Below are 141,263 nucleotides of genomic sequence, written 5' to 3'. Positions count from 1 at the left end.
TCTCCCAGCAGGTGCAGATGGAGTGGGAAGAGCGTGCTGGTACAGAGTCACAGCTGGGCTAACAGCTGTGGCCAGGCCCCTTTGCAGGCCCCTCTGCACCACCTGCCCCGCCCCCGGCTGGGGCACGTCCCCAGAGCCTCTCTAACCAGTGGGGAGGTCACTGCAAGAAACAGCCCTGTCCCAACCCCTCCGAGTGAGGCTGTCCTTGCCAGCTGTGGGACCTCAGGCAGGTCCAGCCACCTCCCTGGACCCCCATTTCCTCATCTGTCAGGCAGATACCTCCAATTCTAGACGTTCCTTGTGAGGATCACATGACCGAATCACGTGACTATGTGAAGAGCAATCACTATTTCAACAAACATTGATTTTTTTTCTTACTAGAATGTGAATTCTGGGAGTGGGGCCTGCTCTGTTTCCGGGGCCTGACCCAGAGTCTGACCCTTGCAGGCGTCCACTCTGTGTTTGTGGAGGGGGCGCAGGGGTAGAGGGACAGCAGTCCTTTGGAGCCTGTGCTGCAGAAGGCCTCCTTGGCCCATGTGGAGCATGACTGCGTGCACATGTGTGCACATGTGTGCATGTGTGTGTTTCTGTGCACGCACGCTCCTTTCTGTGAGTCTGAGCCCGTGTGGAAGTGTGTTTCAGTGCCCAGTCCATCTGGGTCTTTGTTTTGCATATGGGTCTAGCATGTGTGTATTTGCATGTATGTCTCAGTCCGTGTGCCTGGACACCTCTGCATATGAGTGTGCTCACCCACAGGTGTCCAAGCCTTATGCAGACATACACCTGGGGGAGTAATTCTTTGTGTACGGGGTGTGTGTGAGGTTGCCCCCTGCTCTCCTGACCTCTCCCTAACCCAGGGGCCCACCTGGAAGGGCCAGACTATGCAAAACAGAGGCCAGGCCTGGGGGAAGCCCCTGGAGAATGGCCTCTGGGGACTGGCCAGGCCTCCTCCCCACAGGTGCCCCCACCCCAGCACCCCCACTCCCTATCGAAGAGCAGTCTGCTCCTTCCAAAGTCCTGTGACCCTCCACCCCAGGGCCCTTACACTGCCAGATGCCACACACCCGGATTTCCCTGTCTCCCTGCCCCTGCCCCTCCTGCTCTGCCTCCTCTCTGAATGCTGTGCTTGGCATCTCCCTCCTTCCTCTTTGAGACTCGCCTTCACTTCCGCACCTTCCTGAGCTGCTTTTGTGAGCTGCAGTATGAAGCTTGGTGCTTTACCTCTTTCACGCTAGTCATCCATCTGCATCGTTCTCACCACAGCCCCGAGAGAGAGGTCTGGCAAGAGCCCCATTTTACCAATGAGGAAACGGAAGCTCAGAGAAGTTAAGGAACTTGTCCAGGGTCACACAGCAAGTAAGTGAGAGTCAGACACGAACCAGACTCCAAATCCAGATGTCTTACCCACTAGACCACACTGCTGTCATGCTTCAAGTCACCTATATGGCCAAGCCTTGCTGGGCTCACCTCATGAACCCACCCCCTCCCGATGGGCCTCAGGGGCCTGGGCCCCACCCTGTAGGCCCATGGCTCATGGTGCAGAGACCACAGACTCAGGAAAGGGGCTCTTGCCCTCCCAGTGGAGGAGCTGGGCTCCTGCTCTGCTCTTGCTGTGAGACACATTTAGACCTAGAACCTTCTGAGCCCACCCCAGTCAGGCTGACTTGAAGCCCCCAAGTCTTCTCATTGCCTGGCAGTCCCCCCAGAGAGATCAGCATCCCCTTCAACAGGGTCTTTATGGGTTCCCCGGAACATGCTTCCATTTGCCCATGGTGTGTGTGCTGGGGGCGCCATGTGGCTTCGATTTAAACTTCACCCTGGAAAAACAATGGTTTGGATTAAGGGAGAAACAGTTGGTGAAAAGGCATAAAAGAAAGGAGGGGGGAGAAGGGGGGCTCTTGCAGCAAAAATGGGCCCCAAACTTTCAAACCCACATTCCAGAGGTTTCTCAAGGCCTGCCATCCAGCCATAACCTCCAACCCTGGCACACTTCTGTCCTCTTCAGTAGCTGGGTGGGAACTGGAGGAGGATACCCCCCTGGTTCCACTCCCTCCTCTTTTAGAAGAGGAAACTGAGGCTCAGGGAGGGGCCGTGACCTGCCCAGGCTTATGATGGATTCCGGTGGCTTCCATGGAGAGCAGAGGAAGAGGGATAGGGGGTGAGACATGGGACTCTGCTGCTTCTACTCTGCTGGTGAGGAGCTTGGCCTCAGTTTTCTCACTGAGAAAAGGAAGAAAGGGGTGTTACAGTTACGGCATCCTGAATCACCATTGGAGCTAAGTAAAACCCAGGAACTCTGCAAGGGAGCTACGTTTATCTCCGAGTTACTCACCCTTTACTGGTGCCAGGCTCTGCGCCCAAATCTTCCCACCTATTGCCTGCGTGAGTCTTCCCAGCACTCGAGACCCCCATGTTGCAGATGAGCAGCCAGGGCCCTGAGAGCTAAGAACCCAGCTGAGGTCCCCCAGCTGAGGTCCCCCAGCTAGGATGTGGTGATTGGGTCTTGAGGCCAGGTCTGTGAGGCCCCAAGGGCTGTTCGTAACCACTGGGGTGTGAGACTGAGGCCAAGAGAGAAGAGTGGAGGGGATTCAGACTAAGGAAGTGAGAGCCAGGAAAAATCTGGAAACACACCCATAGGAGCATGTAGTGTCTCCTGAACCACCCACTGTCAATGGTGGAGGCCCTCGAAGATCATCCATTCGTCCCCTGTAGGGCACAGAGGAAACTGAGACCAGGTGGGACGTGTCCAGCGTCATACAGGGCGTGGTGCAGGGCCCAGCCACAGTTTCGCCTCCCATGATGCCCCTGGCCCAGCAGACCAATGTCCAAGAGCCTGGGTTCTTCCAGGATCCATATGCACATCTCTGACATGGCTGCTTGGGGTCAGGACATGGTGGCTGTGGTTATGGGTCCATCTGAGACCAGGGTCAGGTCTTGGTGTGTGGCTGGTGCTGTGTGTCAGGAATCAGGGCTTGGTCTGTGGCTGGGGTTCGAGGCCAAGGAGGAATAAGAAGATAAATTGACTGGAGAAGATTAAATGGGCTGGAAACCCCAAAGACCAGGGTGCTAAGGCTGTGAAGGGCTGGACTGAGGTGCAAAGCTGGGGCTCTGGAGGCAGGAGATGGGGGTTCTCCCCTCCACACCCACCCCTGCTTGATTCCAGGTGTGTGCACCTGGGGGGGATACCCTCGCCCCTCTAGGATAGCCCCACCCCTTTCCTGGGGAGAAGCAGCCTACAGTCAGGCCCCTCCTCTCCTGACTTGCCTCCTACAGGATGAGAAGAACCATCTGCCCCCAAATTCCAGGGCCCGCCTGTGCTCAGAGCCTAGTCTTGCCCCATTTGAGGGGAGAGGAACCATCTGGAGGCCAGGAGAAGGGCAGTTCTGCAGGGCGGGGAGGGGGCACTGAGCGATGAACCATCATAGGCATCATTCCAGTCCCAGACCCTCATCTGATCCTTAAGCCCACCCGGTCCCCTGAACTATTCCTTTCATTGAACACACCACCATGCCAGGCCACAGGAGGTTGAGGCACACACCCCACTTTATGGGAGAGAGAGCAGGGGTTCAGACAGGAGTCTTCAGTTGCTCAAGGCCACTAGTTGGCAGGGATGGGCTGGGTTCATACCCACTCCACACACAGCTCCCTCTCGCTCCTCTACCTGTCTTGGGACCAAGGGGAGAGCACACCAGCTGACCCCCTGAAACAGCTCGAGGTGAGCATGCCCAGCCAAGGAAAAGCCAGCCCTGCCTTCTCAGAGTTACGGGAGAAACTGTGCTGGCAATAGGGAGCAAGCCTGGGCCGCCTCGCGGTGTGATCTGCCGACCTACGGGCCTGCAGAGTGAGTGCCGAGGATCCCGCCCGAGTGTGATGATGATGATAACGATAACAATAATAACGGCAAGCGTTTCTGGAGTGCTTAGTATGTAGAAGGTACTGTTCAAAGTAATTTCCATGATTTCACTTATTTTATCCTTCCAGCTACCCTAGGAGGTGTAGGCACTATTATTAATTCCACTAAAAAAATTAACTCTAGTTTTTAGAACAGTTGTGGATTTACAGAAAAATTAAGAAGTTGCTACAGAGAATTCCCAAATGTCCCCCCACAAACCCCGTCTCCCTGTTGCAACATCTCACGTGAGTATGGGGTGTTTGTGACAGCGGGCACTGGTATCGCTGACTGACACCTGTCCTTTATTCAGACTTCCTTAGTTTTTACCTGAGGTCCTTCTTCTGTTCCAAGGTCCCACCCAGGACACCGCATCCCATTTGGCTGTCAGGGCTCCTCAGGCTCCTCCTGGCTCTGATAGATCCTCCGACTTCCCTCTCTTTTCGTGACCTTGACAATTCCGGGGTGTGCTGGTCATGTGATTTGTAGAATGTCCCTCTACTGGAATTTCTGTTTTTCCCGTGATGAGATTGGCGTTCGGGGATCTGAGGAGGAAGACCACAGAGGAACAGTGCCACTTGTTCACTGTTCTAAAGGGCACACCGTCTAAAGGGCACGTGCTACCCACACGACCTTTTACGGTAGACGTTAACCTTGGACACGAGCTGAGTTACTGTCCATCAGGTTTCTCCACTGCAAACTTACTTTCCCCACCCTCAGACCTCTCCCTTTCCGTACTGTTCTTCTTGGAAGGAAGTCATGCATTCATTTTACAGGTGCAAAAGCTGAGGCACAGAGATGTTAAGTAATTTGCCCCAGGTCACACAGCAAAGGCCAGAGCCAGGATCGAAACCCGGATACTTGGGCTCCTGAGCCCATGCCCCTAACCGACTGCCATATACTCCCGGGAGCACAGTGAGGCATTTATAAAAGGCATCACTGGCACTATTTTAGCAAAGTAGGGCAGTGTGGGGAGAAGTGCCAAGACTCAGGGTCGCATGGGCTTTTGTGTCAGGCTTGACCCTGCCACTGAGACTTCGAGCAGGTCACATCTCATCATGTGGCCTGACATAGTGGACGGTCAATAAGAGGGAGCTTTCGAAGGTCCAGACGGACGGGAGGCCTGCAGCACCAGGCTCCAGGGCAGGGAGATGCTGCACAGCTCGGGGAGGACAAGCCAGCCTGGGCCCCCAACTCGTGTCCCAAGGGAAGGTGCCCCTGCAGCCCATCCTGCACAGAGGGCAGGTGGCACTGCCTGCCTCCACTTTGTCAAAGGGTCAGGATGTGGTTCCAGGTGTTGCTCTCAACCTCGTCGGCTCCAAACTCGTGACCACCACACCTTCTGAAAATTGAAAAAGCAACCGGAATGACGGGGCGGGAAGGGACCCCAGAAATCACCCTCCCCTGTTTTCCAGATAAGAAAATTGAGGCTTCAGGATAGAAAGGGATTTGGCCAGGCATGAGGTGCAAGCCCATGCCTGGCCCCATGTGTATCTGCAGGAAGTCCCCCGCCACACGTCTTGTCTCCCCTAACCCTTACACGGCCATAAGACCACCAGCCTCATCTTGTTAGGGGGTGTCTACTCAGGGGTGGTTAAGGCTGCATCCACTCAACTGGCAGGCGGAAGAGGTGAGATTTGAGCCTGAATGCTGGGTACCAAGCCTATGTCCCCAAGCGCCCCCAGCCTCACTTGCAGTAGTAGCCCAGGCCAGGGGGCCCCCTGGGTAGGGCGGCCTCGTGCCCAGCCCCCCTCACCCCAGCATCTCTGCAGAAGTATGGAACAAGCCCCTCCTTGTTCCACAAGGAACTCTGGTCTCTGCTCTGCGGCCCATCTCACGAGAGGTATGAGGAAGACAAACCCACAGACACAGGCGAAGCAACCCCACACCTGCCACCGTTTCCCCTGGTGGATTTTCCCTCTGCTTCTGAGTGCAGAGGAGCCAGCCAATCTGGAGAAGGGGTCAGGCGGGGGGCTGGGCAGCTGTGGCCCAGGGTTGGGGGGGGGCTAGTGGCCAGGGGTGGGAGTGGGCAGCCCACTGACCAGGCAAATTCCATTAGTTCGTTGTGCATCAGTCTTGAAAGGTGTCAGAGTCCTGCTGGGTTGAGGGTCCCCAAGACCCAGTTCTAGTGCCACTGACTTACTGTGTGACTTTGGACACGAGGCTTAGCCTCTTTGGGCCTTTGTCACCCCACCTCTAAAAGGAGGTCTTGGGTCTATCAGAGATTCGCAACACTGGTTGCGCTTTTATATTAACACATACACTTATTTAAGGTTCTGGGGTGGGCACCACTTAAACCCACCCCGAGTGCCCTGACCAGTGCGGCTCCGTTGGTGGGGCGTCGTCCCACAAAGCAAAAGATTGCCAGTTCGATTCCTGGTCAGGACACATGCCTGGGTTACGGGTTTGGTCCCAGTTGGGGCACATACGAGAGGCGACTGATCAATATTTCTCTCCCTTTCTCTTTCGCTCCTTTCCTCTCTCTCTAAAAATAAATAAATAAATAAGCAAAGTTTTAAACCCACCCCAGGTGATTCAGCTGAGCGGCCAGGGTTGAGGGACCTGGCCAGGTCCTGTGTGGGGATGGCGTCTAGCTCTGCTCCTACCGCCGTGTGTGCTCAGGCAGGCCCCTTCGCTGCTCTGTGCCTCGGTCTCTCCACCGGGGGCTAACCACAAGCTCGAGGCTGTTGGGAGCGTCTCGTAACCTGCCTGCATGAAGGTCTGGCACACGCACAGGAAAGACTGGATGAGTTGGTATGGCGACGTGGGGATGACAGCTCGGGGACGGGGGCCTCAGCTGATTGCGTGTCCCTGGGCACAAGAAGGACGCAGTGGGCTTCCTGGGGCTGATGCTTTCCTGTCTGTCAGCCTGCCTGAGGCCTGTGGTCCCATGAGCCAATGCTGTCCCCTAGTGCAGTGGGGGGTCAGGGGGCACCAAGCTCCTATTGGTGGCTGGGCAAGCAGAGGCTGAGGGCCGCTTGGCTGACGGGGCAAGCTGGTCTGAGCATATTCAAAGAGGGTCAGACAAGGATGGGGGCCCAACCTTTCAAGGATGTCCGCTTCTCCAGTTCCAATACCTGGAGAGTCTAGGCTCTCTCTGGCCAGGTCCAGGGCCTCTCCCTCTCGGCAGCCGCAGCCTCTGGCCCCCACCCCCTCCTCACTGCCCCCAGTGTCCCTGTGGGCCCAGGGTGTTGCAGCCCTGGCAGAAGGTGCCTGGCATGACGGGTGGGTGGGGCTGGAGGCAGGGGCTGGGGCCTGTCCCGAGGTGTGAAGGAGGCTGCTGGCTACAGGGGGGCTGGGTTGATCACACCTCAGAGCCAGCAGACCTGAGTTCCTGCTTGAACTACTTGAATGACAGAAATAAGACTTTGGACTAGTCACTGCCTTTGGTAAGCCTCAGTTTCCTCACCAGAAATGGTGGCTGCTACGTCCTAACTCATGAAGCTGTGGTGGGGAGAAAGTGAGATCACATTCGCAGCTGACATCTTCTAGAATCTAGGTCCTCGGCGTTGACAGCGGGGGCTCAGGGCCAAGCATCGTGCGCCATCTCAGTTCACCGTCTGGACTCCACGAGGCCAGAGAGCTCCCTGTGCACTCCATCCCTGTCCGCAGAAGAGGAAGCCAGGCCTGTTTCGCTCACTGCCTGCCTGCTGCACCTTTGTCCCCGAGGCTCAGCGTGGAAAAGCCACTGTCCAAGGTGAGACAGCAGCGAGCACCAGAGCCCACATCTGGGCACAGGAGTGTCAGACTGCCAGGATCTGAATCGTTATAGCCCAGGTTGACAGAAATCGTCAGAAAGGCCCAGCAGGGCTCCTGGCTCGTGGTGGGTGCTGCACAGGTGGCACCTGTTGCAGTGTTTCAAGGTAACACCTTCCGGAATTCAGAAAGCCTGGGCTCAGGCCCTGGGCTGGCAGGAAAGAGAAGGAGACGGGCTGTTGCTGCCTGCTCTGGGCTGAGGTGTGTTGCAGGTGAGTGGGAAGTGTGTGTCCTCGTGCCCGGAGAACATCTCAGGCCCAGCGTGGGTGACAATGATGACTGTGACATGGCCTGAGCACCTACTGCGTGCCAAGCTCTGCTCCAAGCACTTCCCATCCACTCACTCACAACCTTACCGTGGCCTCTATTTTACAGATAGATAAGCTTGAGGCACAGAGAGGTGTAGTAAGTTGCCCAAGGTCACAGAGCTAGGAAGGAGCAGAGAGTCCAGGTTCAAGTCCAGACTCCACACTTGAACAGCTGTGCCTTAAGACTTCAGTGTAGACACCTGTGTAAAACCAAGAGGTCTCTGGATCAAGCACCCAGACTCTCCAGCCTCCTGCCAGGAATCAAATCCCAGCTCTGTCACTTACTAGCTGTGTGACCTCAAGCAACTTACTGGACCTCTCTGTGTATTTCAGTTTCCCCATGGATGGAATGGGGGTAGGAATCAAGTACCCACCTTATGGGGCTCTTATGACACTTAATATACCAAGTAGCCTGGCACAGAGCAAGCCCCATATAACTGTTATCTGTGATCGCTTTGATTATCCTACATGTGTAGAGAGTGCCCATGAAGTTGCTGGCAGCGGTTACTTCTGGGAGGGAGAGGGTGGGAGGGTTGCCACTCCACACTCACCAGGCTGCAGGAGCGTTTCACATCTTTTGAATGAGCATTTACCTCTACTGTGATACACATATTTAAATAAAGAAAACCCTCTGGCTGAGCTGAGGTGTGAGTAGGCGTCAAGAGGTCTCTTGTGGCTCATAAGTTGCTCTCTTTAGAGAAAAAAGAGGGAGCATTTGATTGTACTTTGTATAACCTGAGTCACGGCTCGTGGGTGTGCGAGAGGCCAAGGCATTTCCATCCAGTTTAACAAGAAACAATTGCGCCCCACTGCCTGCTCGGAGCAGCAGGAGGAGCGCTGGGCTGCGAGCTCAACGACTTAGAGGTTAGCCTCCCCTCCTGCCGTCACGTGCGCCGAGACCTTCACTTAGTTGCTCAGTAAATTCTCCCTGATGCCCCCTCAGTGCCAGGCCCTTAGCCCCCTGGGTGCTGAGTGTCCACTGCTCACTAGGCCCAGCATGAGTCTTGGGGGACAAAATATAGGACAAGGCAGGGGTAACCTCCATCCTTCTGTGACCTGCAGTCCAGAAGCGCAGCCAGCTCTAATAGATCCTTCCATAAGCAAATGTCAAATTGTCACTTAATGAATGCTGGAGGAGGGGTGGGTACGGGGGGCTCTGAGAGCCTCTGTGGGGGGTGGGAATGGTCGAGGGCAGGAGGAGATGAGGGGGCACGGCAGGGGGAACAGACAGCATAAGCAAAGGCCAGTTGGTCCAAGGGATTTTTGCGAGCCTAAGGGAGTGGAAGTGTGCCTGGAAATGGGTGCAGGGGCGCTTGGTGTGAGCTGAGCCATACAAGGAGTTGTGTAGGATTTGGCCTTCATCCCAAAAGCCACAAAGCCAGAAAAGGAAACCAGGGTGAAGGTTTTACCTAGTGAGATCCCTCCGAAGCCTGAGGGGAAGAGATAAGAGAGAGGATCAGAGTGGACCCCTGCCTGTCTCCAATTCCTCCAAATGCACAGGCCTGGGCACAGAGCATCAGTGAATGGCTCTTCCCCCATGTCCATTCCCCATCAACTCACAGAAGGAAACTTCAGATCACAGTCTTTTAAAAACTGTAATAACTTCTTTTTCTGATTACCAAGCACGTACTCCACAGTGCAGACCAATGGGAAATAACCGCATGTAAAGGGCTGCTCTTGCAATCAGAGGGTTAGTGCACTTCCTGAGGTTCTCTTCAGATGGAAAACCAGGGCTAGAGGATGTAGTTATGAGGAAAAGAAAGAGCTCCTAAGCCTGTTCTGTGAGCTGTCTTAAGATTCCTGTGTTCCTTGGTAGGTATTGAGTTCCCCATTCCTGGGGGTATGTAAGCTGTCCGAGTATAATTTAAAAGAATGCATGACTCTCACTCTGACAGAGATTGAACATATGTCAAAACTTTGTCTAACGCATGAAGGAGACAACCAGCAAGACAGTAATGGTGACTCAAAGGAGAACTCTAGGAAGAGTTACAGAATTTTGGAAAAAGAATGTTGGACTAAAATGACTCAATTAGATACAAAACTGGTTACTGTCCTAAAGGGTCAAAAATCCATAACCTTTTGGGGTTTTCTACTAGACAGAAATCTGTACATTAACATACAACTTCTAAAGTCGGGCCTTTAAATAGCACACGCTCAGTCAAAGGCACCTTCCTCGGGATACGTAAACGCTCTTGGTGTCTGATAAACAGCCCAACGTGACACTGAAGAGACACGTTGCCCTGTCTTCGCCTGGTTCCAAGTGTTGGTTAATTTCTCTTAACAAAGCGGGGCAATTGGCTAGCAGATTATCTTTTTAGTGAGGAGCTGTAGGAGAGTTCCGGTGGCAGAGAGGTTGGCTAGTGGATTATCTTTTGCTGACTAAAGAGCACCCCCAAAACTTCGTGACTTAAAACAATAACCATTTCTTACATTGCAGTCTCTGTGGGTCAGGAATCGGGAAGCACTTATCTGCACGTTTCTGGGGCAGGGTGTCCCCTGAGGTTGCAGTCACATGTCACCTCGGGCTGCACTGACCTGGAGGCTCGACGGCAGCTGGAGGCTCTGCTCCCAAAGCGGCACCCCCACACGGATGGCAGGCTGCTGTAGGCTGGGAGCAGGCCTTGCCCGGTGGGCCTCTCTGTGGGTTGCTTGAGCCCCACAACATGGTGGCCGGCTTCTCAGTGATCCCGGAGAGTAAGGCAGAAGTAGTGATGTGTTGTCTGTGACCTAGGCTCAGAAGTTACACTCTGTCATTTCCGCAATAGGCTACTGCACATGCGTCAGCCTGCTCGACGTGGGTGGGGACTTCACAAGGGGGTGACTACCAGAAGGCCAGGTCACTGGGGCCATCTTGGAGACAGCTGTGTGGTTGGGCACCTCTAAGGTCCTCTGAGCCAAAAGCTGTGGGTGGTGCAGGTAGCAAGCAAAAGTTGTCTTCAGCTGCCCCGCTGCTCAGGATGCTTCCTATTCAGCTGCCACACTGCAAAGGGCATAGGGCAGGTGACTCTGCTTCAAAGTCTCTCACTGTAGCACTTGGTCACGTCTATAGAGCAAAAGCCAAGAATCTCAAGCCAGAACCAAGCCTTCCTCTTGGAGAACTAGGCGGGTCAGTCAGTCATACCTTGGTATGAATTAGTTCATCCGTCTTCACCTTCTGGCAGTAGAAAAAGAATGGGATTTGGGATGACAGCTGGTGAGAAGCAGGGTCAAGGTTGTAAGGAGGGAAGGCTAAGTAGGGCATTTAGTGGGAGTCCCTGGCAGGGAGCAGCTAGGAGAAGCCTTTTCGGGGAGGACCAGAAGGGACTGCTTGGAGGGAGCATTAAAAAAGGGACACCTCAGGCAGCATACGGATGGGGACCCTGAAGGGGGACAGTGCAGGGAGGACTTCAGAGGTTCCCCGTTGCTCGGGATCATTTGGGGATCACCAAGTGCCCAGGTGAGGGCATCAGGAGAGCGCAGAGGGCATGAAAGTGGAAAGGTGCGGTAAAGAGCAGCTCTGGCCCTCATGGCAGGCTGCCTGCCGCCAGTGTCTGATGGAGGGGTGGGCCCCACGCCCCCTAGTGACCAGCAGAGCCAACACTTCAGTGGCGCTGTCCCCGGCCCCTCGATAAGTGCCCTGGAGGAAGTGGAGAGAGAAAGGGGAGGCCCCCCGCCATGCTTCGCCTAAGGAGTTGGCAACAACCCAAGGTGGAAAATGACCAACCAAGAGGCCACATTCCCAGTCCAACAATGGAGGACTGCTAAAAGTTTCTAGGAGAGGCAGTTGGGACGAAGAAAGAATCTGGGGTCCTGGGTCCAATCTTGGCTCTGCCCTCTGCTGCGTCACACTGAGACCCCAGACAGACTCCTCCCCCTCCCTGGTGCTCAGCTCCCATCTGTGGGAACAGTCAGGGGACCATCATGGGGGAGCCAACTCAGGGAGCTTCTTCCAAGGGTTTGGCTCCTGCTTTGGCCAGGCCTGGGGGCCGCCAGACCCTCTCCTCCCTCCTCTCCTCCCAGGCCAGTCCTCACTAGAAGAGGAAGTGGGCAACCAGGAGGGAGGGCTATGACCCCCATGGGCCCCATGCCCAGCTGATGCCCAGGATCTGATCTGGGGTGGGCAACTTCGGGGGGAGGCAACAGGCAAATCCAGCTGGAATTTGAGGTCTGTAAAATTGTCCTAGAGGCGTTTATTTGAGGAGGAAGGCAGGGGAGTCTGCCAGTTTTGGGGGTAATTATTTTGCAAAACTTTACGAAGTTTCGGAAAATCTTGTTTCCCCCTTCATTGAAACCATTGTTTTTCAAGGGAAATTGAATTAGAAGGTGGTGGCGGCTGGAGGGGGCCCGAGAGGGAAGAGTAAGCCACATGTTTTTCTAACTAACTGGGCGTCTGTCCTGTGCCAACAATTCCAGGAGCTCCTCACACTGTGTCTAGGACCACCAGGGCTGCAGCCAGAGCCCTGAGGGAGCCCCCCGCAGCCCCTGGGACAGTGGTGAGGCTGGAGGTGCCCCCTAAATCGGCCCTCCTCCCTCTGGCCTGGGAGGTCGTGGAGTTTAGCTGAGAAGTGGGGTTGAGCCCCTGGTGCTGGCATGTAACCCTGGGAGAGGCTTTGCAGAAGGTGAGTGGCCTTTTGTAAGTCTCTACTCCCTGCAGCCAGTAACAGTGCCCTGAGTGGTGAGCCGATCAGGAGTGAGACGGCACAAAAGCTCCTCTGTATGAGGAACGTGCTGCTGCCTTCACTGTAATTCGCACCCCCATCATCATCTTGTTGAGAGCTGGCCTATCAGCACCATCATTCCCGCTGATCCCGTGGGATGGCAGATAGAGACCGGCAGGGGTGCTGTGGAGCTGCAACTGTGGAGCTGCAACTGTGGAGCTCCGTGCGAGAAAGTGCAGGGATCGACTAGTGCTGCCTTTTACGGATGCCGATGTGGATGGAAGTAACGGTATGTGCCAGGTATTTGCCATCTCTAATCTAGTCCAGGTCCCTCCATCTAGTGATAAGGAAGCTGAGCCTGGAAGAAGTAAAGGGGCATTACATTAAAAAAAAAAATTATTCCTCCCGCTTCACATGGTATCGATATGTCTTCACTCAAAAACCTTCAGTGGCTCCTGCTGCCTAAAGAATAAATCCGAAAATATATATACAGCTGGTCATTCGAGACCCACTCTCACCTGGTTCCCAGCACACTTCTCCCCCAGGATTGCATTCCAGCAGCGCAGGACCAGACATTGCCGCCCCTGCCCCCTGCCAGTCCTTTGCCCCTGCTGCGCCCATGCCCAGGTCACACTCCCTACACCGCACCAACCAGCTTTCTCTCCCACCCCTCCCGCCCAGCCCCCTCAGCCTTCCCTCTCTACTTTCTCCCCTGGCTCCAGTCAAACTTTCTATTTTAACAGCATCCCCAAGTGTTCTCTCCCCTGCTGAGCAGTGGGCTCCTGTCACCGACCAGGTCTGCTTCATTTTTCTCCCCTGCACCCCCCTTCCAAGCACAGGCCAAGCACACTGGTCCTCAGCAGCTGCTCACTGAGTAGACGAAGTGGATGCCTAAACTCCCAGAGGAAGGCAGCGGCCTCCTTGCACCAGCCCCTGAACGACTGGCTCCCCGTCCAGCGCGACTCCCCGAGCCCCAGGTGTCCCTCTGAAAGTCTGACCAGTGCTCGTCGGCTCTCTCATGACTCCCAAGGCCAGCGATGCCTCACTTTCTCCCTCCCCGCTTCCTCTCATCCCTCACAGAGGCATCAGGAGGACCCCATTTCAAGGCTGGTCTGATCTCAACCACTGCCTGGTAGTGTGGCCCCAAATAGGGAAAGCCTAGAAACTCCCGCCTGAAACCTCCCCATTGTCTCCCCACCCCTTTGGCCCAGGACATTTACTCCTCTTCACATGTAATCCTTCAGCGGGGTGGGGTGGGGGACATGGAGGTACTCTGGAGCTCTAACCCCTAAGTGCGAAAAAGCCCAGTGCCAAGAAAAGAGCCCTGGATTGGAGGGGTCTGAGTCGCTTACTCTGACTCTGTGACCTGGACCAGCCCTTCGCCCTCCCTGGGCCTCGTCTGCACAGGAAATCAAGGGACCCCTCCAACTCTGATATATGAGGCGCATTCATGCCTCCCAGGAGAGGGGGAGGCCTGGGACTGCCTCCTGGGGGTGGAGAAGGGGCCCCACCGTGCCCTGCCTGGAGGGCCTGACCCCTTGGCCCGATGCTCGAGCCCCCTCCTTTTGGACAGTATGGCTTTGGCCTCCAGGGAGGCCGTTTCTCATAAACCCAACCATCACAAAGGCCTTCCTGGGCCAAAGTGATCTGTAAGCTGGAAACCAGAAAACAACTCCAGTTTCTTTATACATATGACAAATTGAAGTACCTTTGCTGAGTGATGGTGGCTGGGCAGGGTGGGTGCGGAGGGTTAAAGTGGGGGGATGCCAGTTTTGATTCCAGACACTTACTTTGTTAAATATATGTATGTATATATGTGCATGTATACATATATACATATATGCACACACATACACATATATACACGTGTATATAGACTTATTTACATTATATTAAAAAATCATTCCTGCAAAGAAAGGCAGGCTCCAGGAGAGAGAGAGAGATTGAAACAGAAAAAGAGAAAGAGGGAGGGAGGAAAGGAAGGAGAGGGAAGGAGAAGAACTGGACTCTGGTGACTCAGGCATTTCTGTAAACATCACAGCCACCTGCAGGCAACTGGACTGGGCATTGAGCCCTTCCAGCTCCCACTCCTCCTCCTCACCTGCCCCATGCTCCCGGAAGCAGATGCCAGCCTCCAAGCCTTTGCTCCTGCAGCTTCCCGCCGTCTGGAGTGTCTCTTCTGCTGACTCAGTCCTGTTCGTCCTTGGGAAGGCAGGACAGGGTTGTGGATAAGGGTTTGGGCTCTGGGCTCAGAAAGGCCTGGGTTCCAGTCCTTCCGCTGCCACCTTCCTGCAAATTACTTCGCCTCTCTGAGCTTCGATTCCCTATCTGAAGATGGAGATCATAGTAACATCATCCCCTGGTTTTGCTGACATACTTAGAATGGTGTCTGGGATATATTATGCACATAATTTTAAGACGTTAGCTACTAAAAATAATGATACGGTCCACACAGTCTCCACTGGTGGCACGCCTTTGCTGACTACTCAGCCCACGAGGCTCCCACCTCAGCAGAAGGGACCCTCCATACAACACGGGACACAAGTGCCGGGGCAGGAACAGGCCTCTCATTCAGTGAACACAGTGCCTGGCACAGTGCCCCGCAGGGCTTATGAATGAATGAATGAATGAATGAATGAATGGGTACTCAGCATGGCTGCCCTGCAAGCCAGCTCACTGCAAGAAACGCTGAGGGAGCATCTGCAGTGCACCCCACGCTGGGATTCGTTAGCTTCGTCTCTGCGCCCTGTCTCAAACTAGGCTTCGAGCCTCCCCAACCCACCTCCGTGATGCCTCTGTCAGGAATGCCTCCGTTGCCCACAAGACAGGGCCCGCAGTACAGGCTCAGCAAGTACTGTGGGTGGAGAGGAGGGTGAAGAGGCTGCAGCAGCTCATCAAAGCCCCAGCCTCTGAACAGGCCTCCGCCACAGCTGATCTCAGACAATCTTGAACTTTCTGATTTTGAACCACATGAATGTGTCACTAATTGTTCCAGTTGCTATTGCTCCATAACAAATTACCCGAAAACGTAAGAGCTTAAACCAACCATGCTATTTTGCTCTTGGTGCTGTGGTTAGGAGTTCAGGAAGGGCATGGCAAGGCCCTTCTCGCGTGGGGCCTCTTAGGCGGTTGCAGTCGGACGCCGGCTGGGACTGCATTCATCTGAAGGCCTGACTGGGCTGGACGTCCCCGCTGGCTCATTCACGCAGCTGGGAGCTGACGCCGCTGTCAGCTGAAAGCTCAGCTGGCTGGCAACTGGAGCACCAGTGGCCTCTGCAGCATGGTGGCCTCAGGGTAGTCAGACGGCTTCCATGAAAGTTGGCTTTTCCAACACTATCTTCCCAAGAGAACCAGGCAGAAACTGCATGGCCTTTTATGACCTAAAATGAAAGTCACATCGCGTCACTTTCATCGTACCTGATTAGCAGGCGTGGACACAGACCCACCCAGATCCAAGGAGGGGAGCTATGTAGCCCTCTGGAGGATATGGGTGTCAAAGAATTGGGGCCACTTTAAAATCTGCCACACTATTTTCCAATGGAATTAATGTAATTTTTTAAAAATTTAAGAAAGCCTTCTAATTTCACAATAAATAGTCATGTCCACACCACTGTCAAGGAACTACCAAATAAATGTAAGGAAACAAAAGCTTTCCTATTTCTGTGCAACAAATGTATCAGTAAATCAACACAGATTTATTGTCTCACAGTTCCCCTAGGTCCGGGGTCCAGGCACGGATTAGCTGGATCCTCTCCGCTCAGGGAGGGTCTCACCAGGCTGGAACCAAGGTACTGGCGCAGCGGATGGGGCTGCTGTTCCATATCCAAACTCAGTGATGGCAGAAATCGGTTTGCTGTGACTGTGTGATGGTGTCTCTGGTTTTTTGCTGGCTGTCGCCCAGGGACTGCCCTCAGCTCCTAGAGGTCTCCTGCAGCTCCTCACCATGGGCCACTCATAGTGTGGCTGTGGGCTGTCCTCCAGGCTGGCAGGAGTGCACCCCTTGACACCCCCCCTCTTTTAAAGGCTCCTCTGATTAGGTCAGACCCACCCAGGAAAAACTCCCTTCGATGAACCAGTTACATCACAGACTGTGCCCACACTCTAGGGAACAGGATTACACAGGCCTGTATATTGAGGGTGGGGATCTTGGGGGCCACCTTAGAATGCTGTCTCCCACAAACATTATGAAACTCCAGCTAGATACCATGGTCTGACCCCAAGGCTTTCTGTGTAGATGGGAGGTGTTAAAGACCTTCCAGCAACTTCTGCCCCGAGGGTAATTGAAGCAGGAGCAGCAATGGTAAAGGCCCCCTATTCTCACTCCGAGAGTTAGTGCCCCACCCGAATCACCTCGCAGAGCAGCCTGTGGGAGGCACTGGCAGACGACTGCTGGGCCTTTCCAGGGATAACATTCTGTGACTTTGCCCGTCGATCTCAGCTCCGTCCTTTTTGATTCTGTGGGCTTAGGCTGGTCGTGTTGAGCCTAAGATTTGAGAAGGGGCTCCACAAACTGTGAAGGCCTGTGCTAATATATGGGGTTATGATTATTAGCCTTACCTCCTAGCTAGGTAGGAGCTAGGCCAAGCTGGACTTCCTAGCTTCTTTGGGTGCTCATGGATGCTGGGGAGAAGGGAGCTCAGCTCCCAGTCACCTCTTAGGACATTAAGGAGCTTTTGGAGTTCCCATAGCTAGGGGTGGCTCAGAGAGGCCAGGCCGTGTCTTCTCAGGGGTCTGACCAGAGATGGGCTCAGGGATCCCCCATAGGGACACCCCTCCTAATTGTCCTCCAAGGACGGCATTCCAAAGGGTGCCCTGCCCAGCGTTCGCTACTTTCATAATTATTTAATAGGTTTTAGGGGGAAAGTCTAGTGAATCAAACTTGTGATTCCACAGGCAAGATTTCTTAGGATAAGACTGTATTTAAGTAAAAAGAACGAATGCTTTTTAAAAACATATATTAAGGTGTTCCATATGCAAGGAATATTATGTAGGATATGAATTTAGAGAAAGAAAGTCTCGAAGTTTTTACTGGAATGACTGAAACTTGGAAAAAAGCATCTTTGGGAGGACAGTTCACCACAGTGGCGCCCGCCGCCCAAAGCTGTGGGTGTGGCTCTGTTGCTTCCTGAGTCATCAAGCCAAAAGTCAGGGAGTTTGAGACGGGTCCCTGCCCCCAGCCAAGTTCAGGACCCGCTTCCCCAACAATGGGCAGAGGCAGAGACAGAGAAAGCATCTCTTTGTAGATCTAGCTGCCTGGCAGTACCTTGCAGGACAGTGTCTCTGCTGTGTTCCGTGAAGCTGACCAGTGTGTAGTCTGCGGCCACCTCAGCTGGGGCCAGAGGGTGGCTGGGCCTGAGCGAGTTCCCTGTGGGTGCCAGCTTCTCTAAGGAAGACCTGAGGGGCCCTTCGAGGCTCCTGAGTCTGATTTCCGGTGGCCAGGGAGGGGGCGCAGAGGGAGAGCTTGTGGCAAGTGTGGAGGGAATCCAGGGTGGGGTGGCTGGAAGACGTGTCAACCCAGCCTTGGGCCAGAAACATGGGCAACCAGCAGGTCTTCACCTCAGGGACAGAAAAACCAGCACAGGCAAGAAAGTAAATAAATCCACCTTTCCCTGCCCGAGCCTGTGCAGAGAGGCTCACTTTGTCTCTGGTGGGCATGGCGGAGCACCAGGAAGGGGAAACTTGGGAGATGAGGGCAGATGCTATGGAGGTCCTGGGGCCTCTTCAAGGTGCCCAAGGACGAGCCCACAGCCCCTGTGCCATGCCAGGGACCACACGAGCACTCAGAGCTGGATGTCTGTTGTTGAGGAGGGCCTGGATTGAGGGAGCTGCAGGGTGGGATGAGAGGTGGGAAATGGAGAAGGAGAGGAATTCACGGCCCCTGAGCATCTCCTGAGAGTTGTAACAATCAGAGCTGCTGACCCCCGCGGAGCGCTGAGCGCGTGCTGGCCCTCTGCAGCCTCATCTTGTTGGATCCTCCCGACTCCCCAGGGTGGGAGGCATTCTTTGAACCCCCAGTTTACAGGCTGGAAACTGAGGCCCAGAGAAGTTAAAAAACTTGTCCAGAGTTACACAGCAGGGACGCAGCCCGGGAGTTCGTCTAGCTCTCACCTCTGCCCTCAAGAGCCAAAGTACATTTTTATATAAAGAAAACATGCCCTACCTGTGAATGTAACTTACTGAGATGCGCTCACACCCATCTGGTGTACTGTGCACCTCTCGCCACATTACTGACCTCAATTCTGACATCTCTTACAGCTGCTAGAACCCAGGCCTGGTCGGGCCCCCGCTGTGTGCCCAGCCACATGCCAGGCAGGACCGCAGGAGCGGGGAAGACAGGTAGGTAAGACAGTGTCTCCAGGACTTGCGGAGGGTGGAACCTGGCAACTGGTGAGATCTGTCTATCGGACCTTTGCTTTTATCTCATCTGTGCCAGGCCCTGAGCTGGGCATGGGGCACAGACACCCACCTGATGCAGACCCTGCACCTGGGAGTGCTCAGGCTGGTTAGGGCATGGGCAGGGCTTCCGACAATTCCAGGACAATGGGTTAAACTACCTGGAAAGAAGAAAGACCCTTAACCCTCACAACCCCTTACAACTAACAGGACACCCAACGCGCTGGTGCTCTGCTAGGGGAGACAGACAGTAGAGTGGCAGGAAGCCCCAGGAGCGAGAGGTCTCTGTAGATGCACCATTCAGAGACAGCCTCCTGCAGGAGCTCAGTCTGGGAGCTTTGGGAGGATGGGCCAGGCATAGAGGAGGGAAAAGCAGTGTCCAGCAGGGGAAGTCGGAGCAAAGACCCTCGGGAGGGAGGAGTCTGGTAAGCAACGTGCCTTGTTAGTGATGCCCACTCAGTTCCTGAGTGCTGACCTGGGCCTGGAGCTGTGCTAGACCCTCAGTGTACAGAACCTGTGGGGAGGGAATCATGGTCCCATTTTCCAGGGGGCAAGCTAGTGTGACCAACCGTCTGGTTGCCCTGGACTGTCCAAGTGTTAGGACAGAAAGTCTCATGTCCCAGGAAACCCTCAGTCCCAAGGTAGCTGGTCATCACGGAGCAGAGCTGCTCGACCTCAGCACTTGCTGCCCTTTGGAACCAGCTCATTCTTGGTTGGGGGTGCTGTCCTGTGCACTGTCGGGTGTTTGTACACACTCCCGGCCTCTACGCCAGCTGCACGCCCCAGTTGTGAGAACTGAAAATGTCCCTAGACCTTTCCAAATGTCCCCCTGAGGGGCAAAGTCACCCAGGTTTGAGAACAATTGTCCTGGAGGAAACTGAAGCTGGGGCTAAGACCCTGATCCAAGGCCACAGGGAGGTGAACAGCAAACCTAGGGCTGTTCGGATCACAAACACATGGTCTTCCCACTGAGCCATGTGGCTGCTCCTGGCCTGAGAAGCAAGATATCTGGACTGGAGCCCTCGTTCTGCCTCCCATGTGCTGTGTGTCCCAGGCAAGGCACTCCCCAGCTCTGGGCCTGATTTCCTCATCTCTAAAGTGTGGCCTTAGAGTGTGGCAACCTGTGAGGCCCCTTGGGTTTAGATGCTCTGCCTTCCCAGGGACCGGCTGGCATGGGTGGGAAGGTCAGAGGTGGTGCTGCAAGGCCAGAGGCAGGGAAGTGGTTGGGGGGACGGTAAGCGGGGGAGGGGAGTACTGGGTGGTGAGTGCCAGGGCCTGCTGACTAGGTTTGGCCACCGTCACACCTCTGCCCACAGAGTATATCTTGTCTGGGCACAGGAGGGCTCTGAGCTGCTCACAGTGGGCACCTTCAAAGGAGAGCAGAGGGGGGCTGAGCAGAGGCAGAGAGGAAACAAGGGTTGGCAAGGTCGCACAGCCCTTCAGGAAGCCTCAGCCTGTCTTTGTAGCCATCGCCATCACGGCTTCCTTTGACTTCTGCCTGCCAGGCCTTTGCCCTTAGTGAGTGCTCAAGAAATAGTTTTTTTTAAATGAACGAACGAATGAATGAATGAATAACAAGTGTATGTCCAGCCCAGCTCCCACCACAGCTATGCAAAAACCAATGTCCCAGGGACCCCTGAGCTCTTTCAGGCCTGTAGTTTAACCATCACCCACGTTGGCTCCTGTCTCCTTAAGTCTGACCCATCTCTGCCAGGCCTGGCACAACCACTGTGCAGGGCTGCAGGGAGGGAATGCTCCCCGCATGGGTCAATCTCTCTCTCTCTCTAACAGAGAACACCTGGTGTCTAAGCTGGGGATGCCTGGCAAGGAGAGGCTTGGAGCCCCCATGCTCCCCACCTCTCCCGCCCCCCACATTGTGGTTTACTAACAGAGGAAGCAGCAGCTGGGCCCGAACATGAGGCCTAGAGACGTGCTTGCTGGGGCCGTGTGGAAAGTTACAGCCGCCACCACTGAGGTCTTTGAACACCAAACTGTTTGTGTTCCCCACAGCTATTTGTGGCCAAGGCGCCCCCCAACCCCCACCCGCCCTGCTCGGCGCTGGAGACTGAGCAGAACTCAGAGCACTGCGGCTATTCTCCCGCCGGCTGGGAACCCAGGCCAGACTAGGCCAGGCCAGCCCGTAATCCAGCCACCAAGCCAGCCTATCCTAAGCCAGACAAGCCAACCAACCCAACCTACCTAAGCTAGCCCAGTTCTAGAAGCCCAAGTGACCTATCCCATCCCACTAGTTCTACCCAACTAACCCCGACCATACCAACCCAAACCAATCACACAACCGACTAACCCAACCCAAGTAATGAGCTCAGCCCATCTAACCAAGCCTAATTCAACCAACCCGACCAACTCAAGTAGCCCTGCTCCACAAACCTACTCCAGACTACTCAAATAGTTAGCCCAACTCAAATGTCCCATCTCAACTCAGCCAACCCAAGTTGCTATGGATTGGATATTTGTGTTCCCCTCTTGAACTCCTAGGTTAAATAAAGCCTAAACCCCTAATGTGGTGGTAGTTGGAGGGGGGACCTTCGGGAGATAATTGGATCACGAAGGTGGAAACTCACAGTGGGATCAGTTTCCCCACAAGGGGATGAAGAGGCAGAGCTCTCTCTCAATCTTTCGAGGATACGATAAGAAGATGGTCGTCTATAACCAGGAAGAGGGCCTCTTCTCACCAAGAACCTGACCTTGCTGGCACCCTGATCTTGGACTTCTAGTCCCCCAGACTGTGAGAAATAAATGTTTGTTGTTTAAGCCACTCAGTCTGTGGCATTTTCTTATCAGCAGCCCAAACTAACTAAGCCTCAATTCAGCAGCCTAACACAGCTAACCTAGCCAAATCCAACTAACCAGCCAAATCCAATCAAACCAGCCCAAATCAACCCAACTCACCTAACCCAACTGAACTAACCTAAACAAAGCCAACCCAATAGCCCAGCTCACCTAGCCCAAACCAACCCAATTTACCCAGCTTAAGCCAACCCAGTTCTCCCAATCCAAGTAACTCAACACAATGCAGCTAAACAGGCCATTTCCCCTAACCAGTCCAAAGCAAGTGAGCCAACCCCACTCTACTAACTAGCTCAAACCCATTAACTCAATTTGACTAATTCAGTTGACCCCAGATAATCCAGCCTAACCCTGACTAGGTGACCATCCCAATTAACTCAACTTAAATCTGCCTGGTTTAGGACAAATCCTCCCAAACCAGAGCATTCCTGTTTAATTCAGCCCAGTTCCTTTCTCTTGAAAGGGCACCCTAGCCCAGTTGCCCTCAACATATTATTATTAAGCAGCTACTTTTCTCCAATATTAAATGAGCCCGAGGGGAGTGAGGAAGTAGAGGGCCTGAGTTTGGGAGGAGACAGCAGTCTCATGCCATAGAGAGATCCCCTATTGTGGGGGCTGCCTTGAATCTGACCCAGGCCCGCAAGGTGGGAGAGGCTACAGCCAGGTCTGGGGAGACCTGAGGGGGGCACAGCAGGTACTATGGCTGACATGATCTACATGCAGGTCTCAAAGAAGGGACAGAAAGGAAAGAGAAGAAAGGTGTTATAGGCAGATGGAGGGGCAAGAGCAAAGGCCCAGAGGTGGGAAAGCCCAGGTCCTACTTGACAAGAGGGAGCCTTGTATTATGGCTGGAGAGATGGAGGCGTGCTGGGGATAGGAATGGAGGAGCGGGCTGGGCAAGAGCATAGAGGGCCTTGAATGTTGCCTGGAGGGCTGGATGTCTATCTCTTGGGGAGCAGGGTAGGATATAATCAGACACGTGCTTTTAAAGGTTCATCTTAAAGTATAGAGTGGAACAGGGAAGAGAAGGGCTAGTGTGGGTCAGGAGGCCATGAGAATGCAGCAGGTAGGATGTAAGAGGAGCTGTCAACTGGGAGCAGCAGCAGAGAGGGGAGAAAGGAGGAGAGTCAAGACAATGTGGGAGGACAGAGAGAGAGAATGCCTGTGAGAACAGCAGCCCGGAAGGACCCTTCACGCTGTCCAAGCTCACTGCGGGCCGGAAACCAGGGCGTGTCCAGGGCATAGGACCCAGCCCAGCCCATCAGCCCAGTGTTCTTCACCCAGCAAATACTGGAGCCCAACTCCGAAAGCCACTGTAAGGACCCTGTCTGCAGGCCCAGCTCCCAAAGCCCCCTCCAGAAGGGGCAGCGCCACCCTCACAGATGGCCAAGGACCCAGCGCTTAGTCCCCGGCCCGTGGGGGCTACAGCCTCCTTGGGAGACATGGGCAGGCCTCAGGGATGGAGGACGCAGGGTGGATATCGTAAGGACTTTTGAAGGGAACTTGCCAGGAGGGGATAAGCGTGTGCAGAAAGGGGATAGTAATTGACACTGTGGGATGCAAAGGCCAGGATGTGGAATGGCCCAGTTATGCCCCTCACAAAGGACATGCCCACCCCATGAACCCATGAACACGGGAGAGCAACATGCCCAGACACGAGGAAATATTGCCACCACCGTCACTGAGGGCAGAGCTGGACTATCCTCCTCCTTTGGTCTGACCTCCTCCTTTGGCCCCTGGGGAAATTGAGGCCCAGGGAGGAATGGACACATGCCAAAGCCCACAGCAGGTCAATGTCAGAGCTGGGGCCACTCCCAGGTTGGTGACCCCAGCCCAGGCTGTCAGACTCGTATCACCAGGCTTACTCACCAGGCTCAAGGGCTGAAGGAGAGTAGCAATGAGTTGAAGGAGAAAGTTATCAAAGCATTTCAGTTGGCCCAGAACTGGGAAGGTGACCCCTGGCCCAGGCTTCTGGGACTTCCCAGCATGCTCTGCAGTCCTGCCATACCAGCTGACCCTCCAAGCAAACTGTTTCTGAAACTCAAGGGTAACTATTTCCTGGCTGCAAGCCCTCCATCCTCATCCACTAAGCTGAGTTCCATCGATTTCAGATTTGGTGGAAAACAACTGCTTTCCCCACGCTGACAGCACCAATCAATAGCAACAGCCTTGCCCATCACCAGGCCAGACAGGCTTGCATGGCTGGTGGGCGGTGGATCTATACCAACCCTGGACCTTTGGATCCTGCCTGCTGCAGCTGTCTGCCTCTCCCCATTAAGGAAGGGAGGCCAGGAGATATACAGCCCACTAGTTCTAAGAGCAAGTCTTCAGAGGAGGGACAAGGTTTTGGGGAGGGGAGGAATGGACAGCATGGGGCAGGGGTGGCTGGTGGAGGGGTGCTAAGAGCTCAGCCATTCCAAGGAGGTGGAAAGAATGTGGAGCATCTTCACTGAGAACCCATCTTATTGATAAAGAAAAACTGAGGCTCAGAGAGGAGCCAAGGCCTGCAGGGGCCACATGGGAGTGAGACCAGTGCTAGGGTTCCCAGATCTGGGACACAGTTCCTTCTGCCTCCTTAAAACGAGAGCTAACCAGGAAACCAGAGAGAGGGGCCAAGAGCTACCACCCTTGCTCTGTGAGGGCAAGGATGCTGTCCCCAGGTCAGCAGAGGTGGTATCGATAGTAGTTTAGGGGCATGGATGACAAACCAGACTCCTGGGTTCAAATCGCAGCTCTACCATTATCTGCTGTGTGAACTCTCGGTGCCTCAGTTATCATACCAGTAACATGGGAATAATAGCATATCTCTTGGGTGTAAAGTGTTTAGAGCAGCACTGGGCAATAAATGTTAATGGGTATTATTCCCCAGTACTTGACATGCAAGTAACCATGGGGAAATAAATGAGAGGACCTCCCCAAATCACAGAGGGAGTCAGTGGCACAAATGAGGCTTCTTGACTCCAGTTTCCATCTGTAAAATGGGGAGAATAATGCTGAGAAGCATCAACAAAATCATACACAAACTTGCTTAGAACAATGCCAGGTACAACGAGGCCAGCCTGCTTGGGTTCCTGCACCTGGACAGAGGTTTGGGCTCTCATTGGCCCAGCTTGGGTCACATGCCCAGCCACAAACCAATCAGAGAAGCCCTGGGTGGCCAGGTCTGCGTCAGCTGCCCCCCTGGACGTGGGGGCGTGGCCAGGTCCTTCTGAGCGCCAGGAACTGGACCACCCCGGTCAGGATGTGGCACAGAGAGACAACACCCTAGTGTTCACAGCACGGAGAATCTGAGCCACCAGGAAGAGAAAGAATAATCATCGCCATTGTTTTCCAGCACTGGCCAGGGCTGCTCAGACACGCCCTATCAGGTGGGGACCGTTACTACCCCCAAGTCGGTAGGCGAGGCAGCACAGAGAGGTTCAGAGACTCCTGAGGATGTCTGGTGAAGGGAAAATGTATGGGGACTGTCCCCGTCACAGGCCTCCTTAAATATAACCAGAAATTGTCGATGTTCTGTGACGCTGAATGGCTGTTGGGGATGTGTAAACTAATAGTAACAGCTGATGTTGATTAAGTATTTACTACATAACAGGCATTGTTTCAAGCACTTTGCATTGTTTCAAGCACTGAATTCATGCAAACCCCTGTGTGGTAGGTCCCGTTATAAACTCCAGTTTAACTTTAGGAAACTGAGGCAGGGACAGGTTTAGGAACTCGCCCAAGGCCGTAGACTTCAGTGAGCCTTTACACAGAACACCTCCCTTCCGTTTCCTCCCCCCTGGACAGATTACTGATGTTACCTCAGCACCACCTACTTGCCAGGCATTCTGCTGGGTGTGTTACCTCCACTTAGTCTCACTAGCAAAACCCTGAAGTCGATCTCATCATCCCCATGTTACAGGTGAGGAAATGGAGGCTCCAAGAGGCAGAGTGGCCTGCCCTGGGCCACACCCACAGCGGGAAGAGGTGGAGCAGGGCCTGGACAGGCTTGAGTAAATGTGGCAGAGCTGCGGCGCATGGTGGAATGCTCTGTGCCCGTCCCAGCCCTGTCCCAACACATGTCCCAGCACATGTCCAGAACGCCTGTCCCTGAGACGTGTGTGTGGGAGCGACCGGGCCCCCCACGGGCTGTACCGTCTCAGGCTTGATTCCAGGTGACCTTGGCCTGGGCTCCTTCAGGACCACAGCCTGACCCTTGTTTTGCTCAGAAACCCCACACATCATTTCACACAGGAAACTCAACCTGGCCTTCTCACGTCCTGTTCTCAAGAAGAGGGGAAAAAAACCTGTAAAGTCAGTCACCCTGTTGTTTTTTTAAACAGACTTTGAAATGTTTCCTGAGAGGGAGGGAGAGTTCAAGAAAAGGAGAGGTAGAGAAACCTGCAGATAGAAATGGGAGGAAAAACATACCAGAGGGACAAAGAATCAGAAAGAGAGACCAAGCAGAGAGGCTTCTGGGAGGGAGACCCAGTGTGGGAAAGTATCAGGAACAGACAGCTGAGTACACAGCCCAGTGAGCAAGACCAAGACAGACATGGGGCCTTCCACACCCCCATCTCAGCTCCACCAGCCTGTCCTCCCACCTCCCTTGGGGGTCAGGCACACTCTACCAGGTGGGGACTGTTACCTGGGAGTCAGACAGACCTTCGGTGGTGTGCTGGAGAGGGCCCGTGCTGGCTGCTGCTAGCTTGCAGGAGGCAGTTGAGAAATATTTGGGAATTTTGCAGGCCTGTTGTTGGTAGCTTGAAATTGGTCTTGGGGGGAGTATTTACACCATAGAAATTGGCAAACACTGCAGATCAGAGCTTTTTTGTTTTTGTTGGTTTGTTTGAGAGCCAGTTTACTACCAGTATACCACGGCCTGGGGTCCAACTCCAGCCGTGTTTCTTGACAGGTGACCTTGGTCTTGTCACTCCCCCTCTCTGATCCTCAGTTTCTCTACCTGTGCAGTTAGAAGACTGATGCCCATCTCACAGGGCTCCTGGGTAAATAAACTTGGCGTCTAAATGAAGCACCTGCACACAGCAGGTACCCAGCACATATCCCCTTCTTCCCCTGGAGAAGTCAGGAGGCTGTCCTGTGCCATCTTCACTGCCCCTTTATGTCTAAGGTTTCCCCTGCTACGGAAAAATGGACGTAAGCCCTGACGTATTCAGTAGAAAAATACTGGTCTTCCTGGTGAGGGTGGACACTGGTGTGTCTACAAGGCCGTTAGTCGTGTCACTTCAGTAGTTATTAAGCCCTCTGTGTGCATACCATGCCACAGAGGCCATGGGGACGGGATGGGGAGGCAAGAGGTAATTCAGATGTATTTCCTAGAATCCCAGGAAGGAGAGGTTAAGGCAGCGCATCCATAAATGATGCTAAGAAATAAATGACATACGACTTTGAAACATGGAAACCTGGGGGCTCCAGGAAGGTCACGATGGAACTGGGTTGCCCTACCCTTCCCTCCCTCCCTCCCTTCCCATTCCCTTCTATCATTCAATTATAATTTATTCATCCATCATTCATTATTCAGTCAGTATTTCCTGCCCAGACTAGGTGATGAGGATGCAGAAAAACAACATGTTCCCCTGCCCTCTAGGAGCTCACAGGCCAGTGGGGGAGATGGGCCCACAGCAGCCAGGTCCGGCGTGGTGTGGCTCCCCATAAGGGCTGGTGGGATTGCAACACGTGGAGACCATAAGGAGGACATTGAAGGGTGAGGAAATGGTGAGAGCAAAGGCCCAGAGGCTGGACTGGGCAGAGCGTGTGCAGATGAATGAGGAGCCCGAGTGGCCGGAGAGTGGTCAGGAAAGCTGAAGGAGAGAGGTCAGCCCTTGAGTTCCCGAGACAGGAAGCCAGTAGGAGACAGTCACTGGAGAACCCACTCTCTTACCCCAGAACAGCCCCTTGTCCCACACAGCAGCCCTCTTCTGCAGAACCAGGCTGCTGCCACCCCTCTGCCATGGACGCCTGTGGTTTGGGCACCCTCAGCATCCATCCTCCCTTTGACAGCAATCTTTGGGTTTTCTTGTGAGGGACCACCCCTCCTCCATGCTCCCTCCACGTGCTGCTCCATCACCTGAATGTGAGTCCGATCAGGCCACTCCTCCGCTCAAAGTCCTGCGGTGGCTCCCACCACCCTGGAAAGAGAAGACAACATCCTCTCCGTGGGCTTCAGACCCTGCATGGTCTGGCCTGTGTCACTCTCCGACGCCTCCCCTTCACCCTCCCCCTCTCCCGCTCAGGTCCCACTGGTCTCTTCACTGTCCCTGGAACACAGCGAGCCGGCTCCCACCTCGGGGCCTTTGCATGTGCTGTTCCTCTGCCTAGAAAGCCCTCCCCCTGATCCCATGATCCCACAGCACAGCTCACGCGCTCATGTCGCTCAGGTGTCTGCTCAAATGTCCCCTCATCAGAGAAGCCTTTCCTGACTCTGCAGCCCGCAGTCCTCTTACCCTGCGTGTCGTTTCCTCTTCAGTGCTCTGTGCCATCTGACACATTGCATTTTCGTCTGGGCTTTGCGGTTCATTAGTTCTCTCTGACTCTGCAACTCATGCTGTCCGTGAGGGCAGGGGTGCTGTCTACCCGACAGGCCATGGGGATTTGGCTGTGTCTCCAGTGTCTGGGACAGTGCGTGTTGTCATCAGATCAGGGTCAGCTGTAGCGTGGGGGGATGGGGCACTGCTGGGAGGCAGCACAGCACAGGGTGGCTGTGAAGAACCTGGAATCACACAATCCTGGATTCAAGTCCCAGCTCAGCCACTTACCAGCATGTGACCTTGGGCATGTCTCTTACCTTCTTGAGCCTTGGTTTCCTCATCAGTGAAATGGGGTAGAATAGCATCCACCCTGCAGAGTTGTGTAAAGAACAAAGAACTGAGATGATACAGGTGAAGCCCTTAGTACGGTGCTTGACACAGCGGACACGCGATGTGTGTTTGCCATGGTTGTCACCGGCAGCCATGTGGGGTGGGGGTCCAGCCTTGTCCCTCTGTGTGGGTTCAGACTGTATCTCTGCACACCCTGGCTATGTGACCTGGGGTAAGTTGAATGACCCCTTTGAGCCCCTCCTCTGCCAAAGAAGAAAGTGACACCTGCCTCGCGGGGCTCCGAGGGGTGGAGGACCAAGGGAGATGGTGGACATGAAGTGTGTGGCCTGTGCTCGGCCAGGTGGTGGTTGCCGGTATTCAACTGTGATGTGCAACCTGACAGGGAGGGACCAAGCTAACAGAGGCCCAAAGTGGCCGCATTGTCGCACCTGGCTGGAGCCACGAGCTGGTCTCCTTCATTCATTCAACAAGCATTCAGTGAGTATCGATATGGGCTGGGCACTGTTCTGGTGCTGGGGACACAGGAGAGAGTAAGATAGGCAAAGACCCCAGCCAGTGTGGAGCTTTCATCTGAGTGTAACAAGACAGAATGTCAGAGGGACACATGTGAAAGTGCTGGACTTGGGCCCAACGCGCAGCAGGAAGAGGCTGGCCTGAGCTGTGGAATGTGAGGCAGGGCATCGGAACTTGGAGGTGCATTGAGTGGGTGACACGGTTGCTAAAATTGACACTGAAAGTTTTGGTTGCATTAATGAAGGTAGGGTTCCCAGAGGAAGGAGGTGAGAGTCACATTCTCCCCTGCCAGGCTCACACATACCCCAGGCCCCAGCAACAAGGAGGGTTTGATTCATAAGTGCGCCTTTGTGTCTGTGCCTGCTGCCCAACGTTCTCACTTCTTCTGAAAACAGCACCCTTATTCTTTGGGGAAGAGCCCCTGCTAAATACCACATGTATACATTTAGTCCTTGTGGTTTGGATGGAAATGACACCATTTCCCAGCCCCAGAGATGAGCACATGACCCAGGCCTGGCCAGTCAGAGCACTGGCTTCTGCATCTAGCCATTGGTTTAAGTGAGGCTCATGACCCAAGCCAAGTCAATGAGGACCAGTCCTGAGACTTTGCCTAGAACTATGAAAAGGGGAAGCTCTTTCTCCTGGAATGGCTAAACAGATAAAATGCAAAACTTTGGTTTCTGAAGGCTCCTAAGGAGACAGGCCTGTCTGAAAATGAGGCCAAGAGAGAGAATAGCATTATGGAGAGCTGCAGAAGGTGAGTAAGTCTGAGTTCCACTAATGGCGTTTGAGCTTTTGGGGCCAGCCATACCTGAAGCTGTATCTCCCTTGAATTTTTAATTCTGTGAGACAATAATGGGTCCAGCTGGAGAGTTACTTCCATAATATGGAGCTGCAAGAGCCCTGACCAATACCATTCAGTCCTGGGCACCCCACGTTGACAAGCTTTTATCTACTGGACCATGACCAGAAGAAAGTTTCTAAGAACAGCAGGGACTTTTCGAAACCATGTCATTTAAAGGCCAGCTGAAGGCAGGGTAGCCCAGTGGCAAAAAGAAAATGGGCTTTGGAGTAAAAAAAAAGTTCTCTTACTAAGCTCCATGTTAGTCAGGTGACCCTAAGCAAACCCCTTCACATCTCTGGGGCTCAGCTTCCCCCTCTATAAAATGGACGCAACGATAGTGCCCAGCTCAAAGGGTGGCCATGAGATAACATGAGTACTGTGCTCAGCTCAGCATCTGGAGAACAGATGGTAGAATTGCTGACTTGGAGGCCTGGAGGGTCATGGATAAGGGATTAGCACAGTGCTGATCTGGGTCAGGAAGGGAGAACGGGGGGTGGGGGGCAGACATGGGACTGACAAGTGAAGGTACAGAGCCATACTTCAGCTTGACCTGAGGGAGAGCTTTCAGTTAGAGCCAGCAAAACATGTGTGAGCTGCCTTTGTGGGTAATGAGCCCCCTGTCGCTGGAGGTATAAAAACACTTGTGAATGCTATGGAAGGAATTCAAGCATTGGGCAGAGGCAGGAACCAAAGGGCTCCTGAGCTCCATGAGGGGTGGGGAGGAGTCATGAACCAGTTCCCCCGAGATTTCGGTTTCAGTCAAACTGCTCTCCAAAGGCGTGTTTAAAGCTTGGCTCCACCCTGACCCTATTCAAAGGAACCCCTGGGCTCCTTCACACTAGCTGCCTTTTCCTCCGATCTGCAGTTCTGATTTCAGGCTGATTCAGTTCCCTGGATCTGCCTCGAGGCAGGAAGCAAGCAAGTATGTAGAATCCTGGTGGGACGACAGAAAAGAGGGCCACCTGGCCTCCTGGCCAGTCAGAGTCTCAGCAGTTGGCTCCAGGACGGTCACATGCCCTGAGCCAAGCCAATGAGCGTCAACCCCAGAAGTTTCACTAGAATTGTTTTTTTTTAAGCCCTCCTTTTCTATGGTTTGCCAAGCTTAGACAATGTTAGAACTGCTGGCAGCTTTCTTTGCCCCTCCTGAGGAGATCCTGTGCGTGGATGAAGCCAACACGTAGGAAAGCAGAAGAAGCAGAGAGAGAGATTGATTTTAAGGAATCGGCTCACTCTATTGTGAAGGGAGTCCCACATCCGCAGGGTGTGTCAGCGGGCTGGATACCGGGGAAGAGCTGATGTTGCAGCTCTAATCCAAAGGCAGTCTGCTGGTAGAATTGTCTCTTCCTCAGGGGAAGTCAGTCTTTTTTTCTCTTAATGCCTTCCACCGATTGAATGAGGCTCACCCACATTATGGAGGGCAATCTGTTTTAAGGCTACTGACTTAAATGTTAATCCCATCTAAAAACTACCTCCCCAGCCACACCTAGACCAGTGTTTGACCAAATTTCTGGGTACCATCACCTAGCCAAGTGGACACAGGATATTAATCATCCCAGTTGGGTTTCTGTCACTTGAAATAATCAGGAGTCCTGCCTGCAGGCAGGGGGATGATCCAAGCGACCTTTCTGTCCTTCTCTGGCTCAAGGGCTCCCCACCTGGAATGAAGACAACGGAGCGCCTTGGAAAGAGCACTGGATTCAAAAGTCAGACCAGAGCACACATTTCTTTTGTTACAAGAAAAAATAAGAAAGAAGAAGAATAGGTTGAAATCTAAATCAGTGTGGAAACAGCAGACCACTGCTTCCGCTGAGACCCCACTTGGCAGGAGACCCACAGGGCATTCCAGCTGAAGGAAAAGCGTGGAGTAGAAATGCCCGGATTCTGAACTCAGGAAGGTCTCAGGGTAATCCCAGCTCTGGTCCTTGTTGGCTGAGTGACTGTGGGGTGTTCTTTCATCTCCCTGAGCCTCAGTTTCCTGATATGGAAAATGGAGAGTAATACAGACATCACCACATCATCATGAAGATTTAATGAGTCTGACTATGTGCAATTTAAGACCTGGATGTGGTAGGTGCTTGGTATATGTGAGCTAATTCTGAACAGGGTAGAAAATTCAATGAAAGCATTCACTGATACCCATGCCACACACCACACTGTGCCAGGAACCGAGGGGCGGACAGAAGCAGAAACCAACATCTCGGCTGCAGAAAGAACAGAAAAATGAGGTCGGCAGGTAGAGACCTCTGGGGGGGGGGGCGCTGAAGCTCGCTGAGCAGGGTTCAGACAGGGCAGGAGGAAGGGAGGGACTTCCAGGAGGAGAAATCCCTGCAAACAAAGATGTGGAGGTTGAAAAGTGCAGAGTGTATTCCATCCTGGCCAACGCGAGTGAGGCGCGTGATGAGAAGCAGCAACAGGACTACCCGGAAGGCCTCTGGGTAGAGGAGGAGCGTGGAGGTGAGGCTGTGGGCCCTAGGGAGCCGCGAGAGGTTGAAGCTCAGGAGAGAACCAGGTATTTTGCATCCTCTGGGGCTGCGACGGGGGGCTGCAGATTCCAGCCCAGCCCAGGCTCCATGAGAGATCCACACGTTCCCCTACCCTCCCCTGGCTTCCCTGAGGCCCAGCGGAGGAGTGAGAACCACGGAGGGAAGCAGATGGTGGCCGGCCCGTCTGACACCTCGACCACATACAAGACAGGATGCTTATCTGATGTGCCTTAATGTACAGAGCTGACAGAGCAGATGAGGGAACTGTCTTGATTTCTCTCTTGTTTCTGGCTGCTCTGCCTTGGAAATACTGTTGTAGCCTCAGTTGGGGCTGGGGAGGGGGGGTGTACTGGGCCGTCATTATTGGGCCACCAGGAGTGGCAGGCCCCAGAACTACATCGGGGCCAGGCCCCTAATGCCATTGTAGTAGCTGACTCTGCAATGCTGGAAAGATCTTTCTCTCTTCTCTGCACCCCACTGCCTAAAATCGATTCACATCAGCTGCCTCCCCCTCAGCCTAATGTCTACTTTGTTCATTTGCCAGAATGGGGAAGGGGGTGGAGGGTGCCTGGGAAGGTAGCTCTGTGGTCCATCAGGCCTCAAAGGGAAGGCATTTCTCTTCTTTTCTGGGAACGGATTTTGGTGGAGAAGGATGGAAATGCACCGGGATTCTGGAGGAGAGAGAGCAGGAAGAATCAGGCAGGGTAAGGGACAGATTAGGGCCCTAGGACTCCTGAAAGCAATCTCTGCCAGTGTTCGGCCCAGGGGCCCCCTGCCAGTCACTGGAGCTTCCTGTGCCTCCAGCCCCTCTCCCTACCTTGCCACAGAGCAAGGTTCACCAGCTGCCTGAAGATTCGAGATCTTCAGGGAGTGGTTTTTCTCCTCCTACCTGCCCCAAACCTGGCTCTTCCCAGGGGACACTGCCTCCATGCAGTCGTCCAGAAGAGGCTACCCCTCTGTCCACTCTCCACTGTCCAGGCTGTTTCCAGATGCTGTCCCAGACAGTTCCCCCCTCTTCTTCTATTGAACCCTCTGTTCCTCTGGGCCAAACCCTCCCCGTGACCCCTCACCAGTCTCCTGGTCACACCCGCTCATCCCTTCCAGCCCTTCGCTTCTGGAGGGCCATTGGTCTCTCAGCCCCAAGTCTGAAAGAATGAATAAACCGGTGAATAGATGAATGAATAAGATCTGGCTTCTGCTGCCCCTCTCCCCACTCACCTGAAATTGCACCTGATTAATCACCAAAAACATCCTGGTCACCAAAATCCAATGGTCACATCTCAGATTCTCTCTGCAGCATTCACCCCCCAGTGATGACACCTTTCTTCCAAACCTTCCCCTGGGCTCAGCCCTACATTCCCAGTCACCTTTCTGAGCTCACCTCCTGCTCCCCCATCCTTCAGGCTGGCACATCCCAGCTTCCTGCGCTTGGTCCGGATCTCTTTACCCCAACATTTCCATGGCCGTGTGTGGGCAGGTGATGCCCGAAGTCCTGCTTTCTCTCTTGGGCTCCAGAGCTGTACATCCATCTGCTGGACACCTCCTCCAGGAGGCCTTCTCATGCACGGCAGGGCTACCCTGGCCCCCTCACACCTCTGGACTTCACAGTCTCCAGAGCTTGTGCACTCTAGGTAAGAATGCCAGCTGGAGAGAAGTGTCTATCCACATGGGAGAAGGTTTGGGAAAATTCAGATGTGGGGACGACATGTTCCTGAAGGCTCAGCCCCATGGCCCCGCCTCACAGGCTCCACCCCCGTGCTCCTCACCGCCGTCTACCCAATCTCCAGGCTGCAAACCCAGAGTCATTCTTGGCTCATTCAATGCCGCTTCTCAAATGCCTCTTGAATCCATCTCATCCTCTTCCTCACTGGTACTGTCCTGTTTCAGGCCTTGACACCCACTGCTGGACATCACTGGCCTCAGCCAGAGGGCGGAGGAGGGGATCTGAACCTTCACCTGGGTCCCAGGCTCCTTTGGGAATTTTATAAAAGCTGGAGACTCCCTCCTGGGAAACTACATCTTTTGGATGATTTTACTTGTGGTTTTCATGGGTCCCCAGACCTCCTGAAGCTGGTGTACGAGGTCTGTCCAGAAGGAATCCAGCCATGTAATATGAAAAATAGAGACATTTATTGAAGAAGACACAAGAAACACTGTACGTAGGACAATGACGCCTGTGTCTCCTTCATAGTAGGCACCCTGGGACCTCACACAGTTTTTCCAATCAGTTGCCCCATCGTATTTTCCTGAATCTTATCAACGGTCTGAAATCTCTTCCCTTTCAAAGGTGATTTTCGTTTTGGGAAAAGCCAGAAGTCAAAGGGTGCCAAATCTGGGCTGTAGAGAGGCTAAGTCACCTGGGTGATCTGATGTTTCACTAAAACACTCTGCACAAGACGTAATGCGTGAGCAGGCGCGTTGCTGTGATGAAGCTGCCAGTCACCAGTTGTCCATAGTGGCGGCCTCTGAATCATCTGAGTAGTTTCCGTGGAGGAATATGCAAGCTTGACGCAAAATTTGATGCAGACTCATTGCTCTACTTGCTCAGTCATTTTGAATGTGACAGCCACACAGTACACATGCTCACTTGGTGGCATCTACCACCCCCACTGACTAGTGCAGTGAAGTCATCGTTGTTCATGCATGCGCATTCCAGTCCACTCTCCGTGTCACACAAACCGTTCTTGTTATATTAACAGTGGTTGGACTTTTTCCAGATGGACCTCGTATTTCAGGTAAGAATGCCTGTTGAAGAACAGTATCTATCCATATGGAAGAAGATTCACAAAAATTTAGGCACAGTGATGTTATTTGGGGAGAGAAAGAAGGAGAGAAAAAGACAGACACTGACTCCGGAGAAAGGTACACACCCAAATATTGACAGTATTTAATGCTGCATAGTAATAGGACTGGGATAATTTGACATTTTTTCTGTCTTTTCAACTGTTCAACACTGAACATGTGTTACTTTTGTAACTGTGGAGGAAGGTGAACCTAACTACAGGGAGAGGAGGAAGGAGTCTCGGTGTGGAGGGAGGCCCAGGGCTCAGGCCAGTGGAGCAGCCCCCACTCCCACTCTCACCCCAGCCCTCAGGTATGGACTTGCCTGGCCCGAGCCTCCAGTTTCTCACCCTCTAAACAGAGACAGGTGGTGACACTTTGGTCAGCAGGTGGGGGCGAGGACGAGGGAAAAGGCATGTAAAGGTGAAGTGCAGGGCTCGGGGACACAGAGCTCACCCGCACCTGTCAGCTCTCCCTCCTGCCCCAGGCCTCAGGGGGGCAACTTCAGCCCCTTTGATCTGTTTCCTTGAAGAGGGGGAAATAAAACTCTGCAGGAGGAGCAGGGGTGGGGGTGGGAGTCAGGGATGGGGGGTGGGCAACTTCCCCTCAGTGTCTCAAGAAACCCAGAGGGCACCTTCCACGAGAGGGACAGGACCATTTTCTGAGGGTCCTTGGCGACCAGGTCTTGTGAGGGGCCACAGGCCTAGGGACCCCAGCCCTCAGTCCCCCTTCAACTCATTCTCCAAAGAGAACTTAAAATATGCAAATCTGATCATGTCATGTCTGCACTCCAAGACTTATCAACACTCTAGGCCTCTTGTTGCCTTCAACACCCCCCATCCCCCGCCCAGGGCTGGCCCCCACTTACCCGCTCCGCCTCTCCTCTCCCTGAGGCCCACAGTTGCCTCCTCTCAGCTCCCCAGTCAGGCCAGCCTCTTGCCCTCCTCCAGGCTTTGGCCCATGCGGTTCCCTCCGCCAGGTCCACTCTGCCGAGACCTTGCCCCCGCACTCGGGTTGCCACCACTCCTGACTCATGGATGAAATGTCATTGCATCTGTGAAGACTTCATGACTAAAATAACTATTGGTGAAGTTGTTATTGAATGTCTGTTTCCCCATCAGATGCTAGGTTCCACTAAAACGTAGGTCACATCTGTTGTGTTAACTGCTGTATCCTTAGCACCGGCACGGGGTATGACCCATCATAAGAGCACACATGTAACTGTTGAGTAAATGACATGAATGTGAAGTCCAACTACCTGCACTCCCTTTTCTTCACTGTTTCCGAAAAGCAGGGGCATTCATTTGGTCCCTTATTTGCTCATCCAATTGTATATTCATTCAACTAACATTCATGGATGCTTATTCTGGCAGCTGGGAACACACAGACACAGGGACACACTTCCTATTGTGGAAACTCACAGACCAGTGGAGGGGGCTAGGCACAGGAATGAAAGTGGCAAGAACCATGGAGAGGACAAGGAGCCTGGAGGAGGAGAGGTTTCATGGAGTGACTTCTCCATGGACAGGAAGCAGTGCAAGGGGGAGGCAGCAGGGTCAAAGTCACGGAGATGTGAAGCTGACCGGAGCGCTGGAGACACCACATGTGGTCTGAGCTGAGAGGGACAGGCTGAGGGATAGACCAGGGCTTTCCTGCAGGAAATGGGAAGGTGAATGCTTAGACAGGATACTGATCCCTCCTGCTATGAGCCGGGATCAGTAGCTCATCCCACCAGACATGAGGCAGTGTGAGGATTATTTTGAAGGTAAATCAAATAGTAAACACAAAGTAGGGAGTGACCCAAGATCCAGCTTGGTGCCAAAGAGGATGGCAGTGCCATTCATGGGAGGAGAAGGGGGAGCTGATAAAGTCTCTTTGGGAGCTGTGACATTGGTATTGTCTGTGGGACCTCTGAGTGGCTATTTCCATATGTATCGGTTATTCTCCACCCCCACCCCCTCAGATCTGCTCTGCACCTTTCTCTGCCTGCTCTGTGCACCTGCAGGCCGATGTCTATGGTGGGCCTCGACTGGTCTCTGCTTCCCATCTGGGCTTAGCCAGGGGGAGGCACTACAGGAGGTGCTCCTTCCCCACTGGGCCAGCCATTGGTTGGTCTGTGTCTGCTTCTCCTCCCTGAGTCAGCCCCTGTCCGAGAGCTGCGGAGTTCCTGTACCATGCGGTGATGGTGTCCCATGGCTGTAGTATCTGGGTGCATCGGCATCCCTTGCTGGCTCCCTTAACCCTGCCCACGCATCTATAAAGAGCCATTACACTAAACGCTCCCCAGTTAGACCTTTGAGGGGACCACCTATTTCCTGCAGGATCCTGACTGGTGCACCCTTTTAGGGGAGTCAGTTTCTGGTTTCTTCATTCTGTTTCATTGGCCTACTTGTATAGTCTCATACGGTCCCTCTCTGACGTCACGACTATACATATCCTGGATGCCAATATTTGGTGGGGTAACCCCAGACCTACCCCCACCCCTTTCTTGCTTCTGTTTTACAGATTTGCCTTGGCTTTTCATGGCCAGTTATTCTTCTCCATGAAGTTTAGAAACAGTTTGTCAAGTTCTATAAAAAAAATCCTGTTGGGGTTTTAATTGGAATTGCTAATATACTTTATAAATTAATTTGGGGAGAATTCACCTCTTTAAAAATTGAATCTTCTCAAACACAACCAAGACATATTCTGGAATCCTTATTTCAGGCAAAATCTTCCCCACAACCTAGAAAGCAGAAAGCGGTAGGTCAAGGGCATGCATTCACCTCTGTTCCCTATCCATGGCATAAAGTGTTGCTGGTTGGATGGCTTCTGGTGGTGTGTTTTTAAGGCATAAGTCTGTGAGGGCAGCGAGAATGTGGGGACAGTAACAGCAACAGAGTGCAGGAGCCTGGAAAGCGTCTGTATGAGAAGCCACTGACTTGGCCAGCCTGAGAGATGCGAACCCCACAGACAGAGCCGTGGGGAAAGCCAGAGAGCAACTCAGCAAACTCACCCAAGACCCAGGGATTGGCAGTACGAGATATTTTCAGAAACGGGGGCGAAGAAGTGAGTGAGAATAAGAGGGATATTAGAAAGTGTATAGGAAGCACTTGCAGCCCCAGATGCTCTCCCCCCACCCATTTAAAGTTTTGCTTTTTTCTGAGGGAGGGAGCGAGGGAGAGAGAGAGAAGGGGGGGGAAGAGGGTCTCTGGATAGCAGGTGGCCAGACACGTAAAAGGTGAAGGCTACTGTTCTGTAAATAAAGGGTCGAGCGAACACAACACTCACACAATTCCAACCCTCTTGCCCCAGAACATTGGCAGCCAGTCCAACACCTTCCAAGCAGAGTAGAGGAGTCTACTCAGGGCATCGGTGCAGGCTAAAAGGGAAGATTCTGACTGAGTAAATGACCTAGCCAGACCCCCTCTCCGAAGTCCAGAGCTGGGCAGCTCCACACCATTGCACAGCTTCCAGAGTTCAGTACCCTGCTATTAAGTAGGGCCCACCACCAAGGAGCATCAGCCATATGAAGAAAGCCTTGACTGGGAAAGATGACAAAATAAAAGGGAAAAAAGTAAATTAAAGAAAACACACTAGGCAGGGAGATTAAATCTTATTTAAAAATTCTGTCATTTATATTCTCAAAGAGATAAGAGGAAGAAGGTACTTCATCTATATAATAAGAATAGGCAGTTAGAAATATAATAACTAGAAAACCAACAAGTATAAATTCAAATTATTACAACAAAAACGAGAAACTCAATAGAGACACTAAAAGAAATAGATAAAGGTATCTCCTCCCAAAAGACTATAAAAACACAGTATAAAGAAACAGACAATAAAAAGGATAAGAATTTTAGAATTTATTGGAATCTTCAATTATTTAGAATTGTAGAAGTCTCGGCAGAAAGAGGAGACAGTGGAAAAGGAAGAGAGAAATGACGAAGGAAGTAATCCATGGGCACCACCCAGGACTGGTCACCACGACTGCGCAGACCCCAGGGCTGCACATGTCTGGAACCATGGGTGAGAACAGACTCACACAAAGGCATCTCACTGTGGAGTTTCAGAACACTTGGGACACACACACACAAATGTCGTCAAAGCTTTCAGAGAGCGAGAGAAAAAATAAGCTATTTTCAGCGATTAAGAACAGAACGTCTCCACACCTATCAACAGCAGCACAAGAAGCAAGTAGACAATGGAAAAATACCTTTGAGGAGGAAAAATTATTTCAACCACAATTTCTATACCCAGCCAAACTACCCATGAACTATAACTAAAGATATCATCAAATGTAACAAGCTCACAAATAAATCTACCTCCTATACATCCTTTATTAGGAAGCTTCTGGAAGGTGTACTCCATCAAAACAAGGAAGTGAACTAGAAAGAGCCCAGGAAACAAGGGCTCCAGGGTAAGAGGGGGCAAAGAGAATCCCAGGAAGACAGTGAAGGGGGATTGCTCCGGGTTGCCAGCTGAGCAGTGGGTTGGAGAGAAGCCAGTCCAGACTGAAGCTGGTAAGGGAACTGCAGGAAGGATGACTCCGAAAAGAAGAAATTATTGAACACCTGATGTGACTGAATTTCCTAATAGGACATTTGGACAACTACTGGACAGTTTGGGGATGAATTAGTGGTAAGTACACAGAAAATTATGAAAATGAAAAGCTAAACAAATTACAACTCCAGGGAAAACAAAAAGCTGTGCGATCAAGGGAATGTGATCAGAGTAGGTGCCGTGACTCAGCTGTGAGAAGTATTTCTCCAACTGTAAAAAGATAAACATTAACGGTCAATCTGACCCAAATAACTACGACCCTGGGAGGACAGAAAGGGCGCACGGTGAAGACAGGGCTGGGCCAAAGAAGCCAAATCCTCTCCCATGGCGAGTAGTCAATAGATAACACCTCGAAGCAAAAAATGGCAGTGAGCTCGGTAAGCACATTATTTGGAGAAATAGTGTAAATACTAAAAGAAACAGTTAAAAGAGTCGGAAGTGCTTTTCTCTGGGGAGTGGTAAAGGAGGGCCTTACAAAAACATCTGACTGTTTAAACTATGAGCATGTATAACTTTGATGGGAAAAAAGCTAAATTGAAAACACAAATGAGGCAGGCTTTTCTGGTGGAAGTAGTGGAGAGGACAGCGCCCCCCTCCCTCCATGCAGCCCATTCCTTGGCACCTCCCTCCTCAGGGGGCACCCCACGGCACTGCCTCCCAGGCGTCCCAACAACAACACTATTGAAAAACCAATGGCCAACATGCTGAAGCATGAATAGGGGTGGCCCTGGCACAAGTAGTGAGGAGGTGATTTTGTACCCCACTTACTGTGCCAACACATCGCTACCCCCGGCAGCATGGCCGCTGAGAGGGTTGAAAGATGATTCTGATGAAGATGCTTGTGAAATGATGGACCCTTACCTATCAGAGCCGAAAGACACCTTAGAAATCATACAAACACCCTGCCTGAATAGAATAGAAAGTTCCCCTAAAAGGCAGGTTGGTCTGAGGATGTTCTCTGGCCCAGTGAGCTTTGCCCAAGGGCAGAGACTAGAATTTTGGTAGAGTCATCATTCCTAGAACAACCCACAACCAATGACAGGTAGGAGTTAGTGGTACATACCCCACCACCTTGTCCCAGGGTGGCATTTCTTGTGGTGCCCCACCCAATGCCTCAGAGGGGCCACAGTGGGTGGAGCTCCAGCTGCCCAGAGCGGTAAGCTACTTGCTCCTGCACCTTGTATGGGCTGCCTTACCTTTCCTGTGTCACTTCCTCCCCTCCCTCACCCCTGCTTCCTGGGATGACCTCCCAAATAAACTGCTTACCCCTTATTCCTTAGACTCAGGTCTGTCTTTGTGGAAACCCAAACTAAGACAATAATTTCACCCCCTCCTTTCAGATGAGAAAAAATGACCCAGAGAGGGGAAAAGAATTTGTATGATTTCGCACAGCCAGTTACTTGCAGAGCCTGGCCTTAGCTGTGTGGCCTAGGGCAAGTTCGTGCCCCTCTCTGAGCCTGGTTCTTCCAAGTGTCAGCCTTGGCCTGAGCCTCCTCAGGGGCCAGAGCTCTCTCCTTACCCTAGGCAGCTCCTGTTCCTACAATGTGGCTTCTGTGCAGATCTTAAAGCGTCCTAGTTTAAAAATCAACAAAAGCACACATACCCCGGGATGAGGAAGCCATGGCCCTGTGTGGTAGCTAATTCTCTAATTTTCTTGAGGGCTGCTGAGATTCCTGGGATGCTAGATCGGTGGCGTACAAAACGCCCCACCATTTCCCAACCACATAATGACACCCCCCTCCTTTTGCCTGGCTCAGCAGATTTGCTGGCTGGCACACCCCTGCAAACAGGGTCGTTATGATCGAAAGACAGAAAGGGAGGGAGATGGAGAGGGGGGGGGGAACATTAAATCACTTTTTGAAAAGTTCAGCCCAATTTGTGCTTCTCCTGGGGCCCAGCCCCTTCCAGGAAAGCAGCAGGGGCTGGAGGTGATGGGGACTGAGACCTAGCAAAGGCTTCAGGAATTCCAGCAGAGGGGCTCAATCCCGACTCCACCCCCCGCCCCTCAGCTCTGCAATGTCAGGAGCGTCCTTTCTCTTCTTGGAACCTCAGTTTCCTCCCCGCTCAAAGGGGCGGTGGGAGAATGCGCACACACGTGCACACGCACCCACCCTCTGTTGGGAGAATTGGCTGAGGTCACAGGTGCCGTGCCCGGGACACCCAGAGGTCAATAGGGGTGAGTGTTCAGGCCCGAGGTCCTGGACCAGACAGGCCTGGCAGGGACCCTGGCCCTGCCATTTGTGATCGAGGTCATTTTGAGGAACTCTGAGCCTCTGTTTCCTTAGCTGTGAAATGAGATGAAATCAGCATAAAAAGGAATGCCTGGGTTCCCACCCTGTGCCATCCTGTCTGAGCTGACCTGGGAAAGTCAGTTAACTTCTGAGTCTCAGTCTCCTTATCTGTTAAAAGATCAGATTGTTGTGAGAATGAAGTGAGTTAATTTGTGTGAGGTCCTTGGAAGAGTGCCTGGCACATGGTAAGTGCCAGTTCATGGTTCTCGCTATGGTTATTATTATTTGGCTTATGGGGAAAATGCACTGAGAGGAAATGGGGGCAGGCGGGGCAGATTGAGGCACTGGTCTGGCCCCAAACAAGTGCTCCCTGAATGGTTGGGCAGGAGCTCTGGGCCAGAGTCTGGGCCTCGGAGGCCCCTCCTGCCCTGCCGGCCCTGTGGGTGGCTGCCCTCCAGCCCCACCCCAAGAGAAGTGCCGGCCTCCCCTGGGTTTGTGGTCACACGAAGCTGGTCCCTCAGCAGGTCTGAGCCCCTAGCAGAGCTCTTTGATGCTAAAAATAGACTATTCCACCGAAAGACCCAGAGAAAGATCCATTTTATGAGCCAAAAGGAGCTGCAGCTTGGGGTTTTCTTTCTTCCTCTGAGGGGCCTGGACTCTGAGGGAGGGAGCATAAGATGGGGGAGGCTTTCTGGGACTCCAGGGACCATGAGAGGCCTCTGGGCTGATGGCATCTCAGGGAGGACGCACTGTGGCCAGGTGGTCTCTCCAGTGCCCTACAGCCTGGGACCCAGGTTCAGGCTGCCCTGTGCTGGGGCCAGCCTCCAGAAGCCAGGAGAGTTGGGGCCTTGGTGGGACTGGGTGGGAGGGCAGCTGGGTGGGGGCGCCAAGGGCCCTGGGGAAGTTGTGAACCAGCCGCCTGCCCTCCCAGTGCCCCTACATGCTGCCCAGGGCTCCGGGCTGTTAGCGACCAAACAGCAGCAGAAGAGCTTGCGTGCCTTGCCCAGGGTTCCCTCCCCACCTGCACATCCTGGAAGAAAAGAAGCTTTTTAATTTTTTTTGAAGATTTTATTTATTTTTAGAGAGAGGGGAAGGGAGAGAGGAAGAGAGGGAAAGAAACATTGATGCGTGAGAGAAACATCGATTGGTTGCCTCTCCTATGTGCCCTCACCGGGCACCGAACCCATAACCCAACCATGTGCCCTCACCAGGAATTGAACCGGCAACTTTCTGCTTTGCAGGACAAAGCCCAACCAGCTGAGCCACATGGGTCAGGGCAAGAGAAGCTTTTGACGGTCCCCGTCTGACAGATAAGTGCAACAAGGTTCTGATAGGTTCAGTTGACATCACACGGCTAGGAAATGCCGAAACCGAGGTCTGAACCCAGCTCCCCTAACTCCAAGGCCCGGGCTCCTCAGCCTCGGAAGGAGAGAGAAGGGAAATCTAGAGGTGTCCTGGGGCGGCTGGGTGTGGCAGCAGCTCTCCTGCAGTTGAATCTCCTTACTCACCGCGTGCCTGTGTGCGAGGCCCTCTGCTTGCCTCCGCTTCCCTGGCTGTAGCACGGGGACAGCCGTCTCTGCCGTCTGCCTGGTTTGCTCTGTGGGTAGTGGTAGTGGCGTGGAGGGGCACATGGATGGTCATTTTAAGCAGTGGGAGTCTGCAGAGAGAGAGCCAGCATGTCCATTTGCAGGGAGCTGGGTGACGCACCCAGGCTGTGTTCTTCTCTCAAGCTGGCTTATGCCCCTCAGAGGCTCCTGTGTCTTTTCAATAGAAGACTTAGGGCTAAACCCATACTTGGATTTGTGTATCCAAACCCAAATGTGACTAATGGTGGAATTTCAGGCAGGAGGAAAGGCCATGAGTGGAGCTATTGGGGTCCCTGATAAGGCTAAAAACTGCCATCAGAGGGTCCTCAAAGCTAAGATTTGTGATGGGCTAGCAGTGAGGCCTACAAGGGAGGGTCCTGGAGAAGGGGGAGAGGCAGGAAGGTGGAGTGGAAGTGGGGGAGGGGCTTGGTTCTGAAGGGGGCACCAGGAGCAGTTTTCAAAACAAAGAGCAGGAAAGAGAGAGGCTGGGGGGTGAGGAGGGCAGAGGAGCCCAGAAAGCAGGCAGAGGGCAGACTGGGTTTGAATCCTGCCTCCACCACCTGCAGACGGGGTGCCCTGGAGCCGGTATTTCACCTCTCTGACTGCCCTGGAAACCAGCAGGAAGACCACTTAGCACAGTTGGCTGTCCCGAGAGCCCACCATTGGAGATACTGTGCATAAAGCTCTCAGCATGTGCATCCCACATGGTAGGTCCTTAGCTAATGACCCCTTGGCTGGGCCTGAGGATCCTAGTCCCTGGGTGAGCCATGTGGCCTGTAGGCCTTATCCCCCACCCTGAGCTCTAGCAGAGCAGAAGGTGGGCCTGGCTTCGGGGGTGGGGAGACAGAAGGGGACACCTTATGTTGGTGTCTCTGTGCTGGGCCCTGAGGCAGAGCCCCCTGCCAGCCTGCAGCAGGTAGCCATATTGCTCCCGCACCTTTCTTGGGCCCAGCGCTGTGATTTTCTGGTGGAAAGCCAGAATCTGGGTTCCAAGACCAGGACTTACCTCAGATCTGCTTCCCACTTGATCCAAGCTGGCTGCGCCAGGAGTCATCTTGCAGCTAGAACTTGGGGTCAGTCCTGGGGCTGGTCTTTTCCTCACCTGTAAGGTACAGAGAGCCACACCTGTTCCACCGGTCATTGGGAGGGCCCAATGGGTTTGCAGGCGTGCCACCTCTGAACACGCCTGCGTTCACAGATGGGCCCTGCAGCCAATGCTCGTGACGGGTGACTTAATTCCCCAGTCCCAGTAACCCAAGGCCATGGTGGAAAGATCAGCCCTGAACACAGGTTAAGAAAATAGATTTCGTCGCCATTTACAGTAAGTGTGTTCTTCACTGACCCCTAATGCAACCAGCTCAGGGGCTCCCTGGCCCCTCTGGTATAACACGCCAGTCAACACCCTTGGAGAGCAGGTCCCTCACTGGGATCCACCCCTTCTGCTCCACCAGCTCCCTGAGCTGTCAACTTGCCAAAAATCACTTGGGTTTGTTTCCAAACCTGTTTATGCCCATTTGGTTTTCATGGCTACAGAGCTTCTTTGGATATTAGGCCAGTCTGGGGACAGCTTGCCCTCAGGTCCAGTCTAGCCCTCCCCTGTTTGGCTCTGTAACTCAGGGCTCTGATTCCACTAAGTCAGCTGGTTCCAGCTCCACTTGACCAACGGGAGGCACTGGGAGGGGTTGAAAGATGGGAGAAGAGAGAAGAGAAGACCCCTTTACTCTTAGTCTTGGGGGCATCTTCATAGTGGCTGAGTCTCCTCTGTGGCTCCAGCAAATGCTAAACTCTTCTACTGTGATCCTTCTTCCACAAGAGGTCCCTGGCAACACCTCCCTGTGTTCCTCGTGACAAGGGGTGGCAGTGACTTCCTGCTGTGGCTAATGTTGAGGCTCCTCACCATCTTTGAGGGGAAGAGCTCTCCCATCATCTGCATTGCCTATAACCCCCGATTTAACTTGCCTCCGTTTCCAATACTCAAGAGTGGCTTCTCTTTTCCTGATTGGCCCCTCTCTGATGGTGATACTATGTTAATGATGATATGATGCAAAACCGGCGAGTCTGTTTCTATGGAAAGTAGGTTGAATACCTTGGAAAGACTCAGTAAAGGCAAGTTACTAAACAATAAGTTGAATTAAGTATGGGTGGGACACTGTAAAGGATTGGGGGAAATAGCAAAATCCAGATGCCACTCAATGCTGATTGCTTCTTAAGCATCTTTACATTCATGTTCCACTCGAAAGAAGTCAAACCTGGAAATTGTAGGAGATGCCATCTGGCTTGGCTAAAGCCAGAAGAACCAGAGGAAGGCCATTTAAGGCACATTTATAAGTTGAAATTTAAAATGAAAATTTTAAGGAACAAAATACTATTTTTTTTTATGATTCCCTTTTTCAACCAAGTGTTTGGTTTCACCTGATCTGATTGGTTCAGATATTTCTATGGCATCAGATAATTTTTTCCAACAGAGAACAAGAGGAGGCCCAACTGCCCACTGCCTGCCATGAAAACGCACTGTCAGCAGGTGAAGGAAAGGGAGGTCCTGGGAACTGGGCACCCTCAGTGTGCCGGGCACACTCCACACTTTCTCACTTGATTCTCTCTGTAATTTTGGAAGGTGGGTACTGCCACTGGCGCCACTCACGGGCTCTGTCCGAAGCAGGCTCAGAAGAATAAAGTCTCTGGCCCATGATCTCTTAGCTTATAAGCACCAAAGTCAGGATTCTGGAATGTTCTTTCTGCTTCTCCAGACAGGCTCCAGGGGTTCATTCAAAGTCTGGCACATGCTTTTGAGGGGGCATGTGGATGTTATAAGCCTCTCAAGGGAAGGATGAAACCTGGTACCCAGGACGAGTTTGCTGCCTTAATCCAGGAATGCACTAAAACCACCACTGGGCAGATGTACCCCTGGGCCCCCAGCCTCCTGGGCCCCCTCCCGTTCCTTGGCCTGGACTCAGTTTCCCAGGGAGGGAGAGTCCCTCGGGGGAACCAAGTTATAGGTGTTACTGGGGGCCCATTCTTACGTGTGGAAAAAACCGGCGAAGTGCACACGTTCGAAACTGGAGGTGGTGTTGGTTAAGTGGAAAGAACTCCTGGGCTGGGAAGCAGGGCCTAGGTTCCACTGACTCACCATGAGCTGGGCTGAGTCTCTGCTCCTTGGGGGGCCTCAGCTTCTGCTTCTGTTAGAGGGGTCTTTCCAGTTGCGTCCATCTCTGATCTCATCCACAACGTGGCAGGCTCCAAACTCTCGGAATGTAACCAGGAGGCAGAGGCCCCTTGGCAGGTCCCATCTGGGCCGCTGAGCCCACGGCCTGGCCCAGGCCTGGCCAGACGATGAGTTTAAACCGGGGACAGTCTGTCCGCCTACATGCTGTGATGGTTCCTTACCTGCGCTTACTCATAACGGAGCCCAAACTAACGTCACCGAGACTCAGGCAAGGAAACCAATGTTTACTGTATCCTCACCCAGTCGCCCGTCTCTCTGCAAAATGTGTTATCCCCATTTTACAGGGAAGGAAACTGAGGCCCAGAGAAAGGAAGTGACTAGCCCCATTGTCTTGCAAGTGGAAGTCAGCAGAGCTGGGACTGGAATCTAGAAATGCGACTCCAGAGCCCTGTGGTTTTCACCATAAACCTGTTTCCTCCCTGGGCAAAGGAGAACCCTGCCACCACCGACTCTCCACTCAGGGACAGATAACTGAGCCTTCATGGAGCAATGCATGTGGCACAGACAGCGAGTGTCTGAGGGCGTCCGGCTCCCAGGTGACTCAGTGTAACTGTGGCCAGAGACACATCTCTGTGGGACTTTGGACAGGCCTGTCCTTCTCCTGGATGCCCCCCCTCCCCGGCTCCGTGTTGGCCTACAGAGACCACCAGGAGCCTGAGGCTGGTGTTGGGGCCTGGCCCCCAGTGAGGGCCCCCAGGGAGTGGGGCGAGGGCTGCGGTGGGTTTTCTGAAGTCTCAGGACTTAGCGTCAGAGGGCACTGAAGGTGCTGTGGTCGTGGCTGAGGTCAGGGCTGGCGAGTCAGAGCCCAGTGTGCTAATCCCACTCAGAGTCCTGAGGCCTGGCACAAACTGACCTCAATGTCCTGGGCCTCAATGGTCTGGCCTGTGAAATGGGACAATAGAGCTTGCCAGGGGAAGAGTAAAAGCCACCACCTTCCCGCCTCCGTGCCGACCTAGCTTCTGGGAACATAAAAGTGTGGGGTTGAATCATCCTCCATGTCTTTTTTACTTCTGAGTCCCTCTGAGCCTCAAACCCTCTGGGACAGAAAGGTTCAAGAAGGGGCTGGCAGAAGGCACACGGAGGGGCACAGCACGAGCAAAGGTCACGAGGCAGGAAAGCCCAGGCACATCAGACTGGATGAGGAAACCCAAGGGGGATGCACAGGTGAGCAAAATGAGTAAAAGGCCTTCAATGACAAGCTCGGGCCTCAGGCCCCAGGCTCTGCTGGGGGCCCCGAGGCACCCCGTGCTGACGGCTTTCACAAGGAAGCCTTTCTCGGTGGGCAGGCTGCAGCGAGGCGCGAGCACTGGAGATGGTGCTTCATGTGTTTCCTATTTGTACTTAATCCCGACTCCCATAAAACCCCCCTGAAGTGCCACCCAGCCACACATGTGGACGCCTCTCTCTGGCATCGGTGGTGGTGGACAACGGTGGCGTTGGCTGCAGCCCAGGAGCGGGAGGCATGGAGGGAAGCCCTCCGCCCACTGGTGGGCCCAGGCCCCCGGTGCCCAGTGAGGGCCCTCCAGGGCTCCTAGCCCTCCCAGGCCAACGCTGGCCTTAATTAAAAAGGAGTCTCCCACAGGATCCAAACCGCGGCCCCGGCCGCCCCCTCTCCAACTGCTTTCAGTTCTGTTTCTGGGCAGTGTGCTGAGGCCAGCCCCACAAATAAAAGCCATCACTTTTCTCTCTCTCTTTCCCTTTCTTTCTTTCCTTGCCTTTCCTTTTTTTTTTTTTTTTTTTCCTTTTCCAAAAAAGAGAGAAAGACAGCCACAAGATCAGCTAAGAGGCCGTGACATCACAGCCCAGGTGACCACAGCCCAGCCAATGGGCCAAGGCCGCGAGCTGGCTTCTTGCATCCTGTGAGCTGAGGTTGGGTTGACACTGTGAAGGCCTGGTCCCTCAACCACAGAACCACAAGGCCAGGCCCTCAGCTGCCTTCAGGGCCCTGCGCGGGAGCTGGTTGGCTCCCGGTCCTCCCCACCCCCGGGGCCACCCTCGCACCCACTGAAGCCTGGGCTGTGTCGGGGGGTGAGCCTCATTCATTCATTCCCCGTGGCGCTGATGCTGGCCTGGCTTGGATCTCACTGCCCTGCCAGCTCTTCCGCCCTGGCTGCCGAAGGCCCCTTCCCGCCATCTAATGATATACTCTGCATGCGCTTCTGTTGAGAATTTGTGGCTAGACATTCCTGTGGGACCGAGAATCCAAATTCTTGGGTACAAACAGAAACTTACTTTCCTTGGGGAGGATTTTTTTTCTCTCTCGCTCACACACACTCTCGCGTTCTTTCCTTTTTCTTTTTTGTAGCAGTAGGGGGGGAACAGGCAAAACAAAACAAAAACAAACAAAAAGCAACACACCACCACCCCTTTATTTTCAAAAGTAGCTAGGAAAAAATATAGCAGCAGCCAACCAAGTCAATCCCAACCCATCCCCCCCGAAGGGTCGAGTTCTCGCCTTCCTCAGCGCGGGGCATGGCATCAAACAGCATCTTCGATTCCTTCCCGACCTACACTCCGACCTTCATCCGTGGTGAGTACCTAACTATTGCCCTGGGCTCTGGGCTGGTCGTTTTGGGTGGGGAGCTGTGGCCAGGCCCCGGACCACGTCCCTCCACCGACTACGCTGGCTGCCTTCAAGGGCACAGCCTGTCCACCTAAACCCACTGGTCCCTGAAAGCCGGAGGTGGGAAGAGGGATTGATGGCCTCCTGGAGCGAAGTGTACTTTTTTTGTCCTCAGCTGGTGGGAACGGTTAGTGGTAGGGGCAATAGATACCACAAGACTTCAAAGGGCAGATCTCAGAGGGTCCTGGGGTAGAGAGGATTTGGGGGGTGTGCCTGTGACCCACTGTTTCCTGCCTCACTAACAGGGCTTCTGGGTCCTGCGGCCCCAACCCTTGGCCCTCCTGGTGAGCTTGGACCCTCCACCTGGGCTCAGGCAGACCCGGACTCAAGGAGACTTAGTTCTCCCGGAGCCAGGCCAGCTTCAGAGGGCTGCGCAGCAGGCGGAAGCAAGGCTGCCCCTTTCTGAGACACCCCTGGGGACCCTCTCCCATGTCCTCCAGATGATTCCTGGGGTGAGGGGCGCAGCAAGAGGAGCAGGAGGCTACCGGCTTTTGTTGCGCCCTTGTGAGCTTGGATGGCAGTGAAACTGGATTGGCGCGGGGGAACGGGCCTCTGGAAGCTTTGCAAACGTAGTTACAGGGGACAAGAAAGTGTTTCTGGGTGGCTTTTGCCTCCATGCATGGCCTAAAGGGACCCAGAGACCCAGATAGGGGTCCGGGACTTCCAACTTAGAACCTCTGATTGAGTCTGGAACTCAGGAGGAGACTTGCCCTGCTCTTTAGGTCATGGGGCTGCTGTGCTGTGACCTCAGACAACCCCCTACTTCCTTCCTACCCCCTTCTCCAGCAGGAGCCCAGATGGGCCTGAGGCACCTGAGCCTGGGGATCCAGAGGCCCCAAGCTTGAGTCCTAACTCAGGTGCTGCCTTGCTGAGCGCCCTTAGTCAAGTTACTTAACCTCTCTGTGCCCCTAACAGAGGCCCCTCTGGCTGTGACATGCTGATGGTCTGAGGCTAAGAATGGACTGGGTCTGAGGGCAGTGCCTCTGGGCTGAACACGGAGACCAGCTCTTCTCCCGAACAGAGGGGCTGAGTAGGCTCTAGAACTCCAGGGTTCCGGGGGCTGGTGTTGCACCGTTTACCCAGGTGAGACACTGAAGTTAGTCTGACTGTCCGTCTGCCCTTCTGCCTGTCCGCTTGTCCCGGGGCTGGCTAACAGTCTTTGGGCGGCTGCCTTTGGTCAGGGACCGAGGCACATTTGGGTGCTTCTTGTTCAAAGGGCTTGCCTGATGGCAGAATTGCTTCTCTGGAGAAACGCTGAGGCAGGCTGTGCTGCTGCAGACAGGGACTGAGTGGGGGAAGAGGGGAACCTGCCACCCCGGCAGGAGGGCCACTCCCACCAAACCTGGTTGTGGCTGATGGCAGCGGCACCCCAGTTCAGGAGCTGAGAGCTGTGGGCTCTTCCCTTTAAGCTGTTCCCATTATAACGCCGTTCCCTTTGTAGTCCTCATAGCTAATTAAAGGCTGTTCTGTGGCAAGAAAATAAGAGTTTATAAAAACCATTTGCTGGGTCTTTGTAATCTGTATTTCTCTCTCCATGAGCAAAATGAAGAAATGTAGAGTTTAAAACAAAGGAACACTGGGAGACGGGACTAAAGGGCTGACCCACGTAGCAGCTGGCTCCTGACGCTGCTGTGTATGTAGCCCGGGAGATGGCAGACGGCAACACAGAGGGAGAGGAAGAGGAGAGCTGGTGGATGGCGGCCCAGCATGTGCCCAGAAACAGGAAGCCACTGGTGAACAGGGACACTGATGTGCCTTGTGGGTCTGGGGTCTGAGGCTTTCCCTGCAATCCCATGGAGAAGCTCTGGCCACCCTGCTGGTGCCCTCTCTCCTGCCCAGGTCTGTTCCCCATGTTCCACTTGCAGCTCACTTCAGGGGACCTGTCTCCCCGATTCGTCTCTGGAGGCTCACCGGGCTGTAGCTACCCATTCTGTCCCTATAGAGATCCAAGCCCTGGGTCCTGCAGAGCTCGGCTTCATGCTGCCCCACGCAGGGTCCTTAACCTATTCTGGTCTATGGATCTTTCTAGAATCTCAGGAGGTCCACAGACTCAGAATCGTGTTTTTAAATGCATAAAACAAAATCCGTAGGGTTAGAGAGGAAACCAAATCTTTGGAAATGTAGTTAGCAAACTATAAAAAAGCCAGGTTGTAAGACTGTGACCGTGTGACTCTTTAGCACCACAGTGAGTGAAAAGATTTCACAGCAGCTCCAGCGATTGCCGGCACGCAGCAGTGACGGGTGAAGGGCATAAACAGTGTTTCGGGATCCTCTGTGGCAGCTCTAATGAGGCTGGAGAATATCTGTGATTTCCACTGTGGCAGAGTCACAGAGGAAAAAGATGCTAAATTTCAGTTAGAGATAAGTGGAAGGAAAGAAGTCTGTGTGCTTCCTGCCCAAGTTCATGGACACCCCTGAATTCTATATGAGCAGAAACTCCAGTTGCTCAGCAGGAGGTGATGGAGCCAATGAGTACGGAACATCACGACCCCCAGAGAACTTTTAAACACCTGGATTCCCAACTCCCACCTGTGACTGTGGAATCAGAATCTCTTGAGTTGGTGCCTGGGCACGTGTGGTTTTGAGCATCCCCCCAAGGTGATTCTGTGCAGGTCTGGGTGCCACTAACCAGGAGCCCTGTACTCTGCTTGGCTCTGCCACCCATGTGCTGTGTGACCCCTTCTGAGTCACTTGACATCTCTGGGCTGCTATTCTTTCATAGGTAAAAGGGAATGAGTGAGTTGGATTTGATGCTCCTGGATGTGGTTCAGCCCCCAGTGTGGCCTTCACTATTTCCACTCCCCCACTCACCCAGGGTGGTCACCAGCACCAAGCTCCTGCTACCTGTGTGCCCACAGACCAAAGGGAGGTGACTGCTCTTTTGCCTGCACTGGCAAAGGCAGGGTGAGGCTGAACCATCCCCTGCATCTACACCCCACTAGAGACAAGGGTTTTGCTCAGGGGCGTCTTGGGAGCAGGAAGGCAGGCAGAGCCCTGGATCGCCCGAAGAGTCTGATTTCTTGTGAGGGACATCCAACATCTGCCTCCCCTCCCCCCACGCCTCTTTTGGGTTGCTCTGACTTAGGAGAGTAGGGAGCATTCATTTTGAGCCAAGGACCAGAACACCTCTCAGTTCACTGTGGAGAAGAGGCTTGGGAGGAGGGAGGGGAGGCATGTGGTTCCCCCCTGCAGGTGAGGGGGAGGAGGAGACAAGGAGAGGCAGGCTGGTGGCAGAATTCCAGACACTGGGATGGCAGGCCTGAGGGGGCCGTGGGGCCTCCTGGGGAGCTGCTGGGCCCTTGGCGCTTCATCCTCCTCCCGTCTCTGCGCCTGGCACTCTCCGACAAGGGGTACCTATTCCTCTCTTTGGCAAATAGGGAAGTTGAGACCTAATGTCTGTGAGTTGACTATACCGCATGACTATGGGCAAGTCCCCTCCTCTCTCTGGGCCTTGGTTTCCCCAGCTGTCAAATGTAGGCAGTGGCCTTAGGATGCCTGAACGCCTGGCCACAGCTCCAGTGAGGGCCAGCACCTTCATCCAGAAGCCCCCTGAGGCTCTTCTCTGCATCCCCTGGGGCAACCCTTCACAGCAGGTCCCCCTCATGGCACCCCCAAACTCGCTCCCACAGGCAAAAGTGCCCTCCCCTGGACAGGGAACCCGAGAAAATGGCCCTCACCCTCCATATGCAGGATTTAGGCCCTGGAGAGGCAAAGGCCTTCATTTATTCATTAATTCCACAAAAGCTTAGTGAGGACTAGAGTGTTGAGGTTCACACTTGGGCTCTGGAATCAGACTTCCCAGGTTCAAGCCTTGACTCTGCCTTTCACTAGCTGTGTGGCCTGGGGCAAGTCACTTCACCTCTCTGTGCCTCTGTTTCTCCATCTGTAAAAGGGGGGTGATAACTACACCAGCCTCACGGGGCTCTGGAAAGAATTAAACCAGCAGGCTGCTGGCACAGAATAAGTGCTCGATAAATGTTTCCATGACTACGAGCCTGGCCTTGTGCTGGGGGCTCGGGTACCAGGGTGACTGACTGGGTGGAGGGAGTGCATGGGCTGGTGTGGAAAGAGACGGATGAACGGAACACCACCCTGTGGTGGTACATGTTATGGGCGGGAGAACCAGGGGCCAGAGATCAAAGAGGGGCACGGACCCACCTCAGGGCAGAGAGAATAGTTCCGCTGGAGTCGCGACACTCTGCTGAGTCTTGTAGGGCGAGGAGCTGACAATGGGGGAAAGGTTGTCCCAGGCAGAGGGAATGGCCTGGGGAAGGTGTGGAGGTTGTCAAGGATGAGAGATTGTGGGCGCCCCCTGCGAGGGCTGGAGGGCACCGTGCCAAGTGGGGGTGCGGGGCGAAGATTGGGATGGTTTGGCTGTCTGGCTGAGGTTCTCTCAGCAGCAGCTGGGAGGGTAGGTGGCCAGCAGGTCCTCCCCTGAAGATGCCCAGGAGAAATGGAAAATGGCCTGCGGGGTGAGGCAGGCCTGTCCTGTGTGGAGGCAGTGGAGGACAAAATGACTCTGGGCAGATCTCGCTGGGCTGGGCTGACTCAGAGGTCACTGGACAGGAAGGAAGCTACCCAGACCAGGGAGGTCAGTCACTGCGTCCTTTTCTAAACTCTGGGCAGTGGCCAACAGCGGGGACTCTCCTGGTTCTAACACTGAAAGTCTCGAGTCCCAGGCACCCCAAGACGACTGGTCACCCTGAGTGGTGTGCCCATGACGGCCACTTCTCTGCATCCCCCTCCCCCACCGACCCTGGGAGCTGAATGGACTGACCGCCAGCCGGCCCGCCACCACTATGGCACTTGCTTGGCGCCACCCCTGCTGGGCCCTTTGATGGCGGCTCCTGAGGCCACCCCGCACACGCCCGTCTCCCCAGACCACCCTGCCTGTCCAAAGTGTCCCCCAGGCTGGAAGGGCATTCCTGGGAGCCCCCCACCAGCCACAGGGTCTGGGCGGGCATGGGCTGGCCCCACACAGTGGGGCTGTGTGTCCAGGCCTCACCGCGCCCACTACAGCCAGCGGCCCCACTGGTCACATAGAGGGCCCATTGACAGCGAGGCCTTGAGGTGGCCGCATCAAAGCTGAGGCTTGCTCCATTACCTGAGGGGGTGGGGAGCTCACCGGGGGGTGGGGTGGGGGCTGGGAGATGGATGACCCTGAGCAACTAACTGGGCCTAAAAGCCTAACCTTCCAGAGGGCTCTGAGAAGCAGGGAGATGGTGCCATGTCCTGACTCTCGCCAGTCCAGACAGACCTCTCCATCAATGGGGGACTGAGGCCCGGGCCCAAGGTTCAGGGGACGGCTGAGACACCAGCTCTTGCTCCTGTCTCCTGGGGAGGCCCTGTCTGCAGACTGGTCCTCACATGCACCACCCACAGTGGCTGGTGAGTCCCACCCAACCTTCGAGACGGAATTTGATCCCTGCTCTGCCAGGAGTCTCCCCGGGACCACCTGCAGCCACAAGGGAGCCCTGGCCTCCTCTTGCTTCAGTCTCAGAGCCAGCCTGGGACTCAGCCAGTTGTTCCCACCTTCGTGCTGAGTGTCTGTCTTCCCTGGTGAACATAAAGGGCAGGGAGAGCAGACACTAGCCCTGGGTGGATTCGGAACCCCGGCCTCCATCCGGGTGGAGGAGGCGCCTGTGCACAGCGGGGGTTAGGAACTGTGGGACTGGGGCTGGGAGTGAGGCTCGGTGGCACCTGAGAAATCACAAGAATCAGCAACAGTGAGCAAATTCAGGAGAGGTGCTGAGTTCTGAAGACGGGGGTGGTCTTGTATGAGGTCTAATTCAGCAGCAGGAAAACTGACTTTTCTCGGCTACCTGGACCCCAACCCTTTGCTGTGCGCATGGTCGAGGAGTCAGACCAGATTTAAGTGTTTATACCTGGGTTACCCAACATGTTAATTCACCCCTTTGAGTCTGTTCCCTCCTCTATAAGATGAGGCTAGCAGCACTGACCTCAAAGGTTACTTGCACAGAGTGGACACGACCTGCCCTGAAGCCCCGAGCATGGCACCTCCTACGCAGTGAGTGCGCACGCGGCATGGTTAGCCTCCCTGGGCCGCTCAGCGTGCCTCCAGTTTGATTACTTGCCACGTGGCAGAGGTTCCCTTGCTTCAGTCCCTGCTCCCTCTCCAACACTGTCAGGCCCTTTTCAGTGGCTTTCGGAAATAGGGGTGAAGAAGGGGGCGCTCTTTGGGAAGGAAGCAACGTGAAATGCCATTCTGAGACCCAGACCCCATCACTTTCTCACTGTGTGGCTTTAGACACAGTGCTTCCCTTCTCGAAGCTCAGTTTCCTCATCTGTTAAGTGGGGAGAACAAACAGTACCCACCTCAAGACTTGTTGGGTGGATTTAATGCGATAATGTACATTAGGTGCTTACTACAGGCCAGCCCTCCGTAAACTCTATATTTACACTTTAATAATTACTATTTGATGTTCTCCCTCCTTGGGGTAAAAGAGGCTCTCTGGCTGCAAGCAGAGTGGAGAAGGTGAGAAACCTGCCCCTCTTCTCCCAAGGCACAGCGTCTTTGGGGAGCCTTCCCAGGTCCTTCCCCTCCTCCCCTCCGGGCCTTGGAGAGGCCACCCCTGTCCTCATGCATCCCTCACCTCCCACTTGTCAGGGGGGCAGGCCCTTGGAGCAGCCGCGTTTCTTACTAAGCGGACGGAGGAAAGGGAGAATGAATGGACGAATGAATGAATGAATGAACTGACGACTGACCGGCCCCAGAAGTTTCTCGCTTCTCCCCTCACTTCCCCCTTCGCCGTCTGGCTTGTTCTTTGAAACGCTTGCTGGCGAGAGCCTGCGCTCTCACGTCCTATCGTCCAATCGGTGCAGCAGCCTGAAGGTTTAGGTTCCTCTTTGGGGTTTTCTTGTGCGTCTGGGAAAAGTGTTTTTGGCAAAAGGTTCAGACGTATGTGTGGGCGGAAAGGGCAGACGCCATAACTTATGATTTGCAGAGGTGACCAAAGCCAGCCCCCCCCCAAACATCCTTTGCTGCGACACAGTGACTAAAATACCACCGTGAGCACGCAGTCCCTTTGGACATCGGGGCTTTTTAAAAACGCAGGGCCTTTCTAGTCATGCGCACCTCACTTTCTCTGAGTTCACCTGGTCTACTCACCTTTGTTAACAGGGGAAAGGTGGCCAGTATTAAGGGAAGGAAAAGTTGGGATGCTCAAATGTACAAAAGGGTGAGACGAAAAGGGTGAAAAGAGGGTCGTGCCCCTGCCCCCACCTCAACTTGCCCGGGTGCCCAATGGCTGAGGACCAGGGCACCAAGGAGCGCCCCCTCCCTGAGGGTTTACCCTGAGCCCCGCTCAGTGAACCTAAGCTCTGCGCCTGCTCCACAGGGAAAGCGGGGGGGGGGGGGGGGGGGGGGGGGGGGGGGGGGGGGGGGGGGCAGGAGGCTGGGCCTTCTCCTTCCCCATGCAGTGGGCAGGAGCAGGAGTTTAGACCTTCCTTCCCGCCCCAGGGGGGAAGTGGGGCGGGAGGCTAGACCTGCTGACCCCTCCGGAGCTCTGCGCGCCCTCACAGCTTAGGAAGACGTGTCAAGTTCAGAATGACTGGAGTAAGGAGCCCCCATGTCAGGGTCGTAAGAGGCCCCGGGGAGAGCCTGGTCCTCCTCTGCAAGCAGCCAAATCCCTTCCCAAGGCGGGAAGAACAAAGCCACCTTAGATAAAAGGCGAAAGGAAAACACTAAAATGTAGTTAATGCTACACGGTGCATTAATGCCTGATTTCTAACTCTTTTGGTCATTGTTTTCCAAACCTGTAAACGCTGACCATGTATGACTTGTAGATTTAGGGGGGAAACTATTTTATTTTTCAAAGAAAGAAAGAGGAAGAGGCAGCCCCACCCTCCCAGGATCAGGTGAGCTGTGCCTGCTGCCTGGCCGGACTGCAGCTGGGAGTGGGCCCCTTCCCATCCAGACAGGCCCTTGAGCCACTCCCCCCCCTCTCTTCCTCTTCCCAAGGGGCTGTGTCCGCCATCTTACTCCCTGGCCCTGCCCTACTGAGCTGTGGAGCGAGGATCTGCCTTGGGCTGGACAGAGCCATGCATACAGCAGGTGCTCAGGAAATGCTGTGGCTTGCATTGTGGTCGAAATCTGCAGACAGTCTCCCTGGAAAGCGTTGGTCTCCCTGGATTCTCACATTCCCAGTGCTCAAGATTTGGGATGTGATATGGGCCAGTTGGTGCTGCCCATTTGTTGAGCACTGACTGCATGCCACACACTGCTCTACCCACTGGGGAGTCAGGAGGAAACAAAACCAACAAAGAGCTTCTGGAGCTGAGGTTCTAGTGACGTGTGGGAGAAGTTCACCTCAGGAAAGCACCCCAGGGAGAGAGGCCAGCAGCCCTGTGGCTTGTGCCCTTCCTATCGATGCAGAATCTCAGCTTTCTGGAACTTCTACAGATGATCCCGTTACTCCCTGAAATCCTCATCACAGCTTTGTGTGCCGGGCATCATCACCTCTATTGCAGAGAGGGATTAACAGATGGACTCAGAGGGATGTGGCGACCTGCTGAAACTATCATTTAAGGGAAGAAAGGGCAATGAGGGAGGGAGAAGGGAACATTTGTTGCTGGCTTACCAGGTACTATGGTGGTTCCTTTGCAAGCACATCTCATTTCAGTAAATCTTTACAATAATCCATGCAGTAGGTGTTATTGTTAATATCCTCATCTTACAGTTGGGGAAACTGAGGCTCAGCAAAGGGAAGTAACTCATGCAGCTAATAACAGGCAAAGCCCAGATTCATGCCAGGGTCTGTCTGACATCCAAGCCAGCCCAACAAAACCCTCCCTTCTACCTGGCAGCCATCTTTTCTTCCTTAAGGTCCAGACTCACTACCTCCATGAAGCCCTCCCTGATTCCTCTAGGCAAGGTGACTCATATCCTCCTGGATGCACCTTCAGGTCCTTCTTAAATATTTCCAGAAGGCTTCCCCCAAAGGGGCGGAATCTGACACGGGTCTAAAATAGCTCCATCGGGGAAGGAAGAAGCACTGGTGGTCCAGGCAGAGTGAACGGCATGGTGGCGGGGGGGGGGGGGGGGGGGGGTGATACAGAAGAGGTCTGGGGGGGCCATGGGCCTGGCCTTCAGGGAGTGGGGATCCAGGCAGGCTCTGAGCTGGGAAGTGGTGTGGAGCAGAGAATCCCATGGTGCACTGTGCCGCTCTCCGAAATAGGTCAGTGTAGACGTGCACCTCGAGTGCGTGTCCGTGTGTGGACAGAGACCACAGGCCCTCCTGCACCCACTCGCAAGTCCTATTTTTATCACTCTCTAGATAGGCATCTGAAGTGCGTCGTCCTCGGACACGTACAGTGCCCCGTGGATGACCACGTCCGTGGTCTGACCGGGACAAGGGCAGAGGAGCAGAGCGGTCAAAACAAGACCCATCCAGGGGAGAATCCCAGGACAGTGCCCGTGACGCAGTTTGCAGGGCTCAGCGCAAAAGACAAGTGCAGGGCCCCTTGTTAAAAACCTGTAAGGATTTCAGGACATGAAACATTAAATCGAGCGCGGGGCCCTTCTAAACAAGGGACCCTGGGCGGTGGCACAGCCTGTGCGCCCAGGAAGCGGCCCTGCCGGCCTAGGCTGGAAACAAGTCTCCATCTGCTTTTCTTTCTTTATTTCTTTGACTCGTGCAGGCTTCTGTTCTTCACGAGCCCGCAATTTTAAACTTAATAATGATAACTTAAACCTTGGGCGAGATCCAACCTTGAAGATTTTAGAAAAGCCAGAACTTAGGGAAAACATGAATGGGAAACACCCCCACCACACCTGCATTTGTGTCGGAGCTCACCCGAAGGGCCTGGGCAATGTAAAAAAACTCGAGTCTGTCACCTCAGCACCCAGGGAAAACCGCTATTGCTCGGCCTATTTCCTTCCAGACTATGTCTCCGAGGGTCTGTTTTCCTCTTTGCCAGTGGAGCCGCTCTGGCCTCTGTGGGGCAGACCCTACAGAGACTTATGACCCAGGAACCTCACCGAGAATGTCGGTGATCATTGTGCGCCTGCGTCGGGGCAGGTCTGGGAAGAGTCGAGAGCAGCCTGTCCCATGGAACTTTCTGCAATGACGGAAACAGGTTACGTCCACACCACCCAACACCACAGCCACTGGCTGCGTGTGGAGACCCAGTGCTCAGAGGGTGCCGGCACAGGGACACAGTGTGTGCGCCCGAGGGACTGCGTTTTCCGTCGGTTCATTTTCATTATTTTAGCTGAAACAGCCACCTAGGGTAATGGCTACCTTGTTGAACCACGTGCATCTGGAAGGGTACTTGGCCAATGGTTAACCCGGGTTATCTCTTGGGATGAGATCATGGAGTTTCTCGTTTTCCAACTCAAAAGGCTTGAAAAGTCTTATACACAACAAGAACGGATGCTTTTAGTCATCAGAAAAAAGCTCCTGAAGATTTTAAGTTTTTAACACAGTCAATGTTCTGGGGGTGGGGGGGGAAGCTTCAGATTTTTAAAAGCATGTCACCGGGCAAGATTGATTCTGGCAGAATGGGATCTATTTTTATTTTCCCTATTAATGTCCAGAAGGAAGAGTGTGGGGTTTAGAATCAGAAGCTGTGGGTCTGTCTCCCGGATCTGCCACTTACTGGCTGTGTGGCCACTTAACCTCCGTGAACCTCAATTTCCTCATCTGGAAGATGGGGGTATTGGCACTGCTGACCTCCCCGGTGGGGGGTGTGGGGGGGCAGATCAGACAGTGAAGGCGAGAACACCGGGCAGCAGCAGAGGGAAGGAAGCACTTGTTACTGGAGATGACTTCTGCAGAGGGAAACCACGCATCTCCGCGGGGGAGTTACTCACAGCGCTCACTCTGGTCTGCATTTCCTAGAAACAAGGAAATGGGGGGCATCTCTCCCGGCACGTGTTCAGCAGATGCCGTCAGATGCTGAGCAGAAATTCAGGGGGCTCGGTTACCAGACAAGAATGGGAATGGCTGCATCTAACTGTTCAACAGACCGTTCTGCTGCAGAACTTTCCAGAGCCTTTGCTATGCTATGCTTGCAGGCTTCTCCTCCTGGGAGGGGTGCTCACTCACAGGCTCCCTGGGGCTGGAGGGGTGGTCACTTTGGGAAAAACTGCTCTAGGGAGAGCTGTGGAATCCGCCACGGCTGTGGGGGCAGCGAATTATCTTTTCAAGAACGTAAGAAATTGTATGAGATGAAAGGAAAATTTTATAGGTCCTAAATACAAGAAGTACAAAATTGTAATTAGTAAATGCATAATTGTTTAGAACAGCGATTTTCAAACCTTTTTCATTTCATGGCTCATATAAACTAATTACTAAAATTCTGTGGCACACCAAAACATATTTATACTTTTTGCCAATCTGACATAAACAATAGGTAAATTTTCATCCATTCACATGGGACGGCTATTGTTGTGCTGACTGTTGCCATTTTTTATTTGACAACCGGAGGGAAAAGAAGTCAGTGCCCCTGACTGAATAGCTAGGTAGTGCATGTTTTAAAAATTCTTGGGGCAAACTGAAGACAGCTGGTCTAGAAAACATAAATAATGACTACTCACTTCTGAATTAGTTATCAAATTAACAGCAAACACTCAATAGCTCTCGCTAACGCCAGGCACTAAGTGCTTGACTGATCTTTGGTCATTTCGTCCTCACAGCCCCATAAGGGGCTGAAGCCCATTTTATAGATGAGGAAACTGAAGTCCAGAGAAGTCACACCCCCATCTGAGCTCACCCAGCTGGGGTTCAAACCCAGGCAGCCTGCATCCGGCGCTTGTGTGCCTCGCCACGGCACAGGAACTAATCAAGTTAGAGTTAACCGGGTTTTCCTGGGTCGAGGAACACCCCTTGGCTCCCCCCGGCCCCTTCCTTGGAGGAAGCTGGCACTTCTTGAGCCTGGCTGATCAGAGTAGGGTTTCTCATCGGAAACATGGACCAGCGATCACTGAGGGGCAAGGGAGGGGAGATTAGTAAAACGCAGGGCATGGCCCACTCAGCAGGCACTGATGTGTGGGGGTGCTCTCCTTCACCAGAGCATACCTGGGGAAGCTGAGGCACAGAGAGGAGGGCACTGTCAGAGCTGAGCTTGGTGAGCACCCCAAGGAGCCCGCTGGCAAAAACCCCGTGGCTGGCCCAGGTCCACGGCAAGGGGCTTCTCAGTGGGCAGCGGCCCATGTTATCCTCCTCATAATAGCACTTTGGGGGGGCCTTTGCCCTTGGGCCCCTCTCCCAGGGCCCCTCCCACCTAGTGCGGGTTCTGTGTGTTCCGGCACTGAGCCCCAGGCCTCCTGCCTTTGGGTGTCCTGCTGAAGTCCCTTGGAATTCCCTTCCCAGGTCCCCCACTTGTGATGAGGGACATGCACCCAGACGTCCCTCTGCCCCGTTCGTGGACCCCCATGCTTGCCTCCCCGAGTCACCTCTGAAATCACCTGTGTACCAGCATCTGTTGGGGACTTTATATGCATCACTGCTAATTCCCACAACCCCATGGTCAGTGTTTTGTCCCCATTTTGCAGAAAAGGAAAGTGAAGCCTGGAGAAGTGAAGCCACTAGCCAGAGTTCGCGTAGCACATGAGTGCTGGAGCTGGGGTCCAAACCCAGGCCCTGTTCGCCACTGCCACAGGGTCCCCCAGCTCCTGAACACATGTGGTTGACTACATGCCACACACGCTCCCCGCACCCCTGCAGGCTGGGAGTTGGGTGGCTGACCCTCCTGTCTGAGCTGGGTCCCCCTCTCAGGCTACAACCCAGGGGGTGTCACAGGGCTTCCAGCTCAGAAGGGAGCCCCACACGTGGGTTTAATGCTCTGTGGCTACTATCTTGAAATTCTGAATAATTTTATCATCTGATTGGTGTTTTGTAAGTGAAGTCTGACGCAACAGTGCCCTCACCCCTACCACGGGCAGGGCCTGGGCATGAGTAGGGGTTTGGGGAAGACAGGGGCTTGTGACCCATACACCAAGTTTGGGGCGGGAACCCAGGTATCCGTGAGGGTCTGCGCTCGCCAAGGAAGTGTGACATTAAATAGCAAATACAGCACGCCATGGCAGGTCTAGAAACTGTGGAAGAAAGCAAAATGCTTTTTTCCTTCTTTTTAAACAGAGGCCCTGTATTTTCATTTTGCACTGGGTGTCACAAAGTAGGTAGCTGGCCTTGACTGCGGATGGGGGGAACACTCAGGGCCCCCCATATGTGGTGCAGGTGGGGGGGGGAGTCCAGCCAGACCCACTGTGCTGCTTTTCCAAGTGAGTGGAAGGAGTCGCAGTTCCTCAGGTGTCCTTGGGTGTCGGGGGCCTTGCCAGGAAGAGGAGACCCAGATTGAGGACCCAGGCACATGGAAGCCCCCCAGTGGCTGCCCTGAGCTCAGCAGGGCTGCCTGGGGCTGCTGGGAGGTACGCACCAGCTCACACTCCCAGGGCAGTTCCTGGCAGGGGCTCGTCCGGCCAAGTGCAAGAGAGGGGCTGAGCTTCCATACCCACCCTGGCCAGGCCAGGCCCCAGACCACCCCCAGCTGCAGCCAAGCCCCTGCCCCTGGGAGTCTTGGCCCAGAGTAACGGGCCTGAGGTGTTGGCCGATGGGCTCCCTGCCCACGTGTACAATGGACCTGGTGAGGTGGATCACCTGACCATGGCTTTTAGATACAGCGTGGCCGATGAAAAGCTCATAGAGGTTCCTGCTGAGTCGGGGAGGTAGGATCATAGCTCCATCAGCCACAACCTGGACTTGGGATCAAGCTGTGGTCAAGGTTGGCCTTGGTTTGTGGACATTTTGGGTCTGAAGCTCGCCTTGTCTGTCTCGTTCACGGTCGAGTACCCAGGGCTGAGCTAGATCTGACTCAAGGGCGGTGCTTGGTAAATACTATAGGGGGGATGGATACAAGAACACAGTTTGCCCAGGGATTGAGACCTGGACCCTGAGAGAGGCTGTACCTGCAAATCAGCCAGATCTGGGTTCAAATCTTGGCTCTGCCACTTACTCCCCCAGGGAGATATTCCCCCTCCCTTTCACTCAGTTTCCTCATCTGTATAATGGGGAAAATAACAGTACAGAGAATTAAATAGGACAATATTTAAAGTGCTTCACTCTGCCGGCAGCCCGGATGAAATGTTTAATATGACTGTATAAGACCCCAAAGACCCCTACCCCCTCAAAGATACTTGCTCTGGCTCCATGATTTTAGGCTTCAGCATTTCTTAAGTGTTTTTCTGTAGTTTCCAAGTATTTTTCATTGTGCTTATATTACTTGTATCACGTGTGTGTGTGTGATATTCAATAAATGTCATTTATTAACTGTATTGTTTTAAATGGACAACAAATGAAAGGAGGCTGCCCTGGCTGGTGTGGCTCAGTGAATTGAGCACCAGCCTGTGGACCAAAGGGTTGCTGGTTTGATTCCCAGTCAGGGTACATGCCTGGGTTGTGGGCCAGGGCCTCAGTTGTGGGCATTCGAGAGGTAACTGATGGATGTTTCTCTCACACATCGTTTCCCTCCTTCTCTTTCTCCCTCCTCTCTCTATAAATAAATAAATAAACACATTTTTTTTAAAAAGGAAGCAAGCCGGAGTCAGCTCCCCTCAAGCATTCACAGGGGTCATAGCTTCCTAGAGGCCCTCACAGCATTTGTGCCTGTGCCCTCCCGACATGCACCCCTCCCCTGCATGCACCTTCCCACATGCGCCCCTCCCCCCTGTGCACCCCACCTTCAGGTTAGACCAGCACCAGCTGCAGAGAGGTCCTGGGTAGAAACTGTGGGTGTGGTGGGGCCTCTACCTTGCACCCACCAACCCCCATGCTCCACCCACCGCCACCCCACATGTGTACACACATACTCACACAGGATCACACACCTCAGAGGCCGCGCCCACCGTGGCAGACAGCCAACTTTTCAGGAACCTCTGCCTGTGGGGACCAAGGGACACCTGGTGGTGTGGTCTGAGGGAGGCCGCAGGGGGAAGCTGCTTTTTCCTACCCATGGTCCCCACTACTCTGCTTAGGAAGCCCCTCTTCTTCCTGGGGGTCCCCAGACACTTTCTACTGGCCCCTGTCCACGGGGCTGGTGCTTCTGGAGGAAACCCAGGATTGATGGGACAGAGTGGAGGCCCTGGCTCCAAAGAGGTCTCCTACCTGGGAGAGGCCTCATGGATGCCTGGAGGGGCCATATCACCTGGTAGGTGGGAAAACTGAGTCTGGGAGGGGCAGGGTCTCCTCATGAAGGTAGAGGCAGACCTAGAGATGGCAGTGAGGAAGGTAGGCCTGGTCAGACCTCTCTGGGTTTCGGTTTCCTCCCCCATCACACTTGGGCCAATCAGGAGCCTTCCAGCTCCAACAGTCGGATGTGCTGGTAGCTCTGGAAGGCTCGGGGGAGCTCCAGTGAAGGCCACACAGCTCCCTGGCTGGTAGGGGAAAGAGGATGCAAATAGACAGGGTCCCCAGGGACCTGGGTTAACCCCTTAAACTCATTTCTGTCTGCTTCTTCCTGTGGGGTCAGTTAAAAAATAGCCTCCCATCTGTAGGGGCTGAGGGGCTGGCTCCATCTGGGGGTGTCAGGTCCTCCCAGCCCAGCCTGGGACCCAGACCAGCCTGCTCCAACCCCCTGAAGACCAGGTGTGGCTGCCTGTGGCGAAGCAGCCCCTCTGACGGAGTCCTTTCTCCTTTTGACTCAGCGCTCAGTACCACCGCCACTCCGCTTGAGTAGCCGCAGACCCAAGCGGCCACTGCTTGAGCCCCCGGTCTCCCACACTACAGAGGGAGAAGGTGAGGCACGCTGACCTCCCAGGACACACACGGAGTCAGGATGGGGGCGGGATCTGGTCGCCCAACTTTTAGGCCAAAGCTCAGTCTTTGCTTCCCCTTTGCTGGGACTGTGTCCACCTCAGGTGGCAGGCAGCAGGTATAGCAGAGCAAGGTCTTTGCACCCCCCAATTACAAGGCCCACAGCTCAGTGGTCTATGCAGGCAGAGTCCGTGGTCGGCAGTCAAGGGGGTCTGCAGCCCTTGGAGGGCTGAGAGTGATTGCGAGGGCATGCGGAGATGCGCAGGGCCTGGTCCGAGGGGAGCTCAGCCAATGAATTATTAACAAGTGTGAGGTCCACACAGGGCTGCGGTCACGCGCACCCTCTGTCCGTGGCCATCTCTGAGGCGGTTTTGGTTGGAACTGAGTGTCTGACACGGAAACCAGGAGCCTTAGACCATAATGTGAACCAGTGGCTGAATGAACGGTATTTTCGGCTGAGATGCAACCAATGAGGTCTTAGATATAAGCGGGGCTTTTCTCCAAAGGAGGACAAACCACCTCACAGGTTTTCTGCCAATCCCAGTGGGAGTGGGGCTGAAGAGTCCCACAGTGTCCACACTGGGTGCCCCCGGAACTCGTCCTAAGGGAGGGAGGAATCAGGGACGTGGCTAAGACGTCCACACCGGGGTACTCCTGGCAGTGTCTTCATAACTGAAATCCAGAAACTCTCTACAGAGTCACCCACGAGGGGACACCACAGTGGTCCAGCTGGTGTGGCGGGGGGCGAGGGTTCCACCCCCCCACCCCCACCGTGCCCAGTCAGCACAGGCATGCCCCCTGCCCTCAGGAAGAGGAGTAATGACGTGGGGAAATGCACATTAAATGTTGGTGAGTTTCAAAGCGGGTTCAAAGCATGTACTGTATGTCCCCAATATTGTAAAAGAAGGAAGGAAGAGAGGGAGGAGGGAAGGGAGAGAAGAAATTAAATCTATACGTACAGTGAGAATACCAGAAGGCTAAAAACTGAAATGTTAACAATTATTCTGGGTGATTTTAATTTTCTTCTTCATAATTTATTATTTTCTAATTTTTCTTTAATGAATATGTATTACTCTGTTTTAAAGGTTTTACTTATTTATCTTTAGAGGAAGGGAGGGAGAAAGAGAGGGAGAGAAACATCAATGTGCAGTTGCCTCTCGAGTGCATCCAACTGGGGACCTGGCCCACAACGCAGGCATGTGCCCCGACTGGGAATCGAACCAACAACCCTTTGGCTCCCAGGCTGGTGCTCAGTCCACTGAGCCACACCAGCCAGGGCTGAATGTGTATTATTCTTATAATCAGAAAAGAAAAGTGTTTTGTTTTAAGAGATGGGAAATGGGGAGCTAGAGATTGTTCTTCCCCTTTCACAGACTCTAAAACTGAAGCCCAGAGTGGGAAAGATGTCCATTCATTCACTTGCTCATTCATTCTCTTACTCCTTAAATGCTTCTTAAATGCTTCTGGAAGCCCCACCCCCTGGCCCACCCAGAGCCAGGCTCAGTTCTAAGTTCCGTGGCCAAAGAGCTAGAAGTGACCCATCTCTGTCCACAGGGATGTTGCAGTCTGGGGAAGTAAAGGACACAACAGCAAGTCCTTAAAGTGCACTCCAACAAAGGGCCACAGGGGGGCCAAGTCCTCGGGGAGTATCAGGGATGGTCTCATGACAAAGGGAAATTAGGACAGGGCTTTGGTATATGAGCAAGAGTTCTGCAGCCAGAGAATGGGGGACAGCACCCCTTGCAAAGGCACCATGGGCTGTGAGAAAGAAAGCACCCGATGTGTTCGGGGGAGTGTGTTAGGAGATAAAGCCAGAATGTTGTGTGAACCAGGTTCTTTAGAGGCCTTGAGTGGCTTGGCTCTGTCACTTAATGGTTGTGTGACTCTGAGCAAATCACTAAGCCTCCCGGGCCTCAGTTTCCTCATCTGGGAAATGGGCAAATGATCTCACTGGGCCCCTGCAAGAACCGAGTGAATGAAAAATTATAATGCACTCCGAACAGTGCCTGGTGTGTTAGAAGGGCTATGAAGCTGTTTGCTTTTATTATTTGCTGTTATTTACACTTATACCTGCCAAAATGATTTTTAAGCTAGAAATGATGTTCATTCATTCATTTATTTATTTCACTCATTCCACACATATTTATTGAGATCCTAGTATGAACCCAAGCACTTTTTTAGGCACCAGGGAGAGAGTTGCCAGACAAAATACAGGACACTCAAATTGCTTGAATTTGAGACAAACCATGAATAATTCTAACGTTTGGGACAATATTATAATTTAAAAAGTGTTTTCTGGTTATCTGAAATTCAATTTAACTGGGTGTTTTGTATTTTTATTTAATAAATCTGGCAACTCTCGCTGGGAATGCAATACCAAATGAAAAAACAAAAGCCCTGCCCTTCTTTTACGGAGGAGGGAGATAACAATTCACAGGTATAGGTATAACTTCTCAGGCAGCGATAAATGCGCTGAAGAAATATAAATCAGGGAGGCGGGGTGCATCCGCTTCCTATCGCTACTATAACAGACCACCACGCTTAATACAACACAATGTACTCATCTTACAGTCTGGGGGGTCAGAAGTCCTAAATGACCTTTTCTGAGCTAAGAGCAGGGTGTTGACAGGACTGTGTTTCTGGAGGTCCTGGGAGAATCCGTTTCCTCACCTTGTCCAGCTTCTAAAGGGCACCCACTCTCCTTGGTTGGTGGCCTCTTCCTCTGCCCTCACAGCCAGCAACGCTGGGTCAAGTCCTGCTCTCTCTGCTTCTCCCACTGGCCTCTACATCACATCACCCCGACTGTCCTGCGTGCCTGCTCTCCCACGTGTAAGGACCCTCATGACACCCTGGGCCCACCGGGCCATCCAGAACACACTCCCCATCTCAAAGTCCTTAACCTGCATCTGCAAAGTCCCGTTTGCCGTGTAAGGTGGCATACTCACAGGTCTCAGGGGTCAGGATGTGGACATCCTTGGGGGCCGTTACTCTGCCCGACCACAGAAGCTCACGGAAGGTGTGTCACAGTGGGTGCAGGGGCCTGAATGAGGTGGGAGTGGAGCCATACAGACGGATGTGAAGGACGGGATGTCCAGCCAGGGTGTGACTGGTGTGTCAAGGACCAGGGAGGAGGCCAGTGTGGCAACAGTGGGACGGGGGACGGGGAGAAAGGAAGGAGATGTGGACAGAGAGACGGAAGGGGGGCCGGTCCCGCAGATGCCCATAGGGCCGACTGAAGCAAGAATTGGCGATGCCCTTCCCCACTCCTGGTTCCCAACTGCCCACAGCCCCTGCCCCCAGTCCCCTCCTGTCCTGCTGAGCCGACGCCCACTCCAAGAGTGCTCACATCAAAAGCCAAATCCTTCACATCGCAACGTGAGAGAGAACAGGGCTTCCCTGCACCGTGAGGGATTCAGATTAGACGTTTAAAAGGCCTTCTGGTGAGCTAGCAGGAAACTGTCGTTTACCGACCAGAAAGAATGGTAACACGCAGCAGACTAGGTCTTCCTGGGGGCCCAGGGGGCCGGTGCCCCCAGGGACCTCTCATTCAGGGACTGGCCAAGCTCCCGAGATGACCTGGAGGAGTGGCGGGTCCTGACTTCGGGCCGTCCTTGGCTACTGGTCCTCCTGTGACCTCAAGAAGCCATGTCCTCCCCCCAGACCTGTTTCTCCAACACAAGGGAGTTGGACTCAAGGACCCTCAAGGTTCTCTCGGCACTGACCACGGTGCTCCCCACCCTCTAAGACTCTCCAATCTAGGCATTGGATATTCTAGACAAAACCTCATGTCTGTGTGACCTCAGGCAGGTTGCTCAACCCCGCTGAGCCTCAGTTTCCCCATCTGTAAGCGGGGATGACCATAGAACCCAAGTCCTAGGGTGGAGTGAGGATGAAAGGCATGGAGCCCCAGAGTGCTCAGGCCGGGCCTGGCACACGGTGAGTGCTCAGACAAACGCGGGCTCTGACGACAAAGACCCTAACGTTCTCGGGGCCTGGGCCCGGAGTCCCCAGCCCGGTCTCCAGGAGCCTGACATTTGCTGGCTGTGAGATTCCAAGTCTCCAGCACCCCCACTGCTAGCATGCCCCCAACGCCCTGGCCTCCCCCACGTGCTGGGTGGCAGGCCTACTCCTGAACCACATGAAAAGCCATTCCCCCAGGGTGTCCCCACACCTGGGAAAACCGGCAGCCTGCCCGGTGCTGGCCCCGCCCGGTGGCTGGAACACCAGGCAAGATCAATGAACCCCGGCTGGGCTCCCAGTGCCGCCACCTTGTTCCAATCAGCGCTGGGCGCCTTCTGCTCCGGACCCCCACCCAGCCCCTCCCGGGCCCTGCCCAGCAGCCCACGTGTCCAGCCCTGTGACCCCTGAGGAGAGGTGCCCACAGCCGGACTCCACACTGGCTGCAGCCTGCCTGGACTCGGGCAGTTTAAGAACATGCTGGACGATGGGGGGGCCCCGAGCAGCACCCGGCCAGAGGTGGGAGTCGGGTCCGGTCCTGGCATCTGGGCACCAAGTAATGATACACGAGCCCCTTCCATCTCTAGCCTCAGTTTCCTCAGCTGCCAGTGGGCTACTTAAATTCACCCCACCTGGGGCTGTTGTGGGAGAAGCAAAAGAGATACAAGGGAGACCAAAGTTTTAGAAACTGTGGCTGCGCAGATGCAGAAGAGGGGGAAGAAAGCTTGTGGAGAAGCCAGTTCCCACCACTGTGCATTGGATCCTCCTGCCAGGTCCCTTCCTCTACCCATGTCCTTCTCACCTCCAGGTCTCGGCTCCAAGGTCACCTCCTCTGAGAGACCATCACTGACCCCCCTGTCTAAAGTATCAGTGACCACCCCCTCACCACACCCACCCACCCAGTCTCTCTCTAGCCCTTTGCCCCGTCTGTTTTCTTCACCATCGAAAGATGCTATCAATTTTCGGCATGTTTATTTATTTGCCTCCTTGTCTACCTTCTGCTGTCTCTGCTGGAATCGAAGCTCCACGGAGCTCCACGGCTCTCCTTTCCTTCTCTGTAAGCCAACACCGAAAATAACCCCTGGCACATAGTAGGTGATCAATGAACGTTTGTCGACTGAATGAATCTGGTGCCTCCTCCATCTGTCGTTATTTCTCCTTTTCCTCTCCATCCCCCATCAGGGGCAGGGCTCCCCAGGGGCAGGGCTCCCCAGGGGCAGGACTCCCCAGCGTGCCTGAGCTGGGGCCAGGCCTCTGTGAGCGAAGGACCTCGAGACTCTCAAGCCCACCCCTGATTTGACTGGGGACCAGAAATGGGGCAGTCAGAGGGCCCAGCCCCCACCCTGGGGCTGAGCACATTCTGTGGTCCCCTTCCAGAAGCCGACTCAGGGGCAGCCAGAGATGCATACATTCTTGCTAGTGGCAAACTCACGGCCGCAGCAAGTGACAGAGTGCCCCGTGTCTGAGCCTGTGGCCTAGACATGCCAGGCAGGGATTTGTGAGCCTGCTCTAGCGTCTATTCAGCTCTGCCCACATCCTCAGCACCTCCCCAAGGGCCACAGGCCTCGTCAGCAGAGAGGGGACACAGCTCATTGCACAGGGCTGGTGTCACTCTGGGAGCAGATCTGCCTAGCTGCATCCCCCAACCCCAGCCACCCACCCTTGCTGGCCTTTGGTCCCTGGGGGTCATCTGTGGGCCCTGGGCCATAACTGTGTCTTGTTTCCATGGTGTCTGTGTTCCCCATGGGCCAGGCTGGGCAGCACAGGCTGCCTGGGTTCAAGGGTCGGCTCTGACATTCACCTGCTGTGTGAACTGGGACAAGTTACTAACCCCACTGTGCCTCAGTTTTCCTAGTGTTATAATGGGGGTGATAATTTAATGGTGGCTGTGAGAATTAAATAAAATATTACATGTGAAGTGTAGACAGCATTAGTTATTTAAATGCAGGGGCCTGGCCCTGCTACAGGCAGCAGGGCACAATTTCAGCATCACTAGACCTTGGTTCACGTCCCAACTCTGCCCCTTCCTATCTGGGTTCAGGAGACTTACTCAATGAACCTCAGTTCCTCACCTATAAAGTAGCCCAATGACATGTTCCTGGAAGGCGTTGGTAAGACTGAAGAGGCTCAGTAGGGAGGAACGGGCTCAGCAGGGGCTGGGTATCCAGAAATGCTCCATGTGGGGGCAGCCCGAACGAGGATGGCTAGAAGGGCCGCCAGGTGGTTTGCCTGAGAGCGATCTGGCGGACCGACAGCCTGGTTAACACAGTGGTCTGGCCAAGAATAAACACCCCGCAACTCGGATGCACCCCGGGCAGCCCTGTGACTGTATGCAAATGTAAGCATTTTTGTCTATTCTTTTTTCTGAGGTTTGGGGAAGGGAGCTTTTTCTGGTTTTTTTATCTTTTGCTTTTCTTTTTAAATATTTTACTGTAAAATATAGTAACAGAGAGTATATGAGTATAAACATTGTTTAGAGAAAAAGAATAAAGCAGGTATTCATATACCCACCCCCTAGCTTTAAAGAACCCCACTGATAGGACCTTAGGGCTCCCCAGGTGCCCCTGCCACAATCACATCCCTCCTTCACCCTCCCTCTCCTGCTATGGTGGGCGGTAGGGGGAGCGTGCGGGAGGACCACTCTCCTGGTCTTTGTATTAATCATTCTCTTGCACGTCTGTACACTTTTTGCTTTCATTTTCCATTTATAAGAGTGAAATTTGGGGGAGGAACCAACAGCCAGAAGTAGGGGATATGAGCTATTAAGCTACTGAAGAAGTCTACATGGGGGGGAGAGGATGAAAGCTGGTTAATTCTCCCCATTTTACAGATGAAAAAACTGAGGCCTGGGGAGGCACAAGGTCACACAGCCGGAAGGTGACGACACCAGGGTGGGCACTCGGAGCTGGCATGCACTGAATTGCAGACTGCCAGGTACTCCATGAAGCCTTGGTTTCGCTGTCTCACTTGATCGATAAGCATTTACTATGAGCCAACCCTGGGCTGGACACCAGCATCAGGTCCAGCCTCCTGCCCCTTCTAACACTTTGAACTCCCTCTATGATATCCTGGCCTCACCTTGAGTATCTACCTCCGGAGGGATGTGTCTCCTCTCTCTAGCTGGCTTTCAATGCTTCTTTTCCTTGTATGTTGCCCATACCCACTGGCCCCAGTTCCATCCCTAGCATCCACAGGGTCCCCTGCCACCCAGGAGCCCTTCACAGATCTGAAAGTGGAACTCTTAGCCCCCAGGCCTGCTCTTCTCTAGGACAGAGTCCCCAGGTGTTTCAGCAGTTCATCATGTGACATGGTTTCAATGCCACTCCCCACACTGAGGTCCCTGGAGGTGTCACCTAGGCCCCAACAGGGCGGTTCGGCCTGACTTGTCCTCCAGGGGTGGTTGAATGGTGGCAGCTGCTGTTTTGGAGCTCCCACTGCACGCCAGCAGCCCCTTAACACCCTCTCTGAGCAGCAGTAATTACCCCCATTTTCCAGGTGCGGTGGCTGAGGCACAGGGAGGCGGGTGTCCTGCCCAGGGCCTCTCAGCCAGCCCCTGACCCCAGAGCTTGGGGCCCCCAGGCTGATGCTCTGCCCTCCAGCCCTGGCTGCCTCAGGAAACCCCATGGGTAGCCCTCCTGTTATAGCCACTGTTCTCTGGACCAGCAGGGCAGGCTTAAAGGTTAAGAGTCAGACGCTGGGGAAGCGTCTGGAAACCCGAGGCTGGCAAACTACCTAGAAAGTCAATGCCCCTGAATTAAGGAGAAGCGGAAACTTCCGCGGCCAGGGCTCCACGCCTGCCAGGGCTGACCTGGATTACAGACCCGAGCTCAGGGCCCTGATTCCACACCTGCCTCAGAGTTTGTGTGTGGGTCCCTCCGCGGTGTTGTCTGTGCCGACACAACCTTGACATGCGTCTCTGCCGTGTGTGTGTCTACACAGCCTTACACGGGGGCCTACCTGCACCTCCATGTCTGTGCGTGTCTCCGTGTGAGTGCGCGCATGTACACGTAGCTGTCTGCACACGTGGCCGCATCGCAACAGCGCTGGCCTCCGCGAGGGCTCGTGTGAGTGTGTGTGAGCGAGCCCATGAGACTGTGTGCTGTGTGTGCATGTGTCCACCCGGTGCCAGGGGTCCAGTGGAGTCTTTTCGATCTTGGCTTCCCAGCACTCCCTCCCTCAGCTGCCCCTCAGATCTCAGAGTCTGATTCTTCCTCCCCATTTTCCAGCCAAATTATAACCTGTGGACAAGGGGCCTTTATTACAGAAACGATGACGCAGGAAACGGAGGCGTGGAGAGGCCTAAATGTGAACGGGGAAAATAAAGATGTGGCCGTCACTGGGCACATGTTTTCTAATGTGAGACTTCAGTTCCTCCCAGGGGCCCTTGGCTGTGGGTCCCAGGCATGGGCACTGAGGGCACCGGGCAGGCCAAGGTGCGCTGGGGCGTGGGGGAGGAAGACAAGACCCAGGCAAGGCCCCCCAGAGGCTTCTGCGGAGGGGAGCTGGGCCTGTGGGCAGTGCCTCGGAGTTGGGTCCAACTGCCACTGAGCATCCTGTGTGACCTTGAGCAAGTCCCTGACCTCTCCGGGGCCTCAGTTTTCCCAGACCTGTTATAGATTAGCATGGAATTCTAGAAGATGGACAATTGTGTGGTCCAATGCACTCGTCTCCCCGATGAGGCGTCCACAGCTCAGAGAGGAAAGGGATTTTCCCAGGGCCACCCAGCCAGAAACAGGGACCACTCCCCGGGGCCCAGCAGCCAGGCTGTGAGCCCCAGGCCCCGCCCAGGCCACAGGTCACCACTGTCTCCAGGCTCTACTCAGCCCCAGCGCTCTACGATTCATGGGGGACTGGGACTCGGTTGAGTCCATCAAAGTATAAGGCCCACTGTGTCCCTAGCTGGTGAGGGTGGCAGAGGAAAGCGGGGCGTGAAGGAGTGGAGGGGTCACAAAGGTGGCCTTGCAGACGTTTAGAAAGGAGAGCTGCGGGGGCCGGGCCTCGTGCTCCGTCCAACGGAGACAGTGAGACTGTGAACCACATCGAGAGTGCTAATAAATTTGTAAGTGGAACAAACCACTATAAAACTGGGACAACCCCCCCACCCCAGCCCTACGGATCCAAGCCCCAGCCCAGGGGGCTCACGGCTGCACAGCCTGGCACTGGGAGCTTGATTCGTCATTGACTGTGTGTGACCATCAGCATTTGGCCTCTGTGGCCTCAGTTATCCCTTCCGTTATCTGGGAACAAAAAGGCCTGACCGCATGCATCTCCGTGCCCCGGGGAGTGGTGAAGATGAGATACTGCAGAATGTAGAGTGGTTCAGACACTTGCTCTAGAGTCAGAGGTCCCTGAGTTTCCTCCCACCCGGAAGCCTCTCTGAGCCTCAGTTTCCACAGCTACTCAATGCACAAGGTTATTTTGAAGTTCGTCTCAGATAACGTAAGCAAAGCAGGTGCTTAAATACACTACTCTCCAGGCTCGGGCATGTGGTATGGCCTGGGAGACACGTGGCAATTGGCTGGTGGGGTAACCTGTGGGCAAGACCGGTTACATAATTTGGGGGCCCAGCGTAAAATGAAATGGCAGGCCCTTTGTTCAAAAAGAACTCAGAAACGTAAGGCAGCGACGGCAGAGCACTGACCCCTGTGCAGGACCCGCTGAGAGCGGGGCCCTTCACTGTGGCTGCGTGGGTCCCGGGCTGGGGAGCTGGTCCTGCCTGTGGGGCATCTGGGGCAGCACACAGCCAGTTCACGTGAAGGGGCTGAGACCCTTCCACAGTGGCTTCCATCACGGCGCCGGGGCCACCCCTCTCCCCGGGGCTTCAGCTGGGTTGGTGACTGCTGGGTCCTGCCACTCTCGGTGGCCATCAGAGCAGCATAAAAGACCAACTGTTCTCCACCCCCTTATGCCCCGTTTTTATCTCCTGCCATGCACACAGCACATAGTTGATTTCTTTCTGCAAAGGGCTGCGCTTTTTTTCTTTTCCAAGGGCGACGCTGGAAAGCCATGTGGCTTTTATTGCTGGGAGGAATGTCTGAGGCGTTCCTTCACCACCACATGAAATGGAGCCGCAATCTTCATCTGCGTAAAGCCAAAGCCCCTGGTCTCCTCTGAGCCATCGGCCTCTGAGATTAATTAAGGCTTCACAAGGACTGACAGTCATTAGGACCTTTTTGGGGAGGTGGAAAATCCCTAATGGGACTGGCAGGACCGGGGAGCCCCTGAGTGGGTGGTGGGGTGAGGAGGGCCTGCCGTGGAGAGGAAGGCATCTGGGGCCAGAGTCAGTGGGAGGTGCCGGGAGGGGCTTCCAGACTCTGCCCCTGGCCCGGGCTATGATCTGGAGTGGGCCTGGGTTCTGCCATTTGATAAATGGGAGATTTAGATATGATATCTCAGAGCCCTGTGGAGTCTGACATTATAAAATTCAAGTCTCAAGTCTCCTGCCCACAAGTCTCCTGCCAGGATCCTAATTCTATTCCATGACTATAACTTCCAGCATCTGATTCTCGTCCGTGAGAACAGAGCGTGGTGGCCAGGAACGTGGGCTCTGGGGCCAGGCTGCCTGGTTGGAATCTCAGCTCTGCACTTCCCCAGCTGTGTGTCCTTGGGCAAATTACTTACCCTCTCTGTCTTCAGTATTTTCACTTGTAAAATGGGGGCGATAACTGTACCTCTCCCTTGAGATTACTACGAGGTGTGAGTAAGCACGAGGTGTGGGGTGAGGCCTGGAGCGCCGTACGAGCTAGGCTGCTGTCCGAGAATCTGGCAGAGACCAGGCTCACCTCCCACAGCTCCAATCCACCTTCGAAAGTTGGTTTCTGAGTGGCCCCTATTCTTACTATGTGATTACGATTTGGAGGCATTTTGAACCTGGAAATCCTCCTGTCCCTCCTCCACTCTCGGGGATGTGAGAGATGACAGCCACTCAGAGGGGCCCATCCCGGGGCTGGGAAAGGCCACACCCATCCCAGAACCACTTGGGCCCCAAACTGCCCAGGCCCCTCTCACCACCCACTGCCTCGCCCACAGGAGGATCCTTTGGTCTGACAACTCTGCCTGCAGGTCGCTCTGCTCCTGCTCACAGCTGTGGGTGGAGAGTCCACGGCTCTGTGACCCGCCGGCAAGCAGGGATGGACCTTGGACCAATAGAAAGAAGGGCCCTCAGGTTCTGAGTCCCAGAGCCAAGAAGCTCTTCACTCTCTAAGCCTCAATTTCCCCATCTTACAATGCAGAGGATAAAATCTGAATCACGAGGATGAGTGATAATTGGGGTAAAACTCCCAGCACATGACCGTAGTCCAGCAAATCAGGACAATTACTAGTTACAGACCACAGGGCTCTACCAGAACTATTTCTGTATTTTATGGATGGCCAGCGTGAGAAGCAGGGCCGGTGACAGGAGGGCCGGGCTCCGTGCAGGGAGCCCTAACCAAAACACACTTCCCTGCCTCCCTTCCCTGCGCCAGGCTCCCACCAGACTGCCTCTCTGCCTCCTTCCCCTCTCATTCCTGGAGCTGGGCGCAGTCTAGTGATGGACCTTCAGGGGTGTGGGGGTGTGAGTTGTGGGTTCCTCCGCTGAAGATGCTGGGAGCCAGTGCCACCTGAGGAGGTGGCGAGTGGTCTGGGGGAGCTCCAACCTGTAGTCACGGGACACCCAGCTGGGATCCCTCTGGGAGCCTGCCTGGTGCCTAGAGGGACCATGGAAGTGTACTCTTGTCATTCAGGTGGGGACTCTGGCATTTCCCCCTCCAGTGCTGGGCGCTCAGGGGTCACTTCCTGCCATGAGGTGCACCCTCCGGACTATAGTGAGGGTCTGGCCCAGGCTGCACCTGGGCCCAGGCAGGCAGAGGTCAGAACCCCCATTGGGGGCAGCCTCATGCTGCTCCCCAGCTTTGCCCAAGCTCAGTCTCAGTCTCGCTTCTTCCTTGGTCACTCAGGTGACATCTCTCCCCCTTCTTGGGCCCCAGTGTTCCCATCTGTAAATCAGGGACTGCGGCTAAGTCTACCTCCTCCCCAGTGGTGGCTCAAAGGCTGCAGGACAGCACAAGGTGGGAGGGCCCCACCGGTGACCCCTGAAGCGCCCTTCCTGTCTCCCAGCCTGGGTTAGAGGGGTGGCTGTTCAATGATTTTTTTTTTTTATTCAGTTATTTTATTGCCTCTAGTTCCACCACCGTCATAACGGCAAACATCGGTCTACCTGGCTCTTCCCATTACTGTATTCAACCAGGGAAGAGGGTGTGCAGAACCAGGTGGTGCCGCAGCTCCCCAAATCTTGAGTCAGGTGGGGCTTTTAACCTGGCCCTGGTTCTCCCAAGCCCAGAAAACCCTGGGCAACGTTCCTCTTTATTTAAATGGGTGTAACACCTACCACATACAATTGCTCTGAGGATGGGGTGACACGCTTTTAAGCCCAAACACAGGGCCTGGGCCTGGTAACACCTCAGCAAGTGTGGCTGTCACTGTTCTTCCCATTACACTGGCCAGGGGACCAAGGCTCAGGGAGGTGCAAAACTTACACAGCCAGCCGATGGCAGAGCCAGGAGCTGTACCCTAACCACAGTGCTCTCCCTCATGCCCCTCCTCCCTGCGGAGTCTTGCCCCTTGCAAAACAAAACTAGGTAATTTGAGAAGCACACTTGTCCGCCCTCACATTCTGGAGCCTTCCAGAGGCTGCCCAGGAGGGATGGCTCAGAGCTAGATCTCTGGGGTGAGGGCCCCAAACCCTGAAACAACAACCCATCGAACATAATACAGTTTTTTCATGACCCTAACTTTATATATAGTTAGTATGTAATATACATAATAATATGTAACATATGTAATACAATGTATAATTATATCTGTGTAAATATGTATATCTAAAACCAGGATGCAGGCAAATGCTGGTTTAATTAGCAGTTTTGTTCTTTTTCTTTCTTCCACATGGAACAATCGATGGTATTTTAAATCCGTGAAACTCAATGCCCCTCTCCTCCTAGATGGGGTTTTCAATCGTTTGGATTTGTTAACTGGAGCAATTAGAACGACCTCCATTTATGGGAGAGGAAACTCAGGCTCAGGGAGGGACAGGAGTGTCCCACCTTGAGTTCCAGGGCACCAGGCTGGAGGGTGACATGATGACATGTGTCCCTCCGGAGTTGGGGTGTGGAGACCAGAGTGGGAGAAACCATTAGCTTCTAGAAGACAGTCCTCTGTACTGGTCGCTGGACTGCAGCTCCTGTGAGACCCGGGATAAAGGGAACAGATGCCTCCTAGGAAGGGCAGGAGGGGGGAGGTGGCTGACAGGGTCCGCTGAGGCCGGTTCCTACTCAGGAAAGTGCCTGTGGGGGAGGGGAGAAGAGATGGGGGCCAGCGGGTTTCCAGAGTAAGGGCGTGAATGCCCAAGGAAAGTGGAGATCCACAGGCAGCCCTGTGATGGATGCTGACAGCCCTCCAGCAAGCTGCCTCTGCCTGGAGCCAGGACACAGTCTTTACTTCCCCAGGCGGCCCCTAGGCGAACTAAGGGGGCAGGATGACATGAAGACTGGACATTTCACAATAGGAGGTATGAGGCCCAGACAGGGCAGGGGACCTGCCAAAGGCCCCTGACAAGGAGTGATGGGGCCTCATTTTTACAGGATGACAGTGACAGCTCACATGGGTGGAACACCCCCTATGTGCCAAGTCTGTGCTAAGCCCTTTACACAGGGTTCCGTGTGGAGGCCACTATTATGGCCCCCACTTTACAGATAACACAGATGAGGCTCGAAGAGGTTTTCAGCAATTTTCCCTAGACCAGAGTAGGTGGTGGAAGACGAAAAACTCAGGCAGTGGAATTGCAGGCCCAAGCTCCCTTCACAACCAGGGGACCTCCTAGAAGGTGTTCCAAAGCATAGATGTCCACTTTCTGGCACATACAGGGGTTCCTCGCCCTCCCCAAGCACCAGTACTCTCCAACAATCAGATCTTCCCTTGAAAGCTCTCTTGGCCAAGGTAGGCTCAGACTTCCCAGCTTCCTCATCCTGCTGCAGACAACTTGGGGCTCTCTTAGGTGGGAGACGTTTGAGAGAAAGCAGGGTGTTTGCCCATCAGTCTCCTGGAAGAGAGAGAGGAGATGGCTGTCCATTTAAGATGGGGGAGGGAGAGGGTACCCCTGTGTTCCAAATAGGGGAGTGGGAACTGTCGGATTGTCTTCCAAATGGGAGAGAGAGCCAGCCCTCCGTCTGTCCGTCCAGGATGGAGAAGTAGGTCAAAATAAGGAATGAGCTGGTCTGTTCCGTGCGTCCTCCTCAACCCCGACCCAAGAAGGGGACAGAAAAGGATTGCATTTCTGTCGGGAGGAATGTCCTGTGGGTCGAGGGGTGCAGGGACCCTCGGATGTCTGAGATGGGAATGCAAAAAGCGCCAGTGTCAAAGTGTTTTGTCCACGGAAGGGGGAGGAGGTCAGCCTTCGGTATAACACAATGCCTTTGGTTTGTTCGAGGAGTGGCCGCACAGATATTGAGGAGTCGGACAGGACGTCTGTCCAGAAAGGGCAGCTCTTAGGAGATGACCCCCGGCTCCTGGACAGGGGGGCCGCAGCTGGCGCACAAGCATGCTGCGCAGGGCCTGCAGGGGCAATTCCGCCGCTGGCAGGGTGCAGGCGCCAACTAGCGGTGGCTGCAGGAATTGCTCAGGCTGCGTCGGCCCCAGGTGACCTCGGGCTGGAGACCCAAGCGCCAAAAGCCAGAGTCCTCTGGTTCCCGCTCCGACCTTCTGCGAGCGCCCTCCCGAGGGCTGGTGCCAATCCCGGTCCTGTGCCAAGTGCCGGGACCCCCACATGAGCCCCATCCTCAGGAAACCCGTTTGTAAACCCGCTGTCGGATGAGAGGGAGAAATCAGGCGGAGGGGCAAGTAAGCGCACAGATGCAAACCGAAACCATTAAACGAATCGAATTTACAAACCCCCCGTGATGCGAGTCCTGGCCCCACAGCCGCCCCAGGGTAGCACGCGTGGCCTGCCCGCCCAGGCCCCGGGCCCTACCTGGCTACGACACGCTGGGCCTTTTGTTGGGAAGCTCCCAGAGGTCGGACACACTAAGGTTCGGGTCTCTCGCTTTCTTCTGGTTCCGGGCTAGTGCCAGCGCTCCCGCGAGCGCGGGCCTTGGTGTAGGCTCTACACAAAGTCCAGTAAGGGGCCCTCGCCGTCCTCGCTTTCGAAATGGACCGAGGAGCTGACGGGAGGCTCCGAGAGCGGTAGAGACCAGCTCTCCCCGTGGTCGAGGTTGGGCCAGGTCCCTTCTGCTCTGCAGTGCACGCTGGGCTTGATTTCGTTTGTGGGCGACGAAATGGCGCACACTGGGCCGAGGTCAGATCCAGGGCGGGATCCTGCAGTCCTCATCGGACCCTATGCTTCTTTACTCTCGAGCCTTGGAATTCGTCGTTTTGCACCTGTAGAGAGGGCCGGGAACAACTAATATCCAACCCAGTCTCCAGAACTGCGGGATCACTCGGCTAGAGTTCGTTCCCCAGACGCCAGGGAACGCATCTGGGGCGATAATCCAGAGTGAACGGGGCTTGATCTTTTCCTATTCCCCTCTTCTCTGTAGCCGTTCCCTAGGCCCGCTTGCCCGGCCTAGGATGCAGGGGAGGAAGGGATTGTTTGACGTGAAGCCCCAGGAGTGGTTGGGCCGCGCTGCCGTGACTGGGAGCGAGGGCCAAGAGCCAGCGAGCAGACCCTACCTCGGCAGAGAGGTCTGCATTCCTGCGGCGCAGCCGGAGCGCACCGCGGGGAAAGACGTGGGCTTGGACCTGCGGGAGCCGGTTTGCATCCCCGTGGAGGAAGGAAATTTCCTCCTTTGGAAGCCGGGGCCCTTAGCTTTGCGGCCAGTCCCGTTCTCCGCACAGTTTTCTTCTCGCCACGAATTGGCGTCCTCTTCCACAATTCACGACCGTGGTTACAAGCACGGGGGCTGGGGATGGGGCAGGGATCAGGGAAAAGCACTCGCGTTTTTCAGGCTCCGTCATGTTTTACAAGAAGCCACAGGCCTCCACAACGAAGAACGACGCAAAAAGGCCTGAGCGACTCTGACCATAGTTTTGAGGGGAGAGTGAAGAGGAACGGGGTTAGTTGCCCCCAAGACGGATGCGGGCCCGTGGGGGACACCCTTCCTTTTGTCCCCGGCTTGGCACCGGGGCCTCCGAGGCCAGGACCAAAGCCGCACAGGGCTGGGAGCTGCAGAGGCTGCTGGCGCGCTCGTACTCTCCGGTGCGGTGGAGGCTCGCTCTTGGGTCAAACTAATTTCCGGGCGGGGCAGTGAGAAGCCTCTTTGGGGCAGCTCTGCGCGCGATGTCACCCGCCTCGGAACGCCTGCGGCTCCCCAGTGAGGGTGCAGGCAGTACAGGCCGAAAGCAGCTGGGGATGGGGAGGCTCGACCGCAGGCGGCGGGGAAGGGGGACAGAAAAGGAGGCGCGGCCCTGGAGACGGCGGCAAAGGAGCCTTCTGTAGGACTCGGACGTTTCAAACACATTTTCAGCCTCGGCCCCGGTTCCCCGGAACCGTTGAGGAGCCCTGGGCTATCGCGCGGGGGTACCCAACCCCGGGTGTCCTCCGAGAGGCGAAGCCTTCCGCCCCTCCGGGTGGGGCGGCCTTCGGCGGCCCCCGGTCCCCCGCGCCCCCCCGCGAGCGCTGCCGAGGTGCCCGCGATGGGGGCTCCGATTGGCTGCGCAACGCGTCGCTCGGGCGGCCCCGCCCCACGGGCCCCGGGGTACTAACCCCGCGCGCGGGCGGCCGCTACGCCGCCACTTGATTCTCGAGGATTTGTTTTGGGGCTGCGGCCGCGTAGTCGGTGGGGCTGCCGCAAGCGGGCTGCGGGGGCGGAAGACGGCGGCGGCACAGTCCGCTCGGGCCCCGCCGCGGCCGAAGCAGCCGGGACCGCCGCGAGGGGTGGCCGCGCTTGGGCCGCGCGCCCAGAATGAGGGACTAGCCGGCAGGCAGCGCGCGGCCGTCGGGGCTGCGAGGCCTCGCTGCAGGACCACCCCGGCGGGGCGTCCCCGGGCGCCGCCCCCTGCGATCTGAGGCCCCGGCTCGGCCGCTTCTGCTTTCCCGCTTCTCGCGCCAGCGGCGGCCGCGGAGGCGCCCGCGCCGGCTGCCCCGGAGGGAGCCGCGCCGCCGCCGCCCGTCCGGCGCCCTGACGGCCGCTGTTATGCGTATTCCTGTAGACCCGAGCACCAGCCGCCGCTTCACACCTCCCTCCACGGCCTTCCCCTGCGGCGGCGGCGGCGGCGGCGGCGGCGGCGGAAAGATGGGCGAGAACAGCGGAACGCTGAGCGCGCAGGCAGCCGTGGGGCCCGGAGGGCGCACCCGGCCCGAGGTGCGCTCGATGGTGGACGTGCTGGCGGACCACGCGGGCGAGCTGGTGCGCACCGACAGCCCCAACTTCCTCTGCTCTGTGCTGCCCTCGCACTGGCGCTGCAACAAGACGCTGCCTGTCGCCTTTAAGGTGAGTACGGGACCCAGGGAGGGAGGACGCCGGCCCTGAGCCTCCGGGCGTCTCAACTGCAGAAGCCAGGGCGGGGAAATAGAGGGAAGGGGACGTGCCTGCGACCCCGCAGCGAGACCCAGGCAACTGGGCCAGGGGCCCTTTCCGTCTGGCTGGGCGTTCCGCCCCGAGGCTTCTTCGGCGTTCCCTCTTGAATACACCCCGCACGGGTTACTTTTAGGAGGCTTAGTCCCTCTCCACCTTTCGGGAGCCCTGCGGAGAAACATTGATACGGAAACGGGCGGATCGGGCTCCCTTCCAACCCGGATCGCACGGACACAGCCGCGGGCAGGGGAGAAGAGGAGCCCGGGGACCAGGGCGAGGACAGCGGAGGTGGGGTGTGGAGGGTGGATAGGGCCTACCCTCCACTGCCCGCACCCCTCCTTCTGCACCGCTTCAGAAACACTTCCTGCTCACACCCTCAAACTCTGGCTTCAGAATTTTACACCGGGCGACTGTGGGCCCCGATCAGAGACACTGTCCCTCAACGGTTGCGGCTGGGATCCCAAATGTCAGGCAAAGATTGGGGGCGCTCGCACCCCCTGCCAGCCCCCAGTCATTCAGAGGATCTTTTTCTCTTTGCCAAGGAGTAGGCGACTGTTTCATTTTCATTTTTTTAAGGGGGCAGCGAGATGAAACGAAAACGCCTTGGTTTTCCCCTAAACCTCTCGCAGCTGCCGTGAGAAAGAGTAGGGCAGGAAGGGCTAGCGGCTGGGGGTGGCGGTGCCCGAGGTGGCTGGAAACAGCGGCTTCTGGCAGCTGAGTCCATCCTTGCTCCCATTAAGACGACTCCAAATTGGAAAAAAGGATGAGTGGCTCTTTGAGGTCTCCCGGGTGACATCTTAAAATACCAGTGGGGAAAATCTCCTGGGGGGGAGGGGGTGCTGGGGAGGCCCGTGTGACTTTAATCCTCAGATCGGAGGTTTTACTGTCACTTGGAGCTTAAAAGGAATCTTTGAAATTAAAAGAAGACAGGATGTTGACAGGAAATCTGGCCTTTTTAATCAGACCCCAAACATTTTCTCCTTGAAATTTTTACCATCTGGATCCCTAGTCCCTACACGCGGTGGCCACGTTTAAATGGCTGTGACTGCGTTTGCAGTCTGATTCCTTTTCAAAAGGCATCTGCCTCTCCATGCTCCTTGGGGCGGGCATGGGGGGACACTCTACTAGGGGGGCATCTCCACCCCCATCCTGCAATCCCCAGCAGGTGCACCCTCCTGCTCTCAAAAGCTCCTCTCCCACTTTAAAAGGTTTTCTGCACAAACCCTCTCAAAACGCCAGTTTGTTTTGCATTTTGTGTTTTGCCTGCATAACGAATTCAGGCTATGCAGAAGCTGATAAACTGGGCCTGAGCCACATTTCATGGCCCAATTTCATACCCCAAACGGCTTTTGCATTATTTGAGTCCCATTTTTATTGTTGTTGATATTATTTTTACTTTGCTAGAGGTAATATTGATTCCTTTTTTTTTGCTCAAGCAAAGGGAAGGAGGAAACTGTACTCTACATCATGACTGAGCTCGTCCCCAGCTCTCGCTTAGATTTAATTGAATTAAAGAATAATTTCGCAGGGCATGGCTTAACCAGTTTCTCTAGGATTTTGGTAGGGGTGGTAGAGATCTCGTTGTTTTTGTTATGTTTGGGGGAAGGTCTCTATTGTTTTTAAGCCTTTTCTCCACCCTGCATTTGAGAAATCCGCAGTGCGCCTGGGACCTAGGGGAGCTGCCTGCCCCAGCCCTTCCCCCCTTCCCTTGCCTCCCCCTGCCTTTCTAAATTGTCCCCCTGCCCCATGCCCTCAGGTGGTGGCCCTGGGGGAGGTGCCAGATGGAACAGTCGTGACTGTGATGGCAGGCAACGATGAGAACTACTCTGCTGAACTGCGCAATGCCTCCGCCGTCATGAAGAACCAAGTGGCCAGGTTCAACGACCTCCGCTTCGTGGGCCGCAGTGGGCGAGGTGAGTGGAAGGGAGACCGCACTAGCCCAGCATTGCCAGTAGCAAAGGTTGGGGGAAAGAAGCTGAGAATGAGGCCTTGGGGTCCAAAGGGGAGCCCCAGAAACAGGCCCAGTTCTGTCTGAAACAACAATTTGGAACCCGTTAGGGTGTTACAGACCCCTTTGAGGATGTGAAGAATGTTAGGGTCTCTTGCCAAAAAAAAAAAAGCCACGATTTTCTCCTAGTTTCTCCGGTTTACTAACTCCTGAACCTGTCTTGCCTCCCCTCTCCTGATTAACTGCCCCCTCTCACAAAAGATGCTGGGGGAAGATTAACAAGCTCGAAAAGGGGCCTTGTAAGTTTTTCGGCAGGTGGTTTAGAGAACAAATCCTCGGTCTGCAGGGCCCAAGAACCCCAGCCACTCTCCCCACTGGGGCAGATTCTCCCCACACTCAGAGGCTGCCTCTCCACAGCTGTGGTCTCCCAAAGCCACAGTTTCCCCAGCCCTTTGAGCCTTAACGTGGTTTAGAAAAGAAATGAACACAGTACAGGATGCCGAATACTGGAAGGTGTGGCTCAAAGGCTGCCATCTCCCCCCCCCCCCCGCCCCCACCCAGTCAAGGCTGATGTGCCTATCTGTCTGATCCACCTCGGGCAGCATGAAGGAAGGTAGGACCAGACTCACTATGGCTGCCACCAGAGGCTGTTGAGTAGGAGGGGCTGCTAGGACCTGAAACCCATCACCTCACCACTTCAGGTTGAGAAGTCCTAGAAACCCTGCCCTGGAGAAATGGGTCATCGAGGACTTGCTGGCCCTTTAAGACCATCCTGCTGAAAACAGGGGGGTGCCCTTCCCAAGCACCTGGCCTGCCTGTCCAGCTTTGTTAAGAAAGTAAGCTAGGTTCCCTCTGCCCCCAGTCTCAACAGAGGCCGAGGCAGAATTGTACTTTTCAACACCAACAAACAAGACCTTATCAAGGTTTTAGTTCCCTCCAAGCCGCCAGCCCTGCTCAGAAGTGGGCATCTGGGCACCATTTTCCCCTCTTCAGCCGTTCAATGTATACATACAAATGTCAAACATATTTTGACTTTTCAGCATTAATTAAAACCAGGGCATTATTTGCATGTAATAACTGTTTACTTGTTACTTTTTATGAAACTGAAATAGTTTACATTCTTTCAAACATTTCCTGTTCCTGTTGGCTCCCTTCCCCACGCACAGATTTCTTTCAAACGTTGCCCGTAACTGGTTGCAGGTTGATGGATGGAAAATGTTTGCTTTTATGAATTAAGCTTTCATTGCTGCTCCTAATTAGTCTCCAAGCTCCTTTTGTCATCCCCAATATCTCAAGCCTCTTGCAACTTAATCCCAGCCCCAGCCCTGAATGGAGAGTCCCTAGCTGCCACTGGTTGGTGGTGGCTTGCTTGAGTGCCGCTCGACTGCGAGGTGGTGGCCCCGTCTGCCAGCCCAGGAGTGGTGGCAGTGAGGGAGGCCCTCCGTAGCTTCAGTCCCTTGGGAGGCAGGCAGAAGGCAAGATCGGTCCCCGGAGCCTTGGACGGCACCAGGAATGTGGCACCAGATCCCCCTCTTCTAGGGGGTGCGACATAGAAGAGATGATGATTCTCTGACTTACCTGAGACCTTGCCTGGCCATCCTGCTGCTGAAAATGATTTCCTTGTGGCATTAATGCCCACAGACCTGCACCCACCCCGCAGGGCCTGCCAGGAGGGCGGTGGGTTTCCAAAGCGCTGTTGGACAGCACACCCTTGGAGCGGGCACAGCTGTCTGAGGCTGGATTGTGGCTCTGGAAAGTGGATGCAGGAGGCTGTTTCCCTCACCAGCCTCAGTAGTCCTGGGCAGCAGGAAGAGGCCTGAGTGGGAGTTCTGACGCCTACGGAACTTGATGAGGCTTTCAGACCTCAGAGGCTCTAAAACCTGGATTTCAGTGCCCAGCTCCACCAGTGACTTGCTGGATGACATTGAGCAAATGGCTTAATCTCCCTGTGCCTCCGTCTCCTCATCTGTAAAAAAGGGGATCATAATGATATCGACCTTGTGGGATTTGGGGAGGATTAAGGAACTTGGTACAAGTGTCTCAGTTGGCATATGCTGAGAGCTGGCTGCGTGTTAGAGATTTTGTTACTTCAAATGCCTGGGACTAGAGGAGATCTTTGAAGTCCTTTTGAGTGGTGACTGTCACTGATTCTCTGACTCTGGTGCGGTTTGGGCGGGGGTGGGGGAAACCCAGAAGGTGTGAATTGTTGAGTGGGAGAAGTGGAGGCGGGTGGCAGCGAGGAAGGAGTGCGAAGGGGTCCTGTGGCAAGCAGCGGCGCATCTGCTGTGCCCGGCCTGCCCGTTGGGAAATTCCCGCAGAGAGAACAAATCAGTGCTTGACACAGTCTGGGCCGCTTCGGGAGTAGGGACAGGTTGGCACTGGGGAGCCAGAGCCTCTCCCTGGCTCTCTGACTTCTGCCAGGACTAAGAAGACGGACGGGAACTTGGGCGTGCTTCCCTGCTTTTCGTTCCTTGATTCTGTCTCAATTCCAGGAAGATGCCTTTCTGTGAAAGACAGACGCATACCACCGCCTCAGAGCTCACGGTTAGCCCGAAGATGTGGGACGAGAAAAGGGAGGGAAGGAAACCAAGTCACTGGTGTCTCCTGCAGTGATTAAGGCCAAGATCCCCCCGCACCAGATGCAGTGCCCCCTTCTTAAGTCATTTGAAATGCACCTTTTACTGCCTCACAGTGAAATGCGCAGATAACCTAGCCTCTCTGCTTATGTGCAGTTTCAAAATCTGTATAATTCTTTAGCTCTAATGGAAAAGGGGGAAAGTAATTTGTAATAAAATATCTATTTGAATATGCAGACGTTGGGTGAGACCACACTGTTCGGTGGGCAGACGCTCACACCCCGGCAGAAGCCCGGTGACAGCCACAGCCAGCCAGACCGGCAAGGTGCCCGCGACTCAGGGTCTGAATGCGGCGCTGCCGTCAATGACATGATCTTCTGGAGTTGGGAACAATTCCTGGCAAAGTTCTGAACAAAAATTTTTTAAAACCTGTCTTTCCTCCTGGAAAATTCAGTAGACATTAAAAGCGTGCGGGGGCGGGGAGTGCCTTGTTTTATGCAAACTTTAGTTAGGTTCATAGCTCAGAGGGTCTTTACGAGCAAACTTTTCACACGCAGGCGGAACGAATGCTTCACTGCCCAGTGCAGCCCTGCACGCTTGCATCGCCCCCAAACCCCCAAAGTCCCCTCCAGGAGGCGGCCACAGGCCTAGGCCACAGTGGGAAGAGCAGGGGCTCTCGAACTGTCAATAAATGGTTAAAAAGAAATCGTAGTAGGTGGAGAGAGATTGGGGGTGACGTGTGGCTTGCAGGCTTGGGGGGACCACTGGTGAGGAGAAGGTAGACGGCTTCTTGGCCAGTGTTAAGAAAATCCAGAGGTCCCTTGAGACATGTCCCCTCCCACTATCCAGGAGCCCCATGGTTGGGACATCCCACATGGGAACCCTGGCTGAGAGGGACAGGGACTTGCCCAAGGTCACACTGTCAGACCCACTTGTGCGTGCTGAGTGGTCCAGGGCCCCAGGTCCTGCGGGAATGTCTGGGGCCACTCAGAGCCCCGAGGGACAACTATTTCCAGACTGGGACTTCTCACCCCGCAAGCAGGGCCAGCCCTTGGGGTGCCTGGATCTGCAATTCCTAGACTCCGGGCCGACTGCACATTTTCCCAGGGGTCCTGCACAAAGTTGTCCTCCTCCTTTGTCTTCGCAGCTCCTTCCTCCAAGAGGGGGAGAGAGATGGTAGATGGGGTTGCTGCCAGGCCACCGAGGGGGGCAGGGGGCACTCAGAAAGACAGCTTTCCCTCAGCCCTGGTTCGCAGGGTCCCTGTTCTGCCCTCCCACTCCTGCTCCTGGTCCCAGGCCCTGCCTCCCCCACTTCCCCCTCCCTCCTGTCTGGGAGTACCCGGAAGGGGTAGTGCCAGGCCTAGAAACTGGGAGGAAGCTGTAGAGGAGGGTTGGTGACCTCGGGAGTGGCCTGTGCTGTGCTGCCGGGTCTCACGGCGGGTCCTTAGCATCTGTGTGGAGGGGCTGGCCCCGGCACATTCTCCCTTTTCTGCGCCCTGCCTGGGTACTGGGTGACCTGGACAACTCCTTGTCCCGTGTCTCAGTTTTTTCATCTATAAAATGGGAGCAGTAACCTCTGTCCTTAATTCATTTAGTAAACATTTACTGAGCACCTACTGTGTGCTGGATACTCTCCTAGAGGCTGGGGAAACAGCAGTAAACAACACAAAAATGCTGGCCCCCAGGGAACTTACAGTCTAGTAGAGGGAGACCAAACAAAATAAGTAAGTTGATGAATTATTAGACATAATAAGAATTTAGGGGAAATTCAAGCAGGGAGAGCAGGAGTGGGGGGTCTATGATGCTTCTGATTGAGGTTCTTAATCATTTTTCACCCCACGGACCCTCTGACAGTCTCAGAATAATGCTTTTTAGGGAACAAAACAAAATACAAAGGATTACAATGAAGGCCAATTATGTGAAAACATAGTTAGCAAGATGTCTTTTAAATTGTTATAAATGTGCCGCTTTGTTAGCATATTAAATAGGGAGGTCTAGCAATGGGGCTGATGACGACTGTGACTTTGGAGCAGTGACGAACATAAGAGATATTTAGAGAAATCTGCAATACCTGTAATGTGATATGTAACTACGTATGACGTCTGCTGTGACAAGGTCACGGGGACTTCTGGAATGCTTTGTGGCTTATTGCCTATGTTCATACTCAGGAGAGATGCTAAATTTCATTTGGAGGTTAGGGACAATACAATCGCCATTTTGTTTTGTTTGTCCTATCCCAGTTCAGAGGCACACTCAGTTCTAAGAGGCGGCTGCAGATACCAAGTTAAAAACCCCTAGTTTAGATAAAGTGACCAGGGGGCCTCACTTTTCAGTGGAGACCTGAGGGAGCTGAGGTGACAAACAGGAGCACTTGGAGGGGGTCAGGGCCCATCCGGCCTGGCGGCCCTCTGGCCATCCACCTAAACTCCCCATGGCTCAGCACGCTGCAGCACCAAGGAGGTAAGGGACAGAGAGGCCCAAGGGCCCCCAGAGAGTGCCTTACTGGTTGAGGGCAGGGGTGTCTTGGAGGGAAATGATCTCAGAGTGAAGGAAAGCAGGAGGAGGGGCCCTGGAGGGGGTGGGCAGGGAGCCAGAGCCCACCTGCCCAGCATCCCCTAGACCATCTGCATGGAAAGTGTCCCTGTGGTCTGAGAGAGTTGGGCCATGTCTGTCCCTCTAGCCGGCTGGCTCAGGAAAACCCTTCCAGAGCGGTCCTGTTCTTTCTAGTGCCAGTCACACCTCAATTTGAGGACCATCCTCCCCTAGCCCTGATATCTCAGAGCCCTGGGCTCCTCGGTGTGGCCCCAGCAACCCTGCTGGTTTACTTTGTTCTGGAGTCCCCTGTTCCTGGGGCTGATCGCTGGATCACTGGACCAGCAAGTACCCAGAAAGAACCACACAGAGACGACTGTGCCATCAGCCCCGCCCTGAGGGGTCATCTCCCGCCTGTGAAGTGGGGACAGCAGAACCCACCTGCCTGCCTTGCGGAGTTGTTGGGAGCACAGGGACAGTAGAGGGGCCCACTTGGGCGGCTCCCCGCTCCGGTGCCCACCCTGAGCCAGCCCTGGGGGACACAGGGGCCCTGAGCCAATGGCCCCTGCCGTCAGGGAGTCCCCAAGTCTATAACTGGGGTCCAGGGAGAGGCAGCACAGACCGGAGCCCAAGCTGGACTTGGGGATCGGCAAAGCTCCTCCACACCTTCCCGATGGCATTTGTGCAGAGGCTTTCGTGACACCAGAGAGCAGTGGGGGCGGGGTGCTCTCGCTCCGGGGAAGGCGCCGGGAAACCGGGCTTGCCCTTGGTGGAGAAATGCTTCCCTTCAACCCAGGAGAATCAAAGAATTAGGTGCAGAAAAGAAAGAGAACACAGTTTGTGAGAGGTAACCCTTCATCTCCCCGTTACGTGGAGCAACCTGCCCAACCATAGAAGCGAGAGGAGAAATCAGGAGCCAGAGGTAGAACTGAGAATGCAAAGCAGAGTCAGAAAGCGAACTGGGAAACTGGCGGCCACAAGCAGGAGGTGGAAAGTGTTACCAAGCTTTACGTGGACTGACGTCTGAAAGGCACTAAAGCCTCGGTGGGGAAGGGTACATGAGTACGCACGCAGCCAGCCGTAATTTGGGTGGCGTTAGGGCTGATAATAAACGTGCAAAAAGTTTCGTTCTCGCTGGGAACAGACGAAAGGCGAGTTCAGTCGGGAGAGTTTAAAAGATCTTCCACCTCGACAGACCCGCGGCCTTGCGCCAGTCACTGTGCCTCTCTCCGAAGTCATCTCGCTGGAGAGATCAGTGCCCCTAACTGCGCCCCCACCCTCTGAGGTGATGAAGTCACTCACCACCTCTTGGAATCTATGCTAAGGAAATGTGCAGAGGTGTGGACAAAGGTTTTTATAAACAGAAGGTCATTTCATTTTATTTCAAATGGTAAAAAATAAATTATTATTATTTTAAAAGTTTTTTTCCCCTCTCAGGAATTTTGAATGGAGACTTTGGAGCCAACTGTCTATTTAAAAATAGAACAGAGTTCTGGAAATAACAGTTGTGTCTGCAAATGAAATGCCGGCAGCTCCCAAATCAGCCCTTTTCCAGCCCCAGCCGCACACGCCAGTAAGGAATTAGCCGCAGCCTAACTCCCCGAGAGCAAGGAGATGGATAAATAAAAGCTGAGGCCCCTGTGAGCTGAAATATTTTGCAGCCATTAAAAATGAAGTTTATGAAGAATTTTTAATGACACGGGAAAGTGCTTATGATGTGATGTTAAGTGAAAAAAAAAACGGTACAAAAATATATATTTTAGAATCACTGCAACTCTTTGAATACACACACACACACCTAAAAAGGACCAGGGGGGAGAATACCCAAATAGCAACAGGGTTTATCTCTGGCTAGGAGACCTATGAGTATTTTCTTCTTCTATTTTATATCTTTTGTGTTCTCACATTTTTCTATTAAAGATCACTAATTACTTTGAGGAAAAAATAGATATCCATCCTTACTCCCCATCCCAAAATTGCATGGTCTCTGGATAGAAGAACAGCAGAAACGGGACAAGAAACAGAGAGGAAAGAAGCCAGAGCAGCAGGGGAGGTGGGAGCAATAAAGTTGGTGCCAGCCTTGCCGGGGCCTTGAATGCCAACCCCAGCAGCTAGAACTTTACCCAGAACCCCATCTTCTCCCCAGGTTCAAAGGACAGAGACCTACCCCTTCTAGAAGGTTGGGGGCTTCTTGGGGAGGCAAACAAGGTGGAAGACCTGCATATTTTGAGTGGCTCTAGGTACTAACCTCCTGCTTTTCCCTCTCCCCCCCCAGGGAAGAGTTTCACACTGACCATCACCGTGTTCACCAACCCCACCCAGGTGGCCACCTACCACCGAGCCATCAAGGTGACTGTGGATGGACCCCGAGAGCCCAGACGTAAGTGCCAGAGCCACTGAGTCCCCTGGGTGGGGGAAAGGGTCCAAAGCGGGAAGGGCAGCTGCCGAGGTCAGACAGATGGCCAGATGGCACCAGGTCCTGGAAGCACCCCTGTGGGGGTTGTGGTCCACTGCCCTGCACCTCCACACACTGTGTGCCTGCCAGCAAAGCCCCAGACCCTCTCTGCTTGGCCGGGACTTGGGGAGGCTGGTAAAGAGGCTGGGATAGAGAGACGGCAGAATCAGGGGAGCCCCTCTCCAGTGGGAGACTGCCTTTGGGGGCCTGCTGGGGGGTATGGACTTACACCATTAAGGAAAAAAAGAGTCTGGAAAAGGCTGGAGAGAGAGAGAGAGAGAATATGAATGTGTGTTGGGGGGGCTGGAGGCTGGGCCAGGTGTGCCCTATTCCACCCCAGCTCCCTCTGCCCGTGGCTGCGGGAGGCCAGACCCTTCCTTGGCAGCTCGCTCTTTGAATCAGTACGGGGCTTACGCAAGTCTCACAGAGCCTGGGCACTTTCACCCCAGGACCCACGCTGTCAAGATCAGGAATGCAAATTTGATTCTGCAGATATTCATTGAGCACCTGCTAAGTGTAGGGAGCCCTGGTTTTGCATTTTAGCATCAGAGAGAGCTTGTGTTTAGTTGGTTCTGCCTGCTGAAGGACCTGGAGTTTGCCCAGTGGGAGTGGGGAAACTGGAGGGGCAGCTGCCAGAGAGTGGGCCAGAGGCCGGTGCTCCCTGGCTGAACGAGTGAGCGAGTAAGTGAGTGAAACAAAGAACCAGAGGGCCATCTCTGCACTGCCTGCGTCCTGAGCTCTGAGCAGAGCTCTCGTCTGGACTGTCCCTCACTCGTGCATGTTCTCCTGCTGTATCGAGAGCTGCCCTGTCCTTCTCTTTCTTGGTAACCGTGGCCTCTTGCAGTTTAGAAAACTCTCGCATTTATCATCTGTCTCATGTGGGATCCTCGTGACAGCCAGAACCAAAGAGTCGCCCAGTTCCAGTGAGGAGAGAATCCAGGCCCGGGGACATTGAGGTCCTGCCCGGGCCTCACACTGTCTTAGCTTTGGGGGGGGTCGGGGCGGTGGGGGAGGGGTGCGTCCAGGGTCCCAGAGGCAGCCTTTGATCCTGATTCCCGATGGAGCTGGCCTGGGGCAGGACACGCTCCTGGTCTCTGCCCGTGCCCAGGAGGCTCAGAACGGGAGAGGGACTCTGCCAGGGCAAAGTCAGTGAGACCACCTGGGCCTGGCCTTTCTTGGGAATCGGGCAGGCTTGGCTGCCTGCTTGTCCAATTCCTGGGCCCACCGCAGTATCTGGCTACTGGGAGAGGCTCAGAGCTGGGCCCAGTGGCCCCAGAAGCACTGCCCAGGCCTCTCAGGGCTGCCTCCCTCAGCCTCCCTTGAGTCCCTGCACAGGGTCTTCAGGCCCCAAGGCAGTCAGCTCCCATTCTGACCAGATTCCTGCTAGGATTGGACGTGGGTGTGTCCATGCCCTGGCCTTGGGCTTCACAGCCCTGGACAAGTCATGCCTCCTTTTTGGCCTCAGTTTTGTCATCTGTTAACTGGGTCGGTGATCCCCAAAGTCTGGAGGTGATGATGCCTGGGAAGCCCTTGTGAGCTGTAGGCCACTGTGCAGAGAGCAGATTCTGAACCAGCTTGCCTGCCTTGGGCAAGTTGCTGACTTCTCAGGGCCTCAGCTGCCTCCTCCAGGAAGTGGGATAGTACCAGCCACCCTGCAGGCCTGGTGGCCAGTGCCCACAGGTGGGTAGCCTCTGGCTGCAGCAGAGGGAGGCTCCTTGTGAGTCATTGGATGGTGGTGTTCTGTTACCCCTGGTACTTGGCCACCCCCCTGGGCTCCCAACACCACCACCACCATTTGGGTGGCTGCTGAGAACCTGAGGCCGAGGCAATAGAGGTGTAAGCTTCTGTTGAAGGAGGTGATGTTTTGCTCTGAGTCTCCAGGGGCAGAATCAGGATGGACAGGAGCCACTGTTGGGCTCAGTATGATGATGCAGTACGTAGGGGCCACTCCACAAAGCCGTGAGCACCCCGTGCGGAGAGGCATGTGAGCGGGGGGTGGGCTTGGAACCTGGCAGGAAAGTTCCCAGGGCCTGGGCAGTGCCCAGAACCCCTCAGAGCCCTCCATGTGTAGCCGGCCCAGCCCAGAGCTACCCACTGGGCCCCCACTGAGGCCCCTGGCTGAGGGGGGAGACTTGGCCTCCACTCAACCCCCACCTGTTTGCTCTTCTTTCTCGGGGTCCCCCAGACCTGAGGCAACCCCTTCTTGCAGTGAGCTGGAGGGGGAGGGGTGGCACCGGAAGAGGCAGCAAGAGGAAGGGAAAGCTGGGCCTGGAGATAAGCCCGAATCAGAGGTCAGGCTTGCTTCGTGACCTGAAGGCAGATGGCATCCCTCTCTGGGCCTTGGCACAGGCCAGCTCAGTGTTTTTAAAGTGACTTGTTCAAACAAAATCTTAGCAGAAGCTCATTTTTCAAAAAGAGCAGCTGTGGAAGGAGGGCAGGTCTCCCCAGCACCCTGGGTTCCAGTCCCAGCCTGGCCTTCAGCCTGTGACCTTGGACAAATCCACCCCTTTCAGGGCCTCAGTTTCCCTACCTGTAAGAGATAAGAGATCAGCCTAACTGCTGCCGGTCATCAAGCCCTCTTGGAGTGCCAGGCCCTGTTCAAAGTCGCTGTTAACTGATCCTTAGCGGTCCCAGGAGGAGACAGGCCAAGGGGCAAAGCCCTTGTCCAGAGGTGAGCTTTGGTGCACCCAGGGCTCCAGCCTGGGGCTCAGGAAAGTGAGCCAGCCACTTGGAAGGGCGTTCTCACCTCCGTGTGCTCATCTGTAAAGTGGGGGTGATATTAGCATCTTCTTGGGGAGTTCTTATGAGCATTAAACCAATGTACAGCTGCCCAGCCTGCAGGAAGTGCCCAAGAACCCTTGTGGATTATCATAGGATTTTCTTTCTGGCTCTTTTTCCTGCTTTGTAACCCCCAGCCCCATGTGAGGGCGGAGCCTGTTGTGCGGTAGGGCAGGGCTGGTGGGAGTAGCTGCCGGTCCAGGGAGCCAAGGAGTGGAGCCTGCAGATCCCTGAGGCCGCTGTGGGTTCTGTGGCTGGGTTGTTCCCCTCCAGTGCCCTGCAGAGCATGCCCAATCTGCAGCCAGGTGGCCAGCTGGGTTTGAAGGCTGGCTTGGTGGCTTCCTGCCTGTGTGGCCTTGGTTTCTGAGGTTCTCAAGGCTGGTGTCCCTCATAGTCACTGAGGGCTAGTAACAAAGCAGGTGGCTGAGCGGGACCCAGGCGCTGGGCGGGGGCAGCACAGGGCCTGGCAGTTCTGTCATGGACCTCAGTTCACTCCACATCGTCCAGGCTTCCCAGGTGATGGTACCTGAAAGGTCAGACCCAGGTTCTCAATCCTGCCTGAGGCAGAGAGGGGGCAGCCCTGCCATCTGGCCTGTGGGCCCTTCCCCAAATTTACATGGAATGATTTCAACAAATACTTTCCTAGGCACCTACCATGTGTTAGGCACTGTTCTGGAAACTGGGGGCAGCCCTGTGAACCCAACAGATGGGCTCTCACCCTCTCGGGTCTCTCACACAGGGGTGGAGAGAGATGCTAAACAATTCTGTTGTCACCGTGGCAACAGGGCTCCCCCTGACCTGGGCCTTTGCTCCTCTCTCTCCCTCTCAACCACCTCCTGCTCGGTCACCCCGGCCTGGGCGCCTGGCTGGTCTTAGATCTGCCGCAGGGCCTTTGCACTGACCGCCCCCCCCCAAACACTCCTCCCCAGACACCCCCAGGTTGACGGCGCCCTCCACCCCTCCCTGGAGTCTCTCCTCAGACCCTGCGGTGAGCGCTTTCCTGACCCCACCCTGTTTCAAATTGGAGGCGCACAGCAGCACCCCACTCGCGCTTGCGCTGGCCAGCTTTCCTTGTGCCTCGAGCACCCAGCCCCGTCTAAGACGCTCTCTAGTTCACTCGTGGATTCTATTCCTTTCTCCGCTCCCCACTATTGTGTACGTTCCATGGGGCAGAGGTGCCTTCCTCTGCTCTGCCGGGCACTGGTACAGACCCCAGAATACAGACACAGGCACTTAGTAGGTGCTTGGTAACTATTGTGGAATAAACAAATGATTAGTTAATTTCAGGTCGTGTGAAGTCCTATGAAAAAAAGCAAAGCTGGGGGTAAGGGGCCAGAGTGTAGGGCATGGGGCCTGGCAAGGGTCAGGGACAGGGAAGACCACCTGAAGAGGTGACATCTGAGCAGGGCCCTGAGGGAAGGGACAAACAGGCATTCTGGCTGCTGGCGGCTCCAGACAGCATGGGCAGGAAAAGCAACCCTTTGCCTGCAGCTGGGCCTTTGAGGGTTCTAGAGTCGCCACAGCTTTGTCCCCAGCTCCAGGTGTGGGCAGAGGGATGCCCCAATGGAGGAGAGCCACCCACTCCTGGCCCCCCATGATCCCCAGGGGCGTGCACCCAGCAGGAGGGAAGGGGTTAACCTCAGACCTCCCTGGTTCCCCTAATCAACCCCAGGCCGCTGGAAGCCCCAGTTGCAGCCCTGGGAAGGAGCTGCTTGCCTCCCTGCCCGCTGGCCCCCCGCCAGCCCCCGACCGGCTTTCATCTGCTCACAGGGGGCCGATTCACGGCAGACCACCCCGGGCCCAGCACCCGCCTGAGATTCCACGCGGTTGTTAAGAGTCGGGTGTAAATCTCCTGACAGGCCGCAGAGTGGGCCTAGGGCCCGGGTGCCCCACCCCACGGCTGGGCAGACAGTGGCTGCTGTGTCTGGGTTGTGGCCACACCAGAGCCGCGCCGGGCAGCCGAGGAGGCAGCTGAGTGGCTTCATAGGGTGAAGGGCCCCATAATTGGGGCCCACATTGTTCCCCAGACAACCCTGTTCCTGTGGCCCTGCCTAGCTCCTCTGCTCCCTCCTCTCTGCCCCTGCTGGCCTCCTGCCCCCTCACCCAGCTGAGGCAGGACACTGAGCTGCCTTCCTGCCAGTCAGACCTCCTCGCCAGGCAACCCAGCTCGTCTCTCATGGAGGCCTGAGGAAGTCAAGACCTTAGCAGCCAAGCTCCCTGCAGTGTGCCAACCTCTCTGTGTTTGACCTTGACCATGTGCCCCTACTTTCCTATCTGTAAAATGGGGGTGACCGTAGCAGCCTCTCAGCGGGTCGTGGCCCTTGTAGACAATGTGCGTGGGCCACCTGGCACAGTGCTTGGTGACGTTCTGAAGGGCTGTCAGTGGTCTGAGCCCAGCTGCTGCAGGCTGACGGGCAGACTAAGTCAGGTCCCGTGGGCCAAGGTTCTCCCTATCTCCCCCGCAAAATGCTGTATTTTTATTTTTTAAATATTTTATTTATTTTTAGAGAGAGGGGGCGGGAGGAAGAGAGGGAGAGAAACATCAATGTGTGGTTGCCTCTTGCATGCCCCCTCACTGGGGACCAGGACAGTAACCCAGGCATGTGCCCTGGCTGGGAATCGAACCAGAGACCCTTTGCTTCGCAGGCCAGCACTCAATCCACTGAACCACACCAGCCAGGGCCAAAATGCTGTCTTTTTAAACACGTGGGGTCTGTCCTCAGCTCTCCTCACTCTCGGGGGTCGATGGTGTGCTAACCATCTTACAGGTGTGGAAGGGTCCTGGAGGAGGAGAGGGGCCTGGCAGGTCAGAGCGGCGTGTGATCCAAGTCGGCCTCTCAGCGCTGTGCTTCAGAGCGGGGCAGGGCCTGATAAGGTCTCCCTGCCATCCTCTCCCCAGGCCCGTCCTCTGGGGCTGCAGAGAGCCTCTCTGGGCCCTGGGCCTGGGCTGGGCCCCGATACCGTTGTCTGGAGCCCCAGGTTTTCAGAACCCAGGCTCCTGTCCTTCAGGATGGGCTCCAGGAAGAGAGGGGGGCCAGGCGCTTTCTGTGTGACCTCAGACGTGTCACTGGCCGTCTCCAAGCCGCAGTTTACTCACCTGTGAAACAGGGACTGAGGCAGACCTTCCAGGTGGGATGGCGCAGGGTGAACCGCGGCAGCGCGTGACCCAGCTCAGACCCCGTGGAGGAAGCATCTGGGAAGCGTGGCTGCTGTCTTGTGCCACTCAAGCTGCTGCTGCTCTCGGTCTGCAGAGGGGCTGCAGGGCTCAGTACTGGGGCCTCCTGGGGGAGAGGCTCCCAGACTGAGCCCCCAAAGGGCAGGAAAGTGTTCCTGGCCCGGCTGTGCCTGGCCTGTGGCTCCGAAGTGTGGGAGCCAGAGAATACTCGAGAAACCCTGGGAACAGTAGCAGGAGGCGGTGGCTGAGCCCTGGAGTAAGCAACCCTGCCTTCTTCTTTGGGGCCCCTCTCAGGCCAGTTGCTGATCCTTGCAATCTTAACTCAGGGGCTTTCAGAGCTGGAGGGGCTTCGGTGAGCAGCCTGTGCAGAGGGGAAACTGTGGCATAGCAGGAGATGCCCGCCCCGCTCCCACTGTGGGTGGCCAAATGAAAGCGGTCTCTTCTGCAGGCCCATCTTCTTTCCTCGGGCACAGGAAGTTCCCTCCTGCTCCCAGTGAGAGGGCTAGGGCCCCAGGGCACCAAGACTCTCTGGCACCCCTGCCACGGGGAGCCTCCCCGGCTTCCCTGTGCCCCTGCCTGGCAACGGCTCCCGCCTTCCACAGCAACGAGGGAGCAGTTCCCAGCGTGCTGTTAAAACTCCCCTCCTCCAGAAACTCTGCCCTATGTGAAGGCAGAACAACACCTGGCGGGAGCATGTGCTCTGGGGACCTGACTGACATCCTAGACGCGCTTCCATGGGCCTCATCCTGAAGCCTCAGTGATCCTACCTGTTCTTAGTTCTTGGGTTCTGGAGGACGGTGCTGGCTCTGCTGTCCTGGCTTTGCGTCCCAGACAAGACGCACCGTCCTGGCCCCAGTGCCCTGGTCTCTGCGGTGAGGATGATCAGCCTGCCTCCCTTGCAATGAGCTGGGGTAGCAGGTCTGGTCAACATGGCAGTGACCCGCGTGGGTGGGGAGTGTCCACACACCTTGTCTGGCCGGCACCGCAACGTGCGAGGGCGCCGCAACAGGGCGCTGCGGCCTGGGGTGGAGGGAGGGGAGTGTGACTTTAGGGAGGCCACCAGCCTGTAAGCAGCAGGGCCCATCCTGGAACCCCAGCCTGCTGTGAACTCCGCCCTCCTCCTGCTGGGCCACAAGAGCACCTGTGAACACTTGGTGCGCAGTGTGACTCAGAAACGGGACTTTGTTTGCCGGTAACGATCGTCGCAGGGCCTGAGGTTTCGCACCAGCTCTGGTGTGGCCCCGTTGGCCCCTCCAGGTTTGTGGTTGACCGAGGCACCCAGATCCCCTGTGCCCCAGCTGCTGTCAGGTCAGTCTGCGGTCTGCAGGTCCATCTGCCGCCTTCCTGCCTGTAGGGATTGTTCTGAATCCATCTGCTCCCCGGTTTGTCTCCTTGCTCTGCCATTTTCGGCGGCCTCAGCAGCAAGGGCCGCATTTCCTCCAGGGCTGAGGCCAAGCCTTCCCGCGCCCCCCCCCCCCCCCCCCGTCCCCCGCAGAGAACACCTCCTGAGGGGTATCCACTGACCAGTTCTTGGTGGCTGATGTTGCACAACTCCCCAGATAATGAAGTTTTGAACTTGGAGGTTACAAACCGGCAGCCCCTGGGCAGGGCACGTCCTACAGAGTGATCAGTTTGGCTTTTTTGTTGTTGTTCGGTATTTGAGTTAATTGCCAACATACAAAATATGGGAGATTTCACATGACAGCAGGTTTATGGTCTCTCCTGGTCAGTTGGAAGCTCTGGCAACACTGGGCCGGGCCCCTGTCAGAGCACCAGTCAGCTGGTCTACTACCCTAACTACCCTGTTCTCACCAGGAGCGGCGTCTCTGGTCTGCCCCAGTCTCCACCCATCCCGTGTGCCTCATTTACTTGATTTGCCCAGTCCTCACAGGCATCTGAATTTTCGGCCGCAGCTCCAGCCGACTCACATTTTCTCTTTGTTGCCAAGGGTCCTGGGAGGCAGCAGTGGGGGGACTGGCTGGAGGCCTTGTGGTCTCACTCCAGCGGCCACCTGTCCCCTGGGCTCTAGGCCTGGAGCCTCCTCATGGGAGAAAGTGGGTTCCCGGTTCTTGGTGACTTGCTGAGCCCACTGCGGCCCCCGGGACTACCTGCTCCGTTTCTAAGGAATCTCAGGTGCCCGTTAGAGCTTGTGGCAGGGGCGTGTAGAGAGCACGGAGGCCCCGGGGGTCCCAGAATCCATTGCATTCCATTGTGAAAACCAGCAGAAATCAGGCCCATTCCCGCCCCTCATTCCCAGGGGCGGTCAGCACTTTTTCAGGCCCCAGGAAGGCCAGTGAATTCTGTTTTACCTCCCACCTACTTCTCTCTTCTCTCCCTGTGAGTCTAGAAAATTCTGCACGTCACTGCAGACCTAAGGACTCAAGCCAGCCTTGCCCTCTCCCTTGGCCCCTTCCGACGCTTCTTTTTCAAGAGACCCCAGAACCAGGAAACCCTTTGCTCGCTCCCTCTGTGATCTCTGGCAAGCCTCTTCACCTCTTGAAAATTTCTTTTGCCTGTGAAAAGAAGAAAAGGCCCTGGTGCCTGCCTAGCCCCCTACCTCGGGGTCGGGTGGGGCAGAATGGGCCAGCCTTGAGGTGGGCTGGGCAGCGTCTGCCCTAAAGAAATCCCCAGAAACACAGAGGTGTGAACAAGGGTGTCCCTGGGGGTCTTGCCTGTGAGGGGCTAATGTGGGAAATTTGGAAACAACTGAAGTGCTCATCGGAGAAGAACGGCTGAGGAGACTCCGTGTCCAGGGGACTTGCTGGGGACTTGCCGAGCAGGAGTGAGGGGCACCCCCCGGCAGAGCAGTGCGGTCCTCCTCGGGCTCCTTGCAGGAACTGTTGTTTGCAGGGGGCTGGCTTACCCTCCCCATCTTACAGATGAGCAAACTGAGGCAGTGCCCCAGGGTGTGCTGCTGGAGGAGCAAGTGACGGAATGATACAGGCAGGCTGACACCATTCCAGAAAGTTCCATGAGAAACATGCTCTCTGTTTTCCATGCATGTGAAACCAAAAAGGGCTGGAAGGAAAGACCGCGTGTGGGGACTTCTGGGAGGGGCTTTGGGTGGCTCAAAGGGGCCATTGCCTTACCTGTAGTGTTTTTATTTTTGCAGACGTTCATGTATTGCTTATGAAATGTAAAATGATTCACTGAAAAGTGTGTGTGTGTGTGTGTGTGTGTGTGTGTGTGTGTGTGTGGTATACCTGTAAGCCCGGTATCTTTCAAGACACTGCATGCAGCCAGAGGCATGGCCGCTTTTGCGCCTCCAGCACCTCTAGGGCCTGGGAGACAGGCTGGGGTCCTTCCCGTGTGGGCCATGGCAGAGGGGTATGGGAAATGCTGGCCCGTTCTCCAAGTGCAGTGTCCCAAGGCAGGTGCACTGGTCCCCTGTCCCCAGCTTCCAGTCAGAGACAGGAGTCCAGCCCCTCAGTGAGGGGCCTTTTCTCAGCATCCTGGTGGCTTTTCCCTTCTGTCTGAGGCCCAGAGAGGAGAAGCATGTGGATGCCAGGGGACTCAGGGCTGCAGGGGTGGGCGCCAGACCCATTCCAGGGCTGCCTCCCAGGTGCGAGGGGTGGCATCTGGGATGCTGGGAGGCCGAGGGTTGCTGCCCTCCTGGATCCTCACCCTTCTTCCCCACCGGAGCCTGCTGGAGTCGCTTGCCCATGCCGGTTGCCTCAGTGCCCCCTCCTGCCAAACAGTGTGCTGTGGAGGTTTGGGTGTGAGAATGAGTGTTCCTGCTCAAGAAGGCAGGGGTGGGACCGCGATGGTGGCCCCAGGGCAGTACATAGGACCGCAGTCTGTTCAGAAAGTCTTTGGAGAACCTGAGGAAAGAGGTGGGTATAAGGTTCTCCCTGCAGTGGCCTAACGTTAGACCTCAGGGAGAACTTCCCCACGAGCGAGGCACTTCTGTCCCGCTGAGACTCTTGGAAACCAGCCGCTGATGGGCTCCCCATGCTCTGCAGGGCACCGGCAGAAGCTGGAGGACCAGACCAAGGCATTCTCTGACCGCTTCGGGGACCTGGAACGGGTGCGCATGCGGGTGACACCAAGCATGCCCAGCCCTCGCGGCTCACTCAGCACCACAAGCCACTTCAACAGCCAGGCCCAGACCCCCATCCAAGGTACAGCACACCAGGGGCCACGGGCGGGGGACAGAGGGGCTGGGGGGGGAGGTCAATGAGGACCCAGATGTGATCCTTGCGCTCCAGGCCGAAAGCTCCCCCAGAGGTTGTTGGCTGCGTTGCCCTCATGTTACTAGGGTGGCAGCCATGCTCACTCGCTCCTATGATGTTTCCTGAGGGGAGCTCTGTGCCCGAGCTTGGACGAGACCCTTCACTCACTCACAGAGCAAACACTGATCGACACCCACCACGTGCCGTGCTGGCGCCTGGCCCCGGGATCTGCGGGAACGGATGCGACCCCTGTCCTGCAGGCGATCCCTCTCCCCTGGGGAGGGGCATTTGTCTCACAGTGTACCCAGTAGCATGCCCCGCCCTGCAAGCCTCAGCTTTCTCATCTGAAAATGGGGTGGTGAATGCCTCTGCCCAGGACTGGGGTGACGTGCAGATGCTGTTACTGCACTCAGGCAAGCCTGGTAAACTGTAAAGTGACATTGCAGCCCTGGAGAGGTACACAGCATCTCCTGGGAAAGGCCCCATGGGCCCAGAGACTCCTCCCAAGCAGAAGGGAGGAGGAAGGCCTCTGGGCTGAGGCCCAGGAAGGGGTCTCTGTCCCCACTGCCTGGATGGATACAGCAGGTGCAATCGAAGCTAGATCTCAGGCAGGCCTTCCAGAGTAGGTAGACACCTGGCTCAGTAAATGGTTGGATGATGAATATTTACTGTTCTCCAGGCTCTGTCAGCCAGTGGGTTGGGCACAGGAGGCTGTGCACAGCTGGCCCTTGGGCCGGGCTGGAGCAGAGCGCACTCATCAGCAGTCCTGAGCAGAGGCAGGAGGGCTGGCTGATGTCACGCTCTGTGGCTGTCATTCTTTCTCGGTGCTCCAGGGCCTGGTTAGAACCCATTTGACAAATCAGTGATGGTGGCGGACTTGATATAGGCCTTTAATGTAAAGAGAAGGTCCCTCTCCTTCTAGCCTGAGAAGCTGGGCCTTGGTAGGGGGGGAAGGGCCCCAGGTCCCGCTGCTCCAAGCAGGTGGGCAGCCCTTGAGCTGGAGGTGGGGGGAGGCTGAGGCTGCGATCTGACCTTAAGAGACAGTGGGAGGTACTCTGCTCTCTGGGCTCATGTCCACCCCTGCCCCGAAGCTGTCTGGGCTCCTGTGTCCCACAGGCCAGCATTCATCAAGGTACAGCAGCCTAACACTGCAGGCCTCACCTTGCCATGGGCAGAGCTGGGGCCCAGTGGGGTATTGGGCCCCTGCCAGGGAGTCCTGGAATCCAGCAGGTGGCATTCCCAGGGAAGGAGAGCCTACCTCTGCCCTCCCACAGTTGCATGGACATGGTTGGGGATTCAACCCTGAGGGAGCCCGAGGCAGGCTACCCACTCTCTGTCCAGCCCCAAAGGACAGGGTCTAGCTGGGCAGCAGGCAAAGCCCCTGCCTCCACTCTGGGGCTGGGAGGAGAGGTAGGGAAGGCCTGGGGTGTGGGAAGGGAGGGCATGGCTGACCCAGCCCTTCCCCTTCTGCTGCACCCTGGGCAGGGCCCCAGCCCCTCCCTGACCACCCACAGCACTGGGCCTCAGGCTGCCTAGGTGGCCTTTCAACCCAGCCAGGCCTCCCCGGCCCATGCCAGTCCCCTTTGGAGTGAGAGGAAGGGCTCTTGACACCCAGGACCACGGAAGGAGGATGAACTTTGCAGTCAGATGTACCGGGCTTGGAATTCTTCTGCCAGGCACTGGCTGTGTGCTCCTAGGCTAGTCACTTCTCCAAACCTTAGTTTTCTCATCTGTAAAGTGGGAAGAAGGAGGTACCTGCCATAGAGGGGCATTGGCAAGGCTGGGTGTGGGGCCCTGTCATGGTCCCTCTCTTTCTGGTGGAACTAGCCTCTACCTTCAGACTCCATCCTGAGGATCCCTTCAGGACCCCCCCACCACTTCTCTTGGTGCCTGTTAATAGCTTTGACCCCCCTGGCTTTGGTCACTGGCAAGCAGTGCCAAGGCCCCGTCCCCTCCATACCCCAGCCCCCAGCCCCCCCAGCTGCGGCTGCCCACAATGGGGGCTTCTAACAGCTCAAAGGGCTCATTCAGCCACCATGCAGCAGCTGGGGCAATTTGGAGAAGAAAATAAACATTTCCTTCCAGTGTTGGGATTGGCTGCTCGACAGCCGGCTAGCTCCGGTTTCCTGGGGCTACTGGGCTGGGAGGGGCTGGGGCAGGAGCCTCAGGGGTGCTGAGGGCACACACCTCCCCACCACACTGGGAGGGAGGCCGGAGGGGACAGTGGCATTCTGGGCGGGCCCAGCTCAGAACTTGTGGCCCATGTGAACTCCAGCGGCTACACACACCTGGCCTGGCCTGTGTTTCTTGGTACAGCCCGGATGTCTCATCCTGGGTTCCCCATTTGGGTTGCTTTTGCTTTGAGAAAGGAGTTCCTGTTGCACGCACAGGCAGCACGCTCTTCCTGGGCTCGGAGCAGAGGAGTCAGCCCCGAGCTCGGCTGTGTTTGGGGTGCTAGGTGCTGCCACAAGGCTGTCTCCCCTGCTGCTCTGAGGGGCAGCCCAGTCACCCCTGGCCCGCGAGGCTTCAAGGCAGCACTGAGCAGCCAAGGAACCTGGTAGGGAAGGTGCTAGGCATTCCAGGAGAACTCTTGCCCCCCACAGCCCCCCACCTTGAGCCCAGGAGAATCATCCCATTCTGATCCACAACCAGGACCAGAGCCCACTGCTGAGCACTCCTCACCTGAGTTGGGAAGACCCCAAAGCCCCCAAAAGTTGCAAGTCTCACCGGAGGTCACACAGCACCTTGAGCAGATCTGGGGAAACAAGAGGCCCGAGGGCAGCTGCAGCTTTCCGTCCTCAGGCAAGCCTCAGTCACAGGGGACAGTGCTGACCGGGAGCCACCTGGGGGCAGAGGCTGGTGTCCCTGAACCCTCTGTGGCGGGGTGACACAGAGGGGTTGGGACAGACAGACTTTCCCTTGGGACCACTGCTGGGGGCTCATCCGCGCCCTCATTGCTGCAGCGTCGCCCCCTTGGCCAGGGCACAAGGAAGGCCCAGGGTTGGGGGATCATCTTGGCAGAGCCCTGGGTGGGCGGGCTCTCCTGGCGGCCCAGAGCAAGGAGTGTCACAGCCGCTGCAGCAGCAGTGACCCGCACAGGTCTCTGCTCTCTGCCCTGTCTAAGCATGTGCCATGTATTAACTAATTCGTAGGATCCGTTCCTGTCTCCATGTTTCACAAGGGAATGCTGCTGCAGAGAGAGGTTAAGTGACTTGCCTAAGGACACACAGCTAGGAAGTATCAGACCCCAGATAAGTATCCAGCTGCAGGGACCGCACAGTTAGTTTTTGCGCTGTGCCACCTCAGAGATGGGACAGCCACCTATCAGGCCCATAGCAGGGCTCTGAGCTAGAACCCTAGGGTTTGGTGCCAGGTCCAGTATGCTGTGCGACCCTTAGGCAAGTGTCTCACCCTCTCTGGGCCTCAGTTTTGCTGCCGAGGGAGTTAGAGTCAATCCCAAAGCCCCTGGGATGCTGAGGTTTTGGGGGTGGGTAAATACAAAAGTGGGGGACAGGGGCTGTCTTAGAGTCCTGTGGGGAGCAACTCTGTGGGAGCTGGAGCAGGACCTGGGATGGACACTCGGTCTCTCCCTGACAAGGGCAGGGTTCAGGCCACAAAGCCCCTCTGGCTGCCATCTCACTGCTGTTGGTGGCCTCTCATTACTGTCTGCAAGGCAGCCCTGGAGACACAGGCCCAGGGCGAGGTGTGGGAGGTGAGGGGCACACAGAGCTGCTCTGGATCTCACCCCCACCGCACAGGCATAAGTTCACCGAGCTCCCTGCCCCAGGAAGGGGAGGTGTGGGCGTGCACAGCACCCCAGCAAAGAGCAGAAAGCAGAGGCCTCATGAGGAGTTTGAGTCCTTTCTGCAACCTCCGGAAAATTAATCTCTCTCTCGGCCTAAGTGTTCCTATCTGCAAAAGCAGGCTCTGAATCCCCTTCTACAGGGCCATTGCAGACGCCCTGCACACCCACAGTTTCGCTAGCTCTTCACCGGGAGGGAGGGAGGAAGGGAGGGAAGGAGGCAGAAGCTCCAGGCCAGGCCTGCACCGTCCCTGTCAGCCCCCCGCACCCCCAGCAGCCCTGGTGGGGCCACCTTCAGCCCCTTGGCAGGCCTCTGCACTGCTGGCTTGTAAAGAGGAGTCAGTCCATGAGGTAAAGAAGAGGCCTCTCTCCTCCATCTGCCCGGGGAGGCCCCCACCGCCACCTGAGGCCCAGGTGCCTGCTCCCACCTGCTTCCCAGGCAGGGCTGTGTCAGAGTCAGGAGGGCTCCGCCCCCAGGCAGCCGAGGCGAGGGGTAAGAGCAGAGGCAGATGTAGAACCGGGGAGCCCCCTACCCCGGGCCTATGAACCAGAGCCCTGAAGTGGTTCTTTTTTTTTTAAATTAAATTTATTGGGGCAACATTGGTTAAGAAGATATATAAATTTCAAGTGTTCACCTTTGTGATGCATCTGTGTACTCCACTGTGTGCTCAGCACCCGAAGCCCAGTCCCCCCCACTCCCCGACACATGCATTTGACCCTGTTTACCAAGGTCGTTCTTTAAAAAGGCCACTGGGGTGGTGTCCAGCTGTGACTGACCGTCTTTCTTGCTATCCCCCAGGCACCTCAGACCTGAACCCTTTCTCCGATCCCCGTCAGTTCGACCGCTCCTTCCCAGCGCTGCAGACCCTCACGGAGAGCCGCTTCCCGGACCCCAGGATGCATTACCCGGGGGCCATGTCGGCCGCCTTCCCCTACAGCGCCACGCCCTCGGGCACGAGCATCAGCAGCCTCAGCGTGGCCAGCATGCCGGCCACCAGCCGCTTCCACCACACCTACCTCCCGCCGCCCTACCCAGGGGCCCCTCAGAACCAGAGCGGGCCCTTCCAGGCCAACCCGTCCCCTTACCACCTCTACTACGGCGCATCCTCGGGCTCCTACCAGTTCTCCATGGTGGCCGGCAGCAGCAGCGGGGGTGACCGCTCGCCCACCCGCATGCTGGCCTCCTGCACCAGCAGTGCCGCCTCTGTGGCCGCCGGCAACCTCATGAACCCCAGCCTGGGTGGCCAGAGCGACGGCGTGGAGGCCGATGGCAGCCACAGCAACTCGCCCACCGCTTTGAGCACGCCGGGCCGCATGGACGAGGCAGTGTGGAGGCCCTATTGACCTCCCGGGTCAGAGTGGACTGCTCCCAGTGGAAGCAGGGACCCCAGGAACCTTCCCGGCAAGTGGCTGGCCCAGCTACAAGGCTTGGGGCAGTTACGGGCCCAGAGCTGACAATGGCTCCGAGAGCATCCAGTCCAGCCACAGCTTTGTACAGAGGGGTGGCACGGCCCCCACCCACATCTTAGCCATCTCTCCCCACTTCCCTCTCGGTAAAGTATCCTCTTGCCACCTCCCCTGGTGACCTGGCTGTCTCCAGTGAGGCCCAGGGTTGTCGCAGGGCCCACGTGAAAGACCTCCCCATCCTACTTTCCTCAGACACCCATAGGCCCCGCCCTTCCTCCGTGTTTACACAAACCGAGGCAGAACTGAAAAGTCCACCCCACCCTAAGAGGGGGTTCCTCGTTATATAGATGGGGAAGGGACCCACCAGAGTTCCCAAAAAATCACTGGCGGAGATGATATGAAGGTACCCCCAGCCAGTCCTCCCGCAATTCTAACAGCTACGGAGCCCCTGTGGCTACCTAGCTGCCCCGGGGGTCCCAAGCCCTGGAGTAGACTAGCTTGTGGCAGCAGCTCCCTACAACCGGGGACGGCACCAGCAGATGGGCCTCCAAGCACTTTACCAGCCCGAGGCTTCACCCGCTGTTTTCATGGTGGGGGGCCAAGGACCCCCTTCACCCTATGCTGGTCTCAAAATTGCAATTTTTGGAGAGAGCACAAGGACCAGACGGGAACTAGCAGAAAGCTCTGGGGCCCAATGTCAGCATACCTGTCCCACCCAAGTCCAGCCAAGCTGTGTACCCCTGCACCCCCCCAGTGCACCTTCCAGCCCCTCACCTTGAACCAATCTATGGTCCAAAAGCCGTCTTGAACAAAAAGTTTTTAAGCTGATTTTAGAAAAAGAAGCTTCAGTCAAATATTTTCAAACCCACAGCCTCTTATAGGTAACACCCGATAGTAATGAACAAGATCCCCTCTCCCAGTCGTGGCATCGTTGGGACCTGGGTACCTCCTCTGCAGGTCATGTTCCTTTAGCAGCATCCTGCCGACATCCCCCAAAGGCTGGCCCTGGGGGGGACCAAGGGAAACGCTGGTGAGATGCTGGAATCTCACACATGTGGCTCTTAGACCAAGAAGATGTCCTGGGGGCTCTGGTACAGGTGGGTGGGACGTACCAGAGGTGGAGAGCAGTGGCCAGGTGATGGCAGAACAGTGGAAAGAGCTCAGGCCCCCTCCCCCTCTGACCCCACTTGCTCAGAGGCGAGGTGTTACGCCTTTAGCTTGCACGTGGGAAAACAAGCCTTGCCCGAGGGTTCAGGCTGCAGGGATTCCCGAGTCTGAATTCTTCAGTTCTAGGAAGGCTTGTGTAGAAAGGGGCAAAACTTACAAGGGGTAGACAGCATGTGGTTTTTAGCAATTATTTCAGCCACATCCTCTGGATGTAGAAATCTCCCCTACAGAGTGCTCCTTCGTGGTTGTCTGCCATTGCACTCGGCCTGCTGCTCCGCCCCCAACCTGTAAGAGCCTCCAGATGAGCACACGGGGCACCCCCTGACCGGCAGGTTAGGAAGTCCTGGTGATTGCATTCGTTGTCCAAGCCCTTCCTGCTGCAGTTTCTCTCGTCCTGCCCTCACTGGAGAAAGCCGTCTCCACCTCTTCAAAAGAGCTGCTGGGGGTGTCCTGCTGACTCCATACACCCAGGGGGACTCCCCACCCCTTCTCAGGAAGCAGCTGCAAAGCCATTGTCCTGTATCTTCTTCATTCCTGTTCTCTGTGGTTGCGGACTGGCCTAGGCCTGTGTGGGAGGCACCCTCGGGTTCCCAGCGCCCAGCACTTTGTAGCCCCGCCCTAGATTTCTGCCCCCTCCTGACATCCAAGCCTTGATAGGGGCAGGGACAGGAAATAAATTGACCCTCCTCCCAGCTCTGGACTAAAAGTCGTGCTGAGTCTTAAGGCCCATGGTGGGTACACAGGGCCTGGGCTTGTAGAAATGGTTCCCTATTTACAAGGCTACTTTGAAGTTATGCTAGGCAAACACACTGATTTTTAGAAAAGCACAAGAAAACGCAGGGTTCGAGACCACCCTACTGTAGGCCTGTCGGTGGAGGGTGCAGATCCATTGTGACATATTGTCATGCTGAGCGTTGATGCCTGCCCCACTCACGTCTTCAAGAACCGCCCTGGAGCTGGGAAGAGGGTGGGGACTGCTTTGCACTATAATTTGCTTGGTGTGTTTGTTTCTAATGCACAACTTGCTCGAACAGTAAACTGTCTATACCTTTGTGATATTTAACTGTAAAATGGAATTTTGACTGATTTGTTATAGTAATATAACTGAAACATGGTGAAGGATTCCAATCCAATACCAGGCTTCTAGGGCTGTGTGCATGGGGGTGTGGGAGGATGGAGACCCCCCCCCCACTGTGGCCGAGGAGGAGTGGGGCAGGGCCTCTGGGCAGGAACAGGACTAAGCCCACCACTGTGGCCGACTGCCCCCACGTCCCCCCTGTTCCCCACCGCCCCGCCCCATCAGCTCCATCAGGAATGGTGCTGAATCCAGCCAGGGTCGGGGCAGCCAGTGAGGCTCCTCCTGCTGTGGCTGGGACGCCAGGGGAATGGCGGGTAGGTCTTCAAGGTGCCCCCACCACTTCTCCCGTCACAAGTGGCCTGTGATTTTTCACAAGTAAAGGGAAGAAACAGTGCAGCTCTTCCAGCTTGTCCCCAGGCTCAGAGGTGGGGAGGGCAGAGGCCAGTGGAGCACTGGCCACCTCGGTGAGAGAGCGCCCCTCTGGGATCCGTGCTTGCTGGCCAGGCAGCAGGTTAGTGGCAATCAGAACTGCTAAGCAGCAGCCATGTCAGCTCCCCCATTTTGCAGATGAAGCAACTGAGGTGCAAAGATGAGGTGTCATCTGGCTGTGCACCTCCAGGGAGTTGTGGCCGAGCGAGGACTGCAGCCTGGTGGAGGGGCTGTGGGTGTGAGGGTGTGGGGGGCCTGTCTTGCCAGCACCCCCCACCCCCTGCCAGCCAGGAGGCCTGGCCCACCATGCCTGTCTAGTTGGATCTTGTGGAGGGGAATTTTCATAAAACAGACCTTAGTTTCGAGTGCAAGTGCCCACTTCGAAAACTAATCCCCAGATGCAGCCCTGTTCAGTTAGGTCGGTCTGCCTGAAACCCAACACCCGACAGGAAGTTCCATTTCCCCAGCCCACCCTGCCCCCACCCCCAGCACCCGCTCTGCCTGAGGGGGCCACCGGTTCTTCTGGGAGCAGGACCCCAGCCATAGCTGCAGAATTTCTCTCTGGGGTGTGCTGTGAGTCGCGTCTGCCTGGGTGAGCAGGGCTGGCCCTGAAACAGAGTCTGCAGGCCAACACTCTCCTTCCATACATGTGTTTGTTTATCTGGGGCCACTTCATAGGGATGATGGAGATCATGAGGTGACCACAGTTCAAGCCCCTCCCCACCAGCCACACTTTGGCGCCACAGCTGATGGGAGAGGAACTGTGTGCTCCAGAGCCCCTGACTCAAAGCTCCATCATCTTCACCCCACCAGGCACAGACCAGCACACCCAGCTTCCTCAGGGGAAAACTGAGGCCCAGGGAAGTCGGGGACTTGCCCTGGGGTCACACAGTTTGAAGGTTGCTGGGGGAAGCACTGCAGTAACCACAGTGGCCTGCAGGTGGCAGCAGGAGAGGGAGAGTGGACATTCCTCTCCTTCGATTGCAGCCGGAATTCAGGTTAGGTATTTGGAAGAACTTCCTAACCTCAGAAGGTCCGCCCCTGGAAGGGTGGGTGAAATATCCTGATGTGGAAGAGGGCCTTTCTCCCCTCCTTTAGCTACAATATGTGGCTGTGGGAGGACCCTGGCCCTCTGAGCCTTTTTTATTCAAATCTTACATGGGCACCTGTTGTGTTCCAGGTGTGTGGCAGAATCACAGGTCCCATGGTCCCTAAAGACCCTGCTTTGGGACATGGGGTTGCCCTGCCTGAAAGGAAGGTTGACATCTATAGCCCAGCAGCCTCAGCCTCCAGGAGCCCTGGCCCTGGCCCTGCTGTCCTGCCTCCCCTGAGCCTCCAGCAGGAGCCTAGGACAGGAAGCCGCAGGTGCAGGGTGAGGAGGCCACCTCGTTCCAGAGTCTGGGAGCCCTTGGACCCCAGAACTCCATTTCAAAGGCTCTAGGAGTCCCTCTGTTTTGGGCCATGCTGGAAGTTTCTCCAGCGCCCCCCCCCCTCAGCCCCCACAGCCCACGATTGGCTGGCAATAGGCTGGGAGAGTGCTACAGGCCTTGGGGCATCTACAGCCCAGCAACCTCAGCCTCCTGCGCCCTTGGCTGTGCTTGGCACCTCCTGAGGGGTGAAGTGGCGGACCTGTCCCCCTGGCCTCAGGGAGCAACCCCACACTGCTAGACTCCCCACCCAAGGATGGCTCTGGATTTTATTCTGAAGAAGGGAAGCCCTGGCAGGGTTTTACAGGCCTGAGAGGATGTGTGCCCAGGGAGAAAACTTTGAGGGTCTGAGGAGCCGGCTGTGAAATGAGGGCTGTCCCAGGGCTGGGCCGGCCCCGGTGTCATGTGGCAGGACCAAGCTGGACACAGACCCTGGTTGGCCTCATTCCTCCCTTGCCCTAGACTGCACCCCATAAACACAGCCACTCAGGTCCCCCCAGCAGGGCCCAGGGGCCAGCTCTCGACCTCACCAGACACCCCTGCTCGACCACATGAGCAGGGAATGCGCCTCAGCGGGTCAGCTCATTTTGGGGTCATTAATGAAATGAGCTGTCAAATGGCTGGGGGTGGAGGGAGCCAGAGTGAAAGAATGAACTGTTCCTTGTGGAAACCCAGAGTTCCCCCAATACCCCCACGAGGGCTGAGGAGCTGGAGGGGGGTGAGGGGCCATATCCCCAACCTTCGCACCCACACTGTGTGGTCCAGCAGCTCGAGGAGCCCAGAGCCGGATTCCAGGCTTCCTATTTTTAGTTTTGCAGCTAAATGCGTGCTGTTTGTTTTATATATTTATATTCACCCGCAGAGAGCCTGCCCTGGGCCGGCTTGTAGGAAGCCCTCTTGCGGAGGGGCGGGGAGCAGCCCTCGAGCCAGCTTTCTGGGGCCACCCTTCCTTTGTGCCCATGCCGACTGCTGGAAACAGTGTGGCCTCGTGGGTGTCCTAATGGGTGGCAGCTGTTTGGGCCACACCACCCTACTCTGCACTGTGGGCCTGGTTCTGCGAGGCCTTGGCCAGAGTTCATTCACTCATTCACCAAACATAGACCCGAGCCGCACCCCACCCCCAGGTGCCAGACAGCGAGAAGAAAAGGCACATAAGTCACAGCCATGCCCTTGAGGAGCTCATAGGGCAGAGAGACAGGAAAACGGTGTCACCCATGGGCTGCTTGGGTGGGTGAGACAGTGTGCAGAGATGAGTAGACATTCCAGAGAGGCGGCAGGAAGGCCTTCTAAGCAGAAGGAACAACACAGCCTGGAGGGCAGGAGTGTGGCTGAGCTAGAGAGGACGGCAGGCGGGGGAGGTGGAATGATGCTGATGTGACGGGAGGCAAGCAGGTCCAGGTCACGGGCCCTGAGGCCAAGCTGAGAGACTCAGATTTGGTCCTGGGGGCACTAGGGAGCCCAGGTAAGGTGCTGTGGCATGTTCTGGTGGGTGTGTGTGGGAGGGGAGTGCTGTGGCAGTGTGGAGTGTGTGCTGCATGGGGGTGCTGCGGCCTGTTTGCAGGCTACTGCAATAGTCCAGGCAAAGGAGGGTGAAGCTTGTGCAAAATGGTGTGAAGGGGAGCTAAGTGGTCCTAAGGCCTCTTTAGCACTGAAGTTACAGGAAGGACCGAATGCCCCCACCCTCAGGTTTAAGTGTCTCTTGGTTTCTCGGGGACCATGGCATTTGATGGAACCACTGTGGACACAGTTCTGTAATAATAGTTTTTGTATTGCCAATTGTGCAGTCACACCAGCCCTGCCCTCTCCCCGACTTCCCCATCCCACAGGTTTTTAGTGAAGTTTCATGTCCTGCTTCGTGACAACCCCCTGACCACACCTGGGGCCACGTGCAGCCTCCTTACAAAAAGGTCCAGGGCTCAGACCCTGGTCCAGTCACCCAACTCTTCTCCATCCATGACCCGAAGATGTAATGACTGCAAGACCCTGAGTCTGAGGTTCCCAAGTTCTATATATTAAGTTTTAAAGTCATATTTTAGCCCTGGCTGGTGTGGCTCAGTGGATTGAGCACAGGCCTGAGAACCAAAGGGTCACCGGTTCAATACCCAGTCAGGGCACATACCTAGGTTGCGGGCCAGGTCCCCAGTAGGAGGCATGCAAGAGGCAACCACCACACATTGATGTTTCTTTCCCTCTCTTTCTCCCTCCCCTCCCCTCTCTCTAAAAATAAATAAAAATCTATTTAAAAATCCTATAAAATCACATTTTAAAATTACACTAAATAACACATAATTATGGGAGAGAAAGATAATATAGATTAGCAACAAGAACATGAGAAAAATTATTCATAATCCCACCCCTTCAGAGATAACCATCGCTAATATTTTCAGGGCTTTCTCCCCATTCAGATCTTTATTTTCTATAAATATGTAAATACTTTCATAGGAATAAACATTTTTCTAGCCAGGTACACATTGTGTATACAGTATGTCAATTAAGCTAATTTAAAAATAGAAATAAAAGTAATGTAGAATGAAATCACTGGAAAGATAGGGTTATAGTTGTTTTGTCCTTTATATTTTTTGGTGTTTTCTTTTTTTAAAAAAAGATTTTATTTACTTATTTTCAGAGAGAGGGGAAGGGAGGAAGAGAGGGAGAGAAACATCAATGTGCGGTTGCCTCTTGCACACCCCCTACCGGGGGTGGGGGTGCGGGGACCTGGCCCTCAGCCCAGGGGTGTGCCCTGACTGGGAATCGAACCGGCAACACTTTGGTTCTCAGGCCAGTGCTCAATCAGCTGAGCCACATCAGCCAGGGCTATTTTTTGGTGTTTTCCAAGTTTTCTAAATTGAGCACATTTGTTAAAGGTATAGTATATTTAACTTCTAGACCTAGAAGTTAGACCTCGGATAAGTATCCGAGCAGAAGAGCTCAAGAGCATGCTTGGACCAACTCATTTGACATTAGCTGCTGTGTCACCTCTTCTAGGTAGCTTTCCCTGATAAGCCCATGCTGGGCTCAGTGCCTTCTCTGTACGTTTATCTTTAGAATAACAACAACTAATACTGCATGCCAGGCACTATATTAATATTTTATCATTTTTAGCTCAGCCTGTTAAGGTATGTACCACCATTACCCCCATTTCACAGATGAGAAAACTGAGGAATTAGGACGGACTCCCCTCTCAATCCGAACAAGGGCAGAGCAATACCTGAAAAGGTCCAACTTAAGTTTCTCATCAGCTGGAGGTTATTGGAGGCTCAAAGGAAGAGTTAAATTAACTTTACAAAACAGGTGCTGTTTCTTGCACCCCTGAGTCTGTGCCCCATGACCTGTACTCGCTACAAAGACTGATCACCAAGGGGAAGAAGAAAGGAAAGAGAATGAAAAAATGCCTTCTTTTTTTCTTTTCTTTTTTTTTTTTTTTAAAGCACAAGCAGAAAGGACACAGTCTTTACAGCCCTTTCTCTGCTTCTGAGAGTGATTGTGTCTGCCTCTCTGAATTGTGATGCCAAGATTCCACAAATTTTGAAGTCAACATACAGAACTCACTGTGTCTGGACCCTGCGGTGACCCCCACCCACCCTGCCGCACTCAAGGGGACGCCGTGTGTATGAGGCCCCGGCCTCTTGGCGGCCCGGCTCCCTCAGCCTGGATACGCACACAGAGGGAGTATCGGCAGAGGTGGCAGCTTCCCCCCGCCATCTCACACAAGTTCCATTTCTTTTTCCATGGAAACAACTCAGTCCTAAATCACCGACGCCTGAAATTAGAAAAATACGAGGCCCATATTATCATAAAACTATTTTAACACAGTGGGGCCCTCTCGGTGGCAGGAGGGGTGGCCGAGAGCTGCGCGGCAGCCCCTTCCAGTTGCAGCCCCTGGAAATGCGCAGAGGGACGAGAAATTTGGTTTTCATTAGCAGCGAATGTGAAGAGTTCTGTCGCTCTGAATGGACCTTTGATTCTGGCTGGCGGTGGAATCTGTCCAGGACCCAGTGAGTTTTGTTTTGCTTTGTTTTTTTTTTCATATAAAACGGGCCAGGCCCTTGCAGCTTATATCTCCCTGAACTACACGGGCACCGGGCAACACCCCAACCTCTTGACTTCTAAAGTCAACAGCCGGGGCCGGCAGGAGGGTCACTCGAGACCATTTGGCTTTATTGACTCTGAGGTTTTATTAAAAATGTTATGGTTCCTTGAGGTCTGCGCCAGACCCAACAAAAAGACCGGCCGGGGAGGGGCTGGTACGGGCCAAGGGGATTTTCACCACCTGGAAGACGGCCCACTGTGACCTGTCTTCTCCCACCCAGTGACCCTCAGAAATGGCCTTCACTTTGGAGTCTCCGCAGAAAACCCTCTTTCTTCCTTCCTGTCTACTTCAAGTGGAGGAACGCGGGCCTGCTCTCCTCCTATTCAACATATACTGGTGAAGCTCCTCCTCCTGCGTTGGGTGCTGGGGATGCAGCTAGCTGTGAATTAGTCAACGCCCCCCATTGGACAGAGGTCACAGACAAACTAATAAATACAGGGTGTGACGTGATTTCAGACAGCAGTCAGGGCTATGAAAAATGAAATGGGAGGACATGATGGGGGAAGCCCGGGGGTTACAGGTGACATTAGGTAAGGTGGGCAGAGATGGTCCCTCTCCGAGGTGACTGCAGACTCCCATGAGCTTAGCCGGTACGGCCCAACTTCAGCTACTGTGCTAGATGCGGTGTCCTTAACTGGGGCAGGTCAGCAGGGTGTCTGGAATTTGTGGTGCTGCTACTGATTTGGCAAAGATTTTCTTCCCGATGCCCACCAGCAGAGAGGAGACCTCTCTGCTGCATGCCTCTCCATGGTAGGGGCAGCCGAGCACCTTCACAGCCCGGCCCAGGGGGGCTCTGCTCACTGTTCCCCCTCGTAAGGTCATTGCCAGGGACTCTCTCCGGTCAGGCTGCCCAGAAGCAGATGCAGAGCTGGGGATTGGTGTGGGATGGGCTTTCAGAAAGTGGGACAGAGCAGGGAAGAAAGCTGACCCACAGGGCCTTTGGGCTGGAGACTGGCCTCATGCTGGCCTCACAGGGCCTCTGGACCACGAATTGCCCCCCAGGGCAGTCACCCCAGGGCAGGCAGCCACACAGTGTGGGTGGCCGGCCCCCTGCAGGGGTGTGACTTCCCTGGTAAGATCGCTACTATTAGGCAGAGCTCAGTGCTCCAGAGAAGGGGGTAGATACGAACTGTTAGCGGCCAACACTCGCGTGATGTCCACGTGGTGGACCTGGCCAATGTCGGTGGGATGACAAGGTGATCAAGGACACTGTAGCAGATGCTGCTGGAAAACGACCCCCACACCAAGCCATCACCTCTAAGACAAAAGACAAGTTGACGCAAGGTGACAAAAAATGCACCCCCCCCAAAATATAATGTCCGTGTTCTAATCCCTGAAATCCATGAATATCACCTGATTTGGAAAATGGGTCTTTACAGACGTAATTAAGTTAGAGCTGTCAAGATGGGGATGACCCAAGCACGTCCCAAATCTAATGACTAATGTCCTTGTAAGAGACACACAGAAAGAAGAGGATACAAAGTGACCGCAGAGGCAGAGTCTGGAGCCAACATCTTGATTTCAGACTTCTGACCTCCAGCACTTGGGGAGAATGCATTTCTATTGTTCTAAGCCACCCCCTCGGGCCTCTTTGAGGTTTGGAGTGGCCTAAGCCACACTTGGGGATACTCTTCCGACCTGTTTATTAGGAGATCATAAAGCTGTCGGTTTTTCGTTGTGTTGAAGTGCTCATAACACAAACCTCGCCATCCCGACCATCCAAGTGTGCAGTTCAGGGTGTTAAATCCATTCGCATCGTTATGTGACCACGCCGTTCATTCTGTCACTCTGGTCATTTTGTACAGCAGGGACTCTGCGTTCATGGAACATTAACCCCCCATTCCCCTTCCCCTTTCCCCTGGCAGCCATCATTCTACGTTCTGTCTCGGTGATGTTTATTGCTCTGTGTCACACGGTGTTGTCTTTTTGTGACAAGCTGATTTCATGTAACATAATGCCCTCAAGGTTCGTCCGTGCTGTCACATGTGACAGGATCTCCTCGTATTCTAAGGGTGCATAACACACCATTGTGTAGAAGTACAACACTTTGCTTATCCATCTATTCATCCTTTTTTTTTTTTGAGATTTTATTTACTTATTTTCAGAGAGGGGGGAGGGGAGGGAGAAAGAGGGAGAGAAACATCCATGTGTGGTTGCCTCTCTAGCACCCCCTACTGGAGACCTGGCCTGCAACCCAGGCGCGTGCCCTGACTGGGAATTGAACTGGCGACCCTGTGGTTTGCAGTCTGGCACTCAATCTACAAAGCCCTACCACCAGCCAGGGCTTATCCATCTTTTTTTTTGGGGGGGGGGAGGTTTAGAACACAACTTTATTTTTATTATTATTTTTTTTAAGACTACACTGAGTTTTTTAGACCTCTGGTTTCTTTAAAAAAAATTTTTTTTTATTGTTATCCAGTTATAATTGTCTGCATTATCCATCTATTTTAAATAACATTGCTATAAACATGGGTGTAGAAGTGTCTCTTCAGAACCTTCTTTTCCACTCTCTTGGGTTATATACCCAGAAGAGGAATTGCTGAGTTATATGCTGATTCTATTTTTAATTTTCGAGGTGCTGCCATGCTGTTTTCCATGGTGGCTGTACGGTTGACATTCCCACCCTCAGTGCACAAGGGTTCCAGTTTCCTCACGCCTTCACTGACCTTTGCCACACGATGCTGCCAGTTTTGAGACAAAGCAAGAGATAACCCTGCAGAGGTCCGAGCTTCAGGGTGAGCTTCCCTGGTCTTTAAGCCACTTGACCAAGAACATAGCCAGGAATACTGGGCGGAGTCTTTGGCAAAGCCCGGTGGAAGAGTGCTAGTGAAGACCGCTAGAATTTTCTGCAGCAAAGAACTATCTCCCCTTTGAAAAACAACCTCGGCATGCAACTGGATTGTGATAGAGACCGAGCGCCTGCCCATGCAGCACCAAGCGGCTGTGTTTCCTGAGCTTCCATCGTGAGCTGCGTATTATCAGATCCAGCAAGTCGTCATAGAAGGGGCGCCACAGCAACCGTTACAGATGGAAGTGATGCGTTTGGAATTGGGACAGGGCGAGTCCTGAGAACTTAAGGAGGTCCCACGAAGAGGCGCCAGGTCCCCATGCCACCTACTTCCGTTGCATCTACACCTATCCCTCAGCAACACACAGGTAGCCTCTTGGTCACAGTTCCTAATAGTCAGCTGTCAGAGGAGTAAGGGACATGGGTCTGGTTCATGGGCTGGCACATGGGACGATGAGCAATAGATGTCATCCCTTCATATGGTGGAAGGAGGGCAACACATGAGCATTAACTCCCGGCTGGTCGGTCGGCAGCATGAAGAACAAGATTAGAAGACCTTAGGAGCCGTGGTTGGGGGAGGCCTGCCTGATGTGTGGGAGACCCCTCAGTGCTCCCAGAGCTTTGTTCCCAACTACAGGCAAGCGAGCTGGGCTTTCACACTCCTGCACGCACGCCAGCCAGTCGTTCTCACGCGAAGGTGGACCCCAGGGGACACATATGCCCAGGCGCTTCTGGCTGCTGTGTGCAGGGATGCAAAGCAGCTCTGGGAGCTTGAGGGGAGATCTCCAAAGAGTCGCAGGTGCAGGTTGTCAGAAGCAAAAGAGGGGCTCACAGAAATGGGTGTCAGCTCCAGCCTCCTTCCCAAGTACGCCCTCCACGCTTCCTGCTGCCCTGGGTTGCAGCGTCCCCTCTGAAATTCCCATCCTTCTTAGTGTCACCCTATTTGTGTATAGGGTCACTGCAGATGTAGTGCAGACAAGATGAGGTCATGCTGGAGTAGAGTGGCTCCTTATCCGATGCGGCTGGCGTCCTCGTGAGAGGAGAGGAGACATGGAGGTAATGAAGACACAGGAAGAAGGGGTCACATGAAGAAAAAGGCAGAGATTGGGGTGATGTTCCTACAAGTCAGGGGCCACCGCGGACTGCCAGTGGCTGCCAGAAGCCAGAAGGGAGGCACGGGACAGATTCTCCCTCACAGCATCCAAAGGAACCAACTCTGCCAACCCTTTGATTTCGAATTTCCAGTCTTCAAAACTATGAGAGAATACATTTCTGTTGTTTTAAGTCACCCGGTGTGTGGCATATTTCTATGGCAGCCCCAGGAAATGAATATACCTGGACCACCTTGGTGACAGGTAACAGAGACAGCACTCGGAGCCACTGAACTCTGCCAGGGAGGTCAACAGGCCTGCGTGCCATCGTTCGGCCAGAGGGACTCAGGAAGATACTTACATTCCAAAAGGAGAAAAGGAAAAACCACACTCTTCCACTACCCTCCAGGTGGTGAGAAGCTGCCGCCCCTCCCAACAGGAAGCCGGGTTCAGGCAGTGCCATTAGGTAAGGCTGGAAAACATACCCAAATGCTCCTGAGGTTGTTTTTGGAACCATATCTGGCCAGATGGTAGAGGCGTTGGGCTTGGCAGCTGGACCAAGGCCCAGGTGGGGGAAGAGGAGGGAGCAGCTGGGTACCAGGTGAACAATCGAGGGAGGGGTCGCTCCCCTTTGCTCCCGGAGGCCCCTTGCTCATGAATGCAGATCGAGGGAGAGCAGAGGAGGGTCTTGCCAAGTTGTCTCTCTGGGTGGGACCCCAGCAGCCATATTGCCTCCATTCTGTTACCTTTTATTGAACAGAGCGTCTCTCAGGCCAGAGGAAACCTCAAAGAGCAAGAACCCACTAGAAATGGTGTCTCCCCAAACTTCGCTCACTCAAGTTCCATCTTCTCACTTCTTGCCACATCGGGCCCATATCAGCGAACTTGTGTTTTCCTCAACATTTTTCTTTAAAACGTTGCCTCTTTCTAGTCTCTTCAACAACCTGACATGTCCACATGCAAAAGGATGGGGTTAGACCCTACCTCACCGCGTACAGAAAAATCAGCTCAAATGCAGCAAGGGCCTAAAGCTGTAGGACTCCCAGAAGATAACATAGGAGTTAAATCTTCATGTCCTTGAATCTGGCAAAAATAATTCTTAAATATGACACCAAAGCACAAGCAACAAAAGAAAAAATAGGTAAATTGGACTTCATAAAAAAAAATATTGGAGCATCAAAAGACACTATTGACCAAGTAATCTACAGACTGAGAAAAAATGTTCATGAATTTCATATCCGATGAGGGATTCCAGAATATATAGAGAATTCCTAAAACTCAACAACAATTAGATAAACACCCTGATGCAAAAATGGGCAAAGGACTTAAATGAACATTTCTCCAGAGAAGTTATGGAAGTGGCCATGTGCGTGTGCACGCGTGTGCATGTGTGTGCGTGTGTGCGCGCGTGTGTGTGTGTGCGTGTGTGCATGTGTGAGCAAAGCCACAGTGGCAGCGAGAGGGGAGACCTCCTGAGACAGCCACACATGAGAAGATGCTCAACAGCACTAATCACTAGGGAAGTACAGATCAAAACTGTAACGGGAAACCGTTACATCCACTTCACATCCACTAGAATGGCTAGAATTAAAGAACAAAAGAAAGGAGCAAGTGTTGGTGAAAGTGAAGAAATCAGAAGCCTCATACATGGCTTGTGAAGATGTAAAATGGAGCAGCCCCTTTGGAAAACAGCCTGGCAGCTCCTCAAAAAGTTATACACAAAGCTACCACATGACCAACAATTCTGCTCCTAGATGTGTGCCCAGAAGAAATGAAAATAGGGATTCAGCCCTGGCTTGTTTGGCTCAGTGGATTGAGTGCTGGCCTGCAAACCAAAGGGTTGCTGGTTCGATTCCCAGTCAGGGCACATGCCTGGGTCGCAGGCCAGGTCCCCGGTAGGGGAAATATCAACCACACATTGATATTTCTCTCCTTCTCTTTCTCCTCCCCTTCCCCTCTCTCTAGAAATAAATAAATAAAATCTTTAAAAAAAGAAAAGAAAATAGGTATGCAAGCAAGTACTTGTTCACGAATATTTATGCACAATAGCCAAAGGGGGAAACAACCGAATACCCATCAGTGGATGAACGGGGAAACAACCTGTGATATACCCGTACCGCAGACTACTGTTCAGCAATAAAAGTGCGTGAAGGACTGATTTGTGCTACAACACGACGAACCTTGAAAGCATCGTGCTAAATGAAACAGCAGGCTGCATATTACATGAATCCATTTATACAAAATCTCCAGAATGAACGAATCCGTAAGGACAGAAAGTAGATTAGTGATTGACAAAGGCTAGGGGAAAGGGGAAAGCGGAATGACTGCTACAAAGTATAATTTGGAGGGAGGGGCAACGAAAATATTCTGGAGTTAGTTGCGTGGTTGCATAGCCTTGTGAATACACTGAAAGCCACTGAATTGTATATTCTGTAAAAGGGCCTATTGTGTGGTGTATGAATCATATCTTTACAGAAAAGCTGCCTTCAGGTCTGGAGAAACAGGGACCGGCATGGCTGAGGCTTTCACTCTCCATGTTAATGGGACCCACCTCAGAGTAACGTCGTGATCCTCAAATTTTAGGTTTCAGCAGAATCTCCTGGAGAGCTTGTTAAAATTCAAGCTGCTGGCCACATGCCCAGGGTCTCAGATTTAGTAGGAGCCCAGGAATTGGCATTTGCAACAAATCCCTGAGTGATCAGGGCCCTGCTGGTTGCACTCTGAGAACCGCTGAATTAATTAATGTGAAGTGCTTTGCGCCTGGTCCCCGATCCAGCCCTCGGCGTCACCTGAGCGCATTTTCATTATTCCCACAACCATAACCAGGAGGTTTGCCAGACCAGCGTTATTATCTTGGTTTTTCAGTTGGGGAAACTGAGGCCCAGAGAAAGCAGGACTGGAGTTGTCAGGACTGGAGGTGGCAGGGGTGGGACTGGGGCCTGAGGATCCTGGTCCAGGCTGAAGACTCTTCCCTGGCCGGGAGCCAGCACACTTCCCTCTGAATTCCCACACTCCTGAAGCACACGTCGGGTGAGGCCGGTTCCAGACACCGGAGCAAACTCCTTGCCATCTCCCTGGCTGCTCTGAGGTGTTATTTGAACCTGCGGCTCTGGATCCATTTCACTGGGGATGCTGCTTCCTGCCACCCCGTTCCCAGCCCTGGAGCAGGTCTCAGCCTGGTCCTCCCTGCCACTCCCTGCCCCTCCCTGCCCCTCCCCGGGACCCAGGCCTTGGCCCTGGCAGGCAGGGTTGCAGTGAGGCAGCCTAAACAAAGTCACAGAAGGAAGAGGAGGGGCAGGCCCCAGATTTCCAAAGGAGTCATGTAACATACTCCCAGCGAAGCCCTCAGAGCTCATGGGGAGCCTCTTTGCACGGTCATCTCATTGCTGTTCTCAGTTTTACAGAGAAGTGGCTTTGCCAGGGCAGTGGGTCTGGAGGGTTGCAGGCCTGGTCTGTCATGGGCTCATTCATGTACCTCCTGCACACTTGCTCTGTGCCAGGGTTGTGCTGGGCTTTAAGGGAACACGAAGGTGATTAAAACCCATTCGCCCAAGGTCACAGCCAGGTTAGGAAAGCAACGCTGACCCTGAAACAGTCTTCCAGGGGTGTGTCTGAGGTGCGACCCCATAAAGAACAGCTTGAACCTTCAATCACCAGAGGGCACAAGCCCAGGCTTGGTCTGCACCCAGAAGGACAGTCCCGAAGCAGCCTGAGGACCAGGGGTTTCCCACAGCGTCCCGGCCCTCTCTTTCCAGGTCGGGGCCAGAGGTAGTAGCACCTGACTGACCCCAGAAAAAATAAGCAGGACATCACCTGGCGGGGAACAAGCTGACCCATGGGACTGCTGGCTGAGAAGAAACCTGGCCCTGGGGCTTAATCATAGAGACACACTGCTTCTCAAAGGAAACCACCTCAGCAAGGGAAGGTGTTCAAGAGGGTAGCGATGCGCTGCATCTCAGGGACTCTGAGAGGCACCGTTTTCACTTTAATATCTCTGAAATCGGGTGTGTCTTATCACGGCTGCTGGCCAGAAACCTCCGGTTGGAGCTGTCATTTCCGCCCCAGGCCAAGCATCGCTGTGGTGTGGTGTGGGTTTCTGTGGCTCCGAAGAAAATCCTGGAGACAATAGAGAAGTATTCTGTCAACCTCGACCAACCATGGTTGTGGGTGCAGGGTGGGGAGGTGGTGAAGCAGGCGTGTTCAGCAGCATTCCTCCCGTGGGAGACAGAGTGGGGGCCCCGCATGCTGGCAAAGCCAGGTCAGGGCCCAGTGCCCTGGCTCCCGGTCCAGCTCTGCTTTCTTCTCAGAAATGCACTTCAGAGTGGTCCCCTTGGTGCAGAGGAGTAGGGGAGGACACAAAGGAGCCTTCTAGGGGTGTTGGGCCCAGCCCTGGTTAGAGCCAGTGGCGTGCCATTGAAGGGGATAAAAAGCTCTGTGTGGTAACATTTGCCGATTTCCATGGTGTCAATATTCCCGGCGTGGCTGATTTTAGGTGACTGACAGTTTACAGATGATTTGCAAAATTCCTGAATAGTTAACAATCAGCACACCACAGATCACAGAGGTGTGTGGACGTGGATAAAAACTCATCAGAGGTACTTAAGATCTGTGCGCTTTATTAGACGTCAGCTTTAGCTGGATGTTTTTGAAAACAGAGAGAGGGAGGAGTCTGAGTCATCAACACTTGCGGGCCCAGGAGACAAAACTGTGAAAAGTGTGAGCACTCTGAGTGAAAGCAGGGTTCTAAATGTAAAGTTTATTTTCACATAAATTTCATTTCATTTCACATAAATATTCCTTTTACGTATGCACAAGAGTGATATATACACACACACACACACATATATATGATAGGCATCTTAGTTTAATAAAAGAGCTCTTTTATTAATAAAAAATCTAAGTGATAAGAAAGCATTGTCCTAGTTTATTTGACAGTACTTTTATTTCCTGTGGCATATAAAATAGCGGCATGTCCATATTTAATGGTGTTGTAGATTTATTGAAATCTAGTAATTTTTTTTTTGGTTTTATGACTCTTCTCAAGAGTTGGTTAAACACTGAACTAAGAATCAAAAGATGAATTCTAGGTCTGGATTTGCTGCTGTGTGACCTTGGGCAAGTCGGTTGTCCTCTCTGAGCTTCAGTTTCTCTACTTCTAAAATAGAGATAATGACACTGTCGGCCTCGTATAGCTGCTGGGAGGACTGCAGGAGACCCGGTGTGTAGTTGCCATTATGATAGAAGCAAAGCACGCCGAGAACTCAACAAAAGCAGCTACGTGCTGGCGCTGTTGCCACTGGACTCTCCAAGTCTCCTTCCAGCAAACGGCCCCAAACCCCGGGTTTGCTGGGAAAGCCCACTGAGCCAGTAGAAAGGTCCTACAGATGGGAAACCGCTCTGCTCACGGAAAGCGTTGTCAGGAAGGGTCTGAAGGTTGTGGGCAACAGACAAGAAACATGTCAGGGCGGCAAGACCAGGACGGGACCGTCACCGGAGGGAAAAAGTGAAAAGGGAACCGCGAAAACACGCATCAAGGCTGAAACCCCACTTCCACTCTTGGAAACATCTGTCGATCCGTGGTTAGACCTGCTGTCCCAGCCTGGCCTCTTGGTCGTTTCGGAATGGAGAAGTGGCCATGGGAACAGCCTCTTTGTCTGTAAAGAACTGACGTAGAGGCTTGGGCAGAGGGTCCGAGAGAGGCGCCCGAAGCTGAACTGAAAGTGTTCCCAGAGAGGCCCCACCTGTGGCCCCACCCGATGCCCAGCTGTCCTGTGGCAAGACCACGTGGCCCCAGGGCATGGACATGGTCTTCGCAGCCAGGAGAAGCTGTGTTCCAATCCCAGCTCCGCCCCTCTCTGGCCCAGTGACCTTGACTACTCTCCTCTTTGAACCTCAGATTCTCCTGCTGAGAAACGGGGACAATAAAAACCTACTTTCAGGGCTGTTGGGAGGAATGAATCAGATAATGTCTGTGAGGCATATTGTAGGGGCCTTGGAGAACATCCCTTTGACGTGGTGCCAGCACCGCGAAGACAAAGCCAAATCCACCATCCTCCACACCCCTGAAAAATCGGTGGAACCAACAGGGAAATTCACGTTCTATGCGACGCGGTTTGTGCTAAACAGAGAGGGAAGCACGAGGTGCTGTGGAAGGGCACAAGGTACTGACACCCCACGTGGGGGTGCCGAGGGGCTTCCTGGAAGAGCTGAGTCACATCAGATGGGTAAAAGTTAGCTGCACAGAGGAGGGCGGGAAGGGCATTCCTGGGGATATGACTGCAGGAGCAAAGCCAGGAGGCATAAAGTAACCAACTGTCCTACTCACAGGCCTTGTGCTCCAAAGACAAACCCCTAGGAAGGGAGTCCCAGGGAAACCGAAGTTCTTCCTCTTTCTGAGCCAACGCTGGTACTCAGCTGGTAGTGAATAGCCTGCTGCTCCTCCCCCTAGAGTTGCAGAATGGGCTCCGCAGTGCCAGAGGCATTCACGGACTGCCGCCTCTAGCCTCCAACACACTCCCTCTCTGTGTTGCAGGGGACTCACGTCTGTGGACTGCCTTTCCCAGGCTCCCTTGCCAGCAGGAAACACCCTGGTCTTCTCTCTCCCTCACCCACGCCAGCTCTCCCTTTCCTCAGGGTCCCAGCTCCTCTCCTCCTTTGCCTCACCCTCATCCCCACCCCCAAACTGCCTCACTGGTTTCCCAGTTGATTGTCTGGCCCTGCCCACGGGAAAGTCATCTCCAGGGACCAGGACCTCATCTGTCACGTCTGCTGCCGTGCCCCTAGGTCTGAGAGAAGAGCGTGGCATAAATAGTCGCTTCAGGAATGAATAAGCAGCTCTGCACAGCTTACAGAGTGTTGTCCAGTCTACAACGCACTCAGTCCACACAAGCCTATAAGGTTGGCGGTTTCTCCCCGCTGCCCCCCCACTTTTGAAGATGAGTAAAGTGAACCCCAGAGAGGTGAAGAGACTTGCCTGACATCACAAAGCTACATCACAAGAAGTGGCAGAACTGAGACGTGATCCTGTGTCTTTCTGACGCCGAGTCCCTTGTTCTTCAACGTCATAGGTTCTGTCCCTGTTAACACATTCTTTGGGCTGTTCCTCCCCTGGTGTGAATCCCTGTCCAGTGGCCCAGTGGCTACTGTCGCCGACATCGTTCAGGGGCTAACAGTTCCCCACAGGGCATTCAGAGTCTACGTCCGCCTTTCCTCACCTCTCTGGGCTTCGGTTTTTTCATCTGCAAAATGGGGGTTAAAATAATCCTCACCATCTCCAACTGAGTCGGAGTTCAATGAACAGAGACTATTATTGTTACTTTATTCATATACATATATGTTAAAGTATTTCCAACATGAAAGTAGAACCTCGGTACATTCTCATTATAAAAAATAAAAACATTTCAAGTAAAGCTAAAGAGTTCCTGGCAACCACGGTTGGTTTGATGATTTCCAGATCTTTTCCTCCTCATCTGGAGAGATAAGGGGAGCGATGAGATAAGCCTCACCATCCCCTCGAGTGCGGTTTTAACTTGGTTTTCCCACTCAGCCCTGTCTCCGAGATGTCCTGTGTTTTCCCTCCTGCTTCCACTTTGACCTTCGCCGGTCTGTGATGAGAGCTGGAAGGCAATATCTCCATTTTACAGATGGAAAAACCGAAGTTCCAAAAAGTAAATGACACCTGTACAAGGTCACACAGGAGGAAGGGGTGGGGCCACATCCCAAAGCAGGGTCTTTGACTCTGTTATGGCTGAAGACGTGTCTTCTGGGATGAGCTGCCCACTCAGGGACAGACTGCTCGGCCCAGCTTCCTTCGTTCATTCCTTCATTCCTTCATTCAGCCTTTGCCGAGTGCCTGCCATCAGCTAGGTAGGGCCTCCTGCTCAGGTAGAGTTTAAAACTGGCCTGAAGCAACTAACATTCCAGAAGGGGGATGAGAAATCCATAGCTGCTCCCAAGACAGTGCGAGTGGCGTCCTTCCTGTCGGGGGACAGATTCCAGCGAGGAGAGGAGAGGACTCCCCGCAGGCATCTTCATGCCTGCACTGTTCATAGCGTTAGGGACAAACACACATTTCTTTTGTTACTAAAAAGATAAAAAAAACACAAACCCAGTGGAAGTCCACAGACAGCAGCATAGCTGGCCAGGTAAAGCCAAATGAGAGACTAGGCTTTGCGAGGGGGCCCCCCAAACCCCCTGGGATCTAAGACACCCGCTCCCAGGCAAAGTCTCAGGTTGTGAAGTGGTAAAAGGGAAGCGAGGAACTGTCAGCAGCTCAGGCCATTAAAAAGGCCCCGAAACCCAGAGGTCATTTCCGCCTGCAGTGGATGTATTTATTTTATGTATCTGGCCAAACGGAGGGGAGAAACCCAGGCTGCGGAGTGGAGGGGCCGAGAGAAAAAGGGGAAAAAAGAAAACAGCGTGAAGTGGTGTTTTACGAGCAGCACTAAATCCCCCACACACCGTATCTCACAGCCCGCTAAGGAGGAAGACTCCGGAAAGTCTGGGGAACTGAGTCAGGGGAGCTGCAGGAAATCGGGAAAAGGGGGACAAAAATGCATGTGTGCCCCCCCACACTCGCACATGTACGCACATGTACACTCCCACACACATTCACACTTTCCCACACTCACACATACACATTCACATACTTGTACACCTCACACAATCACATGCCCCCACACCTGCTCATACACACATTCACACACACATTCACATACTCGCACACCTCGCACGTTCGCACACATGCTCATACACACATGCACACATATGCACACACAGTCACCCACATTCACACGCCCACAGCCGCTCTGACAAACAAAAGGAGCTGGGGGAGAAGACAGACTCCTCGAGGAACCATCCCAGGAAAAGTCCTTTGGTTTCGAACTTCCCGCGGTCAGGGGCCTTGGGCAGCCAGGGAGAGGCGGTCTCTGTCAGAGCCTCAGCTCAGCTTCGCAAAACTCCCCAGGGCGCGGCCACCTGCGGGGAGCACCAGGGTCTCACTTCCATGTCCTCCACTGCCCCCTCCCGCAGGGCCTGGGAGCTGAACCTGGCACAAGACCTTGTCCCCCTGCCCCTGACCCCTACATACACACCCCCCACTTTAATTTCTTTTCCTCTGGGTGGAGGACATCTTGACCAACCATCAAAACCATCAAAACTTCTTTGTTTTCCAAAATTGCTGGTCCCCAGCCCTGGGCTGCAGTGGAAGACACTTCTCCCCCAACACCTGGCGATGTAGGAGGGCCCGATGATGCTTGTAAGCACCAAGCACTGTGCCCGCTATAGCACGTCTTGGCAAATGGGCCGCGTTATTTTTCATGTCATGATATTATCATCAGCAGGGACCTTGGGAGGGCCTGTATCTTAGGGGTGGGGGGACAGGGAACAAAAGGACAGAGGAAGCCAGAGCAGGAGCGCTCGGGGAGGGAGAGCAGACACAGTGTCAGTGTCGGGGCCTGAGCAGCTGGGAGGGAGGGTCTGCTACCAGGTGGGCCTCGCGCAGCAGAGGGAGGGGTGAGTGCCTGAAGTCGCTCAGCTCACCGGGAGGGGCAGTCAGAACGGGAAGCTGGATGTGGACGAGAGAAGGGGCGATGGGGACGATGGGGACAGTGCACTCACTGCTGAGCGTGGGAGCGGGAAAATGCAGGTTCTGTGTCCAGAAGGAGGGGTGGAGGGGGGGCTTGGAAAGATGCCCAGTGTCCACGCAGTCGTGCGTAGAAGCTTTGCCTCAAACTGTGTGACTGTGGGCTCACTGCTGACCTCTCTGGTAGTCTGGGGATCCCATCCCCCCACAACGCTGTGGCTCAATCTGATGTTACCGACTGTGCCTAGCCTCACCCACGGCTGCCCCCTCCTCACCTCGGAGCCTCCATAACTGGGGCAACAGCCAACAATTTCTACTAATGGCCTCACCTTCCAAAACAAATAAGCCAGGACTCACAATCAAAGTGTCTGTTGGGTCTGCTGCCTGATCTCCTTTAAGCCCTGCCTGAACTCTTTTAGGCCCAATTGCACAAAACCTGCCCACGTGTGACGGTTGAGGAACAGTGCCAAGCTCTGGTGCAGCTGTAGCGGGACGTGTGTTCAGGAGGACAGGTCATCAGGCAGGTCCCAGACTGGCGAGGGCCGATTCCAAATCACTCAGGGTGCACCCCAGCCCCGTTCAAACTGCGGGGCCCCTGCAGCGAGTCTGCCAAAGTGAGCAGCGGAGTGAACAGCACGTTCCTCCAGAAGGAAATGCGGGTCTGAGCCTGCAGCAGCATGAGCCACTGTCTGGAGGATGGACTGGGCGGGGGAGTCACCAGGGCCAGCCACCTCAGAATCTGCCCCTAGCCCGAACCCCCTGCTCCTTTAGGGAATGTGAGCTGGAGGCTTCCGGAATCCTCAACAACATCCGCCGCCAACCCCCACAGCCCCGCCAGCCCAGGCTGAGAGCTAGCGATATCACCCCATTTTCTGGGAGGGCCCAGGGCAAGTCTTGCTCCCCAGCTCTCCAGGACTGCTCCCCTCGCCAGGTGCTGCGTGGGACACACCCGACCTCGCCTCCTTCCTACCAACCCTGCCCTTCATCTGATGCTGACCCCCCTTCACCTTCAGGTGACACACTTCTCCTTGGGGACCTAAAGGTCTGTACACAGTGCTGGACAGTGACGGTGGCTGAGAGGTCAGGGGCCTTGGATTCTCGTGTGCTCTTGTACACAGTGGTTCTCAACTGGGATGGGGGTGTGTCAGGGTCACCCAGTGGGGTGGGAGGCACCTGTCTGAACTCGATCAGCTCCCACCCCAGACCTGGTATGCAGGATCCCCCAGGGCCCTGGCCCTGAGTCGGGCTCCCAGGCCCCTGACAACTGTGCCCCTGACTGTGGGGCACAGTCCCATGGGCCACAAGTCCCAGGATGGAGCCCCAGTTCAGCCCCTTATGAGCTGTGCAGCCTTGAACAAATAATCGAACCTCTCTGAGTTTCTGTTCTTGTCCCCAAGGAGGGGATACTACTGGCACTTACCCTACAGGCGGCACGGAGAAACTACGAGAGAATTCGGGACAGCACTCAGGGCAGGGCTGGGCACAGAGCAAATGCCCAGCCAACGCCAGAAGCAGCACCGCTGTGGCCGAGGGCCAAGGGCCGGCTGCAAACCTCTGCCTTGCCCACTTTCAGGCTGGAGACTCAGTCTGTCCTGCCTTCCTGGCTAAACTGCCCCTCCCAGCCAGAGCTGCCATGTGCGGTCGCGTAGCAGGTGCAACTGCCCAGTGTGCCGTTGCTGCCGACGGGGCTGAGACCCACCTGGCGCCACTGCTCCGGCGGGCGGGACGCTGGCGGGCGAGCTGTGCCATGAGGGGCGAGTTTCCTAACATGCCCCAAAGCACCTACAGGGAATGACTGGAGCTCGGGAACCCGGCCCAGCTTGCCCCAGCTGCTGCCAATCAGGGGCTCTGGATCCACGTGTGCCCAGCCCTATAGTCCAGCCCCAGCTCGGCCCCCAGTGTCTGGCCCCCAGTCCCTCCCAAACAGGAACTGCCTGTCCGCAGCCCCGCCCCACACCCCCACCTCCATGGTGCACGCAGGCTGCGGAGACCTCGCTGTCTCTGCCCGGCTGGGCCATGGTCATCGAGGAGGGTGGCAGGAGCAGGCTCGGCTAGGGGGCAAAGAGAATGGTGATCCACTAGGGTTATAAAACTGTGTGTAATATATATATTTGGAGGACAACTTGGGAAATTTGAAAACCGATTTATTATTAGATGATATTAGAGTTAAGTACCTTAGGCACTGGTTATGTAGGAGAATTCACATTCTTAAAAGGTGGAGTATTTAGGGAGATGTGTCATGGTATTTACAACTTACTTTGAAATGTTTCAGCCAAAATAGAGGTATGACGAGCTAGAGATCTAACATAGGAAAGTAAGAGAAACACGCCCACGTGCCACCTACTGTCACATTGAGACGGGAGGCGTGCAGATATGTGTTGGGCTATTCTGGCATCTTTTTCACAATAAAAACTGAAATAATAATTTTTAAAAAGGAAATGGGGAGGGGGCTCCGGGGCCATGTGTGGCTGCTTTGTCCTCTCCCAACCTTTTCTCTGTCTCTGCTCCCAGGGGGGACCCTCCTGGGCAGACCCCTGCCTCCTTTGGGGGGGTGGGAGTTCTTCCCAGGGTGACACACGAGAGCCACTCAGAAGCCAGTGACCTGAGAAGGGTGGGCCATCATCCTTCAGAACAGTGACAAGAAGCTCACGTCCCCATCACCTCCTCACTCTCAAGTGACTCCTTTTGGGGTGAGAAATTCTAGAGAAAGATGTTCCTGCTGTATGTTGCATAATAAAAATGGAAAGAACCTAACTGCCCATCGGCAGGGGGTTGGAGGCATACATTAATCGCTGTGTATCTGCATATTCTGACATAAAGCTCTGTCCGCGCTATTCTGAGTGAACAAGCAAGTTGAAGAAAAACTTGTATAATATGATGTTTTTAGAAGAAAACAGCAGATCTAGAAGATCATTGTGTATTTCTAGAGAAAGGTCTGGAAGGTGGTCCCCTGCACCCTTCCCAGAGGTCACGTGTGGCGAGTGAAGACGAAGAGAATCTTTCGCTTTTCACGTCGAACGCACGTGCATTGCTGGAATCTGTTTTACAGTTCTGAATGGCACGGGCCTCAGAGCTCTTGCTACATGTCACACGAAATGCCAATGCTGCCTAATACGCTACCTGATACTCACGAAGCACCTGTTGTGTGCCAAGAACTGTTCTAAAGGCTTCATGCCTATTAACTCATTTGATCAACATAATTTAATTCACACATTATTACTGTCTTTCCCAGTTAGAGACGAGTGAGGCCCAGAACAGTTAAGTGACTTGCCCGAGGTCACAGAGCCAGAAAGTGGCGGAGTTAGGGTTAGAACCTGGGCAGTCCCTCTCTACCAACAGTGCCATAGCAATTCCATTATATCACGGAAAGGCCCAGAGACAGGAAGTGCCCAAAGTGTGGATGAGTTTGGCCAGGGACTTGCAGGGGAGCGGGGAAGAGTGAAGGCCAGTCCTGCTGTCGGTGGGGCTCCCGGTCCTGCTCTTTGCAGGCGGTGAGGACTGAGTCTGGAATCCTATCTGCTTCACACGTGCAGCGAAAGGTGGGTCCGGCCTGAAGACCCCGGTCCCAGCTGGGACTCGATGGCTGCAGGGCTCGTCCCAACCCCAGAATCGTGGGGGCCTGGACAGAGTCGTCACACTGTCCCAGAGCCACACCTTGTAATTCTGAGAATGAGAAGTAGCCCACACTCTTAAGGAGACACACCCAAATGTTCGCAGTGGCAGATCAGGGGCGTGGAATTGTGGGTAATTTCTATTTCCTTCTTTGTACTTTCCCACAGTTTCCAAATTTTTATTCAGTGAATATGCCTCGCTATTATAATTAGAAAAAAAGTAATGTACTTTTTTTTCTCAAGGAGAAAACAAAGACCAGGAACTATTTCAGCCAGTGAGTATAAGCTGTGTGGCCCCCGTTAAGCTAAGAAAAGGAAATGGGAGAAGGAGAGAGGAGGAGACCAGCATTTGTCGGGCGCCCACTTCTGTGGTGAGTCTGGTGCTGGGGCCACTACATCCTAATGACTACCCCGGGGGTGCGGCGCTACCGTGCCCATTTTACAGACCGGGATACTGAGGCATGCAGAGGGAAAGTGACTCGCTTTGACCACTCATCACGCGCCTTCCCACGAGGTGGCAGAAAGTGCAATTTCAAAACCAGTGTGTTTTAAAACATCCAGGGGACCTATTACCCAGGGCTCTTAGGGAGGGGTCACTGGTTCTTCACGACACAGCTGCCCTCCAGTCACTGCTGTATTATGGCCCAGAATAGTGACCGATGACTATTGGGCACCTTTTTTTTTTTTTTTTTTTTAATGACAGAGGGTTGTCTTATGTTCTGTGTATACAAAATTTTGTCTGGTGGCGTTAATGCCCAATGTACATAAAGGTGAGGTGTCTACCCTTTGGTGGCCAGCAGCACTGAAAATGGTACAATCCTTTGGAAGCAGCAGGCGACAGCGGAGCAAGAGCTGTAAACAGGTCGGGAGCGACTCCGGAATTCCGTTCCCAGGAATCAACTTCTGAGAATGATCAGCAGAAACAGAAAGCCACGTGTGTAAAGCTGTTCGTGGCAGTATAACTACAACAGCCAATCATTTACAATCCAGCCACGTGACGGGAGGTGCTACGACAAGCGATCTTGTAACAACAGACAGTGTGTCCATACGTGCGGCCAGTCTCCAAGACGCCCCCCTGCTCTTTGCCTCCTGATGGGCTCACCCTTTGATGTCCCCTCTCAGCACTGACTAGGGCTGACTCGGAGAGCAACACGATGTGTCACAGTGACCGCGTGTGACTTCCAAGGAGAGGCCATAAACACTTTCCACCCTGGTCTCTTCATCCTTCGTTCTGGTGTAAGACAGCTGCCACGTCGTGAGAAAACCGGAGCCACACTATGGAGAGGCTCACGTGGGGAGGCTGGTGCCTGCTGCCCATGGCTACATGCGCGTGTCCTCTTGGAGATGGCTACTTGCAGGCCCCAGTCAAGCTTTCGGATGGCGGTGGCCCTGCCTGACATGTCACGCACCACCTCAGGAGGGAGCCGTGGAGCTGCTCCGAAACTCTTACCCCCCAGGCACCCCGAGGGGTAGCCAATGTCACCGCGTTAGGTCACTGGGTGTTGGGGTGGCCTGCTCCGCAGCCAAGAACTGATGCCCCAAACAATGCATGGGTACCACACAGTGAGGAAAGTGAATGAACTACGGTTGCAACAGTCTGGGTGCATCTCACCATGATAATGTGAAGCAAAGGGACATTTTTTGTGACTTTATTGATTCCAAAGTTGAACACTCAGAATGAATCTGTGCTGTCGGAGTGCCTTGGGGTGGGGGCGGGGTGAGGGACTGGGAGCCATCGGCAGGGCCTCGGGCGCTCACAGCCTCTACCGCTGGGTGTGCGGGCTGCTTGGTGCCGGTCAGGCGTGTGTTCAGTTTGCAAAAGGTCATCAAGCTGAACATTTGTGATTGGTGCGCTAGTCTGTACGTGCACTATATTTCATTACAAAAATGTTTTTAAATGACCATTTTATATGCATAGTAGGAACTCTAGACACCTATGACCCGGATGTGGTCCATGAAAAGGGCCGAACCTCAGGGGAGCCTGCAGGATGATTCGCTGGCCTGTAAAACGCACTCCCCCCCCGCCCCCGGGGGAGGCAAGAAGGAGAGAATCAAAATGTCCGTATTGTGGAGCAGGGAGTCCAGGTCATCTTAAAGTCTCTAAGTATTTCATTTCAGAGTATTTGACTGTCCTGTCAAGGAGAATGAAAGAAATAAAAGCTGAGAGGTATCAGATAGTTCCGCAGGGTGTCTAACCAGAAACGAAAACACAGTCCTCTGAGGAGTAAGCTTTTTATTCACTACAAGTGTGGCCACCCAGAATAACGGCTTCCCAGAGATTTTCCAAATTGTTCAAGTGTGATTTCTCTTGCAGAATCAGTGACTGAAACTACCGTTTTCATTAAAGCAGAAAAGTGGAGGCCTGTCCCCAAGGTTCGCGGTCTGGCTGGGTCTGTGCCAAGCAGGGAGAGAAGGTGCCGGCCGCACGGTGGGCAAACAGAGCAGTAAGTATCAATTTGCTGTGAAGGGAAACGGAAATTGGCAGCACAGAGGATCCTTCCCCATCCTGATAGTAACACAGTCACTGATAGTAACAGAATCAGAGCTGAAACATCACCCTCAAATCCCCAAACGGCTGCAGACTCAGAAGGACGTGGAGAAATCTTCACGTTTCCCTGAACTCTGAACGCTGGATTTCCCATAACTGCTTACCAGCACAGGCTCCCCATTGTTCTCCGAAGATCTGAAGCGTTCCGACACTTCGGCGTTGTCCTGAAGACAGTCTATCCGCAGCCCCTCCCATCCGCCAGTGGCCAAATCCGTCAGTGGCTCCCCAACCTGTCACCCTCCAAGGAGAGCCTTAAAAGGTGTCCCTGATCTGTCCCCAAACTACAAGGCAATCCACGCACCTGAGACTGGGTCACCTCTGGCCTCCAGGCCAAGGTCCCCGTGCATCCCTTACCTGGGAGGGAACTCCGCTCACCAAGTGATCTTCGCACGGCGAAGGGCTTTCCAGGCTTCAGAGCTGGAGAAGAAACCACAGAGGAAATATTTGACCAGATCCGGGCTACCGAAAAACAAAAAATTCCAGTGTGATTAAAAAATGCAAGCAAAATTAAAAGACAATGGTAAAAAAATCTTTGTAGCTAATGCCACAGAAAGATGGTTAGAACGTTAGAACCCTTAATTGATAAAGAACCCACATAAATCAATAAAAACACACACACACAAAGAGACAATAGATAAAAGGGCAAAGGACATAATAAAAAGCAAATATAAGTGGCCAATAAACATTTGGGGGAAAGAAAAGAGTGTTCAGTCTCTCCAAGGGCCAAAGAAATGCAAATAGCAATCGGATAACATTAGGCCGCTCCGAGCTGGGGGAGGCACGGAGAGATGGCGTCCGCATGGGGGGATGCTGGGGGTGCCCACTGGCGAAATACGCCCTACAAGCCACTTAGTGACATTTGTCGGAAGCCTGAACAATGTTCCTACTTTTTGTCCATCTATTTTTTAAAAAACCTTTCCGGCAAATAATTTGATGATATTTATCAACGTGCTTAAGATGTTCATACTTTCGGCCCACACTTCTGATGATTTCCTCTAACACCCAGCAGCTGAACTCCGGGTGGGGTGTCTGCACCGAGATGTCCACTGCAGTGGAAATGAGTAATAATGAAGAGCTGGAAACAACCTAAACGTCCCGCAGTTGGGGAAAGGGTGAGTCAATTTTGATGCGTCCATGTGACGGATGGCATTGGGTAAACTGCCTCTAATCATCAAGAATTCCAGATGATGAGGAAACATGCTTATGATGTAATAAATTTGTGATGGAAAGTCAGCCCTAAAATTCTTAAAGAAAAAAAAAATCCTAGCCAACAGGCTGAAAAACACAAATGGGTTGCCTCTTGGGTGGTGAATTTGGGGGGGAATTTGTGTGTGTGCTTCTTTACCCTTTTCTGTACTTTCCAAAATTTCTACAATGAGCGGAATTACTTCGATAAACAGTTCTTAAAAACTGTGAAGAAATCATCCTCCTTGAGACACTGTCGATACTCCTAGTGACAAGCCCAAGCTACTGCTCCCTTTGTGAGTTGGCACAAGGTAGGCTCAGCAATACCCGTGAGGCAATGACACAGAGGGCTTTTAAGTCCTTTGTGAATTGTTTCTGACCTTCTGCTTTTATTGCCTGGTTCTTAGTGTTTCTGTCTTTTCTCCCTCGCGATCCTGGAAGCTCCTGGAAGGCAGAAATCACGTGACTCCATTTAGTCACACCCAGCCAATGCCTTGTACCCAGGAGGCTGCTCAACAGTGTTATTTTTAATGAACTGGGCGTCTCATTTGGTTAAGTGTGTTTTAACATGAGATAAAGAAGGACTCCGGGTGCCGAGGATTGTTAAACCGATTCTTCATGAGGTCAGGGAACTCCCTGAACACCAAGGAGAGGGGATCGACACGCAGTTCCAGCAGCAACTCTGCCCCTACCTGGTGGTCTTCACATGTTTAGGCCAAATCTGCTGTCCGATCCTGAGAACTCTGTCCTGGAGGAGTCCCCTTCCTGCAACGAGCTACCTCCGGGGCCTGGGGCGAGTCCCTCACCCTCAGTTCCTTCACCGATGAGCGAAGATGCTGGAGTATTTCTAGCTAGCCGTCCCCAGGGTTTCTAAAAAGCGTCTGAGAGAGAAAGTTGGTTTAGAAATTAAGTTGAAAGGTATCTTTAGAACATTGCAGAATAGTAAAAAGAAAAACTCTACTGATAATCAAATCAATACTGTGCAGTAGTGAATTGGGATCCAATTCACTTTATTTACATTTTTGTCTTTATCCCCGATTTTAAAAATAATTAAAATAGGCAATCTTGAGATTCTGGCGTAGAATTCTTGGAGCATTAGTAAAGATCAGGAACAATTCCTTGGCGGTGAACTATTTAAGAGCATGAGACGACATCGTTGAAATAACCGTTCCCAGTGAAGGAAGGAAATGGAGAGGGACGTGGGCTTCTGCTCCTTTCTCGGCTGGAAACCTCCAGGTCCTCCAGTGCTGGCTTACAGCGACCTCTGCAGGCTGCCGAGAGCTGCACATCTCTCTCTGAGCTAAGGCTGAGGACAGGCCCCTTCTGCTCTCCCCGCCTCCCAGGATCCCCTCTCACCAAACAGGATTGCTCCCCAACACACACCCCTTTTACACAGACACTGGCACACCGGGGCACCTGGCGCATTGCAACCGGCCAGCTCTGCTTGCATGGCCCCTACTCTGCGTGCTTTAGAGGCTGGGGCTGGGCGGGCACAGCCGCGGACCTCCTGAGCTTTCCGCTAGAAAAAGTCTTCTTGGGAACCTCCAGGCTGCTCCGCTGCTGGGCCAAGAGATCAGCCTTCCTGAATCCCCACTTGAGCCCCTCCCCACACAGGGAAGGTGACAGCGTCAGCATCGAACCCAGCGTCCTAGTGGTTAAGCTCTGGAGCCAGTTACTGAACCTCTCTATGCTTAAATGTCCTTATCTAGAAAAGGGGGGGCGGTTAATGGTCATTGGTCATCCCCACCTCAGTAGAGTGTTGACAAGATTAAAAGATTTGAAACACTTATATATTTTTAATGTATTTATAATATATGCATATAAGCTCAGTTACATTAACTGGCACATAGTGTTTAATGAAAATTATTTATTCTTGTTTGAGGAAATCAGAGAAAGAGGGAACATTTGAAGACACTGAAGTTATTTTATTTCTTATAAAATAAAAAATGGGATCCGAAGTATGTCACTGGCTTCCCCTGGTTTTCACGAAAGGACCCCCAACGCCAGCTCGGCTTACTCGATGCCACTCCTCCCTCCGGGGAAGTCTGCAAAGGGGACCTTTTCCCTGGAGACAGTGTCACCATTCTTAGCGCAGAGCCCTCTTCCGAGAGAGGCTTTCCCTGCCTGTCTGATTTCCAGGTGGCTCTTGATCTCGCCCTGCGTTGACCTGCTGGGCGTCGGCGTGGTCAACCTGCCGGAGCTCCACGACCCAGCACCTGGGCGGTGGCAGCGCGCAGCGGGTCCCGGGCACCAGCCTTCAGTCGCAGGGTCGTGAAGAGGCCTCTGCGCTCGCGGGGCCTGGGAGGAGCTGGAGGAGCCCCGGGACTAACGCAGCACACCCCTTGCTCTCCCTCGACCCAACTCCACCCAGACCGGGTAGTTTTGCCTCCCCAGCTGCCTTGCGGGCCAGCGAGAACTAAGGGCGTGCAGAAGTACGAAAGGTCTGCACGCACCGGGTGCACTCCGGCTCAGGGCTGATGGAGGCCAAAGCAGGGTGGGGGAGGCGGAGGGTCCTGTTCCTGGCAGGCGGCGGGAGCGAAGGTGTCGATCAGTGGCTGCGCGGGGGAGCGTCGGTTCTGCACAGGAAGGAGGGAAGGAGGTCGGAGGTGCCTTCGCATCGCGCTGCAGCCCTGACCGATCTGATAAAGAGGAAGGAAACCCGCGGCGCGGCGGAACCGAGCTGACAGCTCCCCAAACTGACGAGGCCCAGCAGCTGTCACCGACAAGTTTGCAGCCGCGGGCCGAAAGGAGGGGCGCTTGCCCCCCTGCTGGTCATTGCAGAACCACACCCATCTGGTGAACTGAAAAAGAGCACAGGCTGTAGGGACGAGGGCGGGCTAACGCCTCCAGCAGCAGAAGCGGGTAAGCCGGCCTGGGGCATGCCAAGCTTGGGTGCGCCGGGCCTCTGCCTTCAGCTCCGTGCAAGAGAACCTGCCCCAGAGGACACACACAAAGATGTTTTTGCTCCAGCCAGAGCTCTGCTTACCCTGCACTCCACACCTTGGTGGTCAGGGGTCAGGGGAGCCAAGTCCATCCAAACGAGAAGAACAGAAGCACTTCCAAAGATTGCAGAGCACGATCTGCGTGTTGCTACAGGGCTCTAATTTTGATTCTATCGCTAGCAGTATGACCCTGAGCAAATTTCTTATCCCCGGGTTTCTTCACCCATAAAATGGGAATCAGAATCTCTATTGCAAGCTCGTTGGAGACTGAGTTCTATGTAACGTGCTTAGAATAGTTTCTGGATTTTGCACAGGTTTGTTAGATTAAAATTTTTTAATTTCAGTTTAGGTAGTGGGCTTGTTGCAGTGACTGTAAGTGGTTCCTTATTCTGGGGACTTTCTTGCTGTCTTTCAGTCATATATTTCCAGTTCAATTCCACGGCGATCACAGAACATGTTGGCTTGGCCACAAAGTTCGTTTAGTTTTTTCCGTATGATGGCTCTCGTAGTGCTTGGTTGTCTTGAGCTTCATTCAGAACAATTTTGTTAGATTGTATTGTGACAGCTCTCATATCAGAGTGCATTTTTAAAAAAGAACATCAAATTGGTGAATTTTTGTGCAGCCATTTTAATACAGAAGATGGAAGAAGATACACAACATTATTTCAAGAAAGGTAAAAGTGCACCTGAAACACAATAAAAGATTTGTACAGCCCTGGCTGGTGTGGCTCAGTGGAGTGAGTGCTGGCCTATGAACCAAAGGGTCGCCGGTTCCATTCCCAGTCAGGGCACATGCCTGGGTTGCAGGCCAGGTCCCCAGTAGGCGGCATGCAAGAGACAAGCACACATTAATGTTTTTCTCCTCTTTCTCCCTCCCTACCCCTCCCTTTTAATTATTTAAATACATAAAATCCGAAAGAAAGAAAAAGAAAAAAGATTTGTGCAGTGTATGGAGAAGGTGCTGCGACTGATCGAACGTGTCAAAAGTGGTTTGCGTACTACTTGGTACTACTGACATTTTTGCCAAATAATTCTTTGCTGTGGGCAGTCTTATGCATTGGGAGATGTTTAGCAGCGCTCCTGGCCTCTACCCACTAGAAGCCAACAGCGGGAGATGGCCAACATACTCAAAATATCCAAAACAATAACATTATTGGTGAAAATGAAAATTGTGTCCTTTATTTTACAGAAAAACTAAAATGGATATTTTGGCCAACTCAGTACTTTGTGTGATTCCATTCCTTTGAGCCTCGTTGGTGCTTGCTGTACGGGCCAGCAAATGGTCTGCTTGCTGAAACTTCCATGGCGCTTGAAAAAAAGGATGTGCGTTCTGCCATTGTAGCAGATAGCGTTCCAATGTCAATGCAGCCAAATGGGTTAACTGAGTTATTCAGATCTGCCATTCCTTACTGGGTGCGTGAGTGGAGGGGTGGGGGTGAGCCTGTTGGGACAGTTACTGCGAGAGCTGTGTTAAAATCTCCAGTTATGATAATGTGTTTGTCTAATTCTCCTTTAGCTTAACTTTTGCTGTATGTATTCAAGGTTACTAGATGCACATGAATTTAGAGCTATTGTCTTCCTCGTGAAGAAAGCTTTCATCATTATAAAGGGACATTATAAATGTTCTATATAATGTCCTTCTGCATCTCCAGCAATACTTTTGGCCTCAAAGCCCACTTTGTGTGAGAAATGGTCACATCTGCTTTCGTTTTCTGCCAAAGGACGGACTACCCCAACCTCTCATTTCAACCTTTCTGTGTCCTTATAAAG

The 141,263-nt window shown here is 54.3% G+C and overlaps 1 protein-coding gene across 2 annotated transcripts; it reads left to right on the top strand.

Moving 5' to 3' along the window:
• The first annotated feature begins 48,849 nt into the window (after positions 1 to 48,849).
• On the top strand, positions 48,850 to 109,836 carry RUNX3 (RUNX family transcription factor 3). Of its 2 annotated transcripts, none has more exons than XM_024554100.4 (6): positions 48,850 to 49,342; positions 82,345 to 82,625; positions 84,466 to 84,622; positions 92,041 to 92,145; positions 102,136 to 102,294; positions 106,947 to 109,836. In XM_024554100.4, the coding sequence occupies exons 1-6, from the start codon at positions 49,285 to 49,287 to the stop codon at positions 107,489 to 107,491; spliced, it is 1,305 nt and encodes a 434-aa protein (XP_024409868.3). In that variant the 5' UTR covers positions 48,850 to 49,284; the 3' UTR covers positions 107,492 to 109,836. The 2 variants fall into 2 exon arrangements, with proteins under 2 accessions (XP_024409868.3, XP_071076957.1); XM_071220856.1 differs by lacking the exon at positions 48,850 to 49,342 and adding an exon at positions 50,386 to 50,518.
• Positions 109,837 to 141,263: the final 31,427 nt, after the last annotated feature.

This window comes from Desmodus rotundus, chromosome 3 (assembly GCF_022682495.2).
Source record: "Desmodus rotundus isolate HL8 chromosome 3, HLdesRot8A.1, whole genome shotgun sequence".
Taxonomy (NCBI): Eukaryota; Metazoa; Chordata; class Mammalia; order Chiroptera; family Phyllostomidae; genus Desmodus; species Desmodus rotundus.
Note: the sequence above shows the minus strand (reverse complement) of the source record. Positions and strands in the feature narration are given on the sequence as shown.

Coding starts and splice junctions, on each gene's coding strand:
- RUNX3 (XM_024554100.4), top strand. CDS start 49,285: ATGGCATCAAACAGCATCTTCGATTCCTTCCCGACCTACACTCCGACC. Junction 82,626..84,465: donor CGCTGCCTGTCGCCTTTAAG/GTGAGTACGGGA, acceptor CCATGCCCTCAG/GTGGTGGCCCTGGGGGAGGT. Junction 102,295..106,946: donor GGCCCAGACCCCCATCCAAG/GTACAGCACACC, acceptor GCTATCCCCCAG/GCACCTCAGACCTGAACCCT.